Below are 144,179 nucleotides of genomic sequence, written 5' to 3'. Positions count from 1 at the left end.
CTAGATGCAGTAAAAAAATTGTTATTAGATACACAGGTGATGTAGCTTGGTTCAGATGGGCTACTCCACTGACTACGAGACACTGCTACAGGCCCAAAAGGATTTACTGGGCTAGATGCAGTTAAAAATTGTTATTAGATACACAGGTGGTATAGCTTGGTTCAGATGGGCTACTCCACTGACTACCAGACACTGCTACAGGCCCAAAAGGAATTACTGGGCTAGATGCAGTAAACAATTGTTATTAGATACACAGCTGGTGTAGCTTGCAACACAGATAGGCTACTCAACTGACTACCAGACACTACAACTATGCCAAAAAGGATTTACTGGGCTAGATGCAGTAAAAAATTGTTATTAGATACACAGTTGTTTTAGCTTGGTTCTGATGGGCTACTCCACTGGCTACTAGATACTGCTATAGGCCCAAAAGGATTTACTGGGCTAGATGCAGTAAAAAATTGTTATTAGATACACACGTGGTGTATCTTGGTTCAGATGGGCTACTCCACTGACTACCAGACATTGCTACAGGCCCAAAAGGATATACTGGGCTAGATGCAGTAAAAAATTGTTATTAGATACTCAGGTGATGTAGCTTGGTTCAGATGGGCTACTCCACTGACTACCAGACACTGCTACAGGCCCAAAAGGATTTACTGGGCTAGATGCAGTAAAAAATTGTTATTAGATACACAGGTGGTGTAGCTTGGTTCAGTTGGGCTACTACACTGACTACTAGACACTGCTACAGGCCCAAAAAATTTACTTGGCTAGATGCAGTAAAAAATTGTTATTAGATACACAGGGGGTGTAGCTTGGTTCAGTTGGGCTATGCAACTGAATATCAGACACTGCTACTATGCCCAAAGGAATTACTGGGCTAGATGCAGTAAAAAAATTGTTATTAGATACACAGGTGATGTAGCTTGGTTCAGATGGGCTACTCCACTGACTACCAGACACTGCTACAGGCCCAAAAGGATTTACTGGGCTAGATGCAGTTAAAAATTGTTATTAGATACACAGGTGGTATAGCTTGGTTCAGATGGGCTACTCCACTGACTACCAGACACTGCTACAGGCCCAAAAGGATTTACTGGGCTAGATGCAGTAAAAAATTGTTATTAGATACACAGCTGGTGTAGCTTGCAACACAGATAGGCTACTCAACTGACTACCAGACACTACTACTATGCCCAAAAAGATTTACTGGGCTAGATGCAGTAAAAAATTGTTATTAGATACACAGGTGATGTAGCTTGGTTCAGATGGGCTACTCCACTGACTACCAGACACTGCTACTATGCCCAAAGGGTTTTACTGGGCTTGATGCAGTAAAAAATTGTTATTAGATACACAGGTGATGTAGCTTGGTTCAGATGGGCTACTCCACTGACTACGGGACACTGCTACAGGCCCAAAAGGATTTACTGGGCTAGATGCAGTAAAAATTGTTATTAAATGCACAGGTGGTGTAGCTTTGTTCATATGGGCTACTCCACTGACTACCAGACACTGCTACTTGCCCGAAAGGGTTTACTTGGCTAGATGCAATAAAAAAATTGTTATTAGATGCACAGCTGGTGTAGCTTGCAACACAGATAGTCTACTCCACTGAATACCAGACACTACTACTATGCCCAAAAGGATTTACTATGCTAGATGCAGTAAAAAATGTTATTAGATACACAGGTGGTGTAGCTTGGTTCAGATGGGCTACTCTACTGACTACTAGATACTGCTATAGGCCCAAAAGGATTTACTGGGTTAGATGCAGTAAAAAATGGTTATTAGATACACAGTAGGTGTAGCTTGGTTCAGATGGGCTACTCCACTGACTACCAGACACTGCTACAGGCCCAAAAGGATTTAGTGGGCTAGATGCAGTAAAAAATTGTTATTAGATACACAGGTGGTGTAGCTTGGTTCAGATGGGCTACTCCACTGACTACCAGACACTGCTTCTATGCCCAAAGGGATTTACTGGGCTAGATGCAGTAAAAAATTTTTATTAGATACACAGGTGATGTAGCTTGGTTCAGATGGGCTACTCCACTGACTACGAGACACTGCTACAGGCCCAAAAGGATTTACTGGGCTAGATGAAGTAAAAAATTGTTATTAGATACACAGGTGGTATAGCTTGGTTCAGATGGGCTACTCCACTGACTACTAGACACTGCTGCAGGCCCAAAAGGATTTACTTGGCTAGATGCAGTATAAAATTGTTATTAGATACACAGCTGGTGTAGCTTGCAACACAGATAGGCTACTCAACTGACTACCAGACACTACTACTATGCCCAAAAAGATTTACTGGGCTAGATGCAGTAAAAAATTGTTATTAGATACACAGGTGGTATAGCTTGGTTCAGATGGGCTACTCCACTGACTACTAGACACCACTGCTACAGGCCCAAAAGGATTTACTGGGCTAGATGCAGTAAAAATTGTTATTAGATACACAGGTCGTGTAGCTTGTGGTTCAGATGGGCTACTCCACTGACTACCAGACACTGCTACTATGCCCAAAGGGTTTTACTGAGCTTGATGCAGTAAAAAATTGTTATTAGATACACAGGTGATGTAGCTTGGTTCAGATGGGCTACTCCACTGACTACGGGACACTGCTACAGGCCCAAAGGGATTTACTGGGCTAGATGCAGTAAAAAATTGTTATTAGATGCACAGGTGGTGTAGCTTTGTTCATGTGGGCTACTACACTGACTACCTGACACTGCTACTTGCCCGAAAGGGTTTACTTGGCTAGATGCAATAAAAAAATTGTTATGAGATGCACAGGTGGTTTAGCTTGGTTCAGATGGGCTACTTCACTGACTACCAGACACTGCTACTATGCCCAAAGGGATTTACAGGGCTAGATGCAGTAAAAAGTTGTTATTAGAAACTCAGGTGATGTAGCTTTTTTCAGATGGGCTACTCCACTGACTACCAGACACTGCTACAGGCCCAAAAGGATTTACTGGGCTAGATGCAGTAAAAAATTGTTATTAGATACACAGGTGGTGTAGCTTGGTACAGATGGGCTACTCCACTGACTACTAGACACTTCTGCAGGCCCAAAAGGATTTACTTGGCTAGATGCAGTAAAAAATTGTTATTAGATACACAGGTGGTATAGCTGGGTTCAGATGGGCTACTCCACTGACTACCAGACACTGCTACATGCCAAAAGGGATTTACTGAGCTAGATGCACTACAAAAATTTTATTAGACACAAAGTTGATGTAGCTTGGTTCAGATGGGCTATTCCACTGACTACAAGACACTGCTACAGGCCCAAAACGATTAACTGGGGTAGATGCAGTAAAAAAATTGTTATTAGATACACAGGTGATGTAGCTTGGTTCAGATGGGCTACTCCACTGACTACCAGACACTGCTACAGGCCCAAAAGGATTTACATGGCTAGATGCAGTAAAAAATTGTTATTAGATACCCAGGTGGTATAGCTTGGTTCAGATGGGCTACTCCACTGACTAACAAACACTGCTACAGGCCCAAAAGGGGCTAGATGCATTAAAAAATTGTTATTAGATACGCAGCTGGTGTAGCTTGCAACACAGATAGGCTACTCCACTGAATACCAGACACTACTACTATGCCCAAAAGGATTTACTGGGCTAGATGCAGTAAAAAAATGTTATTAGATACACAGGTGGTGTAGCTTGGTTCAGATGGGCTACTCCACTGACTACTAGATACTGCTATAGGCCCAAAAGGATTTACTGGGTTAGAAGCAGTAAAAAATTGTTATTAGATACACAGTTGGTGTAGCTTGGTTCAGATAGGCTACTCCACTGACTACTAGACACTGCTACAGGCACAAAAGGATTTAGTGGGCTAGATGCCGTAAAAAATTGTTATTAGATACACACGTGGTGTAGCTTGGTTCAGATGGGCTACTCCACTGACTACTAGACACTGCTTCTATGCCCAAAATGTTTTACTGGGCTTGATGCTGTAAAAAATTGTTATTAGATACACAGGTGATGTATCTCGGTTCAGATGGGCAACTAAACTGACTACTAGATACTGCTATAGGCCCAAAAGTATTTACTGGGCTAGATGCAGTAAAAAAATGTTATTAGATACACAGGTGGTGTAGCTTGGTTCAGATGGGCTACTCCACTGACTACCAGACACTACTACAGGCCCAAAAGAATTTACTGGGCTAGATGCAGTAAAAAATTGTTATTAGATACACAGGTGGTGTAGCTTGGTTTAGATGGCCTACTCCACTGACTACCAGACACTGCTACAGGCCCAAAAGGATATACTGGGCTAGATGCAGTAAAAAAATGTTATTAGATACACAGGTGATGTAGCTTGGTTCAGATGGGCTACTCCACTGACTACCAGACACTGCTACTATGTCCAAAAGGATTAATTGGGCTAGATGCAGTAAAAAAATTGTTATTAGATACACAGGTGGTGTAGCTTGGTTTAGATGGGCTACTCCACTGACTACCAGACACTGCTACACGACCAAAAGGATTTACTGGGCTAGATGCAGTAAAAATTGTTATTAGATACACAGGTGATGTAGCTTGGTTCAGATGGGCTACTCCACTGACTAACAGACAATGCTATAGGCCCAAAAGGATTTACTGGGCTAGATGCAGTAAAAAAGTGTTATTAGATATACAGGTGGTGTAGCTTGGTTCAGATGTGCTACTCCACTGACTACTAGACACTGCTACAGGCCCAAAAAGATTTACTGTGCTAGATGCAGTAAAAAATTGTTATTAGATACACAGGTGGTGTAGCTTGGTTCAGATGTGCTACTCCACTGACAACCAGACACTGCTACAGGCCCAAAACTATTTACTGGGCTAGATGCAGTAAAAAATTGTTATTAGATACACAGGTGGTGTAGATTGTTTCAGATTGGCTACTCCACTGACTACCAGACACTGCTACAGGCCCAAAAGGATTTACTGGACTAGATGCAGTAAAAAATTGTTATTAGATACACAGGTGGTGTAGCTTATTTCAGAGGGGCTACTCCACTGCCTACCAGACACTGCTACAGGCCCAAAAGTATTAACTGGGTTAGATGCAGTAAAAAATTGTTATTAGATACACAGGTGGTGTAGCTTGGTTCAGATGGGCTACTCCACTGACTACCAGACACTGCTACTGTACAAAAAGGATTTACTGGGCTAGATGCAGTAAAAAATTGTTATTAGATACACAGGTCTTGTAGCTTGCAACACAGATATGCTACTCCACTGACTACCAAACACTGCTACTATGCCCAAAAGAATTTACTGGGTTAGATGCAGTAAAAAATTGTTATTAGATACACAGGTGGTGCAGCTTCGTTCAGATGGGCTACTCCACTGACTACCAGATACTGCTACAGGCCCAAAAGGATTTACTGGGTTAGATGCAGTAAAAAATTGTTATTAGATACACAGCTGGTGTAGCTTGCAACACATATAGGCTACTGCACTGATTACCAGACACTACTACTATGCCAAAAAGGATTTACTGGGCTAGATGCAGTAAAAAAAATTTATTAGATATACGGGTGGTGTAGCTTGGTTCAGATGGTCTACTGCACTGACTACCAGATACTGCTACAGGCCCAAAAGGATTTACTGGGTTACATGCAGTAAAAATTTGTTATTAGATACACAGGTGGTGTAGCTTGGTTCAGATGGGCTACTCCACTGACTATCATACATTGCTACAGGCCCAAAAGGATTTACTGGGCTAGATGCAGTAAAAAATTGTTATTAGATACACAGGTGTGTAGCTTGGTTTAGCTGGCCTACTCCACTGACTACAACACACTGCTACAGGCCTAAAAGGATATACTGGGCTAGATGCAGTAAAAAAATGTTATTAGAAACACAGGTGGTGTAGCTTGGTTCAGATGGGCTACTCCACTGACAACCAGACACTGCTACAGGCCCAAAAGTATTTACTGGGCTAGATGCAGTAAAAAATTGTTATTAGATACACAGGTGGTGTAGATTGGTTCAGATTGGCTACTCCACTGACTACCAGACTCTACTACAGGCCCAAAAGGAATAATGGGTTAGATGCAGTAAAAAATTGTTATTAGATACAAAGGTGGAGTAGCTTGGTTCAGATGGGCTACTCCACTGACTACCAGACACTACTACAGGCCAAAAAGATTTACTGGGCTAGATGCAGTAAAAAATTGTTATTAGATACACAGGTCGTGTAGCTTGCAACAAAGATATGCTACTCCACTGACTACCAGACACTGCTACTATGCCCAAAAGAATTTACTGGGTTAGATGCAGTAAAAAATTGTTATTAGATACACAGGTGGTGGAACTTGGTTCAGATGGGCTACTCCTCTGACTACCAGACACTGCTACAGGCCCAAAAGGATTTACTGCGTTAGATGCAGTAAAAAATTGTTATTAGATACACAGCTGGTGTAGCTTGCAACACAGATAGGCTACGCCACTGACTACCAGACACTACTACTATGCCCAAAAGGATTTACTAGGCTAGATGCAGCAAAAAATTTTTTATTAGATACACAGTTGGTGTAGCTTGGTTCAGATGGGCTACTCCACTGACTACCAGACATTGTTCCAGGCGCAGAAGGATTTACTGGGCTAGATGCAGTAAAAAATTATTATTAGATACACAGGTGGTGTAGCTTGGTTTAGCTGGCCTACTCCACTGACTACCAGACACTGCTACAGGCCCAAAAGTATATACTGGGCTAGATGCAGTAAAAATTGTTATTAGATACACAGGTGGTGTAGCTTGGTTCAGATAGGCTAATCCACTGACTACCGGACATTGCTACTATGCCCAAAGGGATTTACTGGGCTAGATGCAGTAAAAAATTATTATTAGATACCCAGGTGATGTAGCTTGGTTCAGATGGGCTACTCCACTGACTACGAGACACTGCTACAGGCCCAAAAGGATTTACTGGGCTAGATGCAGTAAAAAATGGTTATTAGATACACAGGTGGTGTAGCTTGGTACAGATGGGCTACTCCACTGACTACCAGACACTGCTACAGGCCCAAAAGGATTTACTGGGCTAGATGCAGTAAAAAATTGTTATTAGATACACAGCTGGTGTAGCTTGCAACACAGATAGGCTACTCCACTGACTACCAGACACTACTACTATGCCCAAAAGGATTTACTGGGCTTGATGCAGTAAAAAATTGTTATTAGATACACAGGTGGTGTAGCTTGGTTTAGATGGCGTGCTCCACTGACTACAAGACACTGCTACAGGCCCAAAAGGATATACTGGGCTAGATGCAGTAAAAATTGTTATTAGATACACAGGTGGTGTAGCTTGGTTCAGATGGGCTACTCCACTGACTACAAGACACAACTGCTATGCCCAAAGGGATTAACTGGGCTAGATGCAGTAAAAAATTATTATTACATACAAAGGTGGTGTAGCTTGGTTCAGATGGGCTACTCCACTGACTACCAGACACTGCTACTATGCCCACAGGGATTTACTGAGCTAGATGCTGTAAAAAATTGTTATGAGATAGCCAGGTGATGTAGCTTGGTTCAGATGGGCTACTCCATTGACTACCAGACACTGCTACAGGCCCAAAAGTATTAACTGGGCTAGATGCAGTAAAAAAATTGTTATTAGATACACAGGTGGTATATCTGGGTTCAGATGGGCTACTCCACTGACTACCAGACACTGCTACAGGCCCAAAAGGATTTAGTGGGTTAGATGCAGTAAAAAATTGTTAATAGATACACAGGTGGAGTAGCTTGGTTCAGATGGGCTACTCCACTGACTACCAGACACTGCTACTATGCCCAAAAGAATTTACTGGGTTAGATGCAGTAAAAAAATGTTATTATATACACAGGTGGTGGAGCTTGGTTCAGATGGGCTACTCCTCTGATTACCAGACACTGCTACAGGCCCAAAAGGATTTACTGCGTTAGATGCAGTAAAAAATTGTTATTAGATACACAGCTGGTGTAGCTTGCAACACAGATAGGCTACGCCACTGACTACCAGACACTAGTACTATGCCCAAAAGGATTTACTGGGCTAGATGCAGCAAAATTTTTTTTATTAGATACACAGGTGGTGTAGCTTGGTTCAGATGGGTTACTCCACTGACTACCAGACGTTGCTCCAGGCGGAAAAGGATTTACTGGGCTAGATGCAGTAAAAAATTGTTATTAGATACACAGGTGGTGTAGCTTGGTTTAGCTGGCCTACTCCACTGACTAGCAGACAATGCTACAGGCCCAAAAGGATATACTGGGCTAGATGCAGTAAAAATTGTTATTAGATGCACAGGTGGTGTAGCTTGGTTCAGATAAGCTAATCCACTGACTACCAGACATTGCTACTATGCCCAAAGGGATTTACTGGGCTAGATGCAGTAAAAAATTGTTATTAGATACCCAGGTGATGTAGCTTGGTTCAGATGGGCTACTCCACTGACTACGAGACACTGCTACAGGCCCAAAAGGATTTACTGGGCTGGATGCAGTAAAAAATGGTTATTAGATACACAGGTGGTGTAGCTTGGTACAGATGGGCTACTCCACTGACTACCAAACACTGCTACAGGCCCAAAAGGATTTACTGGGCTAGATGCAGTAAAAAATTGTTATTAGATACACAGCTGGTGTAGCTTGCAACACAGATAGGCTACTCCACTGACTACCAGACACTGCTACAGGCCCAAAAGGATTTAACTGGCTAGATGCAGTAAAAAATTGTTATTAGATATACAGGTGGTGTAGTTTGGTTCAGATGGGCTACTCCACTGACTATCAGACACTGCTACTATGCCCAAAGGGAATTACTGGGCTAGATGCAGTAAAAAATTGTTATTAGATACACAGGTGATGTAGCTTGGTTCAGATGGGCTACTCCACTGACTACGAGACACTGCTACAGGCCCAAAAGGATTTACTGGGCTAGATGAAGTAAAAAATTGTTATTAGATACACAGGTGGTATAGCTTGGTTCAGATGGGCTACTCCACTGACTATCAGACACTGCTACTATGCCCAAAGGGTTTTACTATGCTTGATGCAGTAAAAAAATGGTATTACATACACAGGTGATGTAGCTTGGTTCAGATGGGCTACTCCACTGAATACGAGACACTTCAACAGGCCCAAAAGGATTTGCTCGGCTAGATGCAGTAAAAAATTGTTATTAGATACACAGGTGGTGTAGCTTTGTTCATATGGGCTACTCCACAGACTGCCAGACACTGCTACTTGCCCGAAAGGGTTTACTTGGCTAGATGCAATAAAAAATTGTTATTAGATACACAGGTGGTTTAGCTTGGTTCAGATGGGCTACTCCACTGACTACCAGACACTGCTACTATGCCCAAAGGATTTACTGGGCTAGATGCAGTAAAAAATTGTTATTAGATACTCAGGTGTTGTAGCTTTTTCAGATGGGCTACTCCACTGACTACCAGACACTGCTACAGGCCCAAAAGGATTTACTGGGATAGGTGCAGTAAAAAATTGTTATTAGATGCACAGGTGGTGTAGCTTGTTTCAGGTGGGCTACTCCACTGACTACTAGACACTGCTGCAGGCCCAAAAGGATTTACTTGGCTAGATGCAGTAAAAAATTGTTATTAGATACACAGGTGGTATAGCTTGGTTCAGATGGGCTACTCCACTGACTACCAGACACTGCTACATGCCCAAAGGGATTTACTGAGCTAGATGCAGTAAAAAATTTTTATTAGATACCCAGTTGATGTAGCTTGGTTCAGATGGGCTAATCCACTGACTACAAGACACTGCTACAGGCCCAGAAGGTTTAGCTGGGCTAGATGCAGTAAAAAAATTGTTATTAGATACACAGGTGGTGTAGCTTGGTTCAGATGGGCTACTCCACTGACTACCAGACACTGCTACAGGCCCAAAAGTATTTACTTGGCTAGATGCAGTAAAAAATTGTTATTAGATACACAGGTGGTGTAGCTTGGTTCAGATGGGCTACTCCACTGACTATCAGACACTGCTACTATGCCCAAATGAATTACTGGGCTAGATGCAGTAAAAAAATTGTTATTAGATACACAGGTGATGTAGCTTGGTTCAGATGGGCTACTCCACTGACTACGAGACACTGCTACAGGCCCAAAAGGATTTACTGGGCTAGATGCAGTTAAAAATTGTTATTAGATACACAGGTGGTATAGCTTGGTTCAGATGGGCTACTCCACTGACTACCAGACACTGCTACAGGCCCAAAAGGAATTACTGGGCTAGATGCAGTAAACAATTGTTATTAGATACACAGCTGGTGTAGCTTGCAACACAGATAGGCTACTCAACTGACTACCAGACACTACAACTATGCCAAAAAGGATTTACTCGGCTAGATGCAGTAAAAAATTGTTATTAGATACACAGTTGTTTTAGCTTGGTTCTGATGGGCTACTCCACTGGCTACTAGATACTGCTATAGGCCCAAAAGGATTTACTGGGCTAGATGCAGTAAAAAATTGTTATTAGATACACACGTGGTGTATCTTGGTTCAGATGGGCTACTCCACTGACTACCAGACATTGCTACAGGCCCAAAAGGATATACTGGGCTAGATGCAGTAAAAAATTGTTATTAGATACTCAGGTGATGTAGCTTGGTTCAGATGGGCTACTCCACTGACTACCAGACACTGCTACAGGCCCAAAAGGATTTACTGGGCTAGATGCAGTAAAAAATTGCTATTAGATACACAGGTGGTGTAGCTTGGTTCAGTTGGGCTACTACACTGACTACTAGACACTGCTACAGGCCCAAAAAATTTACTTGGCTAGATGCAGTAAAAAATTGTTATTAGATACACAGGGGGTGTAGCTTGGTTCAGTTGGGCTATGCAACTGAATATCAGACACTGCTACTATGCCCAAAGGAATTACTGGGCTAGATGCAGTAAAAAAATTGTTATTAGATACACAGGTGATGTAGCTTGGTTCAGATGGGCTACTCCACTGACTACCAGACACTGCTACAGGCCCAAAAGGATTTACTGGGCTAGATGCAGTTAAAAATTGTTATTAGATACACAGGTGGTATAGCTTGGTTCAGATGGGCTACTCCACTGACTACCAGACACTGCTACAGGCCCAAAAGGATTTACTGGGCTAGATGCAGTAAAAAATTGTTATTAGATACACAGCTGGTGTAGCTTGCAACACAGATAGGCTACTCAACTGACTACCAGACACTACTACTATGCCCAAAAAGATTTACTGGGCTAGATGCAGTAAAAAATTGTTATTAGATACACAGGTGATGTAGCTTGGTTCAGATGGGCTACTCCACTGACTACCAGACACTGCTACTATGCCCAAAGGGTTTTACTGGGCTTGATGCAGTAAAAAATTGTTATTAGATACACAGGTGATGTAGCTTGGTTCAGATGGCCTACTCCACTGACTACGGGACACTGCTACAGGCCCAAAAGGATTTACTGGGCTAGATGCAGTAAAAAATTGTTATTAAATGCACAGGTGGTGTAGCTTTGTTCATATGGGCTACTCCACTGACTACCAGACACTGCTACTTGCCCGAAAGGGTTTACTTGGCTAGATGCAATAAAAAAATTGTTATTAGATGCACAGGTGGTTTAGCTTGGTTCAGATGGGCTACTTCACTGACTACCAGACACTGCTACTATGCCCAAAGGGATTTACAGGGCTAGATGCAGTAAAAAGTTGTTATTAGAAACTCAGGTGATGTAGCTTTTTTCAGATGGGCTACTCCACTGACTACCAGACACTGCTACAGGCCCAAAAGGATTTACTGGGCTATATGCAGTAAAAAATTGTTATTAGATACCCAGGTGGTATAGCTTGGTTCAGATGGGCTACTCCACTGACTACCAGACACTGCTACAGGCCCAAAAGGGGCTAGATGCAGTAAAAAATTGTTATTAGATACACAGCTGGTGTAGCTTGCAACACAGATAGGCTACTCCACTGAATACCAGACACTACTACTATGCCCAAAAGGATTTACTATGCTAGATGCAGTAAAAAATGTTATTAGATACACAGGTGGTGTAGCTTGGTTCAGATGGGCTACTCTACTGACTACTAGATACTGCTATAGGCCCAAAAGGATTTACTGGGTTAGATGCAGTAAAAAATGGTTATTAGATACACAGTAGGTGTAGCTTGGTTCAGATGGGCTACTCCACTGACTACCAGACACTGCTACAGGCCCAAAAGGATTTAGTGGGCTAGATGCAGTAAAAAATTGTTATTAGATACACAGGTGGTGTAGCTTGGTTCAGATGGGCTACTCCACTGACTACCAGACACTGCTTCTATGCCCAAAGGGATTTACTGGGCTAGATGCAGTAAAAATTTTTTATTAGATACACAGGTGATGTAGCTTGGTTCAGATCGGCTACTCCACTGACTACGAGACACTGCTACAGGCCCAAAAGGATTTACTGGGCTAGATGAAGTAAAAAATTGTTATTAGATATACAGGTGGTATAGCTTGGTTCAGATGGGCTACTCCACTGACTACTAGACACTGCTGCAGGCCCAAAAGGATTTACTTGGCTAGATGCAGTATAAAATTGTTATTAGATACACAGCTGGTGTAGCTTGCAACACAGATAGGCTACTCAACTGACTACCAGACACTACTACTATGCCCAAAAAGATTTACTGGGCTAGATGCAGTAAAAAATTGTTATTAGATACACAGGTGGTATAGCTTGGTTCAGATGGGCTACTCCACTGACTACTAGACACCACTGCTACAGGCCCAAAAGGATTTACTGGGCTAGATGCAGTAAAAATTGTTATTAGATACACAGGTCGTGTAGCTTGTGGTTCAGATGGGCTACTCCACTGACTACCAGACACTGCTAGTATGCCCAAAGGGTTTTACTGAGCTTGATGCAGTAAAAAATTGTTATTAGATACACAGGTGATGTAGCTTGGTTCAGATGGGCTACTCCACTGACTACGGGACACTGCTACAGGCCCAAAGTGATTTACTGGGCTAGATGCAGTAAAAAATTGTTATTAGATGCACTGGTGGTGTAGCTTTGTTCATGTGGGCTACTACACTGACTACCTGACACTGCTACTTGCCCGAAAGGATTTACTTGGCTAGATGCAATAAAAAAATTGTTATGAGATGCACAGGTGGTTTAGCTTGGTTCAGATGGGCTACTTCACTGACTACCAGACACTGCTACTATGCCCAAAGGGATTTACAGGGCTAGATGCAGTAAAAAGTTGTTATTAGAAACTCAGGTGATGTAGCTTTTTTCAGATGGGCTACTCCACTGACTACCAGACACTGCTACAGGCCCAAAAGGATTTACTGGGCTAGATGCAGTAAAAAATTGTTATTAGATACACAGGTGGTGTAGCTTGGTACAGATGGGCTACTCCACTGACTACAAGACACTTCTGCAGGCCCAAAAGGATTTACTTGGCTAGATGCAGTAAAAAATTGTTATTAGATACACAGGTGGTATAGCTTGGTTCAGATGGGCTACTCCACTGACTACCAGACACTGCTACATGCCAAAAGGGATTTACTGAGCTAGATGCACTACAAAAATTTTATTAGACACCCAGTTGATGTAGCTTGGTTCAGATGGGCTATTCCACTGACTACAAGACACTGCTACAGGCCCAAAACGATTAACTGGGGTAGATGCAGTAAAAAAATTGTTATTAGATACACAGGTGATGTAGCTTGGTTCAGATGGGCTACTCCACTGACTACCAGACACTGCTACAGGCCCAAAAGGATTTACATGGCTAGATGCAGTAAAAAATTGTTATTAGATACCCAGCTGGTGTAGCTTGCGACACAGATAGGCTACTCCACTGAATACCAGACACTACTACTATGCCCAAAAGGATTTACTGGGCTAGATGCAGTAAAAAAATGTTATTAGATACACAGGTGGTGTAGCTTGGTTCAGATGGGCTACTCCACTGACTACTAGATACTGCTATAGGCCCAAAAGGATTTACTGGGTTAGAAGCAGTAAAAAATTGTTATTAGATACACAGTTGGTGTAGCTTGGTTCAGATGGGCTACTCCACTGACTACCAGACACTGCTACAGGCCCAAAAGGATTTAGTGGGCTAGATGCCGTAAAAAATTGTTATTAGATACACACGTGGTGTAGCTTAGTTCAGATGGGCTACTCCACTGACTACTAGACACTGCTTCTATGCCCAAAGGGTTTTACTGGGCTTGATGCTGTAAAAAATTGTTATTAGATACACAGGTGATGTATCTCGGTTCAGATGGGCAACTAAACTGACTACTAGATACTGCTATAGGCCCAAAAGTATTTACTGGGCTAGATGCAGTAAAAAAATGTTATTAGATACACAGGTGGTGTAGCTTGGTTCAGATGGGCTACTCCACTGACTACCAGACACTACTACAGGCCCAAAAGAATTTACTGGGCTAGATGCAGTAAAAAATTGTTATTAGATACACAGGTGGTGTAGCTTGGTTTAGATGGCCTACTCCACTGACTACCAGACACTGCTACAGGCCCAAAAGGATATACTGCGCTAGATGCAGTAAAAAAATGTTATTAGATATACAGGTGATGTAGCTTGGTTCAGATGGGCTACTCCACTGACTACCAGACACTGCTACTATGCCCAAAAGGATTAATTGGGCTAGATGCAGTAAAAAAATTGTTATTAGATACACAGGTGGTGTAGCTTGGTTTAGATGGGCTACTCCACTGACTACCAGACACTGCTACACGACCAAAAGGATTTACTGGGCTAGATGCAGTAAAAATTGTTATTGGATACACAGGTGATGTAGCTTGGTTCAGATGGGCTACTCCACTGACTACCAGACACTGATACAGGCCCAACAGGATTAACTGGGCTAGATGCAGTAAAAAAGTTGTTAATAGATACACAGGTGGATTAGCTTGGTTCAGATGGGCTACTCCACTGACTACCAGACTCTGCCAGAGGCCCAAAAGGATTTACTGGGCTAGATGCAGTAAAAAATTGCTATTAGATACACAGGTGGTGTAGCTTGGTTCAGATGGGCTACTCTACTGACTACCAGACACTGCTACTATGCCCAAAGGGTTTTACTGGGCTTTATGCAGTAAAAAATTGTAATTAGAAAGACAGGTGATGTAGCTTGGTTCACATGGGTACTCCACTGACTACGAGACACTGCTACAGGCCCAAAAGGATTTACTGGGCTAGATGCAGTAAAAAATTGTTATTAGATACACAGGTGGTGTAGCTTGGTTCATATGGGCTACTCCACTGACTGCCAGACACTGCTACATGCCCAAAAGAGTTTACTTGGCTAGATGCAGTAAAAAATTGTTATTAGATACACAGGTGGTTTAGCTTGGTTCAGATGGGCTAATCCACTGACTACCAGACACTGCTACTATGCCCAAAGGGATTTACTTGGCTAGATGCAGTAAAAAATTGTTATTAGATACTCAGGTGATGTAGCTTGGTTCAGATGGGCTACTCCACTGACTACCGGACACTGCTACAGGCCCAAAAGGTTTTACTGGGCTAGATGCAGTAAAAAATTGTTATTAGAAACACAGGTGGTGTAGCTTGGTTCAGTTGGGCTACTACACTGACTACTAGACACTGCTACAGGCCCAAAAAGATTTACTTGGCTAGATGCAGTATAAAATTGCTATTAGATACACAGGTGGTATAGCTTGGTTCAGATGGGCTACTCCACTGACTACCAGACACTGCTACTATGCCCAAAGGGATTTACTGGGCTAGATGCAGTAAAAATATTTTATTAGATACCCAGGTAATGTAGCTTGGTTCAGATGGGCTACTCCACTGACTACAAGACACTGCTACAGGCCAAAAAGGATTTACTTGGCTACATGCAGTAAAAAATTGTTATTAGATACACAGGTGGTGTAGCTTGGTTCATATGGGCTACTCCACTGACTACCAGACACTGCTACATGCCCAAAAGAGTTTACTTGGCTAGATGCAGTAAAAAATTGTTATTAGATACACAGGTGGTTTAGCTTGGTTCAGATAGGCAAATCCACTGACTATTAGACACTGCTACTATGCCCAAAGGGAATTACTGGGCTAGATGCAGTAAAAACTTGTTATTAGATACACAGGTGATATCGCTTGGTTCAGATGGGCTACTCCACTGACTACGAGACACTGCTACAGGCCCAAAAGGATTTACTGTGCTATATGCAGTAAAAAATTGCTATTAGATACCCAGGTGGTATAGATTGGTTCAGATGGGCTACTCCACTGACTACCAGACACTGCTAAAGGCCCAAAAGGGGCTAGATGCAGTAAAAAATTGTTATTAGATACACAGCTAGTGTAGCTTGCAACACAGATAGGCTACTCCACTGAATACCAGACACTACTTCTATGCCCAAAAGGATTTACTGGGCTAGATGCAGTAAAAAAATGTTATTAGATACACAGGTGGTGTAGCTTGGTTCAGATGGGCTAATCCACTGACTATTAGACACTGCTGCTATGCCCAAAGGGAATTACTGAGCTAGATGCAGTAAAAACTTGTTATTAGATACACAGGTGATATCGCTTGGTTCAGATGGGCTACTCCACTGACTACGAGACACTGCTACAGGCCCAAAAGGATTTACTGTGCTATATGCAGTAAAAAATTGTTATTAGATACCCAGGTGGTATAGATTGGTTCAGATGGGCTACTCCACTGACAACCAGACACTGCTACAGGCCCAAAAGGGGCTAGATGCAGTAAAAAATTGTTATTAGATACACAGCTAGTGTAGCTTGCAACACAGATAGGCTACTCCACTGAATACCAGACACTACTTCTATGCCCAAAAGGATTTACTGGGCTAGATGCAGTAAAAAAAGTTATTAGATACAGAGGTGGTGTAGCTTGGTTCAGATGTTCTACTCCACTGACTACTAGATACTGCTATAGGCCCAAAAGGATTTACTGGGTTAGATGCAGTAAAAAATTGTTATTAGATACACAGTTGGTGTAGCTTGGTTCAGATGGGCTACTCCACTGACTACCAGACACTGCTACACAACCAAAAGGATTTACTGGGCTAGATGCAGTAAAAATTGTTATTAGATACACGGGTGATGTAGCTTGGTTCAGATGGGCTACTCAACTGACTACCAGACACTGCTACAGGCCCAACAGGATTAACTGGGCTAGATGCAGTAAAAAAGTTGTTAATAGATACACAGGTGGAGTAGCTTGGTTCAGATGGGCTACTCCACTGACTACCAGACTCTACCAGAGGCCCAAAAGGATTTACTGGGCTAGATGCAGTAAAAAATTGTTATTAGATACACAGGTGGTGTTGCTTGGTTCAGATGGGCTACTCTACTGACTACCAGACACTGCTACTATGACCAAAGGGTTTTACTGGGCTTTATGCAGTAAAAAATTGTAATTAGATACACAGGTGATGTAGCTTGGTTCACATGGGCTACTCCACTGACTGCGAGACACTGCTACAGGCCCAAAAGGATTTACTGGGCTAGATGCAGTAAAAAATTGTTATTAGATACACAGGTGGTGTAGCTTGGTTCATATGGGCTACTCCACTGACTACCAGACACTGCTACATGCCCAAAAGAGTTTACTTGGCTAGATGCAGTAAAAAATTGTTATTAGATACACAGGTGGTTTAGCTTGGTTCAGATGGGCTAATCCACTGAATACCAGACACTGCTACTAGCCCAAAGGGATTTACTGGGCTAGATGCAGTAAAAAATTGTTATTAGATATTCAGGTGATGTAGCTTGGTTCAGATGGGCTACTCCACTGACTACCAGACACTGCTACAGGCCCAAAAGGTTTTACTGGGCTAGATGCAGTAAAAAATTGTTATTAGATGCACAGGTGGTGTAGCTTGGTTCAGTTGGGCTACTACACTGACTACTAGACACTGCTACAGGCCCAAAAAGATTTACTTGGCTAGATGCAGTATAAAATTGCTATTAGATACACAGGTGGTATAGCTTGGTTCAGATGGGCTACTCCACTGACTACCAGACACTGCTACTATGCCCAAAGGGATTTACTGGGCTAGATGCAGTAAAAATATTTTATTAGATACCCAGGGGATGTAGCTTGGTTCAGATGGGCTACTCCACTGACTACAAGACACTGCTACAGGCCAAAAAGGATTTACTTGGCTACATGCAGTAAAAAAATGTTATTAGATACACAGGTGGTGTAGCTTGGTTCATATGGGCTACTCCACTGACTACCAGACACTGCTACATGCCCAAAAGAGTTTACTTGGCTAGATGCAGTAAAAAATTGGTATTAGATACACAGGTGGTTTAGCTTGGTTCAGATGGGCTAATCCACTGACTATTAGACACTGGTACTATGCCCAAAGGGAATTACTGGGCTAGATGCAGTAAAAACTTGTTATTAGATACACAGGTGATATCGCTTGGTTCAGATGGGCTACTCCACTGACTACGAGACACTGCTACAGGCCCAAAAGGATTTACTGTGCTATATGCAGTAAAAAATTGTTATTAGATACCCAGCTGGTATAGATTGGTTCAGATGGGCTACTCCACTGACTACCAGACACTGCTACAGGCCCAAAAGGGGCTAGATGCAGTAAAAAATTGTTATTAGATACACAGCTAGTGTAGCTTGCAACACAGATAGGCTACTCCACTGAATACCAGACACTACTTCTATGCCCAAAAGGATTTACTGGGCTAGATGCAGTAAAAAAATGTTATTAGATACACAGGTGGTGTAGCTTGGCTCAGATGGGCTACTCCACTGACTACTAGATACTGCTATAGGCCCAAAAGGATTTACTGGGTTAGATGCAGTAAAAAATTGTTATTAGATACACAGTTGGTGTAGCTTGGTTCAGATGGGCTACTCCACTGACTTCCAGACACTGCTACAGGCCCAAAAGCATTTAGTGGGCTAGATGCATTAAAAAATTGTTATTAGATACACAGGTGGTGTAGCTTGGTTCAGATGGGCTACTCCACTGACTACCAGACACTGCTTTTATGCCCAAAGGGTTTTACTGGGCTTGATGCTGTAAAAAATTGTTATTAGATACACAGGTGATGTAGCTTGGTTCAGATGGGCTACTCCACTGACTACGAGACACTGCTACAGGCCCAAAACGATTTACTGGGCTAGATGCAGTAAAAAATTGTTATTAGATACACAGGTGGTATAGCTTGGTTCAGATGGGCTACTCCACTGACTACCAGACACTGCTACAGGCCCAAAAGGATTTACTTGGCTAGATGCAGTAAAAAATTGTTATTAGATACACAGGTGGTGTAGCTTGGTTCAGATGGACTACTCCACTGACTATCAGACACTGCTACTATGCCCAAAGAGAATTACTGGGCTAGATGCAGTAAAAAATTGTTATTAGATACACAGGTGATGTAGCTTGGTTCAGATGGGCCTCTCCACTGACTACGAGACACTGCTACAGGCCCAAAAGGATTTATTGGGCTAGATGAAGTAAAAAATTGTTATTAGATACACAGGTGGTATAGCTTGGTTCAGATGGGCTACTCCACTGACAACCAGACACTGCTACAAGCCCAAAATGATTTACTGGGCTAGATGAATTAAAAAATTGTTATTAGATACACAGCTGGTGTAGCTTGCAATACAGATAGGCTACTCCACTGACTACCAGACACTACTACTATGCCCAAAAGGATTAACTGGGCTAGATGCAGTAAACAATTTTTATTAGATACACAGGTGGTGTAGCTTGGTTCAGATGGGCTACTCCACTGACTTCTAGATACTGCTATAGGCCCAAAAGGATTTACTGAGTTAGATGCAGTAAAAAATTGTTATTAGATACACAGGTGGTGTAGCTTGGTTCACATTGGCTACTCCACTGACTACCAGACACTGCTACAGGCCCATAAGTATTTACTGGGCTAGATGCAGTAAAAAATTGTTATTAGATACACAGGTCGTGTAGCTTGGTTCAGATGGGCTACTCCACTGACTACCAGACACTGCTACTATGCCCAAAGGGTTTTACTATGCTTGATGCAGTAAAAAATTGTTATTAGATACACAGGTGATGTAGCTTGGTTCAGATGGGCTACTCCACTGACTACGAGACACTGCTACAGGCCCAAAAGGATTTGCTGGGCTAGATGCAGTAAAAAATTGTTATTAGATACACAGGTGGTGTAGCTTTGTTCATATGGGCTACTCCACTGACTACCAGACACTGCTACATGCCCAAAAGGGTTTACTTGGCTAGATGCAATAAAAAATTTTTATTAGATACACAGGTGGTTTAGCTTGTTTCAGATGGGCTACTCCACTGACTACCAGACACTGCTACTATGCCCAAAGGGATTTACTGGGCTAGATGCAGTAAAAAAATTTTATTAGATACCCAGTTGAAGTAGCTTGGTTCAGATGGGCTACTCCACTGACTACAAGACACTGCTACTATGCCCAAAAGGTTTAACTGGGCTAGATGCAGTAAAAAAATTGTTATTAGATACACAGTTGGTGTAGCTTGGTTTAGATGGGCTACTCCACTGACTACCAGACACTGCTACAGGCCCAAAAGTATTTACTTGGCTAGATGCAGTAAAAAATTGTTATTAGATACACAGGTGGTGTAGCTTGGTACAGATGGGCTACTCCACTGACTATCAGACACTGCTACTATGCCCAAAGGAATTACTGGGCTAGATGCAGTAAAAAAATTGTTATTAGATACACAGGTGATGTAGCTTGGTTCAGATGGGCTACTCCACTGACTACGAGACACTGCTACAGGCCCAAAAGGATTTACTGGGCTAGATGCAGTTAAAAATTGTTATGAGATACACAGGTGGTATAGCTTGGTTCAGATGGGCTACTCCACTGACTACCAGTCACTGCTACAGGCCCAAAATATTTACTGGGCTAGATGCAGTAAAAAATTGTTATTAGATACACAGCTGGTGTCGCTTGCAACACAGATAGGCTACTCAACTGACTACCAGACAATACTACATGTCCAAAAGGATTTACTGGGCTAGATGCAGTAAAAAATTGTTATTAGATACACAGGTGGTGTACCTCGGTTCAGATGGGCTACTCCACTGACTACCAGACACTGCTACAGGCCCAAAAGGATTTACTGGGCTAGATGCAGTAAAAAATTGTTATTAGATACACAGGTCTTGTAGCTTGGTCCAGATGGGCTACTCCACTGACTACCAGACACTGCTACTATGCCCAAAAGGTTTTACTGGGCTTGATGCAGTAAAAAAATTGTTAATAGATACCCAGGTGATGTAGCTTGGTTCAGATGGGCTACTCCACTGACTACAAGACACTGCTACAGGTTCAAAAGGATTTACATGGCTAGATGCAATAAAAAATTGTTATTAGATACACAGGTGGTGTAGCTTGGATGAGATGGGCTACTCCACTGACTACCAGACACTGCTACAGGCCCAAAAGGATTTACTGGGCTAGATGCAGTAAAAAATTGTTATTAGATACACAGGTGGTGTAGCTTGGTTCAGATGGGCTACTCCACTGACTACCAGACACTGCTACAGGCCCAAAAGGATTTACTGGCCTAGATGCAGTAAAAAATTGTTATTAGATACACAGGTGGTGTAGCTTGGTTCAGATGGGCTACTCCACTGACTACCAGACACTGCTACAGGCCCAAAAGAATTTACTGGGCTAGATGTAGTAAAAAATTGTTGTTAGATACACAGGTGGTGTAGCTTGGTTTAGATGGCCTACTCCACGGACTACCAGACACTGCTACAGGCCCAAAAGGATTTACTGGGCTAGATGCAGTAAAAAATGTTATTAGATACACAGGTGATGTAGCTTGGCTCAGATGGGCTACTCCACTTACTACCAGACACTGCTACTATGCCCAAAAGGATTAACTGGGCTAGATGCAGTAAAAAAATTGTTATTAGATACACAGGTGGTGTAGCTAGGTTCAGGTGGGCTACTCCACTGAATACCAGACACTGCTACACGGCCAAAAGGATTTACTGGGCTAGATGCAGTAAAAATTGTTATTAGATCCACAGGTGATGTAGCTTGGTTCAGATGGGCTACTCCACTGACTACGAGACAATTCTACAGGCCCAAAAGGATATACTGGGCTAGATGCAGTAAAAAATTGTTATTAGATACACAGCTGGTGTAGCTTGCAACACAGATAGGCTATTCCACTGACTACCAGACACTGCTACTATGTCCAAAGGGATTTACTGGGCTAGATGCAGTTAAAAATTGTTATTAGATACACAGGTGGTATAGCTTGGTTCAGATGGGCTACTCCACTGACTACCAGTCACTGCTACAGGCCCAAAAGGATTTACTTGGCTAGATGCAGTAAAAAATTGTTATTAGATACACAGGTCGTGTAGCTTGGTCCAGATGGGCTACTCCACTGACTACCAGACACTGCTACTATGCCCAAAGGGTTTTACTGGGCTTAATGCAGTAAAAAAATTGTTATTAGATACCCAGGTGATGTAGCTTGGTTCAGATGGGCTACTCCACTGACTACAAGACACTGCTACAGGTCCAAAAGGATTTACATGGCTAGATGCAGTAAAAAATTGTTATTAGATACACAGGTGGTGTAGCTTGGATCAGATGGGCTACTCCACTGACTACCAGACACTGCTACAGGCCCAAAAGGATTTACTGGGCTAGATGCAGTAAAAAATTGTTATTAGATACACAGGTGGTGTAGCTTGGTTCAGATGGGCTACTCCACTGACTACCAGACACTGCTACAGGCCCAAAAGGATTTACTGGGCTAGATGCAGTATAAAATTGTTATTAGATACACAGGTGGTGTAGCTTGGTTCAGATGGGCTACTCCACTGACTACTAGACACTGCTGCAGGCCCAAAAGGATTTACTTGGGTAGATGCATTAAAAATTGTTATTAGATACACAGGTGGTATAGCTGAGTTCAGACGGGCTACTCCACTGACTACCAGACACTGCTACATGCCCAAAGGGATTTACTGAGCTAGATGCAGTAAAAAAATTTTATTAGAAACCCAGTTGATGTAGCTTGGTTCAGATGGGCTACTCCACTGACTACAAGACACTGCTACAGGCCCAAAAGGTCTAACTGGGCTAGATGCAGTAAAAAATTGTTATTAGATACACAGGTGGTGTAGCTTGGTTCAGATGGGCTACTCCACTGACTACCATACACTGCTACAGGCCCAAAAGAATTTACTGGGCTAGATGTAGTAAAAAATTGTTATTAGATACACAGGTGGTGTAGCTTGGTTTAGATGGCCTACTCCACTGACTACCAGACACTGCTACAGGCCCAAAAGGATATACTGGGCTAGATGCAGTAAAAAATGTTATTAGATACACAGGTGATGTAGCTTGGCTCAGATGGGCTACTCCACTGACTACCAGACACTGCTACTATGCCCAAAAGGATTAACTGGGCTAGATGCAGTAAAAAAATTGTTATTAGATACACAGGTGGTGTAGCTTGGTTCAGGTGGGCTACTCCACTGAATACCAGACACTGCTACACGATCAAAAGGATTTACTGGGCTAGATGCAGTAAAAATTGTTATTAGATCCACAGGTGATGTAGCTTGGTTCAGATGGGCTACTCCACTGACTACGAGACAATTCTACAGGCCCAAAAGGATATACTGGGCTAGATGCAGTAAAAAATTGTTATTAGATACACAGCTGGTGTAGCTTGCAACACAGATAGGCTATTCCACTGACTACCAGACACTGCTACTATGTCCAAAGGGATTTACTGGGCTAGATGCAGTAAAAAAATTGCTATTAGATACCCAGGTGATGTAGCTTGGTTCAGATGGGCCACTCCACTGACTACCAGACACTGCTACAGGCCCAACAGGATTAACTGGGCTAGATGCAGTAAAAAAGTTGTTACTAGATACACAGGTGGAGTAGCTTTATTCAGATGGGCTACTCCACTGACTACCAGACACTATCAGAGGCCCAAAAGGATTTACTGGGCTAGATGCAGTAAAAAATTGTTATTAGATACACAGGTGGTGTAGCTTGGTTCAGATGGGCTACTCTACTGACTACCAGACACTGCTACTATGCCCAAAGGGTTTTACTGGGCTTTATGCAGTAAAAAATTGTAATTAGATACACAGGTGATGTAGCTTGGTTCAGATGGGCTTCTCCACTGACTACGAGACACTGCTACAGGCCCAAAAGGATTTACTGGGCTAGATGCAGTAAAAAATTGTTATTAGATACACGTGGGGTAGCTTGGTTCATATGAGCTACTCCACTGACTACCAGACACTGCTACATGCCCAAAAGAGTTTACTTGGCTAGATGCAGTAAAAAATTGTAATTAGATACACAGGTGGTTTAGCTTGGTTCAGATGGGCTAATCCACTAACTACCAGACACTGCTACTATGCCCAAAGGGATTTACTGGGCTAGATGCAGTAAAAAATTGTTATTAGATATTCAGGTGATGTAGCTTGGTTCAGATGGGCTACTCCACTGACTACCAGACACTGCTACAGGCCCAAAAGTATTTACTGGGCTAGATGCAGTAAAAACTTGTTATTAGATACACAGGTGGTGTAGCTTGGTTCAGTTGGGCTACTACACTGACTACTAGACACTGCTACAGGCCCAAAAAGATTTACTTGGCTAGATGCAGTATAAAATTGCTATTAGATACACAGGTGGTATAGCTTGGTTAAGATGGGTTACTCCACTCACTACCAGACACTGCTACTATGCCCAAAGGGATTTACTGGTCTAGATGCAGTAAAAATTTTTTATTAGATACCCAGGTGATGTAGCTCGGTTCAGATGGGCTACTCCACTGACTACAAGACACTGCTACAGGCCCAAAAGGATTACCTGGGCTAGATGCAGTAAAAAATTGTTATTAGATACACAGGTGGTGTAGCTTGGTTCAGATGGGCTAATCCACTGACAATTAGACACTGCTGCAGGCCCAAAAGGATTTACTTGGCTAGATGGAGTAAAAAATTGTTATTAGATACACAGGTGGTATAGCTTGGTTCAGATGGGCTACTCCACTGACTACCACACACTGCTACATGCCCAAAGGGATTTACTGAGCTAGATGCAGTACAAAAATTTTATTAAACACCCAGTTGATGTAGCTTGGTTCAGATGGGCTACTCCACTGACTACAAGACACTGCTACAGGCCCAAAAGGGGCTAGATGCAGTAAAAAATTGTTATTAGATACACAGCTAGTGTAGCTTGCAACACAGATAGGCTACTCCACTGAATACCAGACACTACTTCTATGCCCAAAAGGATTTACTGGGCTAGATGCAGTAAAAAAATGTTATTAGATACACAGGTGGTGTAGCTTGGCTCAGATGGGCTACTCCACTGACTACTAGATACTGCTATAGGCCCAAAAGGATTTACTGGGTTAGATGCAGTAAAAAATTGTTATTAGATACACAGTTGGTGTAGCTTGGTTCAGATGGGCTACTCCACTGACTTCCAGACACTGCTACAGGCCCAAAAGCATTTAGTGGGCTAGATGCATTAAAAAATTGTTATTAGATACACAGGTGGTGTAGCTTGGTTCAGATGGGCTACTCCACTGACTACCAGACACTGCTTTTATGCCCAAAGGGTTTTACTGGGCTTGATGCTGTAAAAAATTGTTATTAGATACACAGGTGATGTAGCTTGGTTCAGATGGGCTACTCCACTGACTACGAGACACTGCTACAGGCCCAAAACGATTTACTGGGCTAGATGCAGTAAAAAATTGTTATTAGATACACAGGTGGTATAGCTTGGTTCAGATGGGCTACTCCACTGACTACCAGACACTGCTACAGGCCCAAAAGGATTTACTTGGCTAGATGCAGTAAAAAATTGTTATTAGATACACAGGTGGTGTAGCTTGGTTCAGATGGACTACTCCACTGACTATCAGACACTGCTACTATGCCCAAAGAGAATTACTGGGCTAGATGCAGTAAAAAATTGTTATTAGATACACAGGTGATGTAGCTTGGTTCAGATGGGCCTCTCCACTGACTACGAGACACTGCTACAGGCCCAAAAGGATTTATTGGGCTAGATGAAGTAAAAAATTGTTATTAGATACACAGGTGGTATAGCTTGGTTCAGATGGGCTACTCCACTGACAACCAGACACTGCTACAAGCCCAAAATGATTTACTGGGCTAGATGAATTAAAAAATTGTTATTAGATACACAGCTGGTGTAGCTTGCAATACAGATAGGCTACTCCACTGACTACCAGACACTACTACTATGCCCAAAAGGATTAACTGGGCTAGATGCAGTAAACAATTTTTATTAGATACACAGGTGGTGTAGCTTGGTTCAGATGGGCTACTCCACTGACTTCTAGATACTGCTATAGGCCCAAAAGGATTTACTGAGTTAGATGCAGTAAAAAATTGTTATTAGATACACAGGTGGTGTAGCTTGGTTCACATTGGCTACTCCACTGACTACCAGACACTGCTACAGGCCCATAAGTATTTACTGGGCTAGATGCAGTAAAAAATTGTTATTAGATACACAGGTCGTGTAGCTTGGTTCAGATGGGCTACTCCACTGACTACCAGACACTGCTACTATGCCCAAAGGGTTTTACTATGCTTGATGCAGTAAAAAATTGTTATTAGATACACAGGTGATGTAGCTTGGTTCAGATGGGCTACTCCACTGACTACGAGACACTGCTACAGGCCCAAAAGGATTTGCTGGGCTAGATGCAGTAAAAAATTGTTATTAGATACACAGGTGGTGTAGCTTTGTTCATATGGGCTACTCCACTGACTACCAGACACTGCTACATGCCCAAAAGGGTTTACTTGGCTAGATGCAATAAAAAATTTTTATTAGATACACAGGTGGTTTAGCTTGTTTCAGATGGGCTACTCCACTGACTACCAGACACTGCTACTATGCCCAAAGGGATTTACTGGGCTAGATGCAGTAAAAAAATTTTATTAGATACCCAGTTGAAGTAGCTTGGTTCAGATGGGCTACTCCACTGACTACAAGACACTGCTACTATGCCCAAAAGGTTTAACTGGGCTAGATGCAGTAAAAAAATTGTTATTAGATACACAGTTGGTGTAGCTTGGTTTAGATGGGCTACTCCACTGACTACCAGACACTGCTACAGGCCCAAAAGTATTTACTTGGCTAGATGCAGTAAAAAATTGTTATTAGATACACAGGTGGTGTAGCTTGGTACAGATGGGCTACTCCACTGACTATCAGACACTGCTACTATGCCCAAAGGAATTACTGGGCTAGATGCAGTAAAAAAATTGTTATTAGATACACAGGTGATGTAGCTTGGTTCAGATGGGCTACTCCACTGACTACGAGACACTGCTATAGGCCCAAAAGGATTTACTGGGCTAGATGCAGTTAAAAATTGTTATGAGATACACAGGTGGTATAGCTTGGTTCAGATGGGCTACTCCACTGACTACCAGTCACTGCTACAGGCCCAAAATATTTACTGGGCTAGATGCAGTAAAAAATTGTTATTAGATACACAGCTGGTGTCGCTTGCAACACAGATAGGCTACTCAACTGACTACCAGACAATACTACATGTCCAAAAGGATTTACTGGGCTAGATGCAGTAAAAAATTGTTATTAGATACACAGGTGGTGTACCTCGGTTCAGATGGGCTACTCCACTGACTACCAGACACTGCTACAGGCCCAAAAGGATTTACTGGGCTAGATGCAGTAAAAAATTGTTATTAGATACACAGGTCTTGTAGCTTGGTCCAGATGGGCTACTCCACTGACTACCAGACACTGCTACTATGCCCAAAAGGTTTTACTGGGCTTGATGCAGTAAAAAAATTGTTAATAGATACCCAGGTGATGTAGCTTGGTTCAGATGGGCTACTCCACTGACTACAAGACACTGCTACAGGTTCAAAAGGATTTACATGGCTAGATGCAATAAAAAATTGTTATTAGATACACAGGTGGTGTAGCTTGGATGAGATGGGCTACTCCACTGACTACCAGACACTGCTACAGGCCCAAAAGGATTTACTGGGCTAGATGCAGTAAAAAATTGTTATTAGATACACAGGTGGTGTAGCTTGGTTCAGATGGGCTACTCCACTGACTACCAGACACTGCTACAGGCCCAAAAGGATTTACTGGCCTAGATGCAGTAAAAAATTGTTATTAGATACACAGGTGGTGTAGCTTGGTTCAGATGGGCTACTCCACTGACTACCAGACACTGCTACAGGCCCAAAAGAATTTACTGGGCTAGATGTAGTAAAAAATTGTTGTTAGATACACAGGTGGTGTAGCTTGGTTTAGATGGCCTACTCCACGGACTACCAGACACTGCTACAGGCCCAAAAGGATTTACTGGGCTAGATGCAGTAAAAAATGTTATTAGATACACAGGTGATGTAGCTTGGCTCAGATGGGCTACTCCACTTACTACCAGACACTGCTACTATGCCCAAAAGGATTAACTGGGCTAGATGCAGTAAAAAAATTGTTATTAGATACACAGGTGGTGTAGCTAGGTTCAGGTGGGCTACTCCACTGAATACCAGACACTGCTACACGGCCAAAAGGATTTACTGGGCTAGATGCAGTAAAAATTGTTATTAGATCCACAGGTGATGTAGCTTGGTTCAGATGGGCTACTCCACTGACTACGAGACAATTCTACAGGCCCAAAAGGATATACTGGGCTAGATGCAGTAAAAAATTGTTATTAGATACACAGCTGGTGTAGCTTGCAACACAGATAGGCTATTCCACTGACTACCAGACACTGCTACTATGTCCAAAGGGATTTACTGGGCTAGATGCAGTTAAAAATTGTTATTAGATACACAGGTGGTATAGCTTGGTTCAGATGGGCTACTCCACTGACTACCAGTCACTGCTACAGGCCCAAAAGGATTTACTTGGCTAGATGCAGTAAAAAATTGTTATTAGATACACAGGTCGTGTAGCTTGGTCCAGATGGGCTACTCCACTGACTACCAGACACTGCTACTATGCCCAAAGGGTTTTACTGGGCTTAATGCAGTAAAAAAATTGTTATTAGATACCCAGGTGATGTAGCTTGGTTCAGATGGGCTACTCCACTGACTACAAGACACTGCTACAGGTCCAAAAGGATTTACATGGCTAGATGCAGTAAAAAATTGTTATTAGATACACAGGTGGTGTAGCTTGGATCAGATGGGCTACTCCACTGACTACCAGACACTGCTACAGGCCCAAAAGGATTTACTGGGCTAGATGCAGTAAAAAATTGTTATTAGATACACAGGTGGTGTAGCTTGGTTCAGATGGGCTACTCCACTGACTACCAGACACTGCTACAGGCCCAAAAGGATTTACTGGGCTAGATGCAGTATAAAATTGTTATTAGATACACAGGTGGTGTAGCTTGGTTCAGATGGGCTACTCCACTGACTACTAGACACTGCTGCAGGCCCAAAAGGATTTACTTGGGTAGATGCATTAAAAATTGTTATTAGATACACAGGTGGTATAGCTGAGTTCAGACGGGCTACTCCACTGACTACCAGACACTGCTACATGCCCAAAGGGATTTACTGAGCTAGATGCAGTAAAAAAATTTTATTAGAAACCCAGTTGATGTAGCTTGGTTCAGATGGGCTACTCCACTGACTACAAGACACTGCTACAGGCCCAAAAGGTCTAACTGGGCTAGATGCAGTAAAAAATTGTTATTAGATACACAGGTGGTGTAGCTTGGTTCAGATGGGCTACTCCACTGACTACCATACACTGCTACAGGCCCAAAAGAATTTACTGGGCTAGATGTAGTAAAAAATTGTTATTAGATACACAGGTGGTGTAGCTTGGTTTAGATGGCCTACTCCACTGACTACCAGACACTGCTACAGGCCCAAAAGGATATACTGGGCTAGATGCAGTAAAAAATGTTATTAGATACACAGGTGATGTAGCTTGGCTCAGATGGGCTACTCCACTGACTACCAGACACTGCTACTATGCCCAAAAGGATTAACTGGGCTAGATGCAGTAAAAAAATTGTTATTAGATACACAGGTGGTGTAGCTTGGTTCAGGTGGGCTACTCCACTGAATACCAGACACTGCTACACGATCAAAAGGATTTACTGGGCTAGATGCAGTAAAAATTGTTATTAGATCCACAGGTGATGTAGCTTGGTTCAGATGGGCTACTCCACTGACTACGAGACAATTCTACAGGCCCAAAAGGATATACTGGGCTAGATGCAGTAAAAAATTGTTATTAGATACACAGCTGGTGTAGCTTGCAACACAGATAGGCTATTCCACTGACTACCAGACACTGCTACTATGTCCAAAGGGATTTACTGGGCTAGATGCAGTAAAAAAATTGCTATTAGATACCCAGGTGATGTAGCTTGGTTCAGATGGGCCACTCCACTGACTACCAGACACTGCTACAGGCCCAACAGGATTAACTGGGCTAGATGCAGTAAAAAAGTTGTTACTAGATACACAGGTGGAGTAGCTTTATTCAGATGGGCTACTCCACTGACTACCAGACACTATCAGAGGCCCAAAAGGATTTACTGGGCTAGATGCAGTAAAAAATTGTTATTAGATACACAGGTGGTGTAGCTTGGTTCAGATGGGCTACTCTACTGACTACCAGACACTGCTACTATGCCCAAAGGGTTTTACTGGGCTTTATGCAGTAAAAAATTGTAATTAGATACACAGGTGATGTAGCTTGGTTCAGATGGGCTTCTCCACTGACTACGAGACACTGCTACAGGCCCAAAAGGATTTACTGGGCTAGATGCAGTAAAAAATTGTTATTAGATACACGTGGGGTAGCTTGGTTCATATGAGCTACTCCACTGACTACCAGACACTGCTACATGCCCAAAAGAGTTTACTTGGCTAGATGCAGTAAAAAATTGTAATTAGATACACAGGTGGTTTAGCTTGGTTCAGATGGGCTAATCCACTAACTACCAGACACTGCTACTATGCCCAAAGGGATTTACTGGGCTAGATGCAGTAAAAAATTGTTATTAGATATTCAGGTGATGTAGCTTGGTTCAGATGGGCTACTCCACTGACTACCAGACACTGCTACAGGCCCAAAAGTATTTACTGGGCTAGATGCAGTAAAAACTTGTTATTAGATACACAGGTGGTGTAGCTTGGTTCAGTTGGGCTACTACACTGACTACTAGACACTGCTACAGGCCCAAAAAGATTTACTTGGCTAGATGCAGTATAAAATTGCTATTAGATACACAGGTGGTATAGCTTGGTTAAGATGGGTTACTCCACTCACTACCAGACACTGCTACTATGCCCAAAGGGATTTACTGGTCTAGATGCAGTAAAAATTTTTTATTAGATACCCAGGTGATGTAGCTCGGTTCAGATGGGCTACTCCACTGACTACAAGACACTGCTACAGGCCCAAAAGGATTACCTGGGCTAGATGCAGTAAAAAATTGTTATTAGATACACAGGTGGTGTAGCTTGGTTCAGATGGGCTAATCCACTGACAATTAGACACTGCTGCAGGCCCAAAAGGATTTACTTGGCTAGATGGAGTAAAAAATTGTTATTAGATACACAGGTGGTATAGCTTGGTTCAGATGGGCTACTCCACTGACTACCACACACTGCTACATGCCCAAAGGGATTTACTGAGCTAGATGCAGTACAAAAATTTTATTAAACACCCAGTTGATGTAGCTTGGTTCAGATGGGCTACTCCACTGACTACAAGACACTGCTACAGGCCCAAAAGGATTAACTGGGGTAGATGCAGTAAAAAAATTGTTATTAGATACACAGGTGATGTAGCTTGGTTCAGATGGGCTACTCCACTGACTACCAGACATTGCTACAGGCCCAAAAGTAGTTACTTGGCTAGATGCAGTAAAAAATTGTTATTAGATACACAGGTGGTGTAGCTTGGTTCAGATGGGCTACTCCTCTGACTATCAGACACTGCTACTATGCCCAAAGGGAATTACTCGGCTAGATGCAGTAAAAAAAATATTATTAGATATACAGGTGATGTAGCTTGGTTCAGATGGGCTACTCCACTGACTACGATACACTGCTACAGGCCCAAAAGGATTTACTGGGCTAGATGCAGTTAAAAATTGTTATTAGATACACAGGTGGTATAGCTTGGTTCAGGTGGGCTACTCCACTGACTACCAGACACTGCTACAGGCCCAAAAGGATTTACTGGGCTAGATGCAGTACAAAATTGTTATTAGATACACAGCTGGTGTAGCTTGCAACACAGATAGGCTACTTCACTGACTACAATACACTACTACTATGCCAAAAAGGATTTACTGGGCTAAATGCAGTAAAAAATTGTTATTAGATACACAGGTGTTGCAGCTTGGTTCTGATGGGCTACTCCACTGACTACTAGATACTGCTATAGGCCCAAAAGGATTTACTGGGTTAGATGCAGTAAAAAATTGTTATTAGATACACAGGTGGTGTAGCTTGGTTCAGATGGGCTACTCCACTGACTACCAGACATTGCTACAGGCCCAAAAGGATTTAATGGGCTAGATGCAGTAAAAAATTGTTATTAGATACACAGGTTGTGTATTTGGGTTCAGATGGGCTACTCCACAGACTAACAGACACTGCTACATGCCCAAAAGGATTTACTGGGCTAGATGCAGTAAAAAATTGTTATTTGATACACAGGTGGTGTACCTAGGTTCAGATGGGCTACTCCACTGACTACCAGACACTGCTACAGGCCCAAAAGGATTTACTGGGCTAGATGCAGTAAAAAATTGTTATTAGATACACAGGTGGTGTAGCTTGGTTCAGATGGGCTACTCCACTGACTACCAGACACTGCTACAGGCCCAAAAGGATTTACTGGGCTAGATGCAGTATAAAATTGTTATTAGATACACAGGTGGTGTAGCTTGGTTCAGATGGGCTACTCCACTGACTACTAGACACTGCTGCAGGCCCAAAAGGATTTACTTGGGTAGATGCAGTAAAAATTGTTATTAGCTACACAGGTGGTATAGCTTAGTTCAGATGGGCTACTCCACTGACTACCAAACACTGCTACATGCCCAAAGGGATTTACTGAGCTAGATGCAGTAAAAAAAATTTATTAGATACCCTGTTGATGTAGCTTGGTTCAGATGGGCTACTCCACTGACTACAAGACACTGCTACAGGCCCAAAAGGTCTAACTGGGCTAGATGCAGTAAAAAATTGTTATTAGATACACAGGTGGTGTAGCTTGGTTCAGATGGGCTACTCCACTGACTACCAGACACTGCTACAGGCCCAAAAGAATTTACTGGGCTAGATGTAGTAAAAAATTGTTATTAGATACACAGGTGGTGTAGCTTGGTTTAGATGGCCTACTCCACTGACTACCAGACACTGCTACAGGCCCAAAAGGATATACTGGGCTAGATGCAGTAAAAAATGTTATTAGATACACAGGTGATGTAGCTTGGCTCAGATGTGCTACTCCACTGACTACCAGACACTGCTACTATGCCCAAAAGGATTAACTGGGCTAGATGCAGCAAAAAAATTGTTATTAGATACACAGGTGGTGTAGCTTGGTTCAGGTGGGCTACTCCACTGAATACCAGACACTGCTACACGACCAAAAGGATTTACTGGGCTAGATGTAGTAAAAATTGTTATTAGATCCACAGGTGATGTAGCTTGGTTCAGATGGGCTACTCCACTGACTACGAGACAATTCTACAGGCCCAAAAGGATATACTGGGCTAGATGCAGTAAAAAATTGTTATTAGATACACAGCTGGTGTAGCTTGCAACACAGATAGGCTATTCCACTGACTACCAGACACTGCTACTATGTCCAAAGGGATTTACTGGGCTAGATGCAGTAAAAAAATTGCTATTAGATACCCAGGTGATGTAGCTTGGTTCAGATGGGCCACTCCACTGACTACCAGACACTGCTACAGGCCCAACAGGATTAACTGGGCTAGATGCAGTAAAAAATTGTTATTAGATACACAGGTGGTGTAACTTGGTTCAGATGGGCTACTCTACTGACTACCAGACACTGCTACTATGCCCAAAGGGTTTTACTGGGCTTTATGCATAAAAAAATTGTAATTAGATACACAGGTGATGTAGCTTGGTTCAGATGGGCTACTCCACTGACTACGAGACACTGCTACAGGCCCAAAAGGATTTACTGGGCTAGATGCAGTAAAAAATTGTTATTAGATACACGTGGGGTAGCTTGGTTCATATGAGCTACTCCACTGACTACCAGACACTGCTACATGCCCAAAAGAGTTTACTTGGCTAGATGCAGTAAAAAATTGTAATTAGATACACAGGTGGTTTAGCTTGGTTCAGATGGGCTAATCCACTGACTACCAGACACTGCTATTATGCCCAAAGGGATTTACTGGGCTAGATGCAGTAAATAATTGTTATTAGATACTCAGGTGATGTAGCTTGGTTCAGATGGGCTACTCCACTGACTACCAGACACTGCTACAGGCCCAAAAGGATTTACTGGGCTAGATGCAGTAAAAACTTGTCATTAGATACACAGGGGGTGTAGCTTGGTTCAGTTGGGCTACTACACTGACTACCAGACACTGCTACTATGCCCAAAGGGATTTACTGGGCTAGATGCAGTAAAAAAAATTTATTAGATACCCAGGTGATGTAGCTTGGTTCAGATGGGCTACTCCACTGACTACAAGACACTGCTACAGGCCCAAAAGGATTACCTGGGCTAGATGCAGTAAAAAATTGTTATTAGATACACAGGTGGTGTAGCTTGGTTCAGATGGGCTACTCCACTGATTACCAGACACTGCTACAGGCCAAAAAGGATTCACTTGGCTAGATGCAGTAAAAAATTGTTATTAGATACACAGGTGGTGTAGCTTGGTTCAGATGGGCTAATCCACTGACTATTAGACACTGCTACTATGCCCAAAGGGAATTACTAGGCTAGATGCAGTAAAAACTTGTTATTAGATACACAGGTGATATAGCTTGGTTCAGATGGGCTACTCCACTGACTACGAGACACTGCTACAGGCCGAAAAGGATTTACTGTGCTATATGCAGTAAAAAATTGTTATTAGATACCCAGGTGGTATAGCTTGGTTCAGATGGGATACTCCACTGACTACCAGACACTGCTACAGGCCCAAAAGGGGCTAGATGCAGTAAAAAATTGTTATTAGATACACAGCTGGTGTAGCTTGCAACACAGATAGGCTACTCCACTGAATACCAGACACTACTTCTATGCCCAAAAGGATTTACTGGGCTAGATGCAGTAAAAAAATGTTATTAGATACACAGGTGGTGTAGCTTGGTTCATATGGGCTACTCCACTGACCACTAGATACTGCTATAGGCCCAAAAGGATTTACTGGGTTAGATGCAGTAAAAAATTGTTATTAGATACACAGTTGGTGTAGCTTGATTAACATGGGCTACTCCACTGACTACCAGACACTGCTACAGGCCCAAAAGAATTTAGTGGGCTAGATGCATTAAAAAATTGTTATTAGATACACAGGTGGTGTAGCTTGGTTCAGATGGGCTAATCCACTGACTACCAGACACTGCTTCTATGCCCAAAGGGTTTTACTGGGCTTGATGCTGTAAAAAATTGTTATTAGATACACAGGTGATGTAGCTTGGTTCAGATGGGCTACTCCACTGACTACGAGACACTGCTACAGGCCCAAAACGATTTACTGGGCTAGATGCAGTAAAAAATTGTTATTAGATACACAGGTGGTATAGCTTGGTTCAGATGGGCTACTCCACTGACTACCAGACACTGCTACAGGCCCAAAAGGATTTACTTGGCTAGATGCAGTTAAAAATTGTTCTTAGATACACAGGTGGTGTAGCTTGGTTCAGATGGGCTACTCCACTGACTATCAGACACTGCTACTATGCCCAAAGGGAATTACTGGGCTAGATGCAGTAAAAAATTGTTATTAGATACACAGGTTATGTAGCTTGGTTCAGATGGGCTACTCCACTGACTACGAGACACTGATACAGGCCCAAAAGGATTTACTGGGCTAGATGAAGTAAAAAATTGTTATTAGATACACAGGTGGTATAGCTTGGTTCAGATGGGCTACTCCACTGACTACCAGACACTGCTACAAGCCCAAAATGATTTACTGGGCTAGATGAATTAAAAAATTGTTATTAGATACACAGCTGGTGTAGCTTGCAACACAGATAGGCTACTCCACTGACTACCAGACACTACTACTATGCCCAAAAGGATTAACTGGGCTAGATGCAGTAAAAAATTGTTATTAGATACACAGGTGGTGTAGCTTGGTTTAGATGGGCTACTCCACTGACTTCTAGATACTGCTATAGGCCCAAAAGGATTTACTGAGTTAGATGCAGTAAAAAATTGTTATTAGATACACAGGTGGTGTAGCTTGGTTCAGATGGGCTACTCCACTGACTACCAGACACTGCTACAGGCCCAAAAGGATTTACTGGGCTAGATGCAGTAAAAAATTGTTATTAGATACACAGGTTGTGTAGCTTGGTTCAGATGGGCTACTCCACTGACTACCAGACACTGCTACTATGCCCAAAGGGTTTTACTATGCTTGATGCAGTAAAAAAATGTTATTAGATACACAGGTGATGTAGCTTGGTTCAGATGGGCTACTCCACTGACTACGAGACACTGCTACAGGCCCAAAAGGATTTGCTGGGCTAGATGCAGTAAAAAATTGTTATTAGATACACAGGTGGTGTAGATTTGTTCATATGGCTACTCCACTGACTACCAGACACTGCTACATGCCCGAAAGGGTTTACTTGGCTAGATGCAATAAAAAATTGTTATTAGATACACAGGTGGTTTAGCTTGGTTCAGATGGGCTACTCCACTGACTACCAGACACTGCTACTATGCAAAAAGGGATTTACTGCGCTAGATGCAGTAAAAAATTGTTATTAGATACTCAGATGATGTAGCTTTTTTCAGATGGGCTACTCCACTGACTACCAGACACTGCTACAGGCCCAAAAGGATTTACTGGGGTAGATGCAGTAAAAAATTGTTATTAGATACACAGGTGGTGTAGCTTGGTTCAGATGGGCTACTCCACTGACTACTAGACACTGCTGCAGGCCCAAAAGGATTTACTTGGCTAGATGCAGTAAAAAAATGTTATTAGATACACAGGTGGTATAGCTTGGTTCAGATGGGCTACTCCACTGACTACCAGACACTTCTACATGCCCAAAGGGATTTACTGAGCTAGATGCAGTAAAAATTTTTTATTAGATACCCAGTTGAAGTAGCTTGGTTCAGATGGGCTACTCCACTGACTACAAGACACTGCTACAGGCCCAAAAGGTTTAATTGGGCTAGATGCAGTAAAAAAATTGTTATTAGATACACAGCTGGTGTAGCTTGGTTCAGATGGGCTACTCCACTGACTACCAGACACTTCTACAGGCCCAAAAGTATTTACTTTACTAGATGCAGTAAAAAATTGTTATTAGATACCCAGGTGGTGCAGCTTGGTTCAGATGGGCTACTCCACTGACTATCAGACACTGCTAATATGCCCAAAGGAATTACTGGGCTAGATGCAGTAAAAAATTGTTATTAGATACACAGGTGATGTAGCTTGGTTCAGATGGGCTACTCCACTGACTACGAGACACTGCTACAGGCCCAAAAGGATTTACTGGGCTAGATACAGTAAAAAATTGTTATTAGATACACAGCTGGTGCAGCTTGCAACACAGATAGGCTACTCAACTGACTACCAGACACTACTACTATGCCCAAAAGGATTTACTGGGCTAGATGCAGTAAAAAATTGTTATTTGATACACATTTGGTGTACCTCGGTTCAGATGGGCTACTCCACTGTCTACCAGACACTGCTACAGGCCCAAAAGGATTTACTGGGCTAGATGCAGTAAAAAATTGTTATTAGATACACAGGTCGTGTAGCTTGGTCCAGATGGGCTACTCCACTGACTACCAGACACTGCTGCTATGCCCAAAGGGTTTTACTGGGCTTGATGCAGTAAAAAATTGTTATTAGATACACAGGTGATGTAGCTTGGTTCAGATGGGCTACTCCACTGACTACGAGACACTGCTACAGGCCCAAAAGCATTTACTGGGCTAGATGCAGTAAAAAAAATTTATTAGATGCACAGGTGCTGTAGCTTTGTTCATATGGGCTACTCCACTGACTACCACACACTGCAACTTGCCCGAAAGGGTTTACTTGGCTAGATGCAATAAAAAATTGTTATTAGATACACAGGTGGTTTAGCTTGGTTCAGATGGGCTACTCCACTGACTACCAGACATTGCTACTATGCCCAAAGGGATTTACAGGGCTAGATGCAGTAAAAAATTGTTATTAGATACTCTGTTGATGTAGCTTTTTTCAGATGGGTTACTCCACTGACTACCAGACACTGCTACAAGCCCAAAAGGAATTACTGGGCTAGATGCAGTAAAAAATTGTTATTATCTACACAGGTGGTGTAGCTTGGTACAGATGGGCTACTCCACTGACTACTAGACACTGCTGCAGTCCCAAAAGGATTTACTTGGCTAGATGGAGTAAAAAATTGTTATTAGATACACAGGTGGTATAGCTTGGTTCAGATGGGCTACTCCACTGACTACCAGACACTGCTACATGCCCAAAGGGATTTACTGAGCTAGATGCAGTACAAAAATTTTATTAAACACCCAGTTGATGTAGCTTGGTTCAGATGGGCTACTCCACTGACTACAAGACACTGCTACAGGCCCAAAAGGATTAACTGGGGTAGATGCAGTAAAAAAAATGTTATTAGATACACAGGTGATGTAGCTTGGTTCAGATGGGCTACTCCACTGACTACCAGACACTGCTACAGGCCCAAAAGTAGTTACTTGGCTAGATGCAGTAAAAAATTGTTATTAGATACACAGGTGGTGTAGCTTGGTTCAGATGGGCTACTCCACTGACTATCAGACACTGCTACTATGCCCAAAGGGAATTACTGGGCTAGATGCAGTAAAAAATTGTTATTAGATACACAGGTCGTGTATCTTGGTTCAGATGGGCTACTCCACTGACTACCAGACACTGCTACTATGCCCAAAGGGTTTTACTGGGCTAGATGCAGTAAATAATCGCTATTAGATACTCAGGTGATGTAGCTTGGTTCAGATGGGCTACTCCACTGACTACGAGACACTGCTACAGGCCCAAAAGGATTTACTGGGCTAGATGCAGTAAAAAATTGTTATTAGATACACAGGTGGTGTAGCTTTGTTCATATGGGCTACTCCACTGACTACCAGACACTGCTACTTGCCCGAAAGGGTTTACTTGGCTTCATGCAATAAAAAATTGTTATTAGATACACAGGTGGTTTAGCTTGGTTCAGATGGGCTACTCAACTGACTACCAGACACTGCTACTATGCCCAAAGTGATTTACTGGGCTAGATGCAGTAAAAAATCGTTATTAGATACTCAGGTGATGTAGCTTTTTTCAGATGGGCTACTCCACTGACTACCAGACACTGCTACAGGCCCAAAAGGATTTACTGGGCTAGATGCAGTAAAACATTTTTATTAGATACCCAGTTGATGTAGCTTGGTTCAGATGGGCTACTCCACTGACTACAAGACACTGCTACAGGCCCAAAAGGATTAACTGGGCTAGATGCAGTAAAAAAATGGTTATTAGATACACAGGTGATGTAGCTTGGTTCAGATGGGCTACTCCACTGACTACCAGACACTGCTACAGGCCCAAAAGTAGTTACTTGGCTAGATGCAGTAAAAAATTGCTATTAGATACACAGGTTGTGTAGCTTGGTTCAGATGGGCTACTCCACTGACTATCAGACACTGCTACTATGCCCAAAGGGAATTACTGGGTTAGATGCAGTAAAAAAATTGTTATTAGATACACAGGTGATGTAGCTTGGTTCAGATGGGCTACTCCACTGACTACCAGACACTGCTACAGTCCCAAAAGGATTTACTGGGCTAGATGCAGTAAAAAAAAATTATTAGATACACAGGTGGTGTAGCTTGGTTCAGATCGGCTACTCCACTGACTAACAGACACTGCTACATGCCCAAAAGGATTTACTGGGCTAGATGCAGTACAAAATTGTTATTAGATACACAGCTGGTGTAGCTTGCAACACAGATAGGCTACTCCACTGACTACAAGACACTACTACTATGCCAAAAAGGATTTACTGGGCTAAATGCAGTAAAAAATTGTTATTAGATACACAGGTGTTGCAGCTTGGTTCTGATGGGCTACTCCACTGACTACTAGATACTGCTATAGGCCCAAAAGGATTTACTGGGTTAGATGCAGTAAAAAATTGTTATTAGATACACAGGTGGTGTAGCTTGGTTCAGATGGGCTACTCCACTGACTACCAGACATTGCTACAGGCCCAAAAGGATTTAATGGGCTAGATGCAGTAAAAAATTGTTATTAGATACACAGGTGGTGTAGCTTGGTTCAGATGGGCTACTCCACTGACTACTAGACACTGCTGCAGGCCCAAAAGGATTTACTGGGCTAGATGCAGTAAAAAATTGTTATTAGATGCACAGGTGGTGAAGCTTGGTTAAGATGGGCTACTCCACTGACTACGAGACACTGCTACAGGCCCAAAAGGATTTACTTGGCTAGATGCAGTAAAAAATTGTTATTAGATACACAGGAGGTGTAGCTTGGTTCAGATGGGCTACTCCAATGACTACCAGACACTGCTACAGGCCAAAAAGGATTTAGTGGGCTAGATGCTGTAAATTTTTTTTATTAGATACACAGGTGGTGTAGCTTGGTTCAGATGGGCTACTCCACTGACTACCAGACACTGCTACTATGCCCAAAGGGTTTTATTGGGCTTGATGCTGTAAAAAATTGTTATTAGATACACAGGTGATGTAGCCTGGTTCAGATGGGCTACTCCACTGACTACGAGACACTGCTACAGGCCCAAAAGGATTTACTTGGCTAGATGCAGTAAAAAATTGTTATTAGATACACAGGTGGTGTAGCTTGGTTCAGATGGGCTACTCCACTGACTACTAGACACTGCTGCAGGCCCAAAAGGATTTACTTGGCTAGATGCAGTAAAAAAATTTATTAGATGCACAGGTGGTATAGCTTGGTTCAGACGGGCTACTCCACTGACTACCAGACACTTCTCCATGCCCAAAGGGATTTACTGAGCTAGATGCAGTAAAAAATTTTTATTAGATACCCAGTTGAAGTATCTTGGTTCAGATGGGCTACTCCACTGACTACAAGACACTGCTACAGGCCCAAAAGGTTTAACTGGGCTAGATGCAGTAAAAAAATTGTTATTAGATACACAGGTTGTGTAGCTTGGTTCAGATGGGCTACTCCACTGACTACGAGACACTGCTACAGGCCCAAAAGGATTTACTGGGCTAGATGCAGTAAAAAATTGTTATTAGATACACAGGTGGTATAGCTTGGTTCAGATGGGCTACTCCACTGACTACCAGACACTGCTACAGGCCCAAAAGTATTTACTTGGCTAGATGCAGTAAAAAGTTGTTATTAGATACACAGGTGGTGTAGATTGGTTCAGATGGGCTAATCCACTGACTATCAGACACTGCTACCTAGCCCAAAGGGAATTACTGGGCTAGATGTAGTAAAAAAATTGTTATTAGATAGACAGGTGATGTAGCTTGGTTCAGATGGGCTACTCCACTGACTACGAGACACTGCTACAGGCCCAAAAGGATTTACTGTGCTAGATGCAGTTAAAAATTGTTATTAGATACGCAGGTGGTATAGCTTGGTTCAGATGGGCTGCTCCACTGACTACTAAACACTGCTACAGTCCCAAAAGGATTTACTGTGCTAGATGCAGTAAAAAATTGTTATTAGATACACAGCTGGTGTAGCTTGCAACACAGATAGGCTACGCCACTGACTAAAAGACACTACTACTATGCCCAAAAGGATTTACTGGGCTAGATGCAGTAAAAAATTGTTATTAGATACACAGGTGGTGTAGCTTGGTTCAAATGGGCTACTCCACTGGCTACTAGATACTGCTATTGGCCCAAAAGGATTTACTGGGTTATATGCAGTAAAAATTTGTTATTAGATACAGACGTGGTGTAGCTTGGTTCAGATGGGCTACTCCAATGACTACCAGACACTGCTACAGGCCCAAAAGGATTTACTGGGCTAGATGCAGTGTAAAATTGTTATTAAATACACAGGTGGTGTAGCTCGGTTCAGATGGGCTGCTCCACTGACTACTAGATACTGCTATAGGCCCAAAATGATTTACTGGGTTAGATGCAGTAAAAAATTGTTATTAGATACACAGGTGGTATAGCTTGGTTCAGATGTGCTACTCCAATGACTACCAGACACTGCTACAGGCCCAAAAGGATTTACTGGGCTAGATGCAGTAAAAAAATTTTATTAGATACACTGGTCGTGTAGCTTGGTTCAGATGGGCTACTCCACTGACTACCAGACATTGCTACTATGCCCAAAGGGTTTTACTGGGCTTGATGCAGTAAATAATCGTTATTAGATACACAGGTGATGTAGCTTGGTTCAGATCTGCTACTTCACTGACTACCAGACACTGCTACTTGCCCGAAAGGGTTTACTTGGCTAGATGCAATAAAAAATTGTTATTAGATACACAGGTGGTTTAGCTTGGTTCAGATGGGCTACTCCACTGACTACCAGACACTGCTACTATGCCCAAAGGGATTTACTGGGCTAGATGCAGTAAAAAATTGTTATTAGATACTCAGGTGATGTAACTTTTTTCAGATGGGCTACTCCACTGACTACCAGACACTGCTACAGGCCCAAAAGGATTTACTGAGCTAGATGCAGTAAAAAATTGTTATTAGATACACAGGTGGTGTAGCTTGGTTCAGATGGGCTAATCCACTGACTATCAGACACTGCTACCTAGCCCAAAGGGAATTCCTGGGCTAGATGTAGTAAAAAAATTGTTATTAGATACACAGGTGATGTAGCTTGGTTCAGATGGGCTACTCCACTGACTACGAGACACTGCTACAGGCCCAAAAGGATTTACTGGGCTAGATGCAGTTAAAAATTGTTATTAGATACGCAGGTGGTATAGCTTGGTTCAGATTGGCTGCTCCACTGACTACTAGACACTGCTACAGGCCAAAAAGGATTTACTGTGGTAGATGCAGTAAAAAATTGTTATTAGTTACACAGCTGGTGAAGCTTGCAACACAGATAGGCTACGCCACTGACTACCAGACACTACTACTATGCCCAAAAGGATTTACTGGGCTAGATGCAGTAAAAAATTGTTATTAGATACACAGGTGGTGTAGCTTGGTACAGATGGGCTACTCCACTGACTACTAGATACTGCTATAGGCCCAAAAGGATTTACTGGGTTAGATGCAGTAAAAAATTGCTATTAGATACACAGGTGGTGTAGCTTGGTTCAGATGGGCTACTCCAATGACTACCAGACACTGCTACAGGCCCAAAAGGATTTACTGGGCTAGATGCAGTAAAAAATTGTTATTAGATACACAGGTGGTGTAGCTTGGTTCAGATGGGCTATTCCACTGAATACTAGATACTGCTATAGGCCCAAAAGGATTTACTTGGTTAGATGCAGTAAAAAATTGTTATTAGATACACAGGTGGTATAGCTTGGTTCAGATGGGCTACTCCAATGACTATCAGACACTGCTACAGGCCCAAAAGGATTTACTGGGCTAGATGCAGTAAAAAATTGTTATTAGATACACAGGTCGTGTATCTTGGTTCAGATGGGCTACTCCACTGACTACCAGACACTGCTACTATGCCCAAAGGGTTTTACTGGGCTATATGCAGTAAATAATCGCTATTAGATACTCAGGTGATGTAGCTTGGTTCAGATGGGCTACTCCACTGACTACGAGACACTGCTACAGGCCCAAAAGGATTTACTGGGCTAGATGCAGTAAAAAATTGTTATTAGATACACAGGTGGTGTAGCTTTGTTCATATGGGCTACTCCACTGACTACCAGACACTGCTACTTGCCCGAAAGGGTTTACTTGGCTTCATGCAATAAAAAATTGTTATTAGATACACAGGTGGTTTAGCTTGGTTCAGATGGGCTACTCAACTGACTACCAGACACTGCTACTATGCCCAAAGTGATTTACTGGGCTAGATGCAGTAAAAAATCGTTATTAGATACTCAGGTGATGTAGCTTTTTTCAGATGGGCTACTCCACTGACTACCAGACACTGCTACAGGCCCAAAAGGATTTACTGGGCTAGATGCAGTAAAACATTTTTATTAGATACCCAGTTGATGTAGCTTGTTTCAGATGGGCTACTCCACTGACTACAAGACACTGCTACAGGCCCAAAAGGATTAACTGGGCTAGATGCAGTAAAAAAATGGTTATTAGATACACAGGTGATGTAGCTTGGTTCAGATGGGCTACTCCACTGACTACCAGACACTGCTACATGCCCAAAAGTATTTACTGGGCTAGATGCAGTAAAAAATTGTTATTAGATACACAGCTGGTGTATCTTGGTTCATATGGGCTACTCCACTGACTACCAGACACTGCTACAGGCCCAAAAGGATTTTCTGGGCTAGATGCAGTAAAAAATTGTTATTAGATACACAGGAGGTGTAGCTTGGTTCAGATGGGCTACTCCAATGACTAACAGACACTGCTACAGGCCCAAAAGGATTGGCTTAACCTCATTTAGCCGAATGCTGTGAAAAACACTTGCACAGCACTGGCACAGACCTGCCTGGCAAAAGGTACTAAGAACTGCTGTAACCTAGCCCTCAAAAGGGCTGCAATTAGAATTGGTCCCTACTCTCTAAACCTATCTCTCTATTTAACTGCAAATTCTCTCGCAATTCACACAGTTATACTGTATAGCGCCCACAGCAGCAGCGGTGCCGTCTAACACTCAGCTGTAGCAGTGAGAAAATGTTGGCGACCGGGAAAATGGCTGGGCATTATAGGGCAAGGACATGTGACATACATAGCCAATGACACATGCCCTTGCTTGTGTGAAAAAAAAAGCACTTCGCTGCGTGTGTGTGCTGCTGCTAGGCTGACAGACTGCTCCTCCCCACTGTAAATGCGGGAAAGAAAAAAAAATGGAGATCAGCATTATTTCTGCAGAGATCCATCCCCTGCCCCGCCCCCTCTACACTGAAACTATCTATTAACATTGATTAACAGTATTACTGTGAAAAAATCCAGTTCCGCTTTTAGTGCATGAACAGTTATCGAACGTAACCTCGAACAGCCGAATTTTTTGCAAATCGTTTGGGTTCGTCGAACGGCTCGAACACCACCCAAAACAGCTCGAATTTGAGATTGGCGAACAGTTCGAGTCGAACAACGCTTATCTCTAGTTTTAATGCCTACCTTGTGCTGTCCTCAGATTACTTAGCAAAAACCTACTATTAAAAGTAATTGGATAATTATCTCAAAAACTCTTCAATGGCTGCACAGGCTTTTCCCCTTGTTAATCCATCATCAATTAAGCAGGTAAAAGTTCAGGTGTGATATTGCATTTGAAAGCTATTTTTCACGAATCATTATGGAATTCGTAGCAGCTCTGGGTGTGCTGGAATTTAAAGAGGTTGTCTACCACTATATAAAATGTTCCAATGTATTTAAATGGTGGAGATAAGTGTTTTTGTAAATACCTTCTGCTGTGCGTTTTGCCTGTGAGCAGAACTCCCTACCGTTAGAGCCTTCTTCCCTCTATATCATCACATTGTATCCGTGTGTAGTGCCATCCGCCGGACATCCCCTTGTCCGTCCATTCCACTGTTGCTGTGACCCCACAATATGCAGACAAAGGAGGTCTCAAAGGAAGTGAAAAAGGCCATCATTAGGCTGAAAAACAGAAGATATCCATCAAGGTAGTATAAATGTTAGGAGTGGCCAAATCAACAGTTTGATACATTCTGCAAAAAAAGAGGGCACTGGTGAGCTTGGGAACTCAAAAAAAGGCCTGGACTTCCACGGAAGACAACAATGGTGGATGCTCACAGAATACTTTTTATAGTGGCGAAAAACCCCTTCACAACATCCACCAAATTGAAGAATAGTCTCCAGGAAGGAAGTGTTCGAGTAGCTAAGTCTACCATAAAGATAAGATTTCATGAGAGCAAATACAGATGGTCAAACCATTAATTAGCCTTAAACATTAAAAGGCCATAATAAACTTTGCCAAAAACATCTAAAAAAGCCAGCCCAGTTCTATAAAAGCATTCTATGTACAGATGAAACTACGACCAGCCTGTACGACAATGATGGGAAGAAGAAAGTATGGACAAGGCTTTGAATGATTCATGATTCAAAGCACACCACATCCTCTGTAAAACATAGTGGATGCAGTGTGATTGCATGGGCATGCATGGCTTCCGATGGCACTTGATCGGAAGTAGTATTTATTGATAATGTGATCACAGACAGATGCAGCCGGATGAATTCTTAAGTGTACCAAGCTATAGATTCTGCTCCGATTCAACGAAAAGCAGCAAGGTTGATTGGACGGTGCTTCACAGTACAGATGACAATGACCCAAAGCATACTGTGAAAGCAACCCAGAAGTTTTTGAAGGCAAAGAGGTGGAATATTTAGAAATGGCCGAGTTAATCACCAGATCTCGCCGTTTGGTGACGTTCATGACTTCTAGACTTCAGACTGTCATTGCCTGCAAAGGATTCTCAACAAATTATGAAAAAATGATCATTTTATTTATGTTAAAGTTAATTTGTCCAAATACTTTTGAGCCCCTGAAATAAGGAGTCTTTGTAGACAAACGTTTGCTGCAATTCCTTAACGTTTCACAGGATATTTATCTTCAACCCCTTTGATTGAACCTGAAAGTCTACACTCCAATTGCAATTCAGTTGTTTCATTTCAAATAAAAACTGGTGGCATGCAGAGCTCAAATCACAAAAAATTGGTCACTGTCCAAATATTTATTGACTTAACTGTATATACAGTACAGACCAAAAGTTTGGACACACCTTCTCATTTAAAGATTTTTCTGTATTTTCATGACAATGAAAATTGTACATTCACACTGAAGGCATCAAAACTATGAATTAAGACATGTGGAATTATATACTTAACAAAAAAGTGTGAAACAGCTGAAAATATGTCTTATATTCTAGGTTCTTCAGAGTAGCCACCTTTTGATTTGATGACTGCTTTGCACACTCTTGGCATTCTCTTGATGAGCTTCAAGAGGTAGTCACCAGAAATGGTCTTCCAACAATCTTGAAGGAGTTCCCAAAGATGCTTAGCACTTGTTGGCCCTTTTGTCTTCACTCTGCGGTCCAGCTCACCCCAAACCATCTCAATTGGGTTTAGGTCTGGTGACTGTGGAGGCCAGGTCATCTGGCGTAACACCCCATCACTCTCCTTCTTGGTCAAATAGCCCTTACACAGCCTGGAGGTGTGTTTGGGGTCATTGTCCTGTTGAAAAATCAATAATGGTCCAACTAAATGCAAACCGGATGGAATAGCATGCCGCTGCAAGATGCTGTGGTAGCTATGCTGGTTCAGTATGCCTTCAATTTTGAATAAATCCCCAACAGTGTCACCAGCAAAGCACCCCCACACCATCACACCTCCTCCACCATACTTCACTGTGGGAACCAGGCATGTAGAGTCCATCCGTTCACCTTTTCTGCGTCGCACAAAGACACGGTGGTTGGAACCAAAGATCTTAAATTTGGACTCATCAGACCAAAGCACAGATTTCCACGGGTCTAATGTCCATTCCTTGTATTCTTTAGCCCAAACAAGTCTCTTCTGCTTGTTGCCTGTCCTTAGCAGTGGATTCCTAGCAGCTATTTTACCATGAAGGCCTGCCGCACAAAGTCTCCTCTTAACAGTTGTTGTAGAGATGTGTCTGCTGCTAGAGCTCTGTGTGGCATTGACCTGGTCTCTAATCTGAGCTGCTGTTAACCTGCGATTTCTGAGGCTGGTGACTCAGATAAACTTATCCTCAGAAGCAGAGGTGACTCTTGGTCTTCCTTTCCTGGGGCGGTCCTCATGTGAGCCAGTTTCTTTGTAGCGCTTGATGGTTTTTGCAACTGCACTTGGGGACACTTTCAAAGTTTTCCCAATTTTTCGCACTGACTGACCTTCATTTCTTAAAGTAATGATGGCCACTTGTTTTTCTTTACTTAGCTGCTTTTTTTTTGCCATAATGCAAATTCTAACAGTCTATTCAGTAGGACTATCAGCTGTGTATCCACCAGACTTCTGCACAACACAACTGATGGTCCCAATCCCATTTATAAGGCAAGAAATCCCACTTATTAAACATGACAGGGCACACCTGTGAAGTGAAAACCATTTCCGATGACTACCTCTTGAAGCTCATCAAGAGGATGCCAAGAGTGTGCAAAGCAGTCATCAAAGCAAAAGGTAGCTACTTTGAAGAACCTAGAATATAAGACATATTTTCAGTTGTTTCACACTTTTTTGTTAAGTACATAATTCCACATGTGTTAATTCATAGTTTTGATTCCTTCAGTGTGAATGTACAATTTTCATAGTCATGAAAATACAGAAAAATCTTTAAATGAGAAGGTGTGTCCAAACTTTTGGTCTGTACTGTATATATATATATATATATATATATATATATATATATATGTATGTATATTGTAAGAAAACAGGAGGTAAGGCCCTGGATGGCAGATATGTGCCACCGAGGTGGTTGGCCTAGGTAATGTAAAATCTGTACCAGTAACACTAGGTTAATGAGAGGGTTAATTTGTTTGGATTTTGGGTAAGAGATTTAAGAGTAGCCAAAAGAGTTTGGGTGGAAAATTTCATTCCCATAATACAGTCCTGGGCTTAAAGGTCTAATAACAGCAGCTGGGTTAGGTCAACAGTGTGGAGTTGTGTTTTGGAATGGAAGAAAGGTGTGTTTGTCATCTGGGGAAGGCATTTAAACTGCTGGAGCTGCAACAACCTGAAATATTGAGATTGATGAGGCTGCTATATTAATCTAGTTTCATTATGCCTGAAGGAAGAACTGTTTGTGTTGTTCACTTGTACTGGAGAAAGGCTGTTTTTGTTTTGGAGCTGTAAAGTTTATGATGGACAATAAATCTTATGTTAGTTTGATAGAAAAACCCTGTGACTGTGCGTATATAAGGTGCTACCAGAGAACTGAAACCCTACAATTGGTGGAGAATGCGGGCATCAAGTCCTAAAGAGCAAGAGCACAGGTGATTACGGTATAAAACCTGAATGTCCTGGGTAAAGTCAGCATTGCAAACATGGTCTAAAAGCATGAAGAAGCTTGTTAAGCAACTGGTTCAGACCAATATGCAGCAGTATCAGCAGCAGATGTCTCTCTTGACAGAAGCAGTACAGGCCAGGGAGATGGTACCTCCCACAAACTAAAGTGAAGGTAATCATGTGAGGTGAACAGTACTGTGGGCCTTGCAAAAAATGACTCTGAAGGATGATATTGAGGTTTTTTTTGACTGTTTTTGAGAGTATGGCAGACAGGGAGAAATTGCACCCCAGAGCAAAGGGCAGAGGTCCTAGCTGGCTAGCTCCATTCCTTACTGGGGGATTGAAGAAAGTAGATGCCAAGGAGTATGACAAGCTGAAGGTTCAGATTATAGGATATTTGGGCATAACCCTGGCAGTCAGGGTGCAACCGGTGCACCTTTGGCATTACCAAAGGGACAACCCTTCTCGGTCCCAAAAGTTTGACCTTTTACATCTAGTTCAAAAATGACTGAAGCCTGAGACCTGCTCTCTGGCTAAGATAGTGTAAAGAATGGTAGTGGAGCAATTTATCCACTAACTGCCTAAATCTGAGCAATTCTGGGTTACCCAAGGAGAACCCCAGAATGCAGATGATCTCGTGAGACTCGTAGAAAGATACTTGGCTGTGAAGAACCCCCTGAGCCATCAAGGGAGCCTAAAGTCACCTTTCTGGGATATTCAAAAGAGTGGGTCCAAGTCCATGTTTGAGGAGCACACAAAGACCCAGGAAGGGTTAGAGCCAGTTTTAAGGGGTACATCTCGTATCATTGTCTGTTAGATGTTTCATCATCTGTATACGAGCTTGAAATGGCGTACTGGCAGGCAATAAGATAACAATCAGTTTGGTCCCTGATCATGCTATCACCATGATCATGTATCACAGCAATCATTAAATAAAAAGGTATTCCAAATAGTAGAGCTAGAAGAGCTGCGATCCAATCATCTCCTTCTCATTGTACTCTTCTTTCCTCCCTAATAGACTTAATAATCATCATCTATTAAAGGGGTTATTCAGGACTTTTATTATTTTTGCATAGGGTACTAAGAACTAACAGTCAGGAACTTGCTGACAACCTGCCTGTTCTGCCCAGTGACAATTTCTGCTGGCTCAGAGCCGTTACAGACCGCTCTTGCTGGCAATTCCCTGTTTCTGCTGATGTCATCTTGACAGAGCAGAGTCTTCTCTTCCACTCTGCATTGTCAATGGGGCGTCACTGCCAATGTTATGACGATTGACAGCCAGCTCCCTGCTATCTAACAACCTGCCTGTTAGTTCATAGCCCCATACACAAAAATAATTAATGTCCTGGATAACCCTTTTAAGATAAAGTGTAAAGAAAAGGCAGCACTCCAAGGAATGAGCAAAGAATGGCTTTGAGTTAGTCACTCATGTTGTGTGTTCATTGTTACAGCTCCTCTACTCCTCCTTCAAATAACAGCAGAATTGCAAAGTTAGCCTTGTTTCTTAAAGGGAACATGCCAGGTCCGATAAAACTAATATCCTGCAGATATGGGGTTAATCTGCGGGTTGATAGTGTTATGAAGGTGCCCGGCCACTATACTGAAAGTGCGACACCCATAAGAAAATTAACTTTATTTCTGACCGCTCACAGGCTTTCAGTGATGCAGGTGTGCCTGTAGCAATTACATTAACCACTCACAGCACTGAGAGCATCGGTTAGAAGCGTACCTTGACCCTGACTGACAGCCGGCGCTGCATTGCATCAATGCAGAGCCGGCTGTCAATCAGTGGAAGACGTGCTTACAGCCGCTGCTCGCAGTGCTATGAGTGGTCACTCTAGTTGCTTAGGGCACACCTGTATGACTGAAAGCTGGTGGCTCCCAGGAAAAATAAAGTTCACTTTCTCTTGGGTGCCGCACTTTCAGTACCATGGCCGAGTACCTTCAAAACTATTAACCTGCTGATTAACCACATATCTGCAGGTTACTAACGTTATCTGACCTCATAGGTTCCTTTAGCTGGGTTGTTAAATAACAAAAAAAGCCCTTTTGTGATTTGCAAATGTAAATGATTAAAAATACTCATAAACTATACAGATAGCCTGATTTTCCTCCTAGTTGTTGCTGCTCCTGTTGCTTCGGGCTATAATATAACCTGGACCCTAACTGGTTAGTACAAATACTTATATGCAAAACATAAATATATGTAATATATTTATACTGATTTAGCTGCATTTTATCATAAGAGTAAATTATCTTTCTAATTGTAACAAATAATTAGATGTAAAACCACTTTACAAAATGAACCTTAAAATTTTGACAATTTTTTTTAGTCAAGTGAAAGAACAAAATAGCGGGAGGTTGGTGATGTTTTATGAGGTATAGTCGTTATGTTTCCTCATTGTACAGTATAACAGTTTTTCAGATTATAATGATCTAAAATGTATACATAATTTTAATCTAAAACCTGATTTAAATTGGCAATGAGATAATTTCTGTAGTTTTCCCCAGTGTGTTAATTTTCATTATATTCATTATGACTGTCTATTCTTCAGGGAATTTTATGTAGACATTGAAAAGTTTATCTGGCTGTGGGGCAAGAGTATTTATGGCAAACACAACTTTTTTTTCTAAAAATAATATTAGATTTATGATTGTAATATTATTTTTAATTTCAAATTGATCATACTCATAACAATAGCCATGTTTTTTTCAATGATTTTTAATGAAGACAAAAGAACATTTAACAATATGAAATTGCAATGCCTGTCTTGGCTGGGTATGTTTTATGTCATTATTATATTCTGTATAATATCCATTTGGCACAAGATATTATCTGATTTCTTTCCTTTTATTTACAAAGGGCTGACATGTTTCAGTGTATTTGTATCATTACACACTTTTCTGCTTATAAATATAATATAGCTAAATGTTGATCGCGCTCTCTTTGTTAATGGGCTAATAGCCACAGTGTTAAAAGATACTAACCACATTAATCTGCCAAAATTTCAATAACAAGTTTCAATAACAAGTTTCTGGGTGTTACTGGATGTCTTGCTAGTTCCATTTGTAGCCATAAATGATACTTTTGTTTCTGCAGTGAAGTCTCCTTAAATTCTTTATAAAATCATTTTTTTTAATATCAATAGCTTTAAGGGGAATCTGTCAGCAGGATTTCACACCCCAAATCTATTTGTATGTGCATGTAGGTCTTTCTAAGGCAAATCCAGCAATACCTTTACATAACCAGTCTGTCCTTTCATTACTGAGAAATCAGCTTTTGAATTGATGTGCAAATGAGGCTGCAGGACTATGGAAGTTCTGAAGCCTCTGTCACTCCCGCTCTATTCCCCAGCATCGCCTCCTCCTACTTGACTGATGGCTACTTTGCATGAAGTCACAAAAGAGAAAAAGTTTATATGTATTGGGCCAATTTGCCTTATCCTGGCCAGATAGATGCTAGTTGAATGAAAACATCATTGTTCTCTATAATTGCTTTCTGTTCCAGCATTTACAAAGTATATGGAATCAATTGATATATTCAGATGCACTTGACACTTTTTTTATTTCTGGAATACTTTTGAGATATCATTTAGTAGTTTGACAATTGTGTTTTTTGTTCCACCAATTAGAGCCAGAGGGGTCAGTCATCGGTGAGTGGGGGTGCCATTTGCAATTGTAGGGTGCAAACCTCTGCAGCAAGGCAGGGATATGACAGTGGTTTAATAGGGTGAGGCACTGCCCACCTGGTGAGTGTTTTCTTGCTGTTGTCCCTCTAAAAGTTTATGATGGTGGTGGTTCTATTTATGTATTCCTTTACTTACATGATCTTGAAAAACTTAATATGTATGGGATTCAATTAATTTGTCACTGCCAACGTGCCTTGTCGTGGCCAGAAAGATGCTGGTTGAATGAAAACATCATTGTTTTTTATATTTGCCCTTTGTTCCAGCAATTCCAGCGAGGGTGCTATTTGCGCAAATGTAGGTTGCCATCCTCTGCAGCAAGGGAGGGATACGACAGTGGTTGAATAGCGTGAGGCACTGCCCCCCTGGTGTGTGTTGTTGTTTTTTTGCCGTTGTCCCTCTAGAAGTTTATGATGGTGGTAGTTCTATTTACATATTCTGTTTACTTACATGTTGTATTGTTACAATTTTAAATTAACTATTAAAAGAAATATTTTATTGTATCTTATAAAGCACATGGCCTCTATGATGAAATAAGTGTTCAAAAATAATACTTGTACTACAGGATTCCAATAAACTGTGAATTCCTTTGTCTGATTTCACAAATCATAGCCTGTCAGTCAAGAAGGAGGAGGACGCAATGGACAAGGAATAGAGCTGGAGTGACATATGCTTCACATCTTCAATAGCTCTGCAGCTTCATTTGCATATCAATTAATATCAATGATTTTTCAGTAACTGTGGAATGGACTAGCCATGTAAAGGTATGGCTGTACTTGTTTTTGTAAGCGTTACATGCACATGTAAATGTTTTGTTTTTTTTTGTTGAGGGGGGGTTGGGTGAGTGATATCCTGTTGAAAAATTCCCTTTAAATATCAATATAGGTAAGGGTTCTTTCAGGGTTTTAGTGCCTCATCAGTACAGAGCAGAGTACTGGTTGGCTTGATGAGATTTTTGTCTTTCTTTTGGAAAACAAATTGATTGCATACTTTTTTTTAAAGAAGAAACATTGCCTTAATATAAGTCTTCAGGCACCAGCTGTAGTTCCTTGAGGTCCACTATCTCTCCAAAGCTACATAAATGGCATCTTATGCAGCCAATTAGTATTCAGCTTTGCACTAATAGGGGACAAAACTCCCGAAACAGCTGTCTGCAGTTAGGTATCTGGTTTGATGAATGTGAGATAGTTTCTGCCTTTTAAGGGAGATATAATTTGTACTCTAGACAGTTTAGAAAACTGTACAAGTAAGGGTATGTGCCCACGATCCGGATGTAGCAGCGCTTTGAACGCAGCATATTTTTGCTTCGTCCAAAATGCTGCATTCTTTTGTACACAGGTAAATCTGCATGTGTTCACTGAACCATGCGGATTTACCGCATTCAATACATTCTAGTGATCAAACTTCTGTTGTGGAGACAAGCGACTGCACAAGAGAAATTGATATGCTGCGGTCCTAAAAGACGCACCGCATGTCAGTGTCTGTGGGTGATCCGCAGCCTCAGATGTACGCATAGTGGATATGGGATTTCTAGAAATCCCTTCCACTATGCTATAACATCTGGCCACTGCGAGTTTGATGCTGCATAAAATGCAGCGGCAAACCCACAGCATTTCCAGCATTTTAACCCCTTAAAGTAAAAAGTGTATAAAATGCTGGAATTATCTATTTGATTCATGCTTTTTTAGTATAAATGGGCAGATTTATTAATGTATTTATAGCTATACAGTGAACACCATAATAAAGAATTGTTCCTATTGCTTGTATTAAAAGAGGTTATCCACTACTTTATCATTAATGACATATCCTTAGGAAAAGTCATCAATGTGATCGGTCTGGGTCCGACACCCGTCATTCAAATCAATAGGAGACAGATGTGCAGTACTCTGCAGCAGCCTCTATCAGAAGACAGAGCAGAGCCACAATTGAGAAGTTCCAGCCGGCGACCGCCACCAACATCGAGAACAGCTGATCGGCGGTGGTGCCAGGTGTAGGACCCCGACCGATCAGACATTGATGACCTATCCTAAGAATAGGTCATCAATTGTGGTGCATGAACGTGCTCGGATAAGCGTTATCCGAACATGCTCGGGAGCTAAACGAGTAGCTTTGGTGTTCTCGAAAACTACTTTCGAGTCGTTGCGGCTGTATGTCTCACAGCTGCTAGACAGCTGCAACACATGCAGTGATTGCCTGTTTGTTAGACAATCCCTGCATGTGTTGCGGCTGTCTAACAGTGTCAAGACATGCAGCTTCGGTGACTCAAACGTAGTTTTTGAGCACGCCGAAGCTACTTGGTTAGCATCCAAGCGTGCTCGGATAACCCCTTATCCGAGCTTGTTTGCGCATCAATAGTCATCAGTGATAAAGTAGTGGACAATCTCTTTAACAGTCATTCACTTGCATTACTTTTGCAGCATTCATAAAACATGTTATGGCTTACCCCAAGGCGCCCGACTGCTCAGGCTGGCCATGGACCCTATGATTATGCCCTTGCTGTTGTTCACACTGTAATCCCTTGGCACCCTCTTTATCCTTTTTACAATGCAATTTGGTGCCACATTGCAGGCAGTGCAATGACATCATTCTGGCATGCTTTGCAGCTGTGGGCCTCTGATAGGCTTGTCGCTGTACTGAAAGGGTGGCCCAGGACTCAGTGGCTCTCTGCTCCAGAATACCTTTCAATTAGTTTTCACACTGCTAGCTTTCACACTCCCAAAAAATTAACCTCTTATACACCCAACTGAATCTAGCTTCCCTCCTGAGTCATGGAGCCCCCCCTAAACCCAGTGGGGGGCATGCAGTCCAGGCTATTACTTGACTCTGGAATTATAACTAAATGGTCCAACCTTAAAAATAAGGCCCCTACAATTAACCCTTTCCCAATATCTTACCTAAAGTAAAAACTTACTGCATGATGTTGTATGTAAAAAGACCATAGCATGACTCCTTATGCATACAAGTCCCACCACAGACCTAAGACTTCTCAACACCTTCCATTAGTGCCAAAGCCCAAATATCTATGCCAATTGAGTTTAAATGAAGTCCAGCCAACCTCAAAAACTCCTGAGAAGGGGCTTACAATTTATACGACTACCCCACCGAGCCTAGTAACAAAATGAGACACCTCTTGATTTACTTTAATGCGCGCCTTATTAATCCCTTCCACTGACCACGCATGTTTCCATGTGAGGTGCACCACAATGTTAGACCAGACGAGCACCCAACCTGGATGGCATGGCAAGAGCCTAAAGCAAATAACAAAAGACTGTCACTTCAAAAACAGAAAACTGGTGGATACAGGTGCAAACTAAGATTAGCCATCTCTATACATAACAAACAAATAAAGTTACACTCTCTAGTGCTATAGCATGTAAAGATGAAATATATGAAATATGATTTGCATTACTACTCTAGATAATAAGTAAAAATGGAGATGCTTAACACATAAATTGGCCAATTCATGCATGCCCAGCAGCCAACGACAAGGTGATTTTCCGGATGCTGGGAGTCTACCTATTGTGAATCCTCTCCTAGGCTGAAGCCTAAAATTAAAACCACCATTAGCTGGTGGGTGGAGTGCTTGGTCAGAGAGCCAATATAAAAATAACAAAAGAATGACTTTCACTTCCAAATAGAAAACTGGTGTTTACAGGTTCAAATGCAAATGCTGGCTTCAGCCTAGGAGAGGATTCACATTACATAGGTTCCCAGCAACCAGAGATCGCCTTGTTGTTGGCTCCTGGGCATGCATAAATTGGCCAAATTATGTGCTAAGCATTTCCATTTTTTCTTATTATGTAGAGCAGTAATGCAATTTAACGTATGTCATGGTTACATGCTATAGCAATAAAGAGTGCAACTTTATTTGTTTGTTATATAAAAAGCCTAAGGCAATCACACTTAATCTCATGAATCAAATCCCTCGAAGCCTTAGAACCCAAATCATTCTCACCCGCATGCAGCACAAGAATATCAATTCGGATAATACGCTGTTCCATAGTATACCACTAACCCCGATCCAACGAACTGATGCAGCCTCTCTGGCAAGACCCAATTGTCCCATCGGCCTCACGTTGGCTCGAAGGGCACCCCAATAAACATAAGGATATCCTAACACCCAGATCAAAAAGGGGGTTCTTGAAATACAGAAACAAAAAACAGCAGGGGAGGGTATGTCACCTTGCTGACTCCTCTGGCCGTAGTCCACTGCTCCATCTGGCTCTGGAGCCACTGCTGGCCTCTCTGTTCTATCAAAGACCTCATCTCTTGAACCAAGGATTCCACTTTCACAAATGTAAATCCACAATGTAAATTCATCAACCAGGTGAAGAATGCCTGCCCCCTTTGTGATCCAAACCTATCTACCCCATGTTACGGATCCGGGTGGTGGAACCTCTGTGCTGCGGTGCAAGGAGGGACCAGAGGGGCGTGACTAAGTACCTACTCGGCCTGACCAAGGTCGCATGGCGGCTCAATCGACTCCATGAACCAGGAAGGGACCGAGCAGGGGGACCAGGTGCCACTCTGGGACCGACCTTGTATGAGAGCAGGTGACTCCCACGGGTCAGATGGCAGGAACTGACCGGTACAGGGGATGAGTACAGCAGGCAGGCTGACGGGTGGTCCGGGTTGTCGAGCAGGCTGATTCGGCTGATAGCCAGACGGGTGTTCCGGGTAACTGGCATGTGCTTCCAGGTAAGCAGGCTGGCGGGCATGGCAGGTAACAGGCAGGTGCTTCCAGGTAAGCAGGCTGGCGGGCACGGCAGGCAACAGGAAGGTGCTTCCAGGTAAGCAGACAGACAGAGCCCATAGACAGCCTGGCGGACTGGACTGTAGACAGTCTGTCGGGCTGGATAGTAGTCAGACTGGCGGGCTGGACTGAAGATCAGACTGGCGGACAGGACTGACTTGCAGAGGGACCTGAGGGCTGAAGAAACAGAAAGAAACACAGAGTAACAACCTTGCACGGGCAACTCCATATTGGAGGAGGTGCTTTAAATAGGGAAAGTCCTCCGACCACTGGCCGGGGACTTTTTAGGATGGCGCGCGTGGCCCCTTTAAGAGGGAGGGAGGGCCCGACCTAAGCACAGTGCCCAGGAAGCTGCGTGCACCAGCAGCAGCAGAGGGGCCGGAAGGCGCCGGACCAGGAGCGCGGCGGTAAGGAGGACGGCGTCTCTGCCTGGCAGGGGGCAGAAACGCCGATGCTACAGTACCCCCCCTTTACGCCCCCTCTCTTTAGGCCTGCAAGAAATTATTTAAGAAGAAGAGGGGCCTGGATGTTCTCCCTGGGTTCCCAAGAACTCTCATGTGGGCCAAACCCCTTCCAATCCTCCAGAAAAAAGGTATTTCCTCTTACCCTTTTGGTGGTAAAAATGTTCTCTACCTCATAGACGTCCTCAGCGGAGACCGGAGCTAGGGTGGTACCTGGATCGTCAGAAAAAGAATTAAGTACAACTGGTTTGAGGGGAGATACGTGGAAGGAGTTGGGAATCCGTAAGGTGGCCGGGAGTTTTAGCTTGGAAGCCACGGGATTGATTTGATTGAGAACCTCAAACGGACCAATGAACCGCGGACCCAACATATACAATGGTATTTTGAGACGAACGTATTTGGAGGAGAGCCAGACCCTGTCTCCCGGACGGAATTGAGGTGGATCCAGACGTCTCTTATCAGCATGTTTCTTCATCCGCTCGGAGGACTGAAGAAGTGCGGATCTAGTGTCTTCCCAAATAGTAGAGAATTCGCTGACCAGGGACTCCGCGGCAGGATTGTCCACTGAAGCGGAGATGGGAAACGGAATCCGGGGGTGTTGGCAATAGACCACGAAGAATGGAGATTTGGAAGAAGACTCGTTCTCATGGTTGTTATAGGAGAACTCGGCCCATGGTAGGAGCTCAACCCAATTGTTATGGTGAGCATTGACGAAGTGCCGCAGAAAGCTTATAAGGACCAGGTTGATACATTCCACTTGACCATTGGACTGAGGATGGTAAGCAGAGGAGAAATCCACAAATGCAAAGTTAACTGGACCCCACGATCAGACAATATGTGGAGGGGTAGGCCGTGGAGACGAAAGATGTGATGGATAAAGTCCTTAGCCACCACAGATGCAGTCGGGAAACAGGGCAGAGGGATGAAGTGGGCCATTTTAGAAAAGCGGTCAGCAACCACCCAAATGACAGTACAACCGGCAGAAACAGGGAGATCCGTAATAAAGTCCATAGCAATGTGTTGCCATGGAGCGGAAGGTACGTGAAAAGGAAGGAGACGGCCGGCTGGAAGATGCCTGGGAACCTTGTTACAGGCACAGGAGGAACAAGCCGTGACGAAATCCGCAACATCCTTGCATAGGGAAGGCCACCAGTAATGCTGGGCGATGAACAGGAAGGTCTTCCTCTGGCCAGCATGGCCGGCTAGTTTGGATGAATGGCCCCAGAGAAGAACCTTCTTACGATCCGGAACCGCTACAAAGGGTCTTACCGGGTGGAAGACGAGAAAGGTCAAACGGAGCCACAGTCATTACTTTGGAGGGGTCGATTGTTATGATCTGCAACATAGGCTAAGGAAAGATGGGGAGAGCTGTCCCTACAGTAAGACTAAGCTGAGCCCCTACGTTGTAGCGGGCTACCTGTTCCTTGTGAACAGACCCGCCTTCGTCCTCGGCTAATCTGAACGGAGACCAATAGAGAAAGGGAGGGGTCCCTAAAGGAATTAAGGACTGGGACAAAAATGGGACACCTCCTAACAGAAGTTGTTGCAGAGCAAAAGATAAACTGACAAAAAGTACTAGAGGTCCCAGAGGACCAAGCAAACTAGAGGTGAGATAGGCACAAAAGCACCAGGCTAGAGAGACAGTCAAAACAACACTGAAGTCCAGCAAAGCCAGAAGGGCGGAGCTGGAATATATAGGCAGCTGGTCACGTGACCGCAAAACACAAGATAGCAAAAACTAACAGGAGGGTTCTAACAGTACCCCCTCTTCTATGAGGATCCTCCGGATCCTCCAGGCCCAGGCCTATCAGGAAACCTCCTGTGGAAAGCTCTGACAAGTCTAGGGGCAGAGACATCATCCGCCCTTACCCAGGAGTTATCCTCGGGACCGAAACCTTTCCAAGCGACGAGATACTGCAATCTCCCTCTATGCCCTCTGGAATTCAGGATATGAGAAATTTCATATTCGCCGTCTTCCACTACCGAAGGAATTGTGACAGTGGCATCCCTATCCGATACATCAGCCTTTTTCAACAAGGAAACATGAAACACAGGATTAATCTTCCAGGAGGTGGGGACCTCCAACCTAACAGCGACTGGTTAACCACCTTAAATGGCCCCACAAACTTCGGACCCAATTTTTTAGAGGGAAACCTCAACCGCAGATTCTTTGAGGACGACCAAACCATGTCACCCACAGTAAACAAATCCTCTTTACGTTTCCTGTTAAAATACTTCATGGACATTTTGTTAGCCTCTTTAAGGCTACAACGTACATTAGTCCAAACTCTCTTCAAATCACCGGAAAAATTCTCCTCCTCCGGCACAGCCGACCCCAATTTGGAGAACGAACCAAAAGACGGATGTCTTCCAGTACAACAAAAAATGGAGAACACCCAACAGAGGAGGATGTATGGTTGTTAAGAGCAAATTCTGCGAGTGGCAGAAACTCAGACCAAACCTCTTGATTGTCTGCCACAAAACAACGCAAAAACTGTTCAACATCCTGGTTCTTTCTTTCAGTCTGTCCATTAGACTCAGGATGATACCCAGACGAAAATGACAAATGGACTCCCAACCTGTCACAAAAAGCACGCCAAAAGCGAGCCCCAAACTGAGGTCCCCTATCAGAAACAATGTGAGTGGGAACGCCATGGAGCCTGACAATTTCCTTAACAAATGCCTTAGCGAGTGTCTTAGCGCAGGGTAGCTTAATGAATGGAACCAAATGACACATCTTGCTAAAACGGTCCACGACCACCCAGATGACAGTGAAACCCTCGGACACAGGAAAGTGAGTAATAAAATCCATTGCCAGATGCGTCCAAGGCGCACTAGGAACCTCCAGAGGGCAAAGCAACCCCGCAGCAGGGGTATGTGAAGCCTTTGACCTAGCACACACCGTACATTGATGCACCCACTTAATGACTTCCTTCTGCCACCCAGGCCACCAAAAACTGCGACTGATAAGTCTCTTAGTCTCAGAAATTCCAGGATGACCTGCCAACCGAGACTCATGATACTCCACACACAAATCTCTCCTAAAGGTTCTAGGCACAAGCAACCTCCCATGGGGAGTGTTAGATGGGGCATCCTCTTGGGCTTTCAGAATCCCATCTTCCAAACGGAGTCCAATGCAGCTACCACAACTCCTTCCTGTAAAATGCTCTCCTCCTCCTCGGTACCAACCATGGGAGAAAAGCTGCGAGATAAAGCATCGGCTTTAACATTCTTAGTACCGGGTATGTAAGTAACAGAAAAATTAAACCGAGAAAAAAAAAGTGCCCACCTAGCTTGACGGGCATTCAAGCGCTTGGCAGCATCCAGATAGATCAAATTCTTATGATCTGTGAAACCTGAATAGGAAATTTAGCACCTTCCAAGAAATGACGCCAATGTTCAAGCGCGTGTTTAATAGCCAGCAATTCCCGATTACCAACATCGTAATTAAGTTCGGTTTCTGAAAATTTTTTTGAAAAAAAAGCACAGGGATGTACTCCATCCTTGTTCTCCTGAGACAAAACTGCACCGACCCCCACCGAAGAAGCATCAACCTCGACCAAAAAAGGCTTGGTCTCATCAGGCTGCATAAGGATTGGGGAAGAACTGAACCTCTCCTTGAGATACACAAAAGCTTCAATGGCCTCAGTAGTCCACTGGACCGTATTCGCACCTTTCCTGGTGAGATTGGTCAGCGGCTTAACAATTATAGAAAAATTCTTAATGAATTTCCTGTAATAATTGGCGAAACCCAAAAATCTCTGTATCGATTTCAAACCAATAGGCCTAGGCCATTCATGCACAGCCTGAACCTTCACCGGGTCCATATCAAAGCCCTCACTGGAGATAATGTAGCCCAAAAAACTAATTCTCTGCACAGCGAACTCACATTTCTCCAGCTTAGCAAAAAGTGAATTATCACTCAATAACTGCAACACTTCACGTACACTCTGCCATTGGGACTCCAGATCTGGTGAATAAATCAGAATGTCATCCAAATACACAACCACATTCTTACCAAAGGTCTCAGGATGTCATTAATAAGGTTCTTAAAAAATGTGGGTGCATTGGTAAGACCACAAGGCATCACCAGATTCTCAAAATGACCTACTGGAGTGTTAAAAGCAGTTTTCCATTCATCACCCTCCTTCATACGTAACAAATTGTATGCCCCCCGGAGATCAATTTTAGAGAACCACTTGTCCCCCACTAACTGGTTAAACAAGTCAGGAATTAACGGCAATGGGTAAGAATTGCGTACGGTAATCTCATTAATTTGACGAAAGTCCAGACATGGACGCAAACCCCCGTCCTTTTTTTTAACAAAGAAAAATCCAACGGCCACAGGCGACTTAGAAGGTCTAATGTGACCAGCAGCCAAGCTCATCTGTATGTATTCCTCCAAGGCCTTTCTCTCAGGGATAGTCAGATTAAGTAAGCGACTCTTGGGAAGAGTAGCTCCAGGAACAAACTCAATGGTGCAATCATAGTCCCTATGAGGAGGTAAAACTTGCGACTCCTCCTCTGAAAAAAACTTCCAAAACTCCTGAATAGGAACAGGTAATTCCCCTTTTTCCACAGCCGCAATGCGACCATTACAACACTTATCATAGCAGTTAGGACTCCAAGACTTAATCTCATTAGTAGACCAGTCCAGTAAAGGATTGTGCAGTTTTAACCAAGGCAAACCTAAAACGACTGGAGAGGGTAAATTATTTAATACCACCAAGTCCAAAATTTCTTGGTGAATACCATTGATAGTAAGGGGAAATGCCGCAACCTTGTGAGTAATACATTTCAAAGGAGTGTTATCAATTGCAATCACAGAAATAGGTGATGACAAAGGTTTGGATTCCAATTTAAGTTTTTCCAAAAACCCCTTATCAATCACATTAAGTGTTGAACCACAATCCACAAATACCTGAAATTCAATCAAATCTTCCTGCAATGAGGTACTCCCTGAAAGAAATACTCCCTTAGAGCTCAAACAAGCAATACGGGCGTAACTGACCTTTTTTTTTCTTTACTTAAATGAAGCTCACAGTTCTTAATCAAATGGTCAGTTTTACCACAATAAAAACACAATCCCTTGGAAATCCTGCGGTCTCTTTCCTGAGAGTGGAGTGACATTGCCCCAACCTCCATCGGTCCTCTGCCGTCCGAGCAGACCCTCTGGGGACTAGGAGCTGCCATTGCAGGAATTTTTTCATCATTAACCCTGGCATGCAGTCTCCTGTCCACACGTTTAACTAATTGCATGGCTTCTTGCAAGGTCTCAGGTGCTGGAAATGCAATCAGCAGATCCTTAACCCTTTCACTTAGACCAGCAAGAAAAAAATATTTTAACGCTGAATCATTCCATTTCACTTCTGAGGACCACCTTCTGAAGTGTGTACAATAATTTTCAACATCGCCTGACCCCTGCTTCAAACGTCTCAGTTCTGTCTCAGCAGATGAGACTCGATCAGGATCGTCATACAATAGCCCCCTTAGCAGAAAAAAAATCCTCCACTGACCTAAAACACAGATCATTTGGTTGGAGAGAAAAGGCCCACCCCTGTGGTTCCTTGCGCAAAAGTGACATGATAAACCCAATGCGCTGTGATTCATTCCCAGAGGACCTTGGTCTCAAACGAAAATATAATAAACAAGCATTTTTAAAGGAAAAAAAAATCTTGTTTACCATAAAAAATATCAGGCAGTCCTACCTTTGGTTCCACAAAATGCGCTCCAGAGCAGCTACTCACGTGTTGCCGGAGCTCAGACACCTCCAGAGACAATCCCTGTAGGTGTTGAGCCAAATCCTGAACAGAAACCATACTGATCCCCGGATTTCTTTCCTTAAAGTTTTTGTTTGGGCTGGACTTACTGCTATGATCTGCAACATAGGCTAAGGAAAGATGGGGAGAGCTGTCCCTACAGTAAGACTAAGCAGAGCCCCTACATTGTAGCGGGCTACCTGTTCCTTGTGAACAGACCCGCCTTCGTCCTCGGCTAGTCTGAACGGAGATCTGGGACAAAAATGGGACACCTCCTAACAGAAGTTGTTGCAGAGCAAAAGATAAACTGACAAATAGTACTAGAGGTCCCAGAGGACCAAGCAAACTAGAGAGAGATAGGCACAAAAGCACCAGGATAGAGAGACAGTCAAAACAACACTGAAGTCCAGCAAAGCCAGAAGGGCGGAGCTGGAATATATAAGCAGCTGGTCACGTAACCGCAAAACACAAGATAGCAAAAACTAACAGGAGGGTTCTAACAACGATGATATACAGAGGCTCCTCATCTTGGTCGGAAGACAGGAATGAGTGGGATAGAACGTCGGCTTTAATGTTCTTGTCTGCTGGGTGGTAATGTAGAGTAAAGCTGAATCGGGCAAAGAACAGAGACCACCGGGCCTGACGCGGATTGAATCTTTGGGCGTTTTATAAATAGGCCAGGTATTTGTGGTCAATGTAGAGCCCCTTCCAGCAGGTAGCGCCACTCCTCTAGCGCCAATTTGATGGCAAGCAGCTCACGATCTCCTATGGAGTAGTTGCGCTCGGACGAGGAGAAGAGCTTGGAGAAAAAGCCGCAGGTTACCATTCTCCCGGACGGGGATTTCTGGGTGAGCACCGCTCCGGCTTCGGAGGAGGAAGCATCAATCTCCAGGAAGAACTGCTTGTTGCAATCCAGACAGTGCAGCACAGGGGCGGAGGAGAAGGCTTGTTTTAGGGAGACAAAGGCCTCCTCCACTTTGGAAGTCCATTCCTTGGAATTTGCCCCCTTACGGGTGAGCGCGGAGATGGGAGCGGTCCAGGAGGAGAAATGAGGGATGAAGAGACGGTAATAATTTGCGAAGCCGAGGAATCGCTGAATCGCCTTCGACCCATCCGGTTGGGGCCACTTTAAGATGGCAGAAACCTTCTCGGGATCCATTTGAAGACCAGTCTCGGAGATAATATATTCCAGGAACGGTAGGGAAGTCTGCTCGAAGAGGCATTTCTCAAATTTTGCGTAGAGGCGATTCTGCCGAAGCCTTAGCAGAACCTGATGAACATTCCTCTGGTGTGTGGGCAGATCCGGAGAGAAGACCAAGATATCGTCCAGGTACACCACCACACAAGAATACAGGAGATCACGGAAGATGTCGTTAACCTGCTCCTGGAAGACGGCTGGGGCATTACAGAGACCAAAGGGCATCACGCAATATTCATAGTGACCACCTGGGTGTTGAATGCGGTCTTCCACTCGTCTCCCTGGCGGATCTGGACCAAATTGTACGCCCCACGAAGATTGAGCTTGGCAAAGATCTTTGCACCTTTAAGGCGGTCGAACAACTCTGAGATGAGAGGCAGGGGGTACTTATTCTTGATGGTGATCTGGTTAAGACCCCTGTAGTCGATACATGGATGTAGCGAGCGGTCTTTCTTCTTAACAAAGAAGAATCCTGCTCCAGCCGGGAAGGTAGAATTTTGGATGATTCCCCTAGCAAGATTCTCTTCTATGTTTTCAGACATGGCCCGGGTCTCAGCCAGCGACAGGGGGTAGATACACCCGCGGGGAGGTGAAGCACTGGGTGCCAGGTCGATTGGGCAATCATACAGCCTATGAGGTGGTAGTGTTTCAGCTTCCTTTATGTTGAAGACGTCCGCATAGGACCAGTAGGGTGCTGGCATACCAGGTAGATTAGCCGGAGTAGACGGGGGTCGAGCTGGACGAACGAACCGGAAGCAGGCAGGACTCATAGCAATCCTGCATCCAACGGAGCACCTCACCAAATCACCAATTCAGGACTGTTCATGTCTCTGTAACCAGGGCAGACCAAGCAAGAGGGAGTGAGAGAGACCGGACAGCACATGAAAGTAGATCCTCTCCGAGTGCAACATTCCCACCTGAAGGGTTAAAGGCTCGGTGACGAGCAAGATAGTCTCCGGAAGAAGTCTCTCATCCACGGAAGTGACTGCCAATGGTTCAGCCAGATGTACGGTAGGAATCTGATACCGCTCCACAAGGGCCTGAGAAATGAATGAATGAATGAATGAATCCAGGTGGGGGGTCTCAAAGAAGTGGGTCTCACCACTGGAAATAGAAACAGATAGCGTCAAAGACAGAGAGGATTTACTCTTGCCTAGGACGACCTCTCTGAGAGGTCCTAGACACTGGAGTTTCCCGGCTTCACCAGGCAGGAACGGATCAGATGCTCCTTACTGCCACAGTAGAAGCAACTCCCTTCGGCTCGGCGCGTCTCCTGGTGAGACTTGACCATCTTGGTTTGGTCAATTTGCATGGGTTCAGAAATCTTCTCTCCCGAGTAGTCTCCTTAGCTCGTTCCAAAAAACGGATGTCAATTCGGGTAGCTAGTGACACCAGGTCGTCCAGGGTGGCAGGAATGTCACGACCGGCTAGCTCGTCCTTGATCCGTTCGGAAAGACCCTCCCAGAAGGTGGACACCAGGGCCTCGTTGTTCCAGGCAAGCTCAGATGCAAGGGTTTGGAAGCGTATGGCATACAGGCCCACGGTGAGACTCCCTTTGCGGAGGCGGAGAAGTGAGGAGGCAGTAGAAGATTTTCGTCTGGGCTCATCGAAGACCATTCGGAAGGCAGCGAGGAAGGCCAGAAGATCGGACACCAGGGGTTCCCTCTTTCCCACAGAGGGTTAAGCCATGCCAAGGCCTCCCCGCTGAAGTGGGACATGATGAACGCCACCTTGGCCCGGTCGGAGGGGAACTGATGTGCCAGGAGTTCAAAGTGCAGTGTGCACTGGTTCAGGAAGCCCCGACATAAGACGGTGTCACCACCAAAACGTGGGGGCGCAGAGAGCCGGGGTCCAGAGCCTGGTGCCATAGCACCAGGGAATTGAGGTGCCGCCGGAGCGGGTGCCGCTCAGCTGGAGACGGACACAGACAGGGTGGACAGCGTGTCCAGGCTGGAGTTGACAGTCCGCAGGTAGGACAAGATAGTCTCTTGTTGGGACCTCTGACATGAGACCTCCTGGTACAGGTCAGAGAGTGAAGGAGCCTGGGGGCCACTGGGTTCTATGGCCCGTGCAAACTGTTACAGATCCGGGTGGTGGAACCTCTGTGCTGCGGTGCAAGGAGGAACCAGAGGGGCATGATTAAGTACCTACTCGGCCTGACCAAGGTCGCACGGCGGCTCAATTGACTCCGTGAACCAGGGAGAGACCGAGAAGGGGGACCAGGTGCCACTCTGGGACCGACATTGTATGAGAGCAGGTGACTCGCACGGGTCAGATGGCAGGAACTGACTGGTACAGTGGATGAGCACGGCAGGCAGGCTGACGGGTGATCCGGGTAGACAAGCAGGCTGATTCGGCTGATAGCCTGACGGGTGTTCCTGGTAGGCAGGCGGGTGAGCACAATGGGTAACTGGCAGGTGCTTCCAGGTAAGCAGGATGGCGAGCACGGCGGGTAACAGATGGGTGCTTCCAGATAAGCAGGCTGGCGGGCACGGCAGGTAACAGGCAGGTGCTTCCAGGTAAGCAGGCGGACAGAGCCCATAGACAGACTGGCAGACTGGACTGTAGACAGACTGTCGGGCTGGATAGTAGTCAGACTGGCGGGCTGGACTGAAGATCAGACTGGCGGACAGGACTGACTTGCAGAGGGACCTGAGGGCTGAAGCAACAGTAAGAAACACAGAGCAACAACCTTGCACGGGCACCTCCTTATTTGAGGAGGTGCTTTAAATAGGGAAAGTCCTCCAGCCATTGGCCAGGGACTTTTTAGGACGGCGTGTGCTGCCCCTTTAAGAGGGAGGGAGCGCGCGCCCTAAGCACAGTGCCCGGGAAGCTGCATGCACCACCAACAGCAGAGGGGCCGGAAGACGCCGGACCAGGAGTGCGGCGGTAAGGAGGACAGCGTCTCTGCCGGGCAGGACAGAGATGCCGATGCTACACCCCACACATCAGTCCCTCCCATTAACCAATTCAAAAAGACCCTGAAACTCCCTCACTCCTCATTCCCCTCCCCTAAGTTCACCCACACAAATCACTCTCAAAAAATTAACCCCTTATACACCAAACTGGGCCTAGCATTCCTTCTGAGTCATGGAGCCCTCCCTTAAGCCACATAGGGGGACATACAGTCAGGGCTATTACTTCCCCTACAGCAAAACCCAGATTGGAGTGGATGCAGGGTCGTTATAGTGCATATAAATTAGACTATTTGACCACTTGATTAAAAAATCAGCAGGTTTACAATGTTGTTTTCATTTTGCACAGTTTAAGCACATGTTCAATGTTCTTCATCTGTACAAGCCAAGCTGCTGAAACCACTTGCACTTGGGATTTAATACCCTTTTTAAGTAAATACAAGACTAAAGTGAGAATTTGTCACTGTTGAGCGGATCTGAGCGAGTAGGCAGCTAACAGCACTGAGAGGTCCACCCATAAGGGCCTGCACTCATGACCATAATTACAATGTTATTCTATGGGTTATGCTATGGGGGTGTGCACATGTCCGGTACTTTCCTCAGACTAAGTCTGTCCAAGGAAAAAATTGCATCATGCACAATTTGCATCCATAAATTGGATAGCACTCGGCCATGCAGGTCACTGAGTCCATGGAAAAAAAAGCAGACTACATTCAGATAAATATTGAGTGCAGTCCGATTTTCAGGGACTGGCAGAATGGAGGAGATGGAGATAATTTTTTTTCCATCTTCTCCTCATCCAATCAGACCACACTATGGTCAAACATTGATCAAATTCTGATCAGAGTGTGATTAGCATAATCGGAACAATTTTCTTGGATGAGAGAAAATATTGTAGTGTGACTGTAGCCTAAGTGTGAGTGAACTAATTTGGGGTTGATATGCATGAGAAGATGGGAGTTGTTGAGCCTATGTTTGTTTGCAACAGTAAAATGGTTTATTCCCACTTAGCAGCTGTGCTGCAGTTCTTTCCATAGTACTAGGAAACAATAAAAAAAAGTCCATAGTTTTATAATTATAATTTCCTCAAGCACAGTTGAAACTTGTTAAAACCATGACATTTTGTCGGTTGGCAAATTTCCCAAAAAACTGCTCTGGGTGGAGAAGGAATTGCAGAGGGAATGATGAAATAAGTTGCAAACCATGCTGTTGCAAGATGTTGGGATTTGAAACCAAAATTATGGAGTCATTTTTTTATTTTTGCTATGGGTCCCTCTGCGGTATACATAAAATAATGTCTTTCTTCCCAGTGCAGTTGTAGAGATTTCTAGAGCATTTAAATATAATGGATGAACTTGACAATTCTACGTTATATTATTGTAGTTGCTTTTCAGTGACTATGAATGTCAGAGTGTACAGTCATTACTAAACCGGTCTGTGTGACTGTACAGCGATCATATACAATGATTTCAAAGGGAAAAATAAATATTAGAACAACAAATTTAAATATGTGCTTCTTGCTCATAATACCAAGTGTAAAGAGTTAATAGTTAATATACCAATGCACACACTTCACTACACAATACTGTAAAATATTAGGTTAGTCCGAACATGATCTACCATGCATGCACATGCATAACCCTAATGACATCATTTAATTTCTCTCACCTCCACAGATATGTTAATATTTGAGAGATACTCCTTTTCCCATTATCACTTTAATCTCTATAGTGCTAAAGCAATCTGCATCTCAATGTGGCAGAATATAGACACTGAATTAACTTCTTAATACTTCATTACAATATGTATTTATTGTTAGCTACAATCCTGAGTGTCACCAAGTTGTTATTTATAATTCAGTAAAGCAAACATATGCATGTGTATACAATATATTTGGCACTGAATATATTGGTGGGTGGGATATATACAGTGCCTACAAGTAGTATTCAACCCCCTGCAGATTTAGCTGGTTGACACATGCGGAATTAACTTGGCATTGTGACATTTGTACTGTAGATCAGCCTGGAAGTGGGAAATGCACTGCAGCAATTTTTTTTTTTTTTTTTAAAAACGTTAAAAGTTAATTCAGAGCGTCATTTATTATTCAACCCCTCAAACCACAAGAATTCTGTTTGGTCCCCCAAAAGTATTAAGAAGTAGCTCAGGCACCAAGAATAATGAGCTTCACATGTGTGGATTAAAGATCTCTTTTGCCAGCCTTTTCTGACTATTTAAGACCCTCCCCAAACTTGTGAACAGCACTCAGACATGGTCAACATGGGAAAGACAAAGGAGCATTCCAAGGCCATCAGAGACAAGATCGTGGAGGGTCACAAGGCTGGCAAGGGGTACAAAACCCTTTCCAAGGAGTTGGGCCTACCTGTCTCCACTGTTGGGAGCATCATCCGTAAGTGGAAGGCTTATGCAACTACTGTTAGCCTTCCACGGCCAGGACAGCCTTTGAAAGTGTCCTCCCGTGCCGAGGCCAGGCTTGTCCGAAGAGTCAAGGCTAACCCAAGGACAACAAGGAAGGAGCTCCGGGAAGATCTCATGGCAGTGGGGACATTGGTTTCAGTCAATACCATAAGTAACGTACTCCACCGCAATGGTCTCCGTTCCAGACGAGCCCGTAAGGTACCTTTACTTTCAAAGCGTCATGTCAAGGCTCGTCTACAGTTTCTCATGATCACTTGGAGGACTCTGAGACAGACTGGTTCAAGGTTCTATGGTCTGATGAGACCAAGATCGAGATCTTTGGTGCCAACCACACATGTGACGTTTGGAGACTGGATGGCACTGCATACGACCCCAAGAATACCATCCCTACAGTCAAGCATGGTGGTGGCAGCATCATGCTGTGGGGCTGTTTCTCTGCCAAGGGGCCTGGCCATCTGGTCCGCATCCATGGGAAGATGGATAGCACGGCCTACCTGGAGATTTTGGCCAAGAACCTCCGCTCCTCCATCAAGGATCTTAAGATGGGTCGTAATTTCATCTTCCAACAAGACAACGACCCAAAGCACACAGCCAAGAAAACCAAGGCCTGGTTCAAGAGGGAAAAAGTCAAGGTGTTGGAGTGGCCTAGTCAGTCTCCTGACCTTAACCCAATTGAAAACTTGTGGAAGGAGCTCAAGAATAAAGTCCACATGAGACACCCAAAGAACCTAGATAACTTGGAGAAGATCTGCATGGAGGAGTGGGCCAAGATAACTCCACAGACCTGTGCCGGCCTGATCAGGTCTTATAAAAGACGATTATTAGCTGTAATTGCAAGCAAGGGTTATTCCACAAAATATTAAACATAGGGGTTGTATAATAATTGACCCACACTTTTATGTTTAAAATTTAATAAAATTCAACTGAGCAACATAACTTTTTGGTTTGTAAGATTTATGCTTCTGTTCATAAAACCTACTCTCGTTTGCAGTTTGAAGGCTCTAACTTATTTGCATCTTATCAAACCAGCTAAATCTGCAGGGGGTTGAATACTACTTGTAGGCATTGTATGTGTATATATATATATATATATATATATATATAAAATAACTTTTTATAGGGTTGCTTCTTTTTACAGATTCTACAATACAACTTTCATTAGTTTGTTTATTCCAGAGAGGACATTATATCGAGGGTGCCTTTCAGCACGTATAGAATTAAAGTATTCCTATCATTGAGAAAAAAAAGGTTACACTTCTCAGGTAGATGTAGGTGAAAACCAGATATAGTTGTTGCTTTGCGCAGTGAGATGCTTGTATTTTGCTATGTTCTTTCATTCAATTAGATGTCGCCCCCACATTGCTTCCATCTCAGACAGAGGCTAAGTTCACTCAACCGTATCTTCGGGTCTGAGTGCTGTCCGTGAAAAAAACAGACAGCACCAGGACCAATGCTAACCACTTCGAATGTTCACATGAGCTTTTTTTTTTCACGGACTGAATCTGCGTATGAATCTATGGGTATACAAAGAAAAAATTGTATCACATATGCATCAACCATATAGCATCTGATTTTTAGGAATAGATGAAATTCTTTAGCATAGCATGCTGATGTATTAAAATGCATGCCATACACATGCCATACAGATTGCATATGAATGGCAATTGAGATGAAAATTGCCCATCTTTTCTGGATGAAGCTCGGACAATCTCTTATACGGTTATGTGCACTTAGCCAGACAGTGAGGAATAGATACTGTTACAACATCTCTTAATGACTTTTAGCTTGCATGGAACCATACAATGATGAACAAAATCCATAAAGTTTCTTTAGTCCGAGCTATAGGCACTAGAAATAAGCCATTCAGGCAAAATTCTAATTTGCCTATTCACATTGATTTTCCAAGGACATTCTATTTGCACAGAACTTATTCTCAGAAAATGTAATTTCCCTTATTGTGCTCTGGTGTAACCATAATATGTAAGAAATAAAAGAAATCCTTATACTCAACTCACCGCTCACCTTTCTGGCCCCTCCGCTATTCATCATCACCTATCTGGTCTTTGTCACATCTTCTGATCCCAGCTGCTTTCGACTCAGATGTACAGGCGCACAAAATATCTTGACACCATGATGTCACGAAGTGCGCCGTGATCTTGTGCACACATGCAATCGAACAATCCTGGCCTTATGAAAGTTCAGTGATGAGTATAAGGGTTTTTTAATTTTTGAGATATTTTAATGGCCATTTATGGCTTAGAAAAATCGTGGCCAACGGTCGCCAACTTGGTAAATCAACACGGAAGCGGATTACTTAAAATTTGCATTTTGGCAAATGTGAATTTTTGTAAAATTCAAGTACAATTTGGTCATCTCTCTCTATGGCAAAATTCTTGTAATTCAGAGAAATGGGCACTGTGCGTGGGCCTCCATTTACCTTCCATGAGTCAAAGTATACATATTACCGCTCAGCCTGCATTATCAGCATGCTTTTGCTTTTATGTAACAACATGATATTAGCACAACATTATTTCTGTGGCACAAAATTTTAACAAATATCAATTGAAACAAATTTTCTTTTTAGAGCTTGGTCGCAGTCTTCTAATAAGCGGGATAACTTTTTATTGTGTTGTGTCAGTCAACCCATCAGGAAATGTGCAGCCATGTACTAAAAGGGAGTGTTGCCTGAGTTTCAAAAAAGAATTGAACAAATGTAACAATTCTTAATGGGGTTGTCCATTTTGTTTTTATTTTAACAGGTGTAGGGGATATAATGTTGTGGCACTTGCTTATGGCTGTTGACGAAGGAGCATGTGACCAGACTTCATTTGCCTATTCCAGTTGAAAGACAGCAGAGTACACGTTCGCTCTGTCTGCACCATTATAGTCTATGGCCCTGTCGGCTCATGCATCCGAATCCAGTTTTGCGGGGGGTTCGAACATAAGCCCCAATGAGGCCACCGAACGGGTGGCAAAATGCAATGTGAAAGCACGCTTATATATTAGCAAGTAGCACAAAATCATGTCCACAACAATTTTTTAAATAAAAAATAAAGTGGGCAACCCCTTGTACAGATGGCACAATACACTGTTACAGAATTACACCACAGCTCACTCTGCTATTATTGAAGCACACCATCTAATGTACTATGATATTGGTGTATTAACAGTGCAATGAGTCATGGCATGCTAAGCTACTAGTGTAGCATTCTATCCATGTGGTTAACATTTGGTACACACGAACATCTGTAATATGGCAACATATTTATTATGAAATAACCCTCATATGAGATTTCTATGGGTGATGCATCATACTAGATTTTACATTACAGTGCAGTTTCTTAGCCATGTCCATGTGCCATTACAGAGTGCCAAAGTCAGAGGTGACATTAGTGTTGCACACCCTGCATGATCCTGCTGATTTGTGCAGATCATCACATAATAGAGTATGTGATGATGTGCACATTTTTTCACTTGCATTAGAGCCGGCTGTCAGTCTGTACCGGGGGCGCGGTTATATCTGCTGCTCACTGTGCATTGAGCGGTGACTGAAGCCACTTTGGCTGCACCCCTATAACTGAAAGCCCGAAGCCCGAGGCTGCTGGGAGGAATAAAGCTCATTTCCTCCCAACAGTGGGACTCTCAGTTCAGGCGCCGGGCAGCTTCAGAACAAAATTAGCTTGCAGATTAACCCCATATATGCAGGTTGTTAGTGATTTCTAAATTACAAGTTCCCTTTAACTTAGAAAGTTCAGTAAGTCAGACAGATACAAAATTTCTGTTACTCATTTGGTACTGTTTCTATGTGGGGGAAGTAATATTTTATAGTAATAAATAAGCTTAAATGTCGGTATATACAGTACTTACAGTGTAGTTTGTTCACAAATGGTCTCCAGAGCGGTACAATAATGAGTATCTTCAGCCAACAGTGATGCATGGTGAAGGTTCCTTGCAAGTTTTGGGCTGCATGCAGATACCTATCCATCATGCAAATATCATCGGGAAGGAGTCTAATAGGCTCCATATTATTCTGTAGCAGGACAACAAGCCCAAATATACAGCAAATGTCATTAAGAACTATCTTCAATGCAAAGAAGAATAAGGAGTACGGGAAGTGATGATTTGGCCCCGCAGAGCCCTGATCCCAACATCACCAAGTCTATCTGGGATTACATGAAGAGACAGAAGGATTTCCCAAGCCTACATCAACAGAAGATATGCGGTTAGCTCTCCAAGATGTTTGAAGAAAAAACACAGCAAAATAAGCACCAGTATGTACCTGCTCAGATCTACTAAATAATACTGCTGCTTATTTTGCTGTGTTTTTTTCCTAAATCTTGGGGGCAATTTTAATTCCTCTTATTGTGGCTTTGCTTTTTATACTCCAAAATGTTTGGAATAGCCTCCCTGTTGAGTTCCTTCAAAACTGTGTGCAAGTGTACTTATAAGAACATAAGAACTTATGCTATTTTGAAGGCAAAGAGTGGTCAGTTGAATATTGATTTGATTTAGATCTTTCTTTTGTTAATTCAGTTTTCATTTTGTTAATTGGTAAAAATAAACTATTAATACTTTTAACTGAATTTTTGAAAGCATTTTTCCCCACCAGCCTAAAGCTTTGCACTGTACTGTACAGGGTGTCCCTAAAGTCTGGACACATAAGAATTCTCATTTACTAGAATGAATATGCTAAAATTGACGGCAATGTGGATTTATTGCATCAAGTTCACGTGCAAATTACAAAGCGCATCAAACTTTGCATCTCAAATGATGTTAATCATATTGAAGAATTTATTTAATATTCCAATTGAAGAAAATATTGTTAATAAATTGAAAGTACGTATTTTTGCCTATGTGTCCAGACTTTAGGGACACCCTGTATACATCTCGTAATAGTCATGTAAATATATTCAGTTGTCAGCTTCCCCATAACTCAGTAGGATAAGGCAGAAAATGAATATCACTCACTGCTTACAATCATTTATCTGCCTAATGCTATTTTGTACACTGGCAGAATTTTCAATACAGAATCCAATTCAAGGATTATAAAGCGATCTACATTTGAATAACCTAAGGTTGTCAGTTTCCCTTATTAAACCTCCAACAAACATCTCAGAGACTTCTCCCATGCTGCACCAGTACTATGGAAAGCACTTTCTTTGTCAATTAGACTAACATTTACTCTTTTAAATATATTCTGAATGCACAATTTCTAGTAGTTATTGTATTTCTACAGTAAATCATAACATCTTGATGATATACTGTAGAATACATAATTCCAAATACTGATATTTTTAGTAACTTTCTATTTTGTCATATATTGTGCAAATTATACTGTGCCTATTATTATTTTTCTACTTTTTTATTAATTAAGAAATAAGTAGTTTATGGTTTAGCATTTATCTTAAAATATTTTTATATTTAATCCTTTTAAATGTCTTGTATACTCTTATCCCAGGTTATAATGTTTATTATGTTGATAAATTGTAATACCATTACATATTTATACTGTAGAACCTACAAAAGACAAAAATATATCTCATACCCTACCATCATTATATATAAATGTAAAGCAAAGTTGCATAATAAATATAGGGTACTTAGTGAACTATTTTTGATCAAAAAAAGTATACAAGCCGTCCCACCAGCGGCAAGGTGACCCTAAATTGGGACGGTACCTATACTGCCTATATTAAAAACCTTACTGTATATCAAAGTTGAAGTAATGCATATAAAAGGGTAGACACATAGGACCGGGTCCCAACTCCAGACCACCCAGGCCCGTGGTAAGCTACATATATACCAATCAGCTCAACAAAGGGGATGCCACACCCTTAAATTGCACAGAATGCAAACAAGACAAAAAACCAAGCAATGTGAACTGAGGTCTAAGATGGTAGACATGCAAGAAATAGGAGCATGTTCACACTAGCAAAAAGAAACAAAACCTACAAAAGACAAAAATATATCTCATACCCTACCATCATTATATATAAATGTAAAGCAAAGTTGCATAATAAATATAGGGTACTTAGTGAACTATTTTTGATCTAAAAAAGTATACAAGCCGTCCCACCAGCGGCAAGGTGACCCTAAATTGGGACGGTACCTATACTGCCTATATTAAAAACCTTACTGTATATCAAAGTTGAAGTAATGCATATAAAAGGGTAGACAAATAGGACCGGGTCCCAACTCCAGACCACCCAGGCCCGTGGTAAGCTACATATATACCAATCAGCTCAACAAAGGGGATGCCACACCCTTAAATTGCACAGAATGCAAACAAGACAAAAAACCAAGCAATGTGAACTGAGGTCTAAGATGGTAGACATGCAAGAAATAGGAGCATGTTCACACTAGCAAAAAGAAGCAAAACCTACAAAAGACAAAAATATATCTCATACGCTACCATCATTATATATAAATGTAAAGCAAAGTTGCATAATAAATATAGGGTACTTAGTGAACTATTTTTGATAAAAAAAAGTATACAAGCCGTCCCACCAGCGGCAAGGTGACCCTAAATTGGGACGGTACCTATACTGCCTATATTAAAAACCTTACTGTATATCAAAGTTGAAGTAATGCATATAAAAGGGTAGACAAATAGGACCGAGTCCCAACTCCAGACCACCCAGGCCCGTGGTAAGCTACATATATACCAATCAGCTCAACAAAGGGGATGCCACACCCTTAAATTGCACAGAATGCAAACAAGACAAAAAACCAAGCAATGTGAACTGAGGTCTAAGATGGTAGACATGCAAGAAATAGGAGCATGTTCACACTAGCAAAAAGAAGCAAAACCTACAAAAGACAAAAATATATCTCATACCCTACCATCATTATATATAAATGTAAAGCAAAGTTGCATAATAAATATAGGGTACTTAGTGAACTATTTTTGATCAAAAAAAGTATACAAGCCGTCCCACCAGCGGCAAGGTGACCCTAAATTGGGACGGTACCTATACTGCCTATATTAAAAACCTTACTGTATATCAAAGTTGAAGTAATGCATATAAAAGGGTAGACAAATAGGACCGGGTCCCAACTCCAGACCACCCAGGCCCGTGGTAAGCTACATATATACCAATCAGCTCAACAAAGGGGATGCCACACCCTTAAATTGCACAGAATGCAAACAAGACAAAAAACCAAGCAATGTGAACTGAGGTCTAAGATGGTAGACATGCAAGAAATAGGAGCATGTTCACACTAGCAAAAAGAAGCAAAACCTACAAAAGACAAAAATATATCTCATACCCTACCATCATTATATATAAATGTAAAGCAAAGTTGCATAATAAATATAGGGTACTTAGTGAACTATTTTTGATCAAAAAAAGTATACAAGCCGTCCCACCAGCGGCAAGGTGACCCTAAATTGGGACGGTACCTATACTGCCTATATTAAAAACCTTACTGTATATCAAAGTTGAAGTAATGCATATAAAAGGGTAGACAAATAGGACCGGGTCCCAACTCCAGACCACCCAGGCCCGTGGTAAGCTACATATATACCAATCAGCTCAACAAAGGGGATGCCACACCCTTAAATTGCACAGAATGCAAACAAGACAAAAAACCAAGCAATGTGAACTGAGGTCTAAGATGGTAGACATGCAAGAAATAGGAGCATGTTCACACTAGCAAAAAGAAGCAAAACCTACAAAAGACAAAAATATATCTCATACCCTACCATCATTATATCTAAATGTAAAGCAAAGTTGCATAATAAATATAGGGTACTTAGTGAACTATTTTTGATCAAAAAAAGTATACAAGCCGTCCCACCAGCGGCAAGGTGACCCTAAATTGGGACGGTACCTATACTGCCTATATTAAAAACCTTACTGTATATCAAAGTTGAAGTAATGCATATAAAAGGGTAGACAAATAGGACCGGGTCCCAACTCCAGACCACCCAGGCCCGTGGTAAGCTACATATATACCAATCAGCTCAACAAAGGGGATGCCACACCCTTAAATTGCACAGAATGCAAACAAGACAAAAAACCAAGCAATGTGAACTGAGGTCTAAGATGGTAGACATGCAAGAAATAGGAGCATGTTCACACTAGCAAAAAGAAGCAAAACCTACAAAAGACAAAAATATATCTCATACCCTACCATCATTATATATAAATGTAAAGCAAAGTTGCATAATAAATATAGGGTACTTAGTGAACTATTTTTGATCAAAAAAAGTATACAAGCCGTCCCACCAGCGGCAAGGTGACCCTAAATTGGGACGGTACCTATACTGCCTATATTAAAAACCTTACTGTATATCAAAGTTGAAGTAATGCATATAAAAGGGTAGACAAATAGGACCGGGTCCCAACTCCAGACCACCCAGGCCCGTGGTAAGCTACATATATACCAATCAGCTCAACAAAGGGGATGCCACACCCTTAAATTGCACAGAATGCAAACAAGACAAAAAACCAAGCAATGTGAACTGAGGTCTAAGATGGTAGACATGCAAGAAATAGGAGCATGTTCACACTAGCAAAAAGAAGCAAAACCTACAAAAGACAAAAATATATCTCATACCCTACCATCATTATATCTAAATGTAAAGCAAAGTTGCATAATAAATATAGGGTACTTAGTGAACTATTTTTGATCAAAAAAAGTATACAAGCCGTCCCACCAGCGGCAAGGTGACCCTAAATTGGGACGGTACCTATACTGCCTATATTAAAAACCTTACTGTATATCAAAGTTGAAGTAATGCATATAAAAGGGTAGACAAATAGGACCGGGTCCCAACTCCAGACCACCCAGGCCCGTGGTAAGCTACATATATACCAATCAGCTCAACAAAGGGGATGCCACACCCTTAAATTGCACAGAATGCAAACAAGACAAAAAACCAAGCAATGTGAGCTGAGGTCTAAGATGGTAGACATGCAAGAAATAGGAGCATGTTCACACTAGCAAAAAGAAGCAAAACCTACAAAAGACAAAAATATATCTCATACCCTACCATCATTATATATAAATGTAAAGCAAAGTTGCATAATAAATATAGGGTACTTAGTGAACTATTTTTGATCAAAAAAAGTATACAAGCCGTCCCACCAGCGGCAAGGTGACCCTAAATTGGGACGGTACCTATACTGCCTATATTAAAAACCTTACTGTATATCAAAGTTGAAGTAATGCATATAAAAGGGTAGACAAATAGGACCGGGTCCCAACTCCAGACCACCCAGGCCCGTGGTAAGCTACATATATACCAATCAGCTCAACAAAGGGGATGCCACACCCTTAAATTGCACAGAATGCAAACAAGACAAAAAACCAAGCAATGTGAACTGAGGTCTAAGATGGTAGACATGCAAGAAATAGGAGCATGTTCACACTAGCAAAAAGAAGCAAAACCTACAAAAGACAAAAATATATCTCATACCCTACCATCATTATATATAAATGTAAAGCAAAGTTGCATAATAAATATAGGGTACTTAGTGAACTATTTTTGATCAAAAAAAGTATACAAGCCGTCCCACCAGTGGCAAGGTGACCCTAAATTGGGACGGTACCTATACTGCCTATATTAAAAACCTTACTGTATATCAAAGTTGAAGTAATGCATATAAAAGGGTAGACAAATAGGACCGGGTCCCAACACCAGACCACCCAGGCCCGTGGTAAGCTACATATATACCAATCAGCTCAAGAAAGGGGATGCTTCTTTTTGCTAGTGTGAACATGCTCCTATTTCTTGCATGTCTACCATCTTAGACCTCAGCTCACATTGCTTGGTTTTTTGTCTTGTTTGCATTCTGTGCAATTTAAGGGTGTGGCATCCCCTTTGTTGAGCTGATTGGTATATATGTAGCTTACCACGGGCCTGGGTGGTCTGGAGTTGGGACCCGGTCCTATTTGTCTACCCTTTTATATGCATTACTTCAACTTTGATATACAGTAAGGTTTTTAATATAGGCAGTATAGGTACCGTCCCAATTTAGGGTCACCTTGCCGCTGGTGGGACGGCTTGTATACTTTTTTTGATCAAAAATAGTTCACTAAGTACCCTATATTTATTATGCAACTTTGCTTTACATTTATATATAATGATGGTAGGGTATGAGATATATTTTTGTCTTTTGTAGGTTTTGCTTCTTTTTGCTAGTGTGAACATGCTCCTATTTCTTGCATGTCTACCATCTTAGACCTCAGTTCACATTGCTTGGTTTTTTGTCTTGTTTGCATTCTGTGCAATTTAAGGGTGTGGCATCCCCTTTGTTGAGCTGATTGGTATATATGTAGCTTACCACGGGCCTGGGTGGTCTGGAGTTGGGACCCGGTCCTATTTGTCTACCCTTTTATATGCATTACTTCAACTTTGATATACAGTAAGGTTTTTAATATAGGCAGTATAGGTACCGTCCCAATTTAGGGTCACCTTGCCGCTGGTGGGACGGCTTGTATACTTTTTTTGATCAAAAATAGTTCACTAAGTACCCTATATTTATTATGCAACTTTGCTTTACATTTATATATAATGATGGTAGGGTATGAGATATATTTTTGTCTTTTGTAGGTTTTGCTTCTTTTTGCTAGTGTGAACATACTCCTATTTCTTGCATGTCTACCATCTTAGACCTCAGTTCACATTGCTTGGTTTTTTGTCTTGTTTGCATTCTGTGCAATTTAAGGGTGTGGCATCCCCTTTGTTGAGCTGATTGGTATATATGTAGCTTACCACGGGCCTGGGTGGTCTGGAGTTGGGACCCGGTCCTATTTGTCTACCCTTTTATATGCATTACTTCAACTTTGATATACAGTAAGGTTTTTAATATAGGCAGTATAGGTACCGTCCCAATTTAGGGTCACCTTGCCGCTGGTGGGACGGCTTGTATACTTTTTTTGATCAAAAATAGTTCACTAAGTACCCTATATTTATTATGCAACTTTGCTTTACATTTATATATAATGATGGTAGGGTATGAGATATATTTTTGTCTTTTGTAGGTTTTGCTTCTTTTTGCTAGTGTGAACATGCTCCTATTTCTTGCATGTCTACCATCTTAGACCTCAGTTCACATTGCTTGGTTTTTTGTCTTGTTTGCATTCTGTGCAATTTAAGGCTGTGGCATCCCCTTTGTTGAGCTGATTGTTATATATGTAGCTTACCACGGGCCTGGGTGGTCTGGAGTTGGGACCCGGTCCTATTTGTCTACCCTTTTATATGCATTACTTCAACTTTGATATACAGTAAGGTTTTTAATATAGGCAGTATAGGTACCGTCCCAATTTAGGGTCACCTTGCCGCTGGTGGGACGGCTTGTATACTTTTTTTGATCAAAAATAGTTCACTAAGTACCCTATATTTATTATGCAACTTTGCTTTACATTTATATATAATGATGGTAGGGTATGAGATATATTTTTGTCTTTTGTAGGTTTTGCTTCTTTTTGCTAGTGTGAACATGCTCCTATTTCTTGCATGTCTACCATCTTAGACCTCAGTTCACATTGCTTGGTTTTTTGTCTTGTTTGCATTCTGTGCAATTTAAGGGTGTGGCATCCCCTTTGTTGAGCTGATTGGTATATATGTAGCTTACGACGGGCCTGGGTGGTCTGGAGTTGGGACCCGGTCCTATTTGTCTACCCTTTTATATGCATTACTTCAACTTTGATATACAGTAAGGTTTTTAATATAGGCAGTATAGGTACCGTCCCAATTTAGTGTCACCTTGCCGCTGGTGGGACGGCTTGTATACTTTTTTTGATCAAAAATAGTTCACTAAGTACCCTATATTTATTATGCAACTTTGCTTTACATTTATATATAATGATGGTAGGGTATGAGATATATTTTTGTCTTTTGTAGGTTTTGCTTCTTTTTGCTAGTGTGAACATGCTCCTATTTCTTGCATGTCTACCATCTTAGACCTCAGTTCACATTGCTTGGTTTTTTGTCTTGTTTGCATTCTGTGCAATTTAAGGGTGTGGCATCCCCTTTGTTGAGCTGATTGGTATATATGTAGCTTACCACGGGCCTGGGTGGTCTGGAGTTGGGACCCGGTCCTATTTGTCTACCCTTTTATATGCATTACTTCAACTTTGATATACAGTAAGGTTTTTAATATAGGCAGTATAGGTACCTTCCCAATTTAGGGTCACCTTGCCGCTGGTGGGACGGCTTGTATACTTTTTTTGATCAAAAATAGTTCACTAAGTACCCTATATTTATTATGCAACTTTGCTTTACATTTATATATAATGATGGTAGGGTATGAGATATATTTTTGTCTTTTGTAGGTTTTGCTTCTTTTTGCTAGTGTGAACATGCTCCTATTTCTTGCATGTCTACCATCTTAGACCTCAGTTCACATTGCTTGGTTTTTTGTCTTGTTTGCATTCTGTGCAATTTAAGGGTGTGGCATCCCCTTTGTTGAGCTGATTGGTATATATGTAGCTTACCACGGGCCTGGGTGGTCTGGAGTTGGGACCCGGTCCTATTTGTCTACCCTTTTATATGCATTACTTCAACTTTGATATACAGTAAGGTTTTTAATATAGGCAGTATAGGTACCGTCCCAATTTAGGGTCACCTTGCCGCTGGTGGGACGGCTTGTATACTTTTTTTGATCAAAAATAGTTCACTAAGTACCCTATATTTATTATGCAACTTTGCTTTACATTTATATATAATGATGGTAGGGTATGAGATATATTTTTGTCTTTTGTAGGTTTTGCTTCTTTTTGCTAGTGTGAACATGCTCCTATTTCTTGCATGTCTACCATCTTAGACCTCAGTTCACATTGCTTGGTTTTTTGTCTTGTTTGCATTCTGTGCAATTTAAGGGTGTGGCATCCCCTTTGTTGAGCTGATTGGTATATATGTAGCTTACCACGGGCCTGGGTGGTCTGGAGTTGGGACCCGGTCCTATTTGTCTACCCTTTTATATGCATTACTTCAACTTTGATATACAGTAAGGTTTTTAATATAGGCAGTATAGGTACCGTCCCAATTTAGGGTCACCTTGCCGCTGGTGGGACGGCTTGTATACTTTTTTTGATCAAAAATAGTTCACTAAGTACCCTATATTTATTATGCAACTTTGCTTTACATTTATATATAATGATGGTAGGGTATGAGATATATTTTTGTCTTTTGTAGGTTTTGCTTCTTTTTGCTAGTATTTCTTGCATGTCTACCATCTTAGACCTCAGTTCACATTGCTTGGTTTTTTGTCTTGTTTGCATTCTGTGCAATTTAAGGGTGTGGCATCCCCTTTGTTGAGCTGATTGATATATATGTAGCTTACCACGGGCCTGGGTGGTCTGGAGTTGGGACCCGGTCCTATTTGTCTACCCTTTTATATGCATTACTTCAACTTTGATATACAGTAAGGTTTTTAATATAGGCAGTATAGGTACCGTCCCAATTTAGGGTCACCTTGCCGCTGGTGGGACGGCTTGTATACTTTTTTTGATCAAAAATAGTTCACTAAGTACCCTATATTTATTATGCAACTTTGCTTTACATTTATATATAATGATGGTAGGGTATGAGATATATTTTTGTCTTTTGTAGGTTTTGCTTCTTTTTGCTAGTGTGAACATGCTCCTATTTCTTGCATGTCTACCATCTTAGACCTCAGTTCACATTGCTTGGTTTTTTGTCTTGTTTGCATTCTGTGCAATTTAAGGGTGTGGCATCCCCTTTGTTGAGCTGATTGGTATATATGTAGCTTACCACGGGCCTGGGTGGTCTGGAGTTGGGACCCGGTCCTATTTGTCTACCCTTTTATATGCATTACTTCAACTTTGATATACAGTAAGGTTTTTAATATAGGCAGTATAGGTACCGTCCCAATTTAGGGTCACCTTGCCGCTGGTGGGACGGTTTGTATACTTTTTTTGATCAAAAATAGTTCACTAAGTACCCTATATTTATTATGCAACTTTGCTTTACATTTATATATAATGATGGTAGGGTATGAGATATATTTTTGTCTTTTGTAGGTTTTGCTTCTTTTTGCTAGTGTGAACATGCTCCTATTTCTTGCATGTCTACCATCTTAGACCTCAGTTCACATTGCTTGGTTTTTTGTCTTGTTTGCATTCTGTGCAATTTAAGGGTGTGGCATCCCCTTTGTTGAGCTGATTGGTATATATGTAGCTTACCACGGGCCTGGGTGGTCTGGAGTTGGGACCCGGTCCTATTTGTCTACCCTTTTATATGCATTACTTCAACTTTGATATACAGTAAGGTTTTTAATATAGGCAGTATAGGTACCGTCCCAATTTAGGGTCACCTTGCCGCTGGTGGGACGGCTTGTATACTTTTTTTGATCAAAAATAGTTCACTAAGTACCCTATATTTATTATGCAACTTTGCTTTACATTTATATATAATGATGGTAGGGTATGAGATATATTTTTGTCTTTTGTAGGTTTTGCTTCTTTTTGCTAGTGTGAACATGCTCCTATTTCTTGCATGTCTACCATCTTAGACCTCAGTTCACATTGCTTGGTTTTTTGTCTTGTTTGCATTCTGTGCAATTTAAGGGTGTGGCATCCCCTTTGTTGAGCTGATTGGTATATATGTAGCTTACCACGGGCCTGGGTGGTCTGGAGTTGGGACCCGGTCCTATTTGTCTACCCTTTTATATGCATTACTTCAACTTTGATATACAGTAAGGTTTTTAATATAGGCAGTATAGGTACCTTCCCAATTTAGGGTCACCTTGCCGCTGGTGGGACGGCTTGTATACTTTTTTTGATCAAAAATAGTTCACTAAGTACCCTATATTTATTATGCAACTTTGCTTTACATTTATATATAATGATGGTAGGGTATGAGATATATTTTTGTCTTTTGTAGGTTTTGCTTCTTTTTGCTAGTGTGAACATGCTCCTATTTCTTGCATGTCTACCATCTTAGACCTCAGTTCACATTGCTTGGTTTTTTGTCTTGTTTGCATTCTGTGCAATTTAAGGGTGTGGCATCCCCTTTGTTGAGCTGATTGGTATATATGTAGCTTACCACGGGCCTGGGTGGTCTGGAGTTGGGACCCGGTCCTATTTGTCTACCCTTTTATATGCATTACTTCAACTTTGATATACAGTAAGGTTTTTAATATAGGCAGTATAGGTACCGTCCCAATTTAGGGTCACCTTGCCGCTGGTGGGACGGCTTGTATACTTTTATTGATCAAAAATGGTTCACTAAGTACCCTATATTTATTATGCAACTTTGCTTTACATTTATATATAATGATGGTAGGGTATGAGATATATTTTTGTCTTTTGTAGGTTTTGCTTCTTTTTGCTAGTGTGAACATGCTCCTATTTCTTGCATGTCTACCATCTTAGACCTCATTTATACTGTAGAGCCTGAGGAAACCAAGTTGCTTGAAACCAGGTTCAAACGAGTGTCTTTCATGTTCTGTAAATGGTGCAAACTGTCCTACCTGAAACGCATGGTCAGTCTGGGGTTTGGGGCCTGCATATGGACCTTTTAATACACTTGTGTGAACCTGACCTTACAGTTTGACTGTGTACTTGCATTTGTTTAAATTTATTTATTTTACTCACTTATATAGTGCCATTAATTCCACAGTGCTTTACAAACATTATGATCTCTGTCCCCATTGGGGCTCACAATCTAAATTCCCTAAATTCTTTGGAGTATGGGAGGAAACCAGAGAACCCAGAGGAAACTCACACAAACATGGCGAGAACATACAAACTCCTTGCAGATGTTTTCCTTGGTGGGATTTGAACCCAGGACCCTGGCGCTGCAAGGCTGCAGTGCTAACCACTGAGCCACCTCGCTACAGTGCGATCTTTTAGCAGTATTTATGGATTTATTCAGTCACATATGCCCAGATAACATTCTAGAAGGCACATGATTGATTACTATCTATAAAGCATTCCACTTATTTAGTACACAATAGTGGGTTACTGACTAAAGCCAAGTTCTGATGTGACATCAATTTACTTCACTGCAACATGCTTGTGATCTCACAGCAACACATGACAAAAACAGTTGTGATTTTACAGCAGTTACTAGAGATGAACAATTTGATTTGGCTGCTATAGTCCGGCATCCAATCCGGTCCTCCATGACAGCCGATCTTCACTTTTACATCCAGCATCATTGGCTTGGAATTCTTAGGTGCCTCTTGTGATTAGTTGGCTTCACAATCAGTGATGCTGCTTTGGTACTACTGTCTAAGCCTAGTAACTTGGCCAGTTGCAATGTCATGATGTTGTGGGGCCTAGTTAGCAGAAAGGGCAATATTTAAGCATTTCTATGCCCAAGGACAAAGCACACAGTTTTGTGCCCCCACTCCTCCCTTAAAAAGCTGATTTATAATTTTCAATTTAATATGTAATAGTTTATTTTTGAAACATACAAGCACTTAATACAATCTTTATAATCTTTGAACCATGTTATATTTTTCATTCAAAACTACACTACTTAACATTACCACCAACAACAAAAAAACTTTCCATCAACTTTCTTAAAGTAATCTGATTCTTAACTGTAGTGCTTACTAGAATTTCTTTTGTCCATGAATTGATTTTAATTGTTTCATTGATGTCTACAAATCTTGTTAATCTTCTTCAATGCAAAAAAGTGCAAGGACATTCAGATTATTTTGCTGCATTGTAGATCTTAAATGATCCTTGATTCTTCTCAGAAAAAAAGACCTTTCAGCTGGGGAATTCGTCACTGGCGAGCAGATAAGTATTCTTAATAAAATGTCAGCTGTTTATAGTCCTTTTTCTTTTTCTTGTAGCCACTTGCAAAGTGCTAAAGGATTTTTAGTTCCAATGTTGCAATCAGTTATTAGAGATTTTAGATGAACAAGTTCATTGCATAGAGCGGGTTCCAGATCATCTTTGAAAACCAAAAGCATGTTTTTTTCCCTATATTTCAAGTTCAGAAGTCAGTGACCAGAATTTTGTAATGGCACCAAATCTTTCACCAAACCAAACTCTTTATAAGCAACTGACCTTTTCTCAAGTTCTGCTTTAAGATTGTCAACCATCATTAGAAATGTATTGATTCATCAGATAAAATAACGATAGTCCCTCACCCTGATACGCCCCCGGAAGAAGCTGGCGGCGAAACGGGCACTGGGGTGTGGGGACACCGAGTTGCTTTTCCTGAGCTGCACCTTCTCCATCCACATGTAAACACAGGTATTTGGATTGTCTGAGGGGTGGGGGGGGTTGTCATCCTTGGCACTGCTATATGTGATCTCTACTTATACCTACTTTTATTTAGTTCTGACATAGTAGCCACTTATTGATCACTTGACCCCTATATAACACTGGCTCTATTTTGGGCTCCCACGCTTTCTGCTCTTCTTTTTTTCTGGTGTCAGTGAATACCTTCCATCTTTCATTCCATTTGTGGTAATACAGAGGTTATTTGTTGTCTGGATGTGTTATTCTAGTTTAATGGTATAAACTGTGTTGGAAAACAGGGGTGGTCATAGTACTGTACCTATTTTAGTACCACATTCCTAATTGTACATTTCCCTTTGGGGACACAATGAACAGTACATATTGGCTACAGGACTCAGCAGCATCCACCTGACATTAAGCTTTTTTTATTGTTGATTTTAAACATTATTCTCAATAAAGATATTTTGATTTTATTCTGATGGATCTCTTCATCACTTTGGCTATGTAATTTGAGCTGAGGTTTGTTTTGTCATTATACTATGGAAGTGCCATTGAATTTATTATGTGGACATTGTGATTTAATTATATCTGAAAAAACATCTAGAAACATGTCACTATACTAAGAAACTAAGCTAGGAAATCCTAAAACTGTATACCTTACACAGAGAGCATTTATAAAAGTAGGTGATGCAACTGCAATTATGACTACCTCATCGAAGCTGAGTTGGCATTTTTTGTTTGGTAACCCTAAGGTGATAGAATACTGAAGGCTCAATAGAATAAATAGATGATGTAATAGACTAGCTACTGACAATGCAATAATGATGATGAACTAATAAAGATTACATTTTTCTACAAGCCTACATGCAAGATATTAATTTTCAGCACCACAACATTAGTTAAGTTCAGCTGTTTTTGTTTCTGAACCAATTTGGCTGTAGAACAGTGATTCAGAGCAGCACAGTTCCCCAAAACTCTGCTATGTCTTCGCAGCTTGATGAGTATACCTTTAGCTTCTGCTGGAGTTCCTGATTTTGGGGTTTCATCACTTTTGAAGTATTTTAGAGCATCTGTATGATGGCAGCAGATGTAAAAGTCAAGGGATATGAATGTATTGAATCACTTGGAATCACTATTGTAATGCCAAATCTGGAATTTTTCTTTAACACGTGGTTTACGCTTAGTGTGTGAAAAATAAGTATCAAATGCTTTTTGCCTGTGATTGAGACAGTGCAAGCTGTAGAGATGGGCAATGTAAATGTACCAATCAAGTTATTTAATATATAGGGATTTAAATTTAAAAAATAGCATTTTATATGACCTTTTCAAATTAATACTGAAAAATGTGTACATTTTTGGTTGTGATATCTTCTGTATATATGCCCCCCTGACTGCTGCTCCCTAGGCCATGGCCTAAGTTGGCTTTATGGGAAATCTGACCCTGTAAGCAGAGCTTAATAAGCACAAGAGTTAGCAAGCTGAGGATACTGGACCCAGAAGTGAAGATCGGTTGCTACAGAGGACCAGAGACTGCATGCTGGACTAGAGCAGCTCAAATCAAATTGCTCATGTCTGGCAGTTACCTCATGGAAACACAACTATAATCTCACAAAAAGTTTACCTAACTGAAATCCACTTGTGATGCCACAGTAACTAATGTCCAGGGACCATGTGCTTGGAGATGTTCTGCTATAATTTTGAATATGTGTATTTATATATACATACGTGTACAGGATACTGCCGGTTGCTTTGTATTCCCAGCATAGTACACCGAGTTCCAAATTATTATGTAAATTATATTTTTCTCTGATTATTCTAAATGGTCAGTACAATGTTCAAATCATTATCCCGTTAGAGCATAAATCAAATTTTATTGGACAAACCTCTCAATGATAGTTTTTTTTTCAAAACTAAAAGAACCTCACAATGCACAGTTCCAAATTATTATGCTCAACAGAGTTTCCAAACATTTTATAGACTGTAAATAACTGAAATAAGTCATTTGTTTAATTTGGAGCATTAAGAAGTCACATTTACTGAATTAAAAAAAAAATTCAATCAAAAACATCTTGACAGATCAAGTTACATGTAACATTTTGCTATCACCTTCACAATTCCTGCATCTATTGAACTTGTGAGGTTTTTTTTAAATTTCTGCTTGAATTTCTTTGCAGGATGTCAAAATAGCCCTCTAGAGCTGCTGTTTAGATGTGAGCTGCCTTCCACCCTCATAGATAGGGAAAAAAGAAGTACAATTAAAAATTCACAGTCTATTCCCTTAATACACTGTACAAATTTTGGGCTAGTTGTGAGTAGATATAACAAAGTGATTATTAACCAAACATGCACCCATTATATTCTTAAAAAAGCCCTGGCTATCCAAGGATATTAGGTATCACTCCAAAACTACTCTACACCACCTTAAGTATTTATAAAATTATTTACCACCCTAGGCCACTAAAGTCATTATACTGCACTATAAACCACTCTAGACTATCAGGAATATTACTAACAGTGGAATTGGTAACCCCTAAATCCAACTATAAAAAAGGCATGACACCATCTCTGCCATAAGTGCAAGCTCCCATAGAAACCTCTCATCGTATGGCCTCATATATATGTCCAAAGCTATTGTATGTCATTAGAATTGGATCTAAACCTCAAAAAAAACCATAGAAAGAAGAAAACAATTATATTTACTAAATCTGAAGTTAAAGAGTAACTGTAGTTTTAATTTTCATTTCATAAATAGTAGAACACATAGGAGCAAGCAAGTATGTAATGTATCTCATCAGAAAAATCTGCTTCTATCTCCACCACTCCACCAGTACTAATCATTCATTTTCAAAATTCTGAATTCACTGGTAAAATCTGTCTTCAGTGAAGACAGATTTTTACATTACTGAGACAGGAGATGGCAATACTAATAAGATTCTATATACACCAGAGGAGGAGGAGCTCAACTTCTAGCTCCTCCCTCCTTTCCCCCTCAAATACACCCCTTTACATAGGATCTTGTCAGTTGTAACTATCATCTCCTATCTCAGTATGGGAAGTTATGTATTCACTGAATACAAATCTTACACGAGAATTGAGAATTTTGAAAATGACAGTCCATGAGGAGAAAGAAGCAGATTACTCTGATAAGATATAATACAAAGTATTTACAAAATGGGGAGAACCCCAAAGGAGACTCCTCTCTAACAAGCCATGAAACTTAGCTTATAATTCATATTTGATTAAAAACGCCTAGGGGTATATAAAAAACTGTCCCTAATCTGCCTTTAGTATTTTATAGTGGTATTCATATTTCAAGCGGCAGAATAGGACAAACTGTACTCATAGCACAAGTCCCCACAAATCCCCACATTTTGTAAATACATTATCAATATACCCCTCCCAGGCCATTGTTTTCCTCACAGTTTGTTATATATAATACAAAGTTGCTTATTTTAATGTGAACTATTGATTTATGGAATAGTAATTATAACAACAGTTACTCTTTAAGTTCAGGAGTAGTTTTCAGTGATGGATAAGCCAATATTCCCGCACTACATGGATTGTCATGGTCATTTTATACAAACAAGAATAAAGTAATGAGTGGAGATTAGTGTTGAGCATTCCGATACTGAAATATCGGGTATCGGCCGATATTCGCGGTATCGGAATTCCGATATTTAATTCCGATACTTCCCATAATGCAATGAGCCATGTTCATTTTATTCAGCCAATGAGGATCCTAAGAAGTGTGGGCACATCCTGTTAGGCATGTAGGCATCTTAACTAATGGCATGGCTGTGATTGGCTGCTGAAATGATGTCATGATGCACTATAAAAGCCGCCGCCGCCATTTTGAGCTCACTCTGCTGTGAATTCAGTTAGGGATAGGATGCTGTTGTTCTGAGGGACAGTTTTAGCTACCTATTTGGTCTATTCTGCTTTACCCAAGCTACTTTATAAATCGCTGTGCCTTGCAGTGCTAGTGCACAGTTCTCTGTGCTGTTCACTGCTTTCTGCAAGGTCTCTGTGTGTGAGTGCAGCTCACCCTGTAGTGTGTGCTTCAGCCACGTCTGGTTATAGTGCACTCAGTGTGTGTCACTGCCTCATACATTGTCCTTTTTTGCCAATTCATAATTTTTCCTGATATCTCCTATTAGTGTGGTGGTTCCATCCGTATTCAGCTAAATTTGTTCCAAACACACTATATAGGAGTAGATAGAGAAATTTTTTTGGTCTTGCAGCGCTAGTGCACAGTGCTCTGCATCTGTACTGTTCACCGCTGTCTGCAAGGTCTGGTGTGTGAGTGCAGCTCACCCTGTAGTGTGTGCTTCAACCACGTCTGGTTGTAGTGCACTCAGTGTGTGTCACTGCCTCATACATTGTCCTTTTATGCCAATTCATAATTTTTCCTGATATCTCCTATTAGTGTGGTGGTTCCATCCGTATTCAGCTAAATTGGTTCCAAACACACTATATAGGAGTAGATAGAGAAATTTTTTTGGTCTTGCAGCGCTAGTGCACAGTGCTCTGCATCTGTACTGTTCACCGCTGTCTGCAAGGTCTAGTGTGTGAGTGCAGCTCACCCTGTAGTGTGTGCTTCAACCACGTCTGGTTGTAGTGCACTCAGTGTGTGTCACTGCCTCATACATTGTCCTTTTTTGCCAATTCATAATTTTTCCTGATTTCTCCTATTAGTGTGGTGGTTCCATCCGTATTCAGCTAAATTGGTTCCAAACACACTATATAGGAGTAGTTAGAGGAGCCTTTCTGCAGCATTGGGCCCTGCAGCCCCAGCCAGATTAGTATTAGCCTATTTTTTGCAGCCTCATCTATTGCATTGTAGGTTACCTTCCTACATTGTAATAGCTACAAAAAGTTTGTGATACTATCGTTATTACATCTTTAGGCATATCCAGTGTCTTTTTGTGACAAAAAAAACCTAAATAAAGTTCACCAAACACTCCACTTTACAGTTGTGTAGGCCACATTAGCTCATATTAAAGTCTAGTCCACACTTTATAAAATTTGTGTTTCTTATACCTGTCAGCAGCTGTACAGGAATAAGCACACTAAGCCCTTAGTACTTTTCTGCCTATCTTTATCAGTCTACCAAGATGAAGAAGGCAGGGAGTAAGGCATGTGGTCGTGGGCGTGGGCGTGGAGTTTCTGCAGGGACGTGAGGATTCTGTGCCTGCAGGGAGAGGACGTGGGGATTCTGTGCCTGCTGCGGGCACCAGTGACTCAGCATCCCCCAGTTTTACCAGGGAACAGTCCTTTATGCGCAGCTTTGTAGGAGCTAGCCGTACCCCACTGCTGCGGGAGGACCAAATTGAAGCCGTTGTCGGATGGATGGCAGCTAACGCATCGACTTCAATTAGTTCCAGATCCTCTCAGGTCCTGAGCACTGAAGAGCACCCATCTGACTCTTCACCACCTGCCAAATTGCCCAGGCAGTCAGAGAGCCCTGGACAGGAGCCATCTCTACTTCTGTTTTCTGAATCTCTTGGCTTGGAAAGAGGGGGCCAGCCAAGCAGAATTCGAGAATTTGAAGAAGAGGTAGTATGCAGTGATGCGCAACCATTTTGTCTCTCTTAATCTGAAGAGGCGGGTGGGCCAGTGCCTATGGTCAGCAGCACACCTCAGTACGCATCTGATGATGAGACTCAGGTGCCACTTTCTGGTGCGTACTGTGCTGTCGAGACTACCCAGGAGAAGCAGTTGTTTGAAGAGGGTGGTGTAGATGATGAGGTCCTTGACCCATCATGGCGTGAGGGACAGGAAGGTGGTGGGAGCAGCTCTGAGGAAGAGATTCCCCGAACAGCCCAAAAAGGAGGGAGAGGGAGGGGGCAGACTTGGTTGCCTGTAGCCTCCACTTCGGCACCCATTAGGAGCATGGCTCTTCCAAAATCCAAAGCGGGCGCTCCCAAGACTTGCAGTGCCTGGTCCTTTTTTGACACAGTTGCAGATGACATTTGCTTTGTCAAATGAAAGCTGTGTAATCAGAAGGTGAAAAGAGGGAAAAGTGTCAGCAACCTCAATACCACAAATATGTGGAAACATGTGCGGACCAAGCACGTGGTGGAGTTACAAAAACACACAAAAGACCTAGGCCAACCTACAGCGCCACCTACCACCTCTTCAGCTCGTGTTGTAGCCTCTTCCTCCAGCTCACACACAGCTGGTTCGGCTTCCTCACAGGATCGCCATGGAAGAATCTCTGGCACTGTTGTACAGAGACACAGTGTAATTCCACCCACAGCACCACTTTCCCAGTCATCCTCACACTCCCAGGCCAGTCTACAGCCATCGTTAGCACAGGCATGGGAGAAAAGGCGCCCATACTCGGCAAACCACCCCCGAGCACAGGCTCTGAATGCTGGCATTGCTAAACAACTGGCCCTTGAAATGCTATCATTCAGGTTGGTGGAGACTGACACATTCCGTAACTTTATGGCATTGGCAGTCCCACAATACAACGTGCCCAGCCGATTTTATTTCAGCAGGCAAGCCGTCCCTGCCCTGCAACATCATGTGGAGGGAAAAATTAAACATGCGCTACAAAACGACGTCAGTAGCAAGGTCCACCTGACCACCGATGCGTGGACCAGTAAGCATGGACAGGGACGATACCTTTCCCTCACTGCCCATTGGGTAAATGTTGTGGAGCCGGGTACAGATCTTGAGAGTGGCGCTGTACGTGTTCTGCCAACTCCAAGGATTGCAGGAATCCAGTCTGTACACATTGACTCCTCCTCATACTCCAGTTCCTCTGAATCAGCGCTACCTCCACATCGACCCGTGAACGGTTACCTGTTATGGTGACCAATATGAGCACAGCCGTGGCCAAACGTCAACAGGCCGTATTAAAATTAATTTCTTTGGGGAATCGAAGCCACACAGCGCAGGAGCTCTGGAATGCCATCAAGCAGCAGAGCGACGTGTGGTTTGTGCCAGCGAATCTCCAGCCAGGCATGGTAGTGTGTGACAATGGCCGAAATCTGGTGGCAGCTCTGGGCCTAGGCAACCTCACTCACATCCCATGTCTGGCACATGTGCTCAACTTGGTCGTGCAGAGTTTTTTGAAGGACTATCCGGATCTTGATGCACTGCTTCACAAGGTCCGCATAGAGTACGCTCACTTGCGGTGCTCCAGCAATGCAAGATCACGCATTGCAGCTCTGCAGCACCGATTACGTCTTCTGGAACATCGCATCATATGTGACCTACCCACCAGGTGGAATTCAACGTTACATATGTTGGAGAGGTTGTGTGAGCAGCAGGCAGCAGTAATGGAGTACCAGCTGCAGCAGGCGCAAAGAAGTCGCAGTGCGCGCCGTTCACACTTCACCACCACTGAGTGGGCCTCTATGAAGGACATTTGCCACGTTTTGCGTGCCTTCGATTATTCCACGCGGATGGCGAGTGCAGATGATGCACTAGTCAGCATGACTATCCCCCTTATCTGCCTGCTTGAAAAAACACTGCAAGCACTAAGGGACAAGGTTTTGGAAGAGGTGGAGGATGAGGAGTCACAAATGCCATCTGCTTCTCTACAGTCTGCGCAACGTGGTTCCTCACAAAGGCCTAGGCAGGGGACACTTTGTGAGGAGGATGAGGAAGACATCTGTCCAGAGGAGGGAGGTACACAATGCTCTAGTAGTCAGTATCTAGAGCGAGGGTGGGGTGATGCAGAGCAGGCAGAGATCACGCCTCAAGCAGGGGACAGCATTTCTTGGCCAGTTGGCAGTCTGCAGCACATGGTTGATTTCATGCTGCAGTGCCTGAGAAACGACCGCCGCATCGCCCACATTCTCAACACGGCTGATTATTGGGTGTCCACCCTCCTAGATCCTCGCTACCGGGACAACTTACAAAGCCTCATAACACCGTTGAACCGGGAGCGTAAAATGCGGGAGTACCAAGACGCACTGGTGCATTCCATCATGTTCTCCATTCCAACCGAGAGCAGTGCTGCTAGTGCTTTACAAAGCAGCTCAGTGCGTCAAGGCAGTGGAGGAACCTCTGCACAAAGAGGGAGCAGAAGCAGCGCCTCAGCACAAGGCAAGAACAGAATGGCCGAAATGTGGCAAAGTTTTGTGTCCCCGCCGCCACAAATGTCTACACCATCACAGACGGCTCCAGTCAGCAGGAGGCAACGTTTCCGTCAGATGGTGACAGACTACATGTCTTGCCCTCTTAGTGTACTCCCAGACGGCTCTTCTCCCTTCAAGTTTTGGGTCTGTAAGCTAGATACATGGCCAGAGCTAAGTCAGTATGCATTGGAGGTGCTAGCTTGCCCTGCTGCTAGTGTATTATCGGAACGCGTCTTTAGTGCCGCAGGTGGTGTACTAACAGACCGTCGCATGCGACTATCCTCCGATAACGTTGACCGGCTTATTTTTCTCAAAATGAACAAGGCCTGGATCTCTCATGAATTTGCCAGTCCTCTTCCAGAATAAATAATTGTTGGCAAAAGTATCCAGGTCTCCTGTTCTGTTCATGTTTCTACCACCTGAACTGTAATCCCTGAGCTCCAACACCGCCAGTTGTCATTGGGGGTTCAGTAACGTCAGCTGTTCCCCTGCTGTGCGGATGGCACTTTCTCCTGCTCTGTCCACATCCACTGTACTACTGATTTAAAACCTCCTCCAAATACACCTCTGGCTCCTCTGTTTTCAGTATTATCCCTGAGCTCCAACACCGCCAGTTGGCGCTCGGAAGTGCCGTCTGCACAGTCAACACTTGCTGCCATGTTATTGGGGTTCAGTAACGTCAGCTGTTCCCCTGCTGTGCGGACGGCAATTTCTCCTGCTCTGTCCACATTCTCACTACTACAGATTTTAAAGTTGCTCCAATTACACCTCTGGCTCCTCTGTTTTCAGTATTATCTCTGAGCTCCAACACCGCCAGTTGGCGCTCGGAAGTGCCGTCTGCACAGTCAACACTTGCTGCCATGTCATTGGGGTTCAGTAACGTCAGCTGTTCCCCTGCTGTGCGGACGGCAATTTCTCCTGCTCTGTCCACATTCTCACTACTACAGATTTTAAAGTTGCTCCAATTACACCTCTGGCTCCTCTGTTTTCAGTATTATCCCTGAGCTCCAACACCGCCAGTTGGCGCTCGGAAGTGCCGTCTGCACAGTCAACACTTGCTGCCATGTTATTGGGGTTCAGTAACGTCAGCTGTTCCCCTGCTGTGCGGACGGCAATTTCTCCTGCTCTGTCCACATCCACTGTACTACTGATTTAAAACCTCCTCCAAATACACCTCTGGCTCCTCTGTTTTCAGTATTATCCCTGAGCTCCAACATCGCCAGTTGGCGCTCGGAAGTGCCGTCTGCACAGTCAACACTTGCTGCCATGTTATTCGGGTTCAGTAACGTCAGCTGTTCCCCTGCTGTGCGGACGGCAATTTCTCCTGCTCTGTCCACATTCTCACTACTACAGATTTTAAAGTTGCTCCAAATACACCTCTGTCTCCTCTGTTTTCAGTATTATCCCTGAGCTCCAACACCGCCAGTAGGCACTCGGAAGTGCCGTCTGCACAGTCAACACTTGTTGCCGTGTCATTGGGGTTCAGTAACGTCAGCTGTTCCCTGCTGTGCGGACGGCAATTTCTCCTGCTCTGTCCACATTCTCACTACTACAGATTTTAGAGTTGCTCCAATTACACCTCTGGCTCCTCTGTTTTCAGTATTATCCCTGAGCTCCAACACCGCCAGTTGGCGCTCGGAAGTGCCGTCTGCACAGTCAACACTTGCTGCCGTGTCATTGGGGTTCAGTAGCGTCAGCTGTTCCCCTGCTGTGCGGACGGCAATTTCTCCTGCTCTGTCCACATTCTCACTACTACAGATTTTAAAGTTGCTCCAATTACACCTCTGGCTCCTCTGTTTTCGGTTTTATCCCTGAGCTCCAACACCGCCAGTTGGCGCTCGGAAGTGCCGTCTGCACAGTCAACACTTGCTGCCGTGTCATTGGGGTTCAGTAACATCAGCTGTTCCCCTGCTGTGCGGACGGCAATTTCTCCTGCTCTGTCCACATTCTCACTACTACAGATTTTAAAGTTGCTCCAATTACACCTCTGGCTCCTCTGTTTTCAGTATTATCCCTGAGCTCCAACACCGCCAGTTGGCGCTCGGAAGTGCCGTCTGCACAGTCAACACTTGCTGCCGTGTTATTGGGGTTCAGTAACATCAGCTGTTCCCTGCTGTGCGGACGGCAATTTCTCCTGCTCTGTCCACATCCACTGTACTACTGATTTAAAACCTCCTCCAAATACACTTCTGGCTCCTCTGTTTTCAGTATTATCCCTGAGCTCCAACACCGCCAGTTGGCGCTCGGAAGTGCCGTCTGCACAGTCAACACTTCCTGCCATGTCATTGGGGTTCAGTAACGTCAGCTGTTCCCCTGCTGTGCGGACGGCAATTTCTCCTGCTCTGTCCACATTCTCACTACTACTGATTTTAAAGTTGCTTCAATTACACCTCTGGCTCCTCTGTTTTCAGTATTATCCCTGAGCTCCAACACCGTTGGCGCTCGGAAGTGCCGTCTGCACAGTCAACACTTGCTGCCGTGTTATTGGGGTTCAGTAACGTCAGATGTTCCCCTGCTGTGCGGATGGCACTTTCTCCTGCTCTGTCCACATCCACTGTACTACTGATTTAAAACCTCCTCCAAATACACCTCTGGCTCCTCTGTTTTCAGTATTATCCCTGAGCTCCAACACCGCCAGTTGGCGCTCGGAAGTGCCGTCTGCACAGTCAACACTTGCTGCCATGTTATTGGGGTTCAGTAACGTCAGCTGTTCCCCTGCTGTACGGACGGCAATTTCTCCTGCTCTGTCCACATTCTCACTACTACAGATTTTAAAGTTGCTCCAATTACACCTCTGGCTCCTCTGTTTTCAGTATTATCCCTGAGCTCCAACACCGCCAGTTGGCGCTCGGAAGTGCCGTCTGCACAGTCAACACTTGCAGCCATGTTATTGGGGTTCAGTAACGTCAGCTGTTCCCCTGCTGTGCGGACGGCAATTTCTCCTGCTCTGTCCACATCCACTGTACTACTGATTTAAAACCTCCTCCAAATACACCTCTGGCTCCTCTGTTTTCAGCATTATCCCTGAGCTCCAACATCGCCAGTTGGCGCTCGGAAGTGCCGTCTGCACAGTCAACACTTGCTGCCATGTTATTCGGGTTCAGTAACGTCAGCTGTTCCCCTGCTGTGCGGACGGCAATTTCTCCTGCTCTGTCCACATTCTCACTACTACAGATTTTAAAGTTGCTCCAAATACACCTCTGTCTCCTCTGTTTTCAGTATTATCCCTGAGCTCCAACACCGCCAGTAGGCGCTCGGAAGTGCCGTCTGCACAGTCAACACTTGTTGCCGTGTCATTGGGGTTCAGTAACGTCAGCTGTTCCCCTGCTGTGTGGACGGCAATTTCTCCTGCTCTGTCCACATTCTCACTACTACAGATTTTAGAGTTGCTCCAATTACACCTCTGGCTCCTCTGTTTTCAGCATTATCCCTGAGCTCCAACACCGCCAGTTGGCGCTCGGAAGTGCCGTCTGCACAGTCAACACTTGCTGCCGTGTCATTGGGGTTCAGTAGCGTCAGCTGTTCCCCTGCTGTGCGGACGGCAATTTCTCCTGCTCTGTCCACATTCTCACTACTACAGATTTTAAAGTTGCTCCAATTACACCTCTGGCTCCTCTGTTTTCGGTTTTATCCCTGAGCTCCAACACCGCCAGTTGGCGCTCGGAAGTGCCGTCTGCACAGTCAACACTTGCTGCCATGTCATTGGGGTTCAGTAACATCAGCTGTTCCCCTGCTGTGCGGACGGCAATTTCTCCTGCTCTGTCCACATTCTCACTACTACAGATTTTAAAGTTGCTCCAATTACACCTCTGGCTCCTCTGTTTTCAGTATTATCCCTGAGCTCCAACACCGCCAGTTGGCGCTCGGAAGTGCCATCTGCACAGTCAACACTTGCTGCCGTGTTATTGGGGTTCAGTAACATCAGCTGTTCCCTGCTGTGCGGACGGCAATTTCTCCTGCTCTGTCCACATCCACTGTACTACTGATTTAAAACCTCCTCCAAATACACTTCTGGCTCCTCTGTTTTCAGTATTATCCCTGAGCTCCAACACCGCCAGTTGGCACTCAGAAGTGCCGTCTGCACAGTCAACACTTGCTGCCATGTCATTGGGGTTCAGTAACGTCAGCTGTTCCCCTGCTGTGCGGACGGCAATTTCTCCTGCTCTGTCCACATTCTCACTACTACAGATTTTAAAGTTGCTCCAATTACACCTCTGGCTCCTCTGTTTTCAGTATTATCCCTGAGCTCCAACACCGCCAGTTGGCGCTCGGAAGTGCCGTCTGCACAGTCAACACTTGCTGCCGTGTCATTGGGGTTCAGTAACGTCAGCTGTTCCCCTGCTGTGCGGACGGCAATTTCTCCTGCTCTGTCCACATTCTCACTACTACAGATTTTAAAGTTGCTCCAATTACACCTCTGGCTCCTCTGTTTTCAGTATTATCCCTGAGCTCCAACACCGCTAGTTGGCGCTCGGAAGTGCCGTCTGCACAGTCAACACTTGCTGCCGTGTCATTGGGGTTCAGTAACGTCAGCTGTTCCCCTGCTGTGCGAACGGCAATTTCTCCTGCTCTGTCCACATTCTCACTACTACAGATTTTAAAGGTGCTCCAATTACACCTCTGGCTCCTCTGTTTTCAGTATTATCCCTGAGCTCCAACACCACCAGTTGGCGCTCGGAAGTGCCGTCTGCACAGTCAACACTTGCTGCCGTGTCATTGGGGTTCAGTAACGTCAGCAGGTCCCCTACTGTGCGGACGGTAATTTCTCCTGCTCTGTCCACATTCTCACTACTACAGATTTTAAAGTTGCTCCAATTACACCTCTGGCTCCTCTGTTTTCAGTATTATCCCTGAGCTCCAACACCGCCAGTTGGCGCTCGGAAGTGCCGTCTGCACAGTCAACACTTGCTGCCGTGTTATTGGGGTTCAGTAACATCAGCTGTTCCCTGCTGTGCGGACGGCAATTTCTCCTGCTCTGTCCACATCCACTGTACTACTGATTTAAAACCTCCTCCAAATACACTTCTGGCTCCTCTGTTTTCAGTATTATCCCTGAGCTCCAACACCGCCAGTTGGCGCTCGGAAGTGCCGTCTGCACAGTCAACACTTCCTGCCATGTCATTGGGGTTCAGTAACGTCAGCTGTTCCCCTGCTGTGCGGACGGCAATTTCTCCTGCTCTGTCCACATTCTCACTACTACTGATTTTAAAGTTGCTCCAATTACACCTCTGGCTCCTCTGTTTTCAGTATTATCCCTGAGCTCCAACACCGTTGGCGCTCGGAAGTGCCGTCTGCACAGTCAACACTTGCTGCCGTGTTATTGGGGTTCAGTAACGTCAGATGTTCCCCTGCTGTGCGGATGGCACTTTCTCCTGCTCTGTCCACATCCACTGTACTACTGATTTAAAACCTCCTCCAAATACACCTCTGGCTCCTCTGTTTTCAGTATTATCCCTGAGCTCCAACACCGCCAGTTGGCGCTCGGAAGTGCCGTCTGCACAGTCAACACTTGCTGCCATGTTATTGGGGTTCAGTAACGTCAGCTGTTCCCCTGCTGTACGGACGGCAATTTCTCCTGCTCTGTCCACATTCTCACTACTACAGATTTTAAAGTTGCTCCAATTACACCTCTGGCTCCTCTGTTTTCAGTATTATCCCTGAGCTCCAACACCGCCAGTTGGCGCTCGGAAGTGCCGTCTGCACAGTCAACACTTGCAGCCATGTTATTGGGGTTCAGTAACGTCAGCTGTTCCCCTGCTGTGCGGACGGCAATTTCTCCTGCTCTGTCCACATCCACTGTACTACTGATTTAAAACCTCCTCCAAATACACCTCTGGCTCCTCTGTTTTCAGCATTATCCCTGAGCTCCAACATCGCCAGTTGGCGCTCGGAAGTGCCGTCTGCACAGTCAACACTTGCTGCCATGTTATTCGGGTTCAGTAACGTCAGCTGTTCCCCTGCTGTGCGGACGGCAATTTCTCCTGCTCTGTCCACATTCTCACTACTACAGATTTTAAAGTTGCTCCAAATACACCTCTGTCTCCTCTGTTTTCAGTATTATCCCTGAGCTCCAACACCGCCAGTAGGCGCTCGGAAGTGCCGTCTGCACAGTCAACACTTGTTGCCGTGTCATTGGGGTTCAGTAACGTCAGCTGTTCCCCTGCTGTGTGGACGGCAATTTCTCCTGCTCTGTCCACATTCTCACTACTACAGATTTTAGAGTTGCTCCAATTACACCTCTGGCTCCTCTGTTTTCAGCATTATCCCTGAGCTCCAACACCGCCAGTTGGCGCTCGGAAGTGCCGTCTGCACAGTCAACACTTGCTGCCGTGTCATTGGGGTTCAGTAGCGTCAGCTGTTCCCCTGCTGTGCGGACGGCAATTTCTCCTGCTCTGTCCACATTCTCACTACTACAGATTTTAAAGTTGCTCCAATTACACCTCTGGCTCCTCTGTTTTCGGTTTTATCCCTGAGCTCCAACACCGCCAGTTGGCGCTCGGAAGTGCCGTCTGCACAGTCAACACTTGCTGCCATGTCATTGGGGTTCAGTAACATCAGCTGTTCCCCTGCTGTGCGGACGGCAATTTCTCCTGCTCTGTCCACATTCTCACTACTACAGATTTTAAAGTTGCTCCAATTACACCTCTGGCTCCTCTGTTTTCAGTATTATCCCTGAGCTCCAACACCGCCAGTTGGCGCTCGGAAGTGCCATCTGCACAGTCAACACTTGCTGCCGTGTTATTGGGGTTCAGTAACATCAGCTGTTCCCTGCTGTGCGGACGGCAATTTCTCCTGCTCTGTCCACATCCACTGTACTACTGATTTAAAACCTCCTCCAAATACACTTCTGGCTCCTCTGTTTTCAGTATTATCCCTGAGCTCCAACACCGCCAGTTGGCACTCAGAAGTGCCGTCTGCACAGTCAACACTTGCTGCCATGTCATTGGGGTTCAGTAACGTCAGCTGTTCCCCTGCTGTGCGGACGGCAATTTCTCCTGCTCTGTCCACATTCTCACTACTACAGATTTTAAAGTTGCTCCAATTACACCTCTGGCTCCTCTGTTTTCAGTATTATCCCTGAGCTCCAACACCGCCAGTTGGCGCTCGGAAGTGCCGTCTGCACAGTCAACACTTGCTGCCGTGTCATTGGGGTTCAGTAACGTCAGCTGTTCCCCTGCTGTGCGGACGGCAATTTCTCCTGCTCTGTCCACATTCTCACTACTACAGATTTTAAAGTTGCTCCAATTACACCTCTGGCTCCTCTGTTTTCAGTATTATCCCTGAGCTCCAACACCGCTAGTTGGCGCTCGGAAGTGCCGTCTGCACAGTCAACACTTGCTGCCGTGTCATTGGGGTTCAGTAACGTCAGCTGTTCCCCTGCTGTGCGAACGGCAATTTCTCCTGCTCTGTCCACATTCTCACTACTACAGATTTTAAAGGTGCTCCAATTACACCTCTGGCTCCTCTGTTTTCAGTATTATCCCTGAGCTCCAACACCACCAGTTGGCGCTCGGAAGTGCCGTCTGCACAGTCAACACTTGCTGCCGTGTCATTGGGGTTCAGTAACGTCAGCAGGTCCCCTACTGTGCGGACGGTAATTTCTCCTGCTCTGTCCACATTCTCACTACTACAGATTTTAAAGTTGCTCCAATTACACCTCTGGCTCCTCTGTTTTCAGTATTATCCCTGAGCTTCAACACCGCCAGTTGGCGCTCGGAAGTGCCGTCTGCACAGTCAACACTTGCTGCCGTGTTATTGGGGTTCAGTAACGTCAGCTGTTCCCCTGCTGTGCGGACGGCAATTTCTCCTGCTCTGTCCACATCCACTGTACTACTGATTTAAAACCTCCTCCAAATACACCTCTGGCTCCTCTGTTTTCAGTATTATCCCTGAGCTCCAACACCGCCAGTTGGTGCTCGGAAGTGCCGTCTGCACAGTCAACACTTGCTGCCATGTTATTGGGGTTCGGTAACGTCAGCTGTTCCCCTGCTGTGTGGACGGCAATTTCTCCTGCTCTGTCCACATTATCACTACTACAGATTTTAAAGTTGCTCCAATTACACCTCTGGCTCCTCTGTTTTCAGTATTATCCCTGAGCTCCGACACCGCCAGTTGGCGCTCGGAAGTGCTGTCTGCACAGTCAACACTTGCTGCCGTGTCATTGGGGTTCAGTAACGTCAGCTGTTCCCCTGCTGTGCGGACGGCAATTTCTCCTGCTCTGTCCACATTCTCACTACTACAGATTTTAAAGTTGCTCCAAATACACCTCTGTCTCCTCTGTTTTCAGTATTATCCCTGAGCTCCAACACCGCCAGTAGGCGCTCGGAAGTGCCGTCTGCACAGTCAACACTTGTTGCCGTGTCATTGGGGTTCAGTAACGTCAGCTGTTCCCCTGCTGTGTGGACGGCAATTTCTCCTGCTCTGTCCACATTCTCACTACTACAGATTTTAGAGTTGCTCCAATTACACCTCTGGCTCCTCTGTTTTCAGCATTATCCCTGAGCTCCAACACCGCCAGTTGGCGCTCGGAAGTGCCGTCTGCACAGTCAACACTTGCTGCCGTGTCATTGGGGTTCAGTAGCGTCAGCTGTTCCCCTGCTGTGCGGACGGCAATTTCTCCTGCTCTGTCCACATTCTCACTACTACAGATTTTAAAGTTGCTCCAATTACACCTCTGGCTCCTCTGTTTTCGGTTTTATCCCTGAGCTCCAACACCGCCAGTTGGCGCTCGGAAGTGCCGTCTGCACAGTCAACACTTGCTGCCATGTCATTGGGGTTCAGTAACATCAGCTGTTCCCCTGCTGTGCGGACGGCAATTTCTCCTGCTCTGTCCACATTCTCACTACTACAGATTTTAAAGTTGCTCCAATTACACCTCTGGCTCCTCTGTTTTCAGTATTATCCCTGAGCTCCAACACCGCCAGTTGGCGCTCGGAAGTGCCATCTGCACAGTCAACACTTGCTGCCGTGTTATTGGGGTTCAGTAACATCAGCTGTTCCCTGCTGTGCGGACGGCAATTTCTCCTGCTCTGTCCACATCCACTGTACTACTGATTTAAAACCTCCTCCAAATACACTTCTGGCTCCTCTGTTTTCAGTATTATCCCTGAGCTCCAACACCGCCAGTTGGCACTCAGAAGTGCCGTCTGCACAGTCAACACTTGCTGCCATGTCATTGGGGTTCAGTAACGTCAGCTGTTCCCCTGCTGTGCGGACGGCAATTTCTCCTGCTCTGTCCACATTCTCACTACTACAGATTTTAAAGTTGCTCCAATTACACCTCTGGCTCCTCTGTTTTCAGTATTATCCCTGAGCTCCAACACCGCCAGTTGGCGCTCGGAAGTGCCGTCTGCACAGTCAACACTTGCTGCCGTGTCATTGGGGTTCAGTAACGTCAGCTGTTCCCCTGCTGTGCGGACGGCAATTTCTCCTGCTCTGTCCACATTCTCACTACTACAGATTTTAAAGTTGCTCCAATTACACCTCTGGCTCCTCTGTTTTCAGTATTATCCCTGAGCTCCAACACCGCTAGTTGGCGCTCGGAAGTGCCGTCTGCACAGTCAACACTTGCTGCCGTGTCATTGGGGTTCAGTAACGTCAGCTGTTCCCCTGCTGTGCGAACGGCAATTTCTCCTGCTCTGTCCACATTCTCACTACTACAGATTTTAAAGGTGCTCCAATTACACCTCTGGCTCCTCTGTTTTCAGTATTATCCCTGAGCTCCAACACCACCAGTTGGCGCTCGGAAGTGCCGTCTGCACAGTCAACACTTGCTGCCGTGTCATTGGGGTTCAGTAACGTCAGCAGGTCCCCTACTGTGCGGACGGTAATTTCTCCTGCTCTGTCCACATTCTCACTACTACAGATTTTAAAGTTGCTCCAATTACACCTCTGGCTCCTCTGTTTTCAGTATTATCCCTGAGCTTCAACACCGCCAGTTGGCGCTCGGAAGTGCCGTCTGCACAGTCAACACTTGCTGCCGTGTTATTGGGGTTCAGTAACGTCAGCTGTTCCCCTGCTGTGCGGACGGCAATTTCTCCTGCTCTGTCCACATCCACTGTACTACTGATTTAAAACCTCCTCCAAATACACCTCTGGCTCCTCTGTTTTCAGTATTATCCCTGAGCTCCAACACCGCCAGTTGGTGCTCGGAAGTGCCGTCTGCACAGTCAACACTTGCTGCCATGTTATTGGGGTTCGGTAACGTCAGCTGTTCCCCTGCTGTGTGGACGGCAATTTCTCCTGCTCTGTCCACATTATCACTACTACAGATTTTAAAGTTGCTCCAATTACACCTCTGGCTCCTCTGTTTTCAGTATTATCCCTGAGCTCCGACACCGCCAGTTGGCGCTCGGAAGTGCTGTCTGCACAGTCAACACTTGCTGCCGTGTCATTGGGGTTCAGTAACGTCAGCTGTTCCCCTGCTGTGCGGACGGCAATTTCTCCTGCTCTGTCCACATTCTCACTACTACAGATTTTAAAGTTGCTCCAATTACACCTCTGGCTCCTCTGTTTTCAGTATTATCCCTGAGCTCCAACACCGCCAGTTGGCGCTCGGAAGTGCCATCTGCACAGTCAACACTTGCTGCCGTGTCATTGGGGTTCAGTAACGTCAGCTGTTCCCCTGCTGTGCGGACGGCAATTTCTCCTGCTCTGTCCACATCCACTGTACTACTGATTTAAAACCTCCTCCAAATACACCTCTGGCTCCTCTGTTTTCAGTATTATCCCTGAGCTCCAACACCGCCAGTTGGCGCTCGGAAGTGCCGTCTGCACAGTCAACACTTGCTGCCGTGTCATTGGGGTTCACTAACGTCAGCTGTTCCCCTGCTGTGCGGACGGCAATTTCTCCTGCTCGGTCCACATTCTCACTACTACAGATTTTAAAGTTGCTCCAATTACACCTCTTGCTCCTCTGTTTTCAGTATTATCCCTGAGCTCCAACACCGCCAGTTGGCGCTCGGAAGTGCCGTCTGCACAGTCAACGCTTGCTGCCGTGTCATTGGGGTTCAATAACGTCAGCTGTTCCCCTGCTGTGCGGACGGCAATTTCTCCTGCTCTGTCCACATCCACTGTACTACTGATTAGAGATGAGCGTTGTTCTACTCGAACTGTTCGCCAATCTCAAATTCGAGCTGTCTTGGGCGGTGTTCGAGCCGTTCGACGAACACGAACAAATTGAGAAAAATTCGGCTGTTCGAGGTTATGTTCGATAACTGTTCGTGCACCAAAATCATAACTGGATTTTTTCTCAGTAATGATGAAAATTAATGTTAATACACAGTTTGAGTGTACAGCGGGGTGGAGGGAGGGGCAGGGGATGCATCTCTGCAGGAACAATGAAGATCTCCATTTTTTTTTCTCTTTCCCGCATTTGCAGTGGGGAGGTGCAATCTGTCAGCCTATCAGCAGCGCACACACGGAGCGAAGTGCTTTTTTTCACACAAGCAAGGGCATGTGTCATTGGCAGTGTATGTCACATGTCCTTGCCCTATAAGACCAAGCCATTTTCCCCGTCGCCACCATTTTCTCACTGCTGCAGCTGCGTGTTAGACGGCACCGCTGTTGCTGTGTGCGCTATAACTTGTTAATTTCAAGCCAATTTTCGCACAAATCTACAGATAGCTTGGGAGTAGGGAATAGTTGTGATTGCAGTCCTTTTAAGGACTAGGTTACAGCATTTCCTACGACTTTTATCAGGCAGGTCTGTGCTCTTAAATAGATAGATTGTGGGAGTAAAGACTAATTGTAATTGGAGTCCTTTTCAGGACTAGGTTACATCAGTTCCTATCAGTTTTTGCCAGGCAGGTCTGTGCCAGTGCTGTGCAAGTTTTTTTCACAGCATTTGGCTGAATCTAGCAAAGCTAATCCTTTTTGGCCTATTGCAGAGTGTGTTAGTCAGTGGAGTAGCCTATCTGTGTTGCAAGATATACCACCTGTGTATAGAATACCAATTTTTTTACTGCACCTAGTGAAGTAAAATCTTTTTGGCATAGCATCATTCTATTAGTCCATCTATACTGACCTCCATCAGGTTGCAAATTGAATATAATTTTTTTCTGCATCTAGCTCTGAAAAAATATTGGGCTTCTAGCTGTGTGTGGGACTTGTTCTATTAATCCATCTATACAGACCTCCATCAGGTTGCAAACTGAATATATTTTTTTCTGCATCTACCTCTGAAAAAATATTGGGCTTCTAGCTGTGTGTGGGACTTGTTCTATTAATCCATCTATACAGACCTCCATCAGGTTGCAAACTGAATATATTTTTTTCTGCATCTACCTCTGAAAAATTATTGGGCTTCTAGCTGTGTGTGGGACTTGTTCTATTAATCCATCTATACAGACCTCCATCAGGTTGCAAACTGAATATATTTTTTTCTGCATCTACCTCTGAAAAAATATTGGGCTTCTAGCTGTGTTTGGGACTTGTTCTATTAATCCATCTATACAGACCTCCATCAGGTTGCAAACTGAATATATTTTTTTCTGCATCTACCTCTGAAAAAATATTGGGCTTCTAGCTGTGTGTGGGACTTGTTCTATTAATCCATCTATACAGACCTCCATCAGGTTGCAAACTGAATATATTTTTTTCTGCATCTACCTCTGAAAAAATATTGGGCTTCTAGCTGTGTGTGGGACTTGTTCTATTAATCCATCTATACAGACCTCCATCAGGTTGCAAACTGAATATACTTTTTTCTGCATCTACCTCTGAAAAAATATTGGGCTTCTAGCTGTGTGTGGGACTTGTTCTATTAATCCATCTATACAGACCTCCATCAGGTTGCAAACTGAATATATTTTTTTCTGCATCTACCTCTGAAAAAATATTGGGCTTCTAGCTGTGTGTGGGACTTGTTCTATTAATCCATCTATACAGACCTCCATCAGGTTGCAAACTGAATACATATTTTATCTGCATCTACCTCTGAAAAAATATTGGGCTTCTAGCTGTGTGTGGGACTTGTTCTATTAATCCATCTATACAGACCTCCATCAGGTTGCAAACTGAATATATTTTTTTCTCATCTACCTCTGAAAAAATATTGGGCTTCTAGCTGTGTGTGGGACTTGTTCTATTAATCCATCTATACAGACCTCCATCAGGTTGCAAACTGAATATATTTTTTTCTGCATCTACCTCTGAAAAAATATTGGGCTTCTAGCTGTGTGTGGGACTTGTTCTATTAATCCATCTATACAGACCTCCATCAGGTTGCAAACTGAATATATTTTTTTCTGCATCTACCTCTGAAAAAATATTGGGCTTCTAGCTGTGTGTGGGACTTGTTCTATTAATCCATCTATACAGACCTCCATCAGGTTGCAAACTGAATATATTTTTTTCTGCATCTACCTCTGAAAAAATATTGGGCTTCTAGCTGTGTGTGGGACTTGTTGTATTAGTCCATCTATACTGACCTCCATCAGGTTGCAAACTGAATATATTTTTTTTCTGCATCTACCTCTGAAAAAATATTGTGCTTCTAGCTGTGTGTGGGACTTGTTCTATTAATCCATCTATACAGACCTCCATCAGGTTGCAAACTGAATATATTTTTTTCTGCATCTACCTCTGAAAAAATATTGGGCTTGTAGCTGTGTGTGGGACTTGTTGTATTAGTCCATCTATACTGACCTCCATCAGGTTGCAAACTGAATATATTTTTTTCTGCATCTACCTCTGAAAAAATATTGGGCTTCTAGCTGTGTGTGGGACTTGTTGTATTAGTCCATCTATACTGACCTCCATCAGGTTGCAAACTGAATATATTTTTTTTCTGCATCTACCTCTGAAAAAATATTGTGCTTCTAGCTGTGTGTGGGACTTGTTCTATTAATCCATCTATACAGACCTCCATCAGGTTGCAAACTGAATATATTTTTTTCTGCATCTACCTCTGAAAAAATATTGGGCTTCTAGCTGTGTGTGGGACTTGTTGTATTAGTCCATCTATACTGACCTCCATCAGGTTGCAAACTGAATATATTTTTTTCTGCATCTACCTCTGAAAAAATATTGGGCTTCTAGCTGTGTGTGGGACTTGTTCAATTAATCCATCTATACAGACCTCCATCAGGTTGCAAATTGAATATAATTTTTTTCTGCATCTAACCCAGCCAATAGTTTTGGCCTAATACCACAGTTTGGCCACTCAGCTCTGCTCGGTTCCCATCCATTGTTTTTTTGTGCAAACAACTCCAGATTTGTGAATTAGTTAACCACCAAAATGAGTGGAAAAAGGCCTGCTGCTGGTGGAAAGAGGAATAGGCGTGTTGGGAAGGGGAAAAAAGGTTGTGTCCGTGGGGTAGGTGTTAAAGCTGTTATGCACACGCCCGGGCTAAGCGGCGTGTGCGTGTGATTGGTAGTGATTCCACTGGACCGTACCGGAGAGTGAATGCCTGGAGGGGCGTGACTAAGTATTCACCCGATCCGACCAGGGTCGCACGACGGCATACGACGCCAGTGCACCAAGGAGGAACCGAGCAGAGGGACCAGGTGCTACTCCAGGACAGACCCCGGACACGGCTGTTGACCCACACAGGGGAATACAGGAACAGGCTGGTAGGCTGGCACACAGACTGGAGGGTATAGGCAGGCACGACTGGTATGCAGGCAGGCGGGTATGCAGGCAGGGGGGTAAAGGCAAGCACAGCTAGAGTGCAGACAGGGAGGCACTAGCAGGTAGGAACACAGGCGGGATAGGACCCAGTACACACCGGGACTCAGGAACAATACAGGCAGAGGGTTACAGGCAAGCACAGCTAGAGTGCAGACAAGGCTGAGCAGGGAGGACAGGGCTCTGTTCACACGGAACAGACAGGAAGGGAAAGACAGAGCCAGATACTCACACAGTACTTGCAGAGACAACAAGCAGGAGTTAGGTACGAGTTCAGACTCTGCAGAAAAAGGAAGGGAACGGACATAGAGGCAAAACAGGTAAAGGACAGGAGAGAGTTCAGACTGGAACTGAGTGTACGGAGGAGACCGACACTGCAGAGGGATACAGGAGCGGGTCTGGGAATACGGCCCCCAGAGAGGCGGAACGAACAGGCAAGGAGCGTGTTCAGACAGGACAGACCAGACACAGGAGCGGGTCTAGGAAATCGGCCACTAGAAGGCGAGAGGAACAGGCTAGGAGCGAGTTCAGACAGGACAGACAAGAGAACACAGAAAGGACTCAGTTCAGACACGGGAGCTGATACCGCAAAACAGGAGACATACAGGACTCAGTTCAGACACGGGAGCTGATACCGCAAAGCAGGAGACATACAGGACTCAGTTCAGACACGAGAGCTGATACCGCAAAGCAGGAGACATACAGGACTCAGTTCAGACACGAGAGCTGATACCGCAAAGCAGGAGACATACAGGACTCAGTTCAGACACGGGAACTGATGCAAAAAGCAGGAGACAAGAGACGGGACCTGGCACCTTCAGAGTGCAAGCACACACTGAAGGAAACACTATGCTCAGGCAGGGATAGAAGGGAGCTGCTGAGCTATATACCAAGTGACAGACAGCAATAGGCTGAGGACGCACAAGGGGTGTGACCCACAGCAGGTACAAAAGGCAGGAAGTGATCGGGCGCCGCCCTTAAGCAGCAGAAACAGACACAAACAGACAGCATGGAGGGAAGCCAGAGAGACATTCTGGACAGGAGATCAAGTGCGCCCTCTTGCACAGTGGGAGATGGACCACCATGCAAGGACGCCGCCAGGTATGTTACAGTACCTCCCCCCTTACGCCCCCTCTTCTTCAGGCCTGCCAGAATCTTCCGCAGGGAATTCGAGGGCCAGTCGTTCACTGGGTTGGAGGGGGACAGAGACTTAAGGGTAATCTCTGCTTCGAGGTACATCTTGTCAAGCTCACAGGAAGAAATAGACGGGTTATCAGGTACATAATGAGGAAAAGTCACTGTCTCTTTGTTATCTGGTGGTATCCCGGAGGATTCAGGAAACAACTGGAGGTCCTCCGCCTGGTCGGAGGGGTGTAGAGACTCAGGAGTAACCTCTGCTTCGGAGTACACTAAGTTGGACTCACTGGACGAAGCGAGCGAGGTATCAGATCCAGGATATAGGAAAGTCTCTGTCCATTCACCACCAGGTGGCACCCCGAAGGATTCTGAACACAACTGGCGGTCCTCCGCCTGGTCAGAGGGGTGTAGAGACTCACGGGTAACTACCACTTTGGGGTACCCATTGTCAGGCTCACAGGACGAAGCGGACAAAGTATTGAGTACCGGGTGTAGAGAAGTCTCTCTCCATTTGTCATCGAGTGGTATCCCGGAGGGTTCAGGAGGCAACAGGGGATCCTCCGCCAGGTAGTAGAGGTGCACAGACTCTGAGGTAACCACAGCTTTGGAGCATCCTTGGACATGCACACCGGTTAAAGAGAAAGAAGCATCTGATGCCGGGTGCAGGAAGTTCTCCTGTGTGGAGTCTGGATGGGCAGAAGTCTCTTCGGCCAGGAGAACTGGTGCACTACCCACGCACATTACCCATTGGGGTTTCTCCGGGATACAGGGAGATGAAGCTTCAGTAGGGACTTCAAGGTTGGGGTCAGGAGGTCTCAGGGAGGACAGACCCTGGCGTGACGGCTTGCCTCTAAGTCTAGCACGTCTGGACTGCCTCTTGAGGTTGAGAGAAGTATTCCGGAAAGCGTAGTCACCCTGTGAGGATTCTGGGTGGGCAGTAGTCTCATTGGGCTGGAGGACTATTGCGCTACCCACACACATTACCCGTCGGGGCTGCTCCGGGATATTGGGAAGTGAAGCTTCAGCAGGGGCTTCAGAGTTAGGGTCCTCGAAGACCATACGAAAGGCCACCAGGAAGGCCTGCAGGTCAAGGATGACAGGATCCCATGCTTCCCATAGGGGGGTGACCCATTTCAAGGCATCACCCGCTAGGTAGTCAATCATAAAGGCCACTTTAGCCCAATCGGAAGGAAAATAGAGAGGGTAGGCCTTAAAGTGTAGCATGCATTGCTCCACAAATGCACGACACTATCTTGGATCCCCATAGTAACGTGGCGGATCCGCAGGAACGAGGGCTGATAGATCCATCTGGACGGGTGCGTAATTCGCCTGGAACTCAGCTAAAGGGGGAAAAAAAATTTATTTATTTTATTTTAATGCATGTATTCGCTGGAAAAACTTCTCAAAGAGCGAAGGCCGTGGGGCTCAACGGGAACCATGGCCTGAGCATGCTGTTATGCACACGCCCGGGCTAAGCGGCGTGTGCGTGTGATTGGTAGTGATTCCACTGGACCGTACCGGAGAGTGAATGCCTGGAGGGGCGTGACTAAGTATTCACCCGATCCGACCAGGGTCGCACGACGGCATACGACGCCAGTGCACCAAGGAGGAACCGAGCAGAGGGACCAGGTGCTACTCCAGGACAGACCCCGGACACGGCTGTTGACCCACACAGGGGAATACAGGAACAGGCTGGTAGGCTGGCACACAGACTGGAGGGTATAGGCAGGCACGACTGGTATGCAGGCAGGCGGGTATGCAGGCAGGGGGGTAAAGGCAAGCACAGCTAGAGTGCAGACAGGGAGGCACTAGCAGGTAGGAACACAGGCGGGATAGGACCCAGTACACACCGGGACTCAGGAACAATACAGGCAGAGGGTTACAGGCAAGCACAGCTAGAGTGCAGACAAGGCTGAGCAGGGAGGACAGGGCTCTGTTCACACGGAACAGACAGGAAGGGAAAGACAGAGCCAGATACTCACACAGTACTTGCAGAGACAACAAGCAGGAGTTAGGTACGAGTTCAGACTCTGCAGAAAAAGGAAGGGAACGGACATAGAGGCAAAACAGGTAAAGGACAGGAGAGAGTTCAGACTGGAACTGAGTGTACGGAGGAGACCGACACTGCAGAGGGATACAGGAGCGGGTCTGGGAATACGGCCCCCAGAGAGGCGGAACGAACAGGCAAGGAGCGTGTTCAGACAGGACAGACCAGACACAGGAGCGGGTCTAGGAAATCGGCCACTAGAAGGCGAGAGGAACAGGCTAGGAGCGAGTTCAGACAGGACAGACAAGAGAACACAGAAAGGACTCAGTTCAGACACGGGAGCTGATACCGCAAAGCAGGAGACATACAGGACTCAGTTCAGACACGGGAGCTGATACCGCAAAGCAGGAGACATACAGGACTCAGTTCAGACACGAGAGCTGATACCGCAAAGCAGGAGACATACAGGACTCAGTTCAGACACGAGAGCTGATACCGCAAAGCAGGAGACATACAGGACTCAGTTCAGACACGGGAACTGATACAAAAAGCAGGAGACAAGAGACGGGACCTGGCACCTTCAGAGTGCAAGCACACACTGAAGGAAACACTATGCTCAGGCAGGGACAGAAGGGAGCTGCTGAGCTATATACCAAGTGACAGACAGCAATAGGCTGAGGACGCACAAGGGGTGTGACCCACAGCAGGTACAAAAGGCAGGAAGTGATCGGGCGCCGCCCTTAAGCAGCAGAAACAGACACAAACAGACAGCATGGAGGGAAGCCAGAGAGACATTCTGGACAGGAGATCAAGTGCGCCCTCTTGCACAGTGGGAGATGGACCACCATGCAAGGACGCCACCAGGTATGTTACAAAAGCAACAGTAACATCTGCAGAAGAAAGACCATCTACCAGCCAAACTAAAATGTCTACTTCTTTTAGCAGACAATGTGATAAGATCCCTTTCTTACGGCCACGCTAATTGCTACAAATTCCAGATGAGGCACAAAAACAGCAGGTGCTTCAACGGATATCAAGTGCTCCTTTAAGTGGGCTCTCCTCCACATCAACTTCAACATCACAAATACTCCAGTCCTCAAAGGTGTCACCCCAATCGCACTTGCTTCCTCACAGCTCCCAAATCTCCAGCTGCCCGTCTGAGTATGAGGTAGAACAGATGGTTGAGTCTGCAGAGCTGTTTACTCATACTATAGCCTGGGAATCAGAGGTCGACTCCAGCGCTTCTGTGAATCCAGACGAGGAAATGATCTGCACTGATGCCCAGAATCTTTATGAGTCGGATCCAGGACCAGACGCAGAAGGTTCTGACCATAATGTAGACCCTCATTCCCAAACTGTAACTCCTGTTGGTGGAGACAATGAGGAAGACGATGATAAGACTCAAATACCTGATTGGAGCGACAACTTTAGTTTTTTGTCAGGGCAGGAACAGGTTGGCTCTGAGGACGACGGGTCTGATAACGCACAGGGTGATGATGATGAGGTTGGAGATCCCACTTACTGTCAACCCACAGTCAGCCAAGAGATGAGGTCAGCAGAGGAGGTGGAGGAAGATGCTAGACGAGGTCAGGTTGCGCCTTCCTGGACAGAGACGTAGTACTGGAAGCACGTCAACAACTGCATCCTCAAACACAATTCTGCCTCTCACCACAAGTCGTGGTGGCTCTTCAGGTCGCATGGGTGCTAAGCCTTGCATAGCCTGGGCATTTTTTCAGATCGATAAAGATGACCCAACTCGTGTTATCTGTAACATTTGTCAGCAAAAGCTAAGTAGAGGCCAAAAAATACATAGTTTGAGTACTTCATGCATGAACCGGCACATGGACATGAAGCATAAGTTGCAGTGGGAAGCTCAGTGTGCTACAATGCGGCCTAGCCGGCCGGGCCAACCACCGTCTGCCATATCTTGTGCATCCGCGGCCTCTTCATCCTCTGTGACTGGGGGGACAGCAGTCACACCTGTTTTGGGGCGCAGACCTGCCACCTCTTTACCCGCAACAGCCAGCGTGATTGGCATGTCATCATTTTCTTTGGAGGTGGTAACACCAGCTGGTGTTGAGCGCTGTCCGACATCGATAGCACCACCTTTGGATCAAGGCAACCTAACATGTCCGCCTGCATCTTCCTCACAGACCGGCAGTTTGCCGGGGACACCCTTATCAACCCCGTCTAAGCACAATAGCCAGCCCTCGGTCCCTCAGATGTGGACAAGTAAAAGACCATTTCCTCCTAGCCATGAGAAAGCTAAGAGGTTGAATTTCACCATCTGCAAGCTCTTGGCTACAGAAATGCTGCCTTTCCGCCTGGTGGACACAGAGGATTTTCGAGACCTTATGTCCGTCGCAGTGCCCCAGTACCAGATGCCCAGTCGGCACTACTTCTCAAAGAAAGGTGTGCCTGCGCTCCACCAGCATGTCGCACACAACATCACCGCTTCTTTGAGAAACTCTGTGTGTGACAGGGTGCATTTCACCACAGACACTTGGACGAGTAGGCATGGACAGGGGCGTTACATGTCGCTGACTGGGCACTGGGTAACTATGGTGACAGCAGGACAAGGGGCTGCTGTCCAAGTCTTGCCGTCCCCACGAGTTGTGCGTCAATCCTCTTTATGTCATTTTTCCTCCACTGCTTCTGCCTCCTCAACCTCCTCTCGGTCTTCCACCTGCACCCAAAGCCTGTCTGGTCATGCCACAAGCTTTCTAACTGCGCAGAAGGGATCCTGCACACCTCCTTACTATGCTGGCAGTAGGGCTCAACGTCATCAGGCGGTTTTTACATTGAAATGTCTGAGAAATGTGAGTCACACAGCTGAGGAGTTGTGGTCAGCTCTGGAGAACCAATTTAATGAATGGTTGTCTCCACTGGACCTGAAACCAGGGAAGGCCGTGTGCGACAATGCTGCAAACCTGGGTGCGGCCCTTCGCCGGGGCAATGTCACACACGTGCCTTGTATGGCTCACGTGTTGAACCTGGTTGTCCAGCAATTTTTAGCCCACTATCCCAGACTAGATGGCCTTCTGCAGAGGGCACGGTCGCTGTGTGCTCACTTCCGCTGTTCGAATCCCGCAGCTCAGCGACTTACATCTCTACAGAAGTCGTTGGGCCTGCCACTTCACCGGCTAAAATGCGATGTGCCTACCCGGTGGAATTCAACTCTGCACATGTTGCAGCGACTGTGGCAGCACCGACAAGCCCTGGTGCAATACGTTCTGACGTATAGCCTGGGCCAACGAGATTCAGAGGTGGGGCAAATCACGCTGGAGGAGTGGTCTCAGATCAGGGACCTATGCACCCTTCTGCACAGTTTTGAAATGGCGACGAAGATGTTTAGTGCTGACGATGCCATTATCAGCATGACTATTCCGGTGATTTACATGCTGGAGCACATGTTAAACAGAATTCGGAGTCAGGTGGTGGCACAAGAGGAGGTGGAGGAAGTAGAGGAGGAGGAGTTGTATGCGGAAGGGCTAACATCTGCAAGGTCCAGACGGTCGGCAGCACCAAGGCGGCAGGCATGTGAGGGTGGGGGAGATGGTTTTACCAGGGCGCATGGTAGCAGCCAAACTAGTGAGGAAGGTGCAGGAGCCCAGGAAGAAGTGGAGGACGAACTGATGGAAGACTCATCAGATGAGGGAGACCTTGATCACATTTCTGTTGTGCGAGGTTGGGGGGAGAGGACAGAGGAAGGAAGCATGATTGTTACCTCGCCACCAACACAACAGGGACTTGGTGCTCCTGGATGCGCAACACACATGAGTGCCTTCTTGCTGCACTACCTGCAACGTGACCCTCGAATTGTGAGAATTAGAAATAATCCTGACTACTGGGTTGCCACACTGTTAGATCCCCGGTACAAAAGTAAATTTGCAGAAATTATTCCTGCCATAGAAAGGGATGCACGCATGCAGGAGTATCAGCAGAGACTGTTGCAGAATCTTACATGTGCTTTTCCACAAAATACCAGTGGTGCACGTAGTGAATCTCACAGTTCCAACTTGCCAACCGTGGGACCGTCAAGTGTTCAGCACTCAAACCGTAACAGAACCACAGTATCTGCTGGTAACATCAATTTTGCGGAATCATTTCACCACTTTTTTAGCCCATCCTTTGCAAGGCCACAGGAGACAAGAAGTCTGACACATAGTCAACGCCTAGAGACGATGGTACAGGAGTATCTCCAAGTAAACATTGAAGCCACGACTGTGTCACTGGACCCTTGCTCTTTTTGGGCTTCCAATCTGGATAAATGGCCGGAGCTAGCCACTTACGCCTTGGAGATCTTGTCATGCCCCGCAGCCAGCGTTCTGTCTGAACGTGTGTTCAGCACTGCTGGTGGTGTGCTGACAGATAAGCGCACGCGGCTCTCCACTGATAATGTAGACAGACTCACGTTCATAAAGATGAACAAATCATGGATCCGAAACGACTTTTCTACCCCTGTGTCATCCTGGGGAGAGTAAAAGCTTGATGATTGGTTAAAATCACCCTACCAACCGTTTTAAGCTTTCAAATTACTAATCATGTTTATCTGTATCTTGGCTGGAAAATAATTTGGGCTTTGTAGCAGTGTGCAGCACTGATCCTATTAGGCCATCTATACTAAAGCTTCACCAGATTTAAAATTAATAATAATTTTTAGCTGCATCTAGCCCGGAAAATAATTTTGGGGCTCCGAGATGCGCAAGACACATAAGTGCCTTCTTGCTGCACTACCTGCAGCATGACCCTCATATTGTCAGAATTCGAAGTAATCATGACTACTGGGTTGCCACACTCTTAGATCCCCCAAACTTTTCGATCAACCTTTTCATTTTAATAAAGACCTAAAAAATGGTCATTTTTGAAATTATAAGCATTAGCAGGTTGTTAGAAACTGAAATCAAACAGTTTTCAACTCAAAACTTTATTCTAGGTGATGTTACATTTTCACATAGGACCCCTTGTTCGAAAGGAGCTTCTGAACTCTCTCGTCCATTGAATTTGTCAGGTTTTGGATGGTTTCTGCTTCAATTGTTTTGCATGAGGACAGAATACCCTCCCAGAGCTGTTGCTTAGATGTGAACTGCCTCCCGCCATCATAGACACTCCTTTTAATGATGCTCCAAAGGTTCTGAATGGGGTACAGGTCAGGGGAGCATGGGGGTCACACCATAAGTTTGTCCCCTTTTATGCCCATATCAGCCAGAGATGCAGATGTTTTATGTGCAGCATGAGATGGTGCATTATCATGCAGAAAAATGATCTTGCTGTGAAATACACGGTTCTTCTTCTTGAACCATGGCAGGAAGTGCTGTTTGAGAAAATCCACATACATTATGGAGTTCATCTTTAGCGCCTTCAGGGATCCTAAAGGGACCGACAATCTCTCTCCCCATGATTCCAGCCCAAAACATTACTCCACCTCCTCCTTGTTGGCGCTGTAGCCGTGTTTGCGTGGGGTGTCCATCAACCAGCCATCCTCCACTCCATCCATCTGGACCATCGAGCGCTGCACGGCACTCATCCGTGAACAAAACAGTTTTGAAATCAGTCTTCATGTAATGTTTGGCCCACTGGAGCCGTTTCTGCTTGTGTGAAGTGGATAGAGGAGGTCGACAGGATGGCGTATGCACAGCTGCAAACCTCTGAAGGACCCTGCATCTTGTTGTTCGGGGGACGTTGGAGGCACAAGCAGCTTCAAAAACTTGTCTGCTGCTATGACAAGGCTTTTTTGCCGCTGCTCTTTCAACCTGACGTAATTGCCTGTAGGAAAGAGTCCTCAATTTGCCCTTATCAGCACGCACACGTGTGTACTGTGAATCAGCTACATACTTCTTGATTGCCAAGACACTTCATCCTGATCATCGCACAATGTTGATTGTAGTCATGCCTTGACCTAAACACTCCACAATTTGTTGCTTCTCAGCAGCCGACACATCCTTTTTCTTTCCCATTTTGGCAGAAAATGTAGGCTGCTTAATAATGTGAGACAGCCTTCTTAAGTAGTCTTGCCTTTCATTGGACACACCTGCCAAACTAATTAGCACAGGTGTCTGCAATTGCTTACAGTGATATAAAGAGCCCTGACACACATCACCATCAATGAGTTTAACTGACAAACAAACAAATTCTTCCCTTATCACTCCTAAACACTTTTTGCATAATAATTTGGAACGCAGTGTACATGTGCTTTTCCACAAAACACCAGTGGTTCACGTAGTGAATCTTACAGTTCTAACTTGCCAACCGTGGTCTGTATGGAATTGTTCAATAAAGGGCCCAAAATTAAGATAATATAGATGGGAGAGGTCTCTATGAATAGGAATTCCTAAGTATTTGATACCCTGTGAGGGCCAGGCAAAGGGAAAGTTGGACTGGATGGAATCCTATATGGATTTGGGGAGGGAGACATCGAGGGCCTCAGACTTCGATGCATTGATTTTAAAATTTGACCATGTAACAAAGTGATCTATTTCAGCCATAACAGCATGGATGGATATATGTGATTGAGTGATATATACTAGGACATCATCAGCAAATAGAGAGCACTTGTACTCAGTGCCTCCCACCTCAATCCACCTAATATTGGGGTTATGGCGAATTGATGAGAGCAGGTGCTCCGTCACTAGGATGTATAAGAGAGGGGACAGAGGACATCCCTGCCTTGTCCCATTGGTGATTGTGAAAGGTGATGAAAATGTTCTGATGCACCCCCTGGGCCTTGGGACACCCGGAGCCGGACCCTTTTTGGTGGATGCTGGTGGTTGTAGTCTTCGTGGCGGCGACCCGGTTCCGTGGCTCAGGGTGGTCAAACCAGTGGCAGAACTATTTATGTGGTTTTGATGTTTAAATGTCCGACTACGCCACCCGTGGATTGCGGTCAGAGTGAACCGCCGCTGCAGGGCAGACCGCTGAGGCTGGTGTTGTGGGTGCAGCAGAGCGTAGCATAACTCCCCACGGGAGGAGTATAGCCTCAGGGCAGTGTATGCGGAGGATGGGGGTGATGGTGCAGGGCAGCAGCAGTAACGACACGGAGTCAGTGATGCAGTCCAGGGCCTTTACTCACAGTTCTTATTATCCAGACCACGTCTGCAGGTAACGGCTGCCCACGTCGTACTGTGTTCACCAGGTGAGGGGCTCAGACAACTCCCATATAACTTTGGAGCGCTTCACAGGACCCCCTTTGTGTGTCCTTTGTCTGGCCTTTCTTACCAACCCTTCTGTCCGGCTGCCTCGGGCCTCCTCTTGGTAAACTTGGCGCCAGTTTCCCTGACCCTATGTGGTGCCTTCCTAGCGGGTGTAGCGAGGGGCTGCGCCACATAAAATGTCACAGCCTCCGGTTTCTAGCTGAGGGTCGTTTCCTGCTTCCACTAGTTTCGGGGACCGGTCTCCCCCTTTGGCCTGACCCCTCCATGCAGGTGGATTCGGGCGTGCGGTGGCGACTCGCCCGTCCGCACCCCTGGAATCCCTTCATTCCTCATTCCTGGAGCCTTCTCCGCTCCTCTTCCTTCCTTCTCCCTCTTCCAGGCCTGGGCCTCTGTTACTAGGCCCGCCTCCGGAGCAGAGCTCATGCAGAGCCCCTGCTCCCTGCCACTTCTGCTCAGACTTCTCTGCACTGAACTAAGATGGTGCCCACCTTTTATACTCCCTTCTCAATGCACCCAGGAACTGCTTCCTCCCTGCTCCTGCACTACAGGGTTCCCCTTCCTCAGTGTTCCCTCCCCCCACTCCAGCCAGGGACAGGGACTGTCGTGCCCATCTCAGAGGCATATTGGTCGCCCTGCCCCATTGCAATTTGGTGTAATGCATGCAGGTGTCGGGTCCTGATCCACACTCCATCCTTACCTGAGAGTGAGATATCACACCTCTGGGTGAGGTGCAATACCTCTGTAGCAACCGAGCCCTCAGGGTGCTACAGTTCCATTTATCTTCAGCCTAGGTGACATATTGTGATACAGGGCCGTGATTTTGGCTATAAAAGGGTTCCCTAGACCCCTACCCCAAGCTTTTTAAGAGAATCATATATGGCGTGCCAGGAGACTCTATGGAATGCTTTCTCAGCATCCAACGAGAGTATCTAATTACAAATTTTTAACTGCATCTAGCCCAGGAAATACTTTGTGCCTAGTAGCAGTGTCTGCTAGTCAGCGGATTATCCCGGCTGTTAAGCAAGCTACACCACCTGTAGTTTAGACACTTAATTTTTTCAAAGAAAATGCTTCGGGACCATGGGATATTCAGTGAAGAGCATCAAGAGGCACCCCAAGGCATAGGGGCTGGGACTGGCAGTAGGATGCCTTGCGGTGGACAGCCGAGCTCGATCCTTATAAAAGCTTTTTAACTGCAGCAGCTTTAGTGGACGCTACTGGAGCTGGAATTACGCGGCTGCTGGCATGAGACTTGCCCTCCAATAGATCCTTGTAAATGGATTTAAAGTGTATTCATTCAAATTAGAGAGACAATTTAAATTAAAAAGCTTAGAGCTGCCTGTACCACAGGGGGGCTCGCTCGACCCACCAGCGGACAGGCACCAGTATTGGGAGAGGGGGGCTGGCCATCAGGGTTCACCGCGGCTCTGGCACAAACCCGGCGACACGGAGGTGGCACGGGCAGGAGCGGACTGGCCGTGTCGGCTTCTCACTTTTTGGATTTTAGAAGGGCATGACATGCCTATATCTGTGTCTCCCCCTCCTTTTACTCCTCCACCTCTTTTATTTTCGCATGACTATATGTACTTGTCACTTTTCCATGTGTTAGTTATGTCTTCTGAGCAGTTTGTCAGCTTTTGGACACCTTTGAAGGTGTTTTCTATGTGTTTCTATGTGTTTTTGTTTGCCTGCCATTGGTTTTAACGGTGTTCGAAGGTGTTCGACGAACAGTTCGACGAACAGTTCGGCGAACACACGGGTGTTCGACGAACCGAACCGAACTCGAACACTACGGGGGTGGCTCAACACTACTACTGATTTAAAACCTCCTCCAAATACACCTCTGGCTCCTCTGTTTTCAGTATTATCCCTGAGCTCCAACACCGCCAGTTGGCGCTCGGAAGTGCCGTCTGCACAGTCAACACTTGCTGCCGTGTTATTGGGGTTCAGTAACATCAGCTGTTCCCCTGCTGTGCGGACGGCAATTTCTCCTGCTCTGTCCACATCCACTGTACTACTGATTTAAAACTTCCTCCAAACGCACTTCTGGCTCCTCTGTTTTCAGTATTATCCCTGAGCTCCAACACCGCCAGTTGGCGCTCAGAAGTGCCGTCTGCACAGTCAACACTTGCTGCCATGTCATTGGGGTTCTGTAACGTCAGCTGTTCCCCTGCTGTGCGGACGGCAATTTCTCCTGCTCTGTCCACATTCTCACTACTACAGATTTTAAAGTTGCTCCAATTACACCTCTGGCTCCTCTGTTTTCAGTATTATCCCTGAGCTCCAACACCGCCAGTTGGCGCTCGGAAGTGCCGTCTGCACAGTCAACACTTGCTGCCGTGTCATTGGGGTTCAGTAACTTCAGCTGTTCCCCTGCTGTGCGGATGGCAATTTCTCCTGCTCTGTCCACATTCTCACTACTACAGATTTTAAAGTTGCTCCAATTACACCTCTGGCTCCTCTGTTTTCAGTATTATCCCTGAGCTCCAACACCGCCAGTTGGCGCTCGGAAGTGCCGTCTGCACAGTCAACACTTGCTGCCGTGTCATTGGGGTTCAGTAACTTCACCTGGTCCCCTGCTGTGCGGACGGTAATTTCTCCTGCTCTGTCCACATTCTCACTACTACAGATTTTAAAGTTGCTCCAATTACACCACTGGCTCCTCTGTTTTCAGTATTATCCCTGAGCTCCAACACCGCCAGTTGGCGCTCGGAAGTGCCGTCTGCACAGTCAACACTTGCTGCCGTGTTATTGGGGTTCAGTAACGTCAGCTGTTCCCCTGCTGTGCGGACGGCAATTTCTCCTGCTCTGTCCACATCCACTGTACTACTGATTTAAAACCTCCTCCAAATACACCTCTGGCTCCTCTGTTTTCAGTATTATCCCTGAGCTCCAACACCGCCAGTTGGTGCTCGGAAGTGCCGTCTGCACAGTCAACACTTGCTGCCATGTTATTGGGGTTCGGTAACGTCAGCTGTTCCCCTGCTGTGCGGACGGCAATTTCTCCTGCTCTGTCCACATTCTCACTACTACAGATTTTAAAGTTGCTCCAATTACACCTCTGGCTCCTCTGTTTTCAGTATTATCCCTGAGCTCCAACACCGCCAGCTGGCGCTCGGAAGTGCCGTCTGCACAGTCAACACTTGCTGCCGTGTCATTGGGGTTCAGTAACATCAGCTGTTCCCCTGCTGTGCGGACGGCAATTTCTCCTGCTCTGTCCACATTCTCACTACTACAGATTTTAAAGTTGCTCCAATTACACCTCTGGTTCCTCTGTTTTCAGTATTATCCCTGAGCTCCAACACCGCCAGTTGGCGCTCGGAAGTGCCGTCTGCACAGTCAACACTTGCTGCCGTGTCATTGGGGTTCAGTAACGTCAGCTGTTCCCCTGCTGTGCGGACGGCAATTTCTCCTGCTCTGTCCACATCCACTGTACTACTGATTTAAAACCTCCTCCAAATACACCTCTGGCTCCTCTGTTTTCAGTATTATCCCTGAGCTCCAACACCGCCAGTTGGCGCTCGGAAGTGCCGTCTGCACAGTCAACACTTGCTGCCGTGTCATTGGGGTTCAGTAACGTCAGCTGTTCCCCTGCTGTGCGGACGGCAATTTCTCCTGCTCTGTCCACATCCACTGTACTACTGATTTAAAACCTCCTCCAAATACACCTCTGGCTCCTCTGTTTTCAGTATTATCCCTGAGCTCCAACACCGCCAGTTGGCGCTCGGAAGTGCCGTCTGCACAGTCAACACTTGCTGCCCTGTTATTGGGGTTCGGTAACGTCAGCTGTTCCCCTGCTGTGTGGACGGCAATTTCTCCTGCTCTGTCCACATTCTCACTACTACAGATTTTAAAGTTGCTCCAATTACACCTCTGGCTCCTCTGTTTTCAGTATTATCCCTGAGCTCCAACACCGCCAGTTGGCGCTCAGAAGTGCCGTCTGCACAGTCAACACTTGCTGCCGTGTGATTGGGGTTCAGTAACTTCAGCTGTTCCCCTGCTGTGCGGATGGCAATTTCTCCTGCTCTGTCCACATTCTCACTACTACAGATTTTAAAGTTGCTCCAATTACACCTCTGGCTCCTCTGTTTTCAGTATTATCCCTGAGCTCCAACACCGCCAGTTGGCGCTCGGAAGTGCCGTCTGCACAGTCAACACTTGCTGCCGTGTCATTGGGGTTCAGTAACTTCACCTGGTCCCCTGCTGTGCGGACGGTAATTTCTCCTGCTCTGTCCACATTCTCACTACTACAGATTTTAAAGTTGCTCCAATTACACCACTGGCTCCTCTGTTTTCAGTATTATCCCTGAGCTCCAACACCGCCAGTTGGCGCTCGGAAGTGCCGTCTGCACAGTCAACACTTGCTGCCGTGTTATTGGGGTTCAGTAACGTCAGCTGTTCCCCTGCTGTGCGGACGGCAATTTCTCCTGCTCTGTCCACATCCACTGTACTACTGATTTAAAACCTCCTCCAAATACACCTCTGGCTCCTCTGTTTTCAGTATTATCCCTGAGCTCCAACACCGCCAGTTGGTGCTCGGAAGTGCCGTCTGCACAGTCAACACTTGCTGCCATGTTATTGGGGTTCGGTAACGTCAGCTGTTCCCCTGCTGTGCGGATGGCAATTTCTCCTGCTCTGTCCACATTCTCACTACTACAGATTTTAAAGTTGCTCCAATTACACCTCTGGCTCCTCTGTTTTCAGTATTATCCCTGAGCTCCAACACCGCCAGCTGGCGCTCGGAAGTGCCGTCTGCACAGTCAACACTTGCTGCCGTGTCATTGGGGTTCAGTAACATCAGCTGTTCCCCTGCTGTGCGGACGGCAATTTCTCCTGCTCTGTCCACATTCTCACTACTACAGATTTTAAAGTTGCTCCAATTACACCTCTGGTTCCTCTGTTTTCAGTATTATCCCTGAGCTCCAACACCGCCAGTTTGCGCTCGGAAGTGCCGTCTGAACAGTCAACACTTGCTGCCGTGTCATTGGGGTTCAGTAACGTCAGCTGTTCCCCTGCTGTGCGGACGGCAATTTCTCCTGCTCTGTCCACATCCACTGTACTACTGATTTAAAACCTCCTCCAAATACACCTCTGGCTCCTCTGTTTTCAGTATTATCCCTGAGCTCCAACACCGCCAGTTGGCGCTCGGAAGTGCCGTCTGCACAGTCAACACTTGCTGCCGTGTCATTGGGGTTCAGTAACGTCAGCTGTTCCCCTGCTGTGCGGACGGCAATTTCTCCTGCTCTGTCCACATTCTCACTACTACAGATTTTAAAGTTGCTCCAATTACACCTCTGGCTCCTCTGTTTTCAGTATTATCCCTGAGCTCCAACACCGCCAGTTGGCGCTCGGAAGTGCCGTCTGCACAGTCAACACTTGCTGCCGTGTCATTGGGGTTCAGTAACGTCAGCTGTTCCCCTGCTGTGCGGACGGCAATTTCTCCTGCTCTGTCCACATCCACTGTACTACTGATTTAAAACCTCCTCCAAATACACCTCTGGCTCCTCTGTTTTCAGTATTATCCCTGAGCTCCAACACCGCCAGTTGGTGCTCGGAAGTGCCGTCTGCACAGTCAACACTTGCTGCCATGTTATTGGGGTTCGGTAACGTCAGCTGTTCCCCTGCTGTGCGGATGGCAATTTCTCCTGCTCTGTCCACATTCTCACTACTACAGATTTTAAAGTTGCTCCAATTACACCTCTGGCTCCTCTGTTTTCAGTATTATCCCTGAGCTCCAACACCGCCAGCTGGCGCTCGGAAGTGCCGTCTGCACAGTCAACACTTGCTGCCGTGTCATTGGGGTTCAGTAACATCAGCTGTTCCCCTGCTGTGCGGACGGCAATTTCTCCTGCTCTGTCCACATTCTCACTACTACAGATTTTAAAGTTGCTCCAATTACACCTCTGGTTCCTCTGTTTTCAGTATTATCCCTGAGCTCCAACACCGCCAGTTGGCGCTCGGAAGTGCCGTCTGAACAGTCAACACTTGCTGCCGTGTCATTGGGGTTCAGTAACGTCAGCTGTTCCCCTGCTGTGCGGACGGCAATTTCTCCTGCTCTGTCCACATCCACTGTACTACTGATTTAAAACCTCCTCCAAATACACCTCTGGCTCCTCTGTTTTCAGTATTATCCCTGAGCTCCAACACCGCCAGTTGGCGCTCGGAAGTGCCGTCTGCACAGTCAACACTTGCTGCCATGTTATTGGGGTTCGGTAACGTCAGCTGTTCCCCTGCTGTGTGGACGGCAATTTCTCCTGCTCTGTCCACATTCTCACTACTACAGATTTTAAAGTTGCTCTAATTTCACCTCTGGCTCCTCTGTTTTCAGTATTATCCCTGAGCTCCAACACCGCCAGTTGGCGCTTGGAAGTGCCGTCTGCACAGTCAACACTTGCTGCCGTGTTATTGGGGTTCAGTAACGTCAGCTGTTCCCCTGCTGTGCGGACGGCAATTTCTCAAGCTCTGTCCACATCCACTGTACTACTGATTTAAAACCTCCTCCAAATACACCTCTGGCTCCTCTGTTTTCAGTATTATCCCTGAGCTCCAACACCGCCAGTTGGCGCTCGGAAGTGTCGTCTGCACAGTCAACACTTGCTGCCGTGTTATTGGGGTTCGGTAACGTCAGCTGTTCCCCTGCTGTGCGGACGGCAATTTCTCCTGCTTTGTCCACATCCACTGTACTACTGATTTTAAACCTCCTCCAAATACACCTCTGGCTCCTCTGTTTTTAGTATTTGCCGTGGGCTCCAATACCGCTAGTTGTTGCTCAGAAGTGCCGTGTGCACAGTCAACGCTTGCTCCAGTGTTATTGGGGTTCAGTAACGTCAGCTGTTCCCCTGCTGTGTGTCCGGCAAATTCTCCTGCTTTGTCCACATCCACTGTACTACTGATTTAAAACTTGCTCCAATTACACCTCTGGCTCCACTCTGTTTTTAGTATTCACCCTGGGTTCCAGCACCGCCAGCTGGTTCTCGGTAGTTCCATTTGCTCTTGTACCTTCTACTACCCATCCGGGTTCCAGTACCGTCAGCTGGTTCTCGGCAGTGCCTTTGGATTAGGTGCCCCCTTCTCGGTATCCAAGTTCCACCAACGTCTGCTGGTTCTTGGCAGTGCTTTCTGGCACAGGTACCTCCTGCTTAGTAACCGAGTTCCAGTACTGTCAGCTGGTCTTCGGCAGTTCCATTGGCTCTTGTACCTTCTGCTACCCATCCGGGTTCCAGTATCGTCAGCTGGTTCTCGGCAGTGACTTTGGTACGGGTACTCCCTCCTGCCCAGCCTGGTTCCAGCACGCCAGCTGTTTCCGGGTAGTGTCAACGTCACTTTGCCTCCAATGCGTTGTCCTGTCGTGTTGCGTTCGGGTTAGCCGACTCTATGGTGCCTGCAGTTTAGGTGACTCCCATGTAGGCTGCGGGATCTGGCAATGAAGGCTGGTTCCATAGTGCCAATAGGACAAGCACCCCCTGTAGGACTGTGGGTTTTGGTAACTGCGGCCGGCTCGTGGCCTTGAACTTTTTTTTACATGGGTAACTTCTGCTACCCATCCGGGTTCCAGTACCGTCAGCTGGTTCTCGGCAGTGCCTTTGGATTAGGTGCCTCCTTCTCGGTATCCAAGTTCCACCAACGTCTGCTGGTCCTTGGTAGTGCTTTCTGGCACAGGTACCTCCTGCTTAGTAACCGAGTTCCAGTACCGTCAGCTGGTCTTCGGCAGTTCCATTGGCTCTTGTACCTTCTGCTACCCATCCGGGTTCCAGTACCGTCAGCTGGTCCTCGGTAGTTCCATTTGCTCTTGTACCTTCTACTACCCATCTGGGTTCCAGTACCGTCAGCTGGTTCTCGGCAGTGACTTTGGCACGGGTACTCCCTCCTGCCCAGCCTGGTTCCAGCACGCCAGCTGTTTCCGGGTAGTGTCAACGTCACTTTGCCTCCAATGCGTCGTCCTGTCGTGTTGCGGTCGGGTTAGCCGACTCTATGGTGCCTGCAGTTTAGGTGACTCCTATGTGGGCTGCGGGATCAAGCAATGAAGGCTTTTTCCATAGTGCCAATAGGACAAGCACCCCCTGTAGGACTGTGGGTTTTGGTAACTGCGGCCGGCTCGCGGCCTTGAACTTTTTTTTACATGGGTACCTTCTGCTACCCATCCGGGTTCCAGTACCGTCAGCTGGTTCTCGGCAGTGCCTTTGGATTAGGTGCCTCCTTCTCGGTATCCAAGTTCCACCAACGTCTGCTGGTCCTTGGTAGTGCTTTCTGGCACAGGTACCTCCTGCTTAGTAACCGAGTTCCAGTACCGTCAGCTGGTCTTCGGCAGTTCCATTGGCTCTTGTACCTTCCACTACCCATCCGGGTTCCAGTACCGTCAGCTGGTTCTCGGCAGTGTCTTTGGCATGGGTACTCCCTCCTGCCCAGCCTGGTTCCAGAACGCCAGTTGTTTCCAGGTAGTGTCAACGTCACTTTGCCTCCAATGCGTTGTCCTGTCGTGTTGCGGTCGCGTTAGCCGACTCTATGGTGCCTGCAGTTTAGGTGACTCCTATGTGGGCTGCGGAATCTGGCAATGAAGGCTGGTTCCATAGTGCATATAGGACAAGCACCCCCTGTAGGACTGTGGGTTTTGGTAACTGCGGCCGATTCGCGGCCTTGAACTTTTTTTTACATGGGTACCTTCTGCTACCCATCCGGGTTCCAGTACCGTCAGCTGGTTCTCGGCAGTGCCTTTGGATTAGGTGCCTCCTTCTCGGTATCCAAGTTCCACCAACGTCTGCTGGTCCTTGGTAGTGCTTTCTGGCACAGGTACCTCCTGCTTAGTAACCGAGTTCCAGTACCGTCAGCTGGTCTTCGGCAGTTCCATTGGCTCTTGTACCTTCTGCTACCCATCCGGGTTCCAGTACCGTCAGCTGGTCCTCGGTAGTTCCATTTGCTCTTGTACCTTCTACTACCCATCCAGGTTCCAGTACCGTCAGCTGGTTCTCGGCAGTGACTTTGGCACGGGTACTCCCTCCTGCCCAGCCTGGTTCCAGTACGCCAGCTGTTTCCGGGTAGTGTCAATGTCACTTTGCCTCCAATGCGTTGTCCTGTCGTGTTGCGGTCGGGTTAGCCGACTCTATGGTGCCTGCATCTTAGGTGACTCCTATGTGGGCTGCGGGATCTGGCAATGAAGTCTGGTTCCATAGTGCCAATAGGACAAGCACCCCCTGTAGGACTGTTGGTTTTGGTAACTGCGGCCGGCTCGCGGCCTTGAACTTTTTTTTACATGGGTACCTTCTGCTACCCATCCGGGTTCCAGTACCGTCAGCTGGTTCTCGGCAGTGCCTTTGGATTAGGTGCCTCCTTCTCGGTATCCAAGTTTCACCAACATCTGCTGGTCCTTGGTAGTGCTTTCTGGCACACGTACCTCCTGCTTAGTAACCGAGTTCCAGTACCGTCAGCTGGTCTTCGGCAATTCCATTGGCTCTTGTACCTTCTGCTACCCATCCGGGTTTCAGTACCGTCAGCTGGTCCTCGGTAGTTCCATTTGCTCTTGTACCTTCTACTACCCTTCTGGGTTCCAGTACCGTCAGCTGGTTCTCGGCAGTGACTTTGGCACGGGTACTCCCTCCTGCCCAGCCTGGTTCCAGCACGCCAGCTGTTTCCGGGTAGTGTCAACGTCACTTTGCCTCCAATGCGTCGTCCTGTCGTGTTGCGGTCGGGTTAGCCGACTCTATGGTGCCTGCAGTTTAGGTGACTCCTATGTGGGCTGCGGGATCAGGCAATGAAGGCTGGTTCCATAGTGCCAATAGGACAAGCACCCCCTGTTGGACTGTGGGTTTTGGTAACTGCGGCCGGCTCGCGGCCTTGAACTTTTTTTTACATGGGTACCTTCTGCTACCCATCCGGGTTCCAGTACCGTCAGCTGGTTCTCGGCAGTGCCTTTGGATTAGGTGCCTCCTTCTCGCTATCCAAGTTCCACCAACGTCTGCTGGTCCTTGGTAGTGCTTTCTGGCACAGGTACCTCCTGCTTAGTAACCGAGTTCCAGTACCGTCAGCTGGTCTTCGGCAGTTCCATTGGCTCTTGTACCTTCTACTACCCATCCGGGTTCCAGTACCGTCAGCTGGTTCTCGGCAGTGTCTTTGGCACGGGTACTCCCTCCTGCCCAGCCTGGTTCCAGCACGCCAGCTGTTTCCGGGTAGTGTCAACGTCACTTTGCCTCCAATGCGTTGTCCTGTCGTGTTGCGGTCGGGTTAGCCGACTCTATGGTGCCTGCAGTTTTGGTGACTCCTATGTGGGCTGCGGGATCTGGCAATGAAGGCTGGTTCCATAGTGCCTATAGGACAAGCACCCCCTGTAGGACTGTGGGTTTTGGTAACTGCGGCCGACTCGCGGCCTTGAACTTTTTTTTACATGGGTACCTTCTGCTACCCATCCGGGTTCCAGTACCGTCAGCTGGTTATCGGCAGTGCCTTTGGATTAGGTGCCTCCTTCTCGGTATCCAAGTTCCACCAACGTCTGCTGGTCCTTGGTAGTGCTTTCTGGCACAGGTACCTCCTGCTTAGTAACCGAGTTCCAGTACCGTCAGCTGGTCTTCGGCAGTTCCATTGGCTCTTGTACCTTCTGCTACCCATCCGGGTTCCAGTACCGTCAGCTGGTCCTCGGTAGTTCCATTTGCTCTTGTACCTTCTACTACCCATCCGGGTTCCAGTACCGTCAGCTGGTTCTCCGCAGTGACTTTGGTTCGGGTACTCCCTCCTGCCCAGCCTGGTTCCAGCACGCCAGCTGTTTCCGGGTAGTGTCAACGTCACTTTGCCTCCAATGCGTCGTCCTGTCGTGTTGCGGTCGGGTTAGCCGACTCTATGGTGCCTGCAGTTTAGGTGACTCCTATGTGGGCTGCGGGATCTGGCAATGAAGGCTGGTTCCATAGTTCCAATAGGACAAGCACCCCCTGTAGGACTGTGGGTTTCGGTAACTGCGGCCGGCTCGCGGCCTTGAACTTTTTTTTACATGGGTACCTTCTGCTACCCATCCGGGTTCCAGTACCGTCAGCTGGTTCTCGGCAGTGCCTTTGGATTAGGTGCCTCCTTCTCGGTATCCAAGTTCCACCAACGTCTGCTGGTCCTTGGTAGTGCTTTCTGGCACAGGTACCTCCTGCTTAGTAACCGAGTTCCAGTACCGTCAGCTGGTCTTCGGCAGTTCCATTGGCTCTTGTACCTTCTGCTACCCATCCGGGTTCCAGTACCGTCAGCTGGTCTTCGGCAGTTCCATTGGCTCTTGTACCTTCTACTACCCATCTGGGTTCCAGTACCGTCAGCTGGTTCTCGGCAGTGACTTTGGCACGGGTACTCCCTCCTGCCCAGCCTGTTCCAGCACGCCAGCTGTTTCCGGGTAGTGTCAACGTCACTTTGCCTCCAATGCGTCGTCCTGTCGTGTTGCGGTCGGGTTAGCCGACTCTATGGTGCCTGCAGTTTAGGTGACTCCTATGTGGGCTGCGGGATCAGGCAATGAAGGCTGGTTCCATAGTGCCAATAGGACAAGCACCCCCTGTAGGACTGTGGGTTTTGGTAACTGCGGCCGGCTCGCGGCCTTGAACTTTTTTTTACATGGGTACCTTCTGCTACCCATTCGGGTTCCAGTACCGTCAGCTGGTTCTCGGCAGTGCCTTTGGATTAGGTGCCTCCCTCTCGGTATCCAAGTTCCACCAACGTCTGCTGGTCCTTGGTAGTGCTTTCTTGCACAGGTACCTCCTGCTTAGTAACCGAGTTCCAGTACCGTCAGCTGGTCTTCGGCAGTTCCATTGGCTCTTGTACCTTCTACTACTCATCCGGGTTCCAGTACCTTCATCTGGTTCTCGGCAGTGTCTTTGGCACGGGTACTCCCTCCTGCCCAGCCTGGTTCCAGCACGCCACCTGTTTCCGGGTAGTGTCAATGTCACTTTGCCTCCAATGCGTTGTCCTGTCGTGTAGCGGTCGGGTTAGCCGACTCTATGGTGCCTGCAGTTTAGGTGACTCCTATGTGGGCTGCGGGATCTGGCAATGAAGGCTGGTTCCATAGTGCCTATAGGATAAGCACCCCCTGTAGGACTATGGGCTTTGGTAACTGCGGCCGGCTCGCGGCCTTGAACTTTTTTTTACATGGGTACCTTCTGCTACCCATCCGGGTTCCAGTACCGTCAGCTGGTTCTCGGCAGTGCCTTTGGATTAGGTGCCTCCTTCTCGGTATCCAAGTTCCACCAACGTCTGCTGGTCCTTGGTAGTGCTTTCTGGCACAGGTACCTCCTGCTTAGTAACCGAGTTCCAGTACCGTCAGCTGGTCTTCGGCAGTTCCATTGGCTCTTGTACCTTCTGCTACCCATCCGGGTTCCAGTACCGTCAGCTGGTCCTCGGTAGTTCCATTTGCTCTTGTACCTTCTACTACCCATCCGGGTTCCAGTACCGTCAGCTGGTTCTCGGCAGTGACTTTGGCACGGGTACTCCCTCCTGCCCAGCCTGGTTCCAGCACCCCAGCTGTTTCCGGGTAGTGTCAACGTCACTTTGCCTCCAATGCGTTGTCCTGTCGTGTTGCGGTCGGGTTAGCCGACTCTATGGTGCCTGCAGTTAAGGTGACTCCTATGTGGGCTGCGGGATCAGGCAATGAAGGCTGGTTCCATAGTGGTGCCAATAGGACAAGCACCCCCTGTATGACTGTGGGTTTTGGTAACTGCGGCCGGCTCGCGGCCTTGAACTTTTTTTTACATGGGTACCTTCTGCTACCCATCCGGGTTCCAGTACCGTCAGCTGGTTCTCGGCAGTGCCTTTGGATTAGGTGCCTCCTTCTCGGTATCCAAGTTCCACCAACGTCTGCTGGTCCTTGGTATTGCTTTCTGGCACAGGTACCTCCTGCTTAGTAACCGAGTTCCAGTACCGTCAGCTGGTCTTCGGCAGTTCCATTGGCTCTTGTACCTTCTGCTACCCATCCGGGTTCCAGTACCGTCAGCTGGTTCTCGGTAGTTCCTCAGCTTTCTTGTACCTTCTGCTACATTTCCAAGTTCAAGCTTTTTGAAATGGTTCTTGGTAATCACTCTGGATCTCCCTGACGAGGACCCTGAAGACGAGGACCCTGAAGACCAACCCTAAGAAGACGAGGACCCCGAAGACAACGACCCTGAAGACGAGGACCCTGAAGACCACCCCGAAGAAGACTAGGACCCTGAAGACTACCCCAAAGAAGACGAGGACCCTGAAGACCACGCCGAAGAAGACGAGGACTCTGAAGACCACCCCGAAGAAGACGAGGACCCCGAAGACGAGGACCCAGAAGACCAACCCAAAGAAGACGAGGACCCCGAAGACGAGGACCCCCGAAGACGACGACCCTGAAGACCACCCCGAAGAAGACCAAGAAGATGACCCTGAAGAAGTTGACCAAGAGGACAAAGAAGAGAAGACAAGCACCAAGATACAGAAGAACAAGAGACAGAAAACCAAGAAGCAGAAATACAAGAAGCTGCAGAACAAAAAGCGGAAGAACATTAAGCATAAGACTAAAAATCAGAGCAAAAGATAATATCTAAATTATAAGCAGAAGATGACTAAGCAGTGTATGGGGGAGAGTCCGTTCCTCCTCGTGGTGCCCCTGGAAAAGACCTGCTGCTGCAGGCCAAACTGAACGCGGACAAATCCTGTTGTAAATCTTTTGTGACGGGCAGAACGAAAGGTGTAATGTCCAACCTTTTATAGATAACAACTACAGGAAAGCCTGTCACAAATAAGAATATGATGAAGAAGAAGAATATGAAGAAGATGAAGAAGTAGAATATGAAGAATGTAAAAAACAAGAATAATGCGAAGAAGGTGAAGAAGAAGAAGATGAAGAAGGTGAAGAAGAAGAGGATGAAAAAGATGCTGAGGATGATGAAGGAGAAAGTGTGGGAGAAGTAAAAAAGAAGGTGAAGAGCATGGAAGTAGTGAAACATAAATATCTGACAAAATATAAAAATACTTAACATAGTCAATATTTCCGTAACTCAGAACGTCTTAAAAAAAATATTAATTCCTGCTATTCCATTTGATTGGGCTAAACCTCTATGCCTTTATTGTCTCCCCCACCTCCCCCAATACATTCTACATTATTCTTAGTTGTTTTCCTTCATGTAGAATTAACCTACAAGGAAAGAAAGGGTTTATTTTCATTCCGATATTTCTGTCCCATTGACTTGCATTGGTTTCCGGTATCGGAATCGGCGATATCCAATACTTTTTCGGTATCGGTCCGATCCAATCCGATCCGATATTTCCCGATATCGGAAGGTATCGCTCAACACTAGTGGAGATGTGTCCATAGACAGACCAAAAATCCTGCATGAGAACATGGATCTTATACCAATTATGTAGCGCAAAGTCTGACAAGTCTTTTGTCTCACATCTAATGGGCTTAATACCATTCAGAAAGGCTGATGTAACTTTAGGAAAGCATTTGATATAAACTAGCAATCTTCTTTATTATGTGTTGCTAAATATCCAGGTAAAGAGAATTTTTAAACAAAGAATATCCTCAGGAAATGAAAATAATTTTCAGCAATCCACTCACTGAAATCCCACTGTGGAAATCTTTAAGTTAGTTAGACTGCTAGACAATTAAGGAAATGATTCATTTAGCATAGAAGTAGATAATGAAGACATTCCTGTACTACTAGAAAATTTCAGAAGTACAAGGATCTTTAGACATTTGTTAAGTACAAGACTATTTTAATGATGTGGAAAAGGTGTTAAATTCCACTGTTTGAGATCCATTCTTTAATGTCAAATTATTATCATTAATAGTAGTAATAATACAGTATTTTCTTGTGTTTAACCAATTAAGTACTGGGACATTTTTCTTTTTTTTTCAGTTTAGCTTTTTCCTCCACTTCTTCAAGAGCCATAACGTTTTGATTTTTACTTCAATATAGCCACCACTCATATTAATATATAATGTGCTGAAGAACAGGAAATAAATAAGTGTGGTGAAATTGATGAAAAATAAAAAATATTGGCGTAGTTTGATTTTTTTTTAAAGATGTGAATTTCGGGCATTCTGAGAGCCATAACTTTTCTTATTTTCAGTAGATGACTGTGTGAGGATGTAACGGGTCTGTCCTTGTAAGGAAGTGGGTGGCTCCCAGGGTAGGCGGGTCGGTAGTCACAGCAAGTGATGGGGACAGTCTCTGGGTAGAAGGGCAGGAGGTCACGGCAAGTGACGGGAACAGTCTCTTGACGGGCGGGTGGTCACGGCAAGTGACGGCGAAGCCTCCAGATAGGCTAGCAGGCGGGTAGCAGGTGGACACTCCAAGGAGAGCGGGCAAGAGTCTCTGGCCAGGCAGGTGGTCACAGCAAGTGATGGCTAAGCCTCCAGGTAGACTAGCAGGCAGGTAGCAGGTGGACGCTCCCAGGTGAGCGGGCAAGAGTCTCTGGACAGGCAGGTGGTCACAGCAGGTGACGGCAGAGCCTCCAGGTAGGCTAGCAGGCAGGTAGCAGGCGGACACTCCCAGGTGAGCGGGTAAGAGTCTCTGGACAGGCAGGTGGTCACAGCGCGTGACGGCAGAGCCTCCAGGTAGGCTAGCAGGCAGGTAGCAGGCGGATGCTACCAGGTGAGCGGGCAAGAGTCTCTGGACAGGCAGGTGGTCACAGCACGTGACGGCAGAGCCTCCAGGTAGGCTAGCAGGCAGGTAGCAGATGAGCGCTCCCAGGTGAGCAGGCAATCAGATCCATAGACAGACTGGCAGGGCTGGTAGGCAGACTGTCGGACCGCAGGAATGCAAGTAGATAGACAAGTATCAGGCAGGTATCAAGCAGGAATCTGGCAGGTAACTGGCAGGTAACTGGCAGGTAACTGGTAACGGGATCTGAGGGCTGAAGCAGGGTGATAGACTATGCAACAACATTGCTCGGGCACCTCCATTTTGGAGGAGGTGCCTTAAATATGGTGAGATCCTCCGGCCATTGGCCGGGGACTCCTTAGGACGGCGCGCGCGGCCCCTTTAAGAGAGGGGGAGAGCGCGCGCGCGCCCTAAGCACAGTGGCCGGGAAGCAGCGCGCGCTGCCAGCAGAGCGGGAGGAGGACGCCGGGCACGGAGCGGAGAGGTGAGGGGAACAGCGTCCCTGCCTAGCAGGAGGCAGGGACGCCGACGCTACAGAGGATATGCTTTTATCATCGTGAGCTGTAGCTTTTACTAATACTATTTTGGTGTATATACAATTTTATGGTCTCTTTTTATTCCATTTTTTTGGAATATGAAGTAACAAAATAACCAGTTTTGGCGTTCAAAATATGGAATCATTATTTTAATAATTTATCAGTTCAGACAATTACATGCAGCAATACCATATATATATGTATATATAGATATATATATATATATCTATATATACATATATATAATTTTAGATCTTGCTACTTAAATTTGGGGAAATTGCAAGGAATTTAAACTTTTGAAATTTTTGTTTTAATATTTTTTTTAAATATTTTTTAATGCTATTTTTTTTATTTAGATCCCCTATACAATACACTGACAAGTTTTTTTTAAATTGTGATTCAATGACAGGTATATGCAACTGTAAAGCATCACAGCCACACAAATATTCAAAACACATAGGCCGAAAGTTTTGGCACCTTTGAGATTGCTCCAGAAAATGAAGTATTTCTGCCAGAATATTATTGCAATTACACATATTTTGTTATACACCTGTTTTGTTATTTCCTGTGTGTGTATTGGAACAACACAAAAAAACAGAGAAAAAAGGCAAATTGGAGATAATTTCACACAAAACCCAAACATTGTCCAAACAAAATTTTTGGCATCTTTCGAAAAATGAGGGTAAACAACTTTGCTTCAAGCTTGTTATGCTCATACAAACTCACTTGTGGCAAGTAACAGGTGTGGGTAATACGAAGATCAAACCGGAAATCAGATAAAAAGGGGAGAAGTTGACTCAATCTTTGCATTGTGTGTCTGTGTGTGCCACACTTACCATGGAGAACAGACAGGGTTGAAGAGAACTGTCTGAGGACTTGACAACCAAAATTGTTGAAAAATAGCAACAACCTCAGGGTTACAAGTTGATCTCCAAAGATCTTGATGTTCCTTTGTCCAAGGTGCGCAACATAATCAAGAAGTTTACAACCCACGGCACTGTAGATTATTTCCCTGGATATGGATAGGTGAGAAGAATTGATGAAAGGTTGCAACCCAGGATAGTCTGAATTGTAGATAAGCAGCTCCAATCAAGTTGCAAAATAATTCAAGCTGTCCTGCAGGCTCAGGGTGCATCAGTGTCAGTGCAAACTATCTATTGACATTTAAATAAAATGAAATGCTATGGCAGGAGATCCAGGAAGACCCCACTGCTGACACAGAGACATAAAAAATCTAGATTGAGATTTGCCAAAATGTACGAGAATGAGCCAAAATCCTAATCCTACTGGGAAAGCGTCTTGTGGAAAGATGAGACCAAGATAGAGATTTTTGGTAAAGCACATCATTCTACTGTTTACAGAAAATGGAATAAGCCCTACAATGAAAGGGACACGGTACCTACAGTCAAATATAGTAGAGGTTCAAAGATGTTTGGGGTTGCTTCGCTGCCTCTGGCACTGGGTGCCTTGACTGTGTGCAAGGCATCATGAAATCTGAAGTTTACCAAAGGATTTTGGGTTGCAATGTAGCGCCCAGTGTCAGAAAGCAGGGTTTGCATCCTACGTTTTGGGTCTTCCAGTAGGACAATAAAACAGACCCCAAAAAATTGTTCCTAAGAACCAGCGTAGGGTATTGATTCTTTATTTACAAATTGCCATAAGGCAAATAAGCCCTAACTAAAGGTTATGAGATTATTAGATTATTAAAAAGGTAATTTTTAGTATCTATTTATCACCTTATCAGTTTGTGCAGTTTAAAACACAAGTTTGTGTTTGTGGCTTCATCAGGGGAAGGAGATGAAGCTAGTGATGGCTAAACTAGTTGGGGAGGCAGCTGATCATTTTTATTAGCAACGTTTGAGAGTTGTTCCATACTAATCAATGAGGCGTTGGTCCGCGGCCACACCAATTACTGAGTGCTTTATGATACTATAATCAGAGTGAGCCACAAAATAGGGGAAGCCAGTTTTTATCTGATCAGACTACTAATATTACTAACCTTATGTACTGGTTATATAATATCAAAAGTCTGTATGAATGAGATTGATGCTGAAAGAGAGATTCATTACTAGAGATGAGCGTTGTTCTACTCGAACTGTTCGCCAATCTCAAATTCGAGCTGTTTTGGGCGGTGTTCGAGCCGGTCGGCGAACACGAACAATTTGAGAAAAATTCGGCTGTTCGAGGTTATGTTCGATAACTGTTCATGCACCAAAATCATAACTGGATTTTTTCTCAGTAATGATGAAAATTAATGTTAATACGCAGTTTGAGTGTACAGCGGGGCGGGGGGAGGGGCAGGGGATGGATCTCTGCAGGAACAATGAAGATCTCCATTTTTTTTTCTCTTTCCCGCATTTGCAGTGGGGAGGTGCAATCTGTCAGCCTATCAGCAGCGCACACACGGAGCGAAGTGCTTTTTTTCACACAAGCAAGGGCATGTGTGATTGGCAGTGTATGTCACATGTCCTTGCCCTATAAGACCAAGCCATTTTCCCCGTCGCCACCATTTTCTCACTGCTGCAGCTGCGTGTTAGACGGCACCGCTGTTGCTGTGTGCGCTATACCTTGTTAATTTCAAGCCAATTTTCGCACAAATATACAGATAGCTTGGGAGTAGGGAATAGTTGTGATTGCAGTCCTTTTAAGGACTAGGTTACAGCATTTCCTACGACTTTTATCAGGCAGGTCTGTGCTCTTAAATAGATAGATTGTGGGAGTAAAGACTAATTGTAATTGGAGTCCTTTTCAGGACTAGGTTACATCAGTTCCTATCAGTTTTTGCCAGGCAGGTCTGTGCCAGTGCTGTGCAAGTTTTTTTCACAGCATTTGGCTGAATCTAGCAAAGCTAATCCTTTTTGGCCTATTGCAGAGTGTGTTAGTCAGTGGAGTAGCCTATCTGTGTTGAAAGATATACCACCTGTGTATAGAATACCAATTTTTTTACTGCACCTAGTGAAGTAAAATCTTTTGGGCATAGCATCATTCTATTAGTCCATCTATACTGACCTCCATCAGGTTGCAAACTGAATATAATTTTTTTCTGCATCTAGCTCTGAAAAAATATTTGGGCTTCTAGCAGTGTGTGGGACTTGGTCTATTAGTCCATCTATACTGACCTCCATCAGGTTGCAAATTAAAAATAATTTTTTTCTTCATTTAGCTCTGAAAAAATATTTGGGCTTCTAGCAGTGTGTGGGACTTGTTCTATTAGTCCTTCTATACTGACCTCCAGCAGGTTGCAAATTGAATATAATTTGTTTCTGCATCTAGCTCTGAAAAAATATTTGGGCTTCTAGCTGTGTGTGGGACTTGGTCTATTAGTCCATCTATACTGACCTCCATCAGGTTGCAAATTAAAAATAATTTTTTTCTGCATCTAGCTCTGAAAAAATATTTGGGCTTCTAGCAGTGTGTGGGACTTGGTCTATTAGTCCATCTATACTGACCTCCATCAGGTTGCAAATTAAAAATAATTTTTTTCTTCATTTATCTCTGAAAAAATATTTGGGCTTCTAGCAGCGTGTGGGACTTGTTCTATTAGTCCATCTATACTGACCTCCATCAGGTTGCAAATTAAAAATAATTTTTTTCTGCATCTAGCTCTGAAAAAATATTTGGGCTTCTAGCAGTGTGTGGGACTTGGTCTATTCGTCCATCTATACTGACCTCCATCAGGTTGCAAATTAAAAATAATTTTTTTCTGCATCTAGCTCTGAAAAAATATTTGGGCTTCTAGCAGTGTGTGGGACTTGGTCTATTAGTCCATCTATACTGACCTCCATCAGGTTGCAAATTGAATAAAAAAATTTTCTGCATCTAGCTCTGAAAAAATATTTGGGCTTCTAGCGGTGTGTGGGACTTGGTCTATTAGTCCATCTATACTGACCTCCATCAGGTTGCAAATTAAAAATAATTTTTTTCTGCATTTAGCTCTGAAAAAATATTTGGGCTTCTAGCAGTGTGTGGGACTTGGTCTATTAGTCCATCTATACTGACCTCCATCAGGTTGCAAATTAAAAATAATTTTTTTCTTCATTTATCTCTGAAAAAATATTTGGGCTTCTAGCAGCGTGTGGGACTTGTTCTATTAGTCCATCTATACTGACCTCCATCAGGTTGCAAATTAAAAATAATTTTTTTCTGCATCTAGCTCTGAAAAAATATTTGGGCTTCTAGCAGTGTGTGGGACTTGGTCTATTAGTCCATCTATACTGACCTCCATCAGGTTGCAAATTGAATAAAAAAATTTTCTGCATCTAGCTCTGAAAAAATATTTGGGCTTCTAGCGGTGTGTGGGACTTGGTCTATTAGTCCATCTATACTGACCTCCATCAGGTTGCAAATTAAAAATAATTTTTTTCTTCATTTAGCTCTGAAAAAATATTTGGGCTTCTAGCAGTGTGTGGGACTTGTTCTATTAGTCCTTCTATACTGACGTCCAGCAGGTTGCAAATTGAATATAATTTTTTTCTGCATCTAGCTCTGAAAAAATATTTGGGCTTCTAGCGGTGTGTGGGACTTGGTCTATTAGTCCATCTATACTGACCTCCATCAGGTTGCAAATTAAAAATAATTTTTTTCTGCATCTAGCTCTGAAAAAATATTTGGGCTTCTAGCAGTGTGTGGGACTTGGTCTATTAGTCCATCTATACTGACCTCCATCAGGTTGCAAATTAAAAATAATTTTTTTCTGCATCTAGCTCTGAAAAAATATTTGGGCTTCTAGCAGTGTGTGGGACTTGGTCTATTAGTCCATCTATACTGACCTCCATCAGGTTGCAAATTAAAAATAATTTTTTTCTGCATCTAGCTCTGAAAAAATATTTGGGCTTCTAGCAGTGTGTGGGACTTGGTCTATTAGTCCATCTATACTGACCTCCATCAGGTTGCAAATTAAAAATAATTTTTTTCTTCATTTAGCTCTGAAAAAATATTTGGGCTTCTAGCAGTGTGTGGGACTTGTTCTATTAGTCCTTCTATACTGACCTCCAGCAGGTTGCAAATTGAATATAATTTTTTTCTGCATCTAGCTCTGAAAAAATATTTGGGCTTCTAGCGGTGTGTGGGACTTGGTCTATTAGTCCATCTATACTGACCTCCATCAGGTTGCAAATTAAAAATAATTTTTTTCTTCATTTATCTCTGAAAAAATATTTGGGCTTCTAGCAGCGTGTGGGACTTGTTCTATTAGTCCATCTATACTGACCTCCATCAGGTTGCAAATTAAAAATAATTTTTTTCTGCATCTAGCTCTGAAAAAATATTTGGGCTTCTAGCAGTGTGTGGGACTTGGTCTATTAGTCCATCTATACTGACCTCCATCAGGTTGCAAATTGAATAAAAAAATTTTCTGCATCTAGCTCTGAAAAAATATTTGGGCTTCTAGCGGTGTGTGGGACTTGGTCTATTAGTCCATCTATACTGACCTCCATCAGGTTGCAAATTAAAAATAATTTTTTTCTTCATTTAGCTCTGAAAAAATATTTGGGCTTCTAGCAGTGTGTGGGACTTGTTCTATTAGTCCTTCTATACTGACGTCCAGCAGGTTGCAAATTGAATATAATTTTTTTCTGCATCTAGCTCTGAAAAAATATTTGGGCTTCTAGCGGTGTGTGGGACTTGGTCTATTAGTCCATCTATACTGACCTCCATCAGGTTGCAAATTAAAAATAATTTTTTTCTGCATCTAGCTCTGAAAAAATATTTGGGCTTCTAGCAGTGTGTGGGACTTGGTCTATTAGTCCATCTATACTGACCTCCATCAGGTTGCAAATTAAAAATAATTTTTTTCTGCATCTAGCTCTGAAAAAATATTTGGGCTTCTAGCAGTGTGTGGGACTTGGTCTATTAGTCCATCTATACTGACCTCCATCAGGTTGCAAATTAAAAATAATTTTTTTCTGCATCTAGCTCTGAAAAAATATTTGGGCTTCTAGCAGTGTGTGGGACTTGGTCTATTAGTCCATCTATACTGACCTCCATCAGGTTGCAAATTAAAAATAATTTTTTTCTTCATTTAGCTCTGAAAAAATATTTGGGCTTCTAGCAGTGTGTGGGACTTGTTCTATTAGTCCTTCTATACTGACCTCCAGCAGGTTGCAAATTGAATATAATTTTTTTCTGCATCTAGCTCTGAAAAAATATTTGGGCTTCTAGCGGTGTGTGGGACTTGGTCTATTAGTCCATCTATACTGACCTCCATCAGGTTGCAAATTAAAAATAATTTTTTTCTGCATCTAGCTCTGAAAAAATATTTGGGCTTCTAGCGGTGTGTGGGACATGGTCTATTAGTCCATCTATACTGACCTCCATCAGGTTGCAAATTAAAAATAATTTTTTTCTGCATCTAGCTCTGAAAAAATATTTGGGCTTCTAGCAGTGTGTGGGACTTGGTCTATTAGTCCATCTATACTGACCTCCATCAGGTTGCAAATTGAATAAAAAAATTTTCTGCATCTAGCTCTGAAAAAATATTTGGGCTTCTAGCGGTGTGTGGGACTTGGTCTATTAGTCCATCTATACTGACCTCCATCAGGTTGCAAATTAAAAATAATTTTTTTCTGCCTCTAACCCAGCCAATAGTTTTGGCCTAATACCACAGTTTGGCCACTCAGCTCTGCTCGGTTACCATCCATTGTTTTTTGTGCAAACAACTCCAGAGTTGTGAATTAGTTAACCACCAAAATGAGTGGAAAAAGGCCTGCTGCTGGTGGAAAGGGGAATAGGCGTGTTGGGAAGGGGAAAAAAGGTTGTGTCCGTGGGGTAGGTGCAGAAGAAAGACCATCTTCCAGCCAAACTAAAATGTCTACTTCTTTTAGCGGACAATGTGATAAGATCCCTTTCTTACGGCCACGCCAATCGCTACAAATTCCAGATGAGGCACAAAAACAGCAGGTGCTTCAACGGATATCAAGTGCTCCTTTAAGTGGGCTCTCCTCCACATCAACTTCAACATCACAAATACTCCAGTCCTCAAAGGTGTCACCCAAATCGCACTTGCTTCCTCACAGCTCCCAAATCTCCAGCTGCCCGTCTGAGTATGAGGTAGAACAGATGGTTGAGTCTGCAGAGCTGTTTACTCATACTATAGCCTGGGAATCAGAGGTCGACTCCAGCGCTTCTGTGAATCCAGACGAGGAAATGATCTGCACTGATGCCCAGAATCTTTATGAGTCGGATCCAGGACCAGACGCAGAAGGTTCTGACCATAATGTAGACCCTCATTC

Source organism: Phyllobates terribilis, unplaced genomic scaffold, assembly GCF_046119375.1.
Source record: "Phyllobates terribilis strain yellow unplaced genomic scaffold, ASM4611937v1 Scaffold_1__5_contigs__length_1240528914, whole genome shotgun sequence".
NCBI classification, from domain to species: Eukaryota; Metazoa; Chordata; class Amphibia; order Anura; family Dendrobatidae; genus Phyllobates; species Phyllobates terribilis.
The sequence above is the reverse complement of the archived record's forward strand: the minus strand, read 5'-3'. Positions refer to the sequence as shown.